This window comes from Calliphora vicina, chromosome 2 (genome assembly GCF_958450345.1).
Source record: "Calliphora vicina chromosome 2, idCalVici1.1, whole genome shotgun sequence".
Taxonomy (NCBI): Eukaryota; Metazoa; Arthropoda; class Insecta; order Diptera; family Calliphoridae; genus Calliphora; species Calliphora vicina.
Genome location: NC_088781.1, coordinates 103,480,501 through 103,624,679, shown reverse-complemented (window position 1 = coordinate 103,624,679; position 144,179 = coordinate 103,480,501). Strand labels below are relative to the sequence as shown.

The window sequence follows — 144,179 nt, the reverse complement described above, 5'->3', positions numbered from 1 at the left end:
TATAAGACAATTATGAATGCTCAAGTTATTTTCTGAGGAGGACATTGCTTGGGGACTATGGACAATTTCAGAGTATGTAGAATTAATTGATGCAAAATTTAACCAGGATTGCCGAATAATAAACATATTTAAGACTGCTCAAACTGTATTCCGGGGGAACATTTTTCAATGCCAAACAAACCTTATCAACAGAGAGTATTTATGGAAAATTTCAGGCAGCTAGCTCCTATCGTTTGGGCCCTTTCGTGTTTTCAACAGACAGACAAACGGACGGACATATCTAGATCGTCTCATGTTGACCCATAATATATTTACTAATGTTGGTCTGCGACAAATATTTTAATGTGTTACAAACGGAGTGAAAACATCAATATACTCCCCATCTTCTTTGGTGGTGTGTATAAAAATAACGATATTAACAACTCTCTATTGTAAATCTTATTGAATAAGAAGACTGACACAATATTAAATATAGTAAGTAGATTGAATTTAAAAAGTAATGGTTTTTGAATTTAATTTCACTTGGGAATTAAGTCACTCAGACTAGATTTCTTAAGATTTAGCACGAAGTTATATAAAGGGTGATTCATCGTGAGGTTTGATTTTCAATAAACGGGCTATGTACTTCCTCAAATTCAAGCGCATGGCCTCGGTGAGCTGTGGTTTCAACAAGGTTGCGCTATGAGCCATACAGCGTGTGAAAAAATGACCTTGTTGAGAAATAATTTTGGTGAGCACTTAATTTTACGTTTTGCTACTGTAAAATTTGCCACCTAGATCGTGCGATATCACACCTTTGGACTATTTTCTCTGGGGATATGTAAAGTCTGAGGTCTTCAGGAATAAGCCAGCTATGATTGACGCTTTCGAAGCCAACATTACTAGTGTTATTCACTATGCTCGAACGATTCACCCAAAATTGGACCATCCGAATGGACCACCTCAGACGTAGTCATGGCCAACATTTACGTGATGTCATTTTCATACAGTAAATGCCACAAATTGTTCTTTTAGCCGACAATAAAAATGTTAAGTTCAATTTTAAATTTATGTGTTTTATTTTACATTATAAATCAAACCTCACGATGAATCGCCCATTATTTATGTACATTTATGTATATTTAGGTGTTTTCTATTATTAATATTTAATCGTTATCAACTTAAAACTTAGATTTGCTTAAATAATTGTTAATAAATGTATAACTTCTTAAGTAGTTACTAATCGAATGTGCATAACACTTGAAATGTCGACAGAGGAGAAGAGTTATAGGTAGAGATGCTAAACGGTGAATCCCGTTCCCGAAAATCCCGGGGTTTTCGGGATTTTCTAAATCCCGAAGTCCGGGATTTTTTAATTTTAATTCCCGGGGTTTTCGGGATTTTCCAAATCCCGTTTTTCATAAATAAATAGGGGAAATTGTAATTTTTGTGTGACTTTTTCATTCATTTTGACATTCTACGTGCCCGAATATCGCAAAGTGATGTTCAGCAAAATTGTTAAGCTCAACTCTTTCTACAATATAGTTAATAAAGGAAAACGGTATTTTTGGTTTTCCTTGAGTGGGGCTCTAGAAAATCAATTCTTCAACTTTTTTTGTAAGTTATCTAACAAAACTCAATTTAAATCCTCTTCAAATGAAATTGATCTTATCTCAGATGAGGAGCTCGAACAAAATGAAAATATTTCGATTGCTAAAAGGCTAAATGATATTATTAATAAATGTAAAAACCCCAAATAACAATAACGAAACCAAATTATAATGTAGATGTTCAACTTGCAAAAGAAATACATCATTTTATTTCTGAAGGAACAAGAGGAAAATACTTGCAGATTTGTTATAAGTATTTGCAAATGGGTTTGCCAATGTGAAAGATGTTTTTCGGCAGCAGCATATGTCGAAAACAAAATTCGTTCCAGAATGGCAGATGAAACCATAGATGCAATAGTATTCTTAATAAGCTATTTAAAATAAACACTTTTTTATACTAAAGTACGGTTTTCACCAGTATGGCGATTTTTTTCACGAAAAATCGTATAGCAGAAACGCATTCTACGGAAAATTCTAAGAAGAAACCATAGGTCTAAAATCAAATCCTATCGCATTTCGTCTTTTATCCAATGATATTTCAGTATATATATTTTTTTAATAGTTTTTTTATTGTATAAAAGACGAAATGCGCAAGATAGGATTTGATTTTAGACCTATGGTTTCTTGGGGATAATTTCATAGAATTTTGCGTAGATCGCGTTTCTGCTATACGATTTTTTACGTTTTGATCGTCCATACAAATCGACCCGGTCTAATGTACATACTTTATTGTTATTTCTTCTTATATAATGTACTCATGCAAGTAGTTTATGCTTTTTAGTGTCTAATAAAAATTAATTGCTAAATAAAAAATGTACTTTCAGTTGTAAAGACATAATTATGTACCCCGGGTCGGGATTTCGGGATTCTTTACCAAATCCCGAACCCCGGGATTTTTAAAAATCAGTCCCGATTAGCATCTCTAGTTATAGGTCATTCATATGCATGTTATGGAAATATAACCATATACGGACACCACTACGTGATAAAAGACCAAAAAAAAAAGACCCATGTCTCCCAATTTTGCCCAAAGTCATGCCCTTTTTTATGGGCCCACAAATATTTGGGGCCTCGTGCAAAAAAAAGTGATAATTTGATTTACTCTCTGAGGCAAAGTTGCAGCTCTTGTCATAAAGAACAAAAATTGTGAGCATATAAAATCAAAAAAACTTAATCTTCAACGTCAAAATTTTATTTACCTTTTTCCCCTGTTCAGGTCCATACCGTTCAAAATTCAAGGAAACAATCAACTACAAAAATGTACCTAATTTCTCAATAAACTTTCTGGAACATATGAACTTCCTAGGAATGATTCTTAACACCGTTTAGGTAGCCACAAAAGTGAAAATTTCCCGAAAAATGTTTAATTTCATTTATTTTTTTTATTTCAACATTGAGATACTTCTACATTCCCCGTTTTCAGAAGGGGGTGTATTTCAGGCTACATGATCAATGTAGTGTTATTCAAGCTGAGATTTCAGCCATCACTTAATGATGTATCCGAATTTGTACTTACAATAAACCTGCTATTTAATCCCTATCTGTTATCTATTCGGCATCCAGATTGGTACATGAATTCCAGGTGTCTCTTAACGATATGTCGAGACATTCTAACCTGGAGTTATACTATCTTGGATGAACTGCCAAAGCAGGCTCACGTCTGGAAGTCGACGAGATCGATCATTGGGTTCTCTAGTTCCAAATCACTCATACAGCGCAAATTTTTTGATTTTTTTTAAATTTCTCGATATCGAGCCATATATGGCCCGTTTATGGGGATATCACGGGATCAGCTACGAATTTGGAGAGCCGTGCATCCAAGAAATTGAGCTAATTCGATGAGTCCATAAATCCAATGGAAGTAGTGAAGTAGGGCTAGTTGGACTGTTAAATATTTGGCAAGAAAACTATGACCACCTGCTGGGCATAGAAGGCATTTGGCCTGTTGCTCCTGTCTGATTATTTAACACAGCAGAATCTTATCGGTATCTGCTATTGGTGGTAGGCGACCTACAAGTGAGACGTTCATATGGTCTTGATGGCGTCTCTATGAATGTCGTTCAAAGCTATCATATACGAGCTGCACATTACATTGTATGCTGTCCTCGTTCATACGTCCTATCTGATATGGTTCGGTGGAGCCTACAACTGTTTCGAAATTTGAATGACTCATTCAATGACATACTGGAAGGAAATGTTGCGTCAACCTTAATCTCCTCGTCAATATGGTATTCGAAGGTTTTTCGAAGCCAGCATTTTCACAGTATTAAATATTTCTCCTCTCAACGTAGGTGATCACACTGTGGCAGCATGGTTGATCACTGAACGACCAATCCTTATTTAGGTAGCTAACAAGGTTTATTTATCCATACTCCAAGTGCTGGCGGCTAGTGCCTCAAGGACCTTGTTCCTATTTCGCAATTTGTGCGTGATTGCAGTGGCTTGTGCTGAGGAAATAAAAATGCTATCGATATTTGAACTCCGTCCGACTATGATGCCTAAATTGGGTTTTACCTTTTTCGTCATGGTGGTGAATAGTTATATTTCGTTGAGATATCCATTTACCATACCGCAAAGCTCATGAACTTTGTGACCCGTCACCATGATGGTGCAGTCGTCCGCATCCTGAGAGTTTTGAGAGGTAAAATCTCCACAAACGACTCAGCTAATTCACTATCCATCTCTACGTATTGTTCTATCTTGGCGATTGCTAGGATGACATTTATTAGAAGTGCCTTTGGGAAATTACATATTTATCGCGTAACTGATTTTAATTGTGGGATTTGCAATATAGGACAATGAGAATCTTGTAGGCATATGATTATCATCTGCGGTAACGATCGTGATATGAGGAGTGTCTGATCTACAATAGTGCGGAAACTGCATTTAGGCTGGATTCTGGCTTCTTAAGCTGCAGAATTCAGACTGTTGAACCAATATTCAAAAAGCTCATTAAATATGCTTGCAGGTTGCATTAATCGTCTGACAAATCAATTAGCGTAATACAGTTTGCATTATTAAGAAGCAATTTATATATATGCACCAGAAAATTGTCCCAGTATAGATTTTTTTCTCATATGGAAGTAGTTTTTCGTATTCCGAATAACACTCTAATATATTAATTTTCACTTTTAAAAATGCCACAGATTCTAATCATTTATAATTAGTTTAGCTGCCAAAAAGGTACATTACTTTCGAAGGAAATAATCAAACAGACCACATTTTTTCAAAAACAATAAAAACCACACACCACAATTTTTGTCTTTAAAATGTTTCTATAATAATATTCTTATTTTGCCATAAAACCATCATCTACTTTTACTCTTAAAAGTATAAAAAAACTTTATTTTAGTTTGTTTTGATAACATTTCTTATAGTCAATTTTAATTTTAATTAAACCTTTAATTTAATATTAAAAATTTCAATTTGCAACTTTATTCTTTTTATTCCAATAAATTCTTAAGTGTTTCTTTCATCTTCGTCAGGTGCAGTGTACACACTAATTGAAATTGTTAAACAGCAAAACTAAAATGGAACAAAAAATAAAAAATAAAGAAACAAAAACACCATAATAATATTTAATAACATTTTGTAACTTTGTTCTCAAGAATGACCCATGGGGTAAGAAAGGATATGAATAAAAGTACTTTTAAATCAAAGATTCATTGTGCTAGAAAATGAAATTTTAAACAAAATAAGGAAAAACAAATAAGAACAACAACATAATAATACAATAAGAAGAAGAAAACTTACGCACTTGTAGGATTTTCCATGAATGAAATTTAAAACGTCATTTAAATACTTAGCGCAAGATGGTGGAGAAAGAAGGTGGAACAAATGTTGTGGAAGTTAAAGGAGAATCAATGAAAAGTTTTGCAAACTATTCAAGTAAAATGTTTGTATTTTTATGCCCTGCACCTCTTTGTGTCGAAAGGTCGTTGAAAATTGTATTGAAATGTGGTGCAGACTTTTGTGTAACTTTCTCAAATAGTGACGTTTGCAAAAGTTTGTTGTTGTTGTTAGGAGAGCACTTTTTATAGAACAAAATACCTTTTCAATAGAAACCACTTATAAAGTTTTCGCCAGTTTTTTTTTACTAATAATTGAAAAATATGTTTTCATAACTATACTATTAGATACATAATAGATACATAATAGCGCAAGTGTTTAAAAAGAATTTCTGGGAACTAAATTATATTACTTGTAATAATTTAGTTAAAACTTTTTTATTTGGCATATCGATGCCATCATGTTGAAACAAATTGTCATCGATATTAGAGTTGTGTTGTTCATGGACGAAATTGTTAATTTTTACACGGTAGTGACCAAGGTGAATTTATACAAGGTGGAGTCAGTCAAACAGATGATTTTTTTTTTTTTTTTTGCTTTTTGGTTCTAACAACTGTCAAAGATTGTTTTTATATTTAAATATCTACATATTCTAAGCTTATTAACAAAATATTTATTGTTTACATAAAGAAGTAAAGCCCTCACCATAGTAGAAAAATAGAAGGTAGTTTCAATCTCTCTTTATTTTTTCAAAGTCTATATCTGACATGCTTAAGGATTGTGACGTTTTCATAAAAATAGTAATGCCATATAAATTTTAAATTTTCCCTTTCATTCTTTGGGAATATTTAAATTACATTAATTTGAAAAATATTAAAAAACATAAATATGAGTTTATTTTCCCCAACTGCAAAAATACAAAATATTTTTGCCAACATTCAAACATGATTTTCTTTAAAGTCTCTACATTACCCAACATACGACAACAGCGGCTGGCTATATCTAAAACTCAAAGTAGGTCACCTTCGACATGCAAATTTTTTAAACGCGTGCCATTTTTTGTTTTCCATCAGATTTCAAAGACTTCTTATATTGTTACGTTTTAACCTTTTCAAAACGCTGGTTTATTTCCTTTAAATAAAGTTTGTTTGTTTGTAGTTTGAAAATTGTAACAACTCTTTATTTCTTTAAAATGTACAACAACAACAGAATTAAATAGCCACTCAATGTTTTTTATACACGTTTATAAATTCTCAGAATTACAGACACAATTTATAATGTACACGAATTTACTTGAAAAACACAACACACTTTAAGGCACTTAGATGATGTTTATTCGAAAAGCGTCTCTGATAAACTCACTCACGACTGCAACCTCTGCTACTATTTATAACACTGCCATCTGCACTCTAGATTTCTCTTTAACTGTCTAGAGGTTTCTAATACATACGCCATCTGTGGTGTACTTTCTACAATGTTCTTTAACTGAATATTCGAAATCGAATACAGCGTTGCCAACTTACGATCAAATCAACTGAAAGCTTTTATTTAATAATGCCCACAGATATGTTACAGTTTTACAGCCGTTAAAATCGTTATATTTGAATTCAAGTACAATTTCGTAACAATATTTTCTGAAAGTGCTCGGCTAGATCTTGAAAATACATTCATGCGTGTGCTGTCTCTTATAATTAAAATATAAAATATTTGTATAGTAATAACATAAATGGAAAAATGCATACGAAAAAGACCTATAAAAATAGTCAACGTGTTTCAATTATAAGTAAGCGCATGTTAGAAATTGAATCAATAACTTCCAACACAACATAATACATTTTTATTTAAATACTAAATTATATATTACACATTTTCTGTAATAAATGTCTTGATAATCAGAATCATTTTTAGGAATGTGGCAACGCTTTTTATAATTCTCACAAAATAAGGAAACTTCAAAAAACCTTATTTTAAAAAACAAAATTTTATTGGGACTACCTTCTATATTTTTATCATGGCCCTCACTATTCAATTATCTACACTATATTAAGTTTTAATACTTATTTGTTTAATTTTTCATTTTGGTTTTTTAACATTTGTTAAGACCAATCGTTGTTTTTGTAGAATTGACACCACCTTGTATGAATTCGCCTTGGTAGTGACGATGTGAGAATTCTACAGTGGGTGCAAAAGACACCGATACAGATTTTTATAAGAGATTTATGAGTATTTAAGTGATTTTCGGATTGGACCTTATATGGGAGCTGTGGTTAAATGTGAAGCAATAATCACGAAATCCTAGTAAGATTTTTGAATACAAATTACTGTTCTGTGTAAAATTTTGATTCGATATCGATATTTATTAGATACTAGCCCCCGCCTTCGTTCGGTAGCTATTTACTAATGATTTGTATTTCATCTATATACATACATTAGAGTTCGTTTGTGACCAGGTCACTTCATTTGTTTTTTGGGTATCATAATTTTTCTGAAGGTTGTTGCGTTATTAAAAATAATGGCATCCTTTTTTTGGAAAATTTTCACTTCTTCTGGTGGTTTAACGCAGCTAAAGACGCGGATTTTGAGCATATTTTTCTGTAGAGCAAAAACGGTTGAATATATTGCAAATCTGATTTCACCAGTCGATTCTGAATCAAAAATTAATACAATGGATGTTTTTTAAATCCTTAAAAATAGTTCCAAAAATCCACAACAAGGGGCGCAAATCTCATAAAAAAAAATCTCCTTATGGACTATTTATATTTTAAATTTAAGCTCATTCGGATCATACTTGGATGTTTGGAGATATTTTTAAAAAATGTGAGTCCCGATATGGCGTGTAATTTTGCTAATTAAGCGTAAAGGTCTATATTTACAACTTTTGTGTCTTTGGTGACCCCCAATGAAATTTTACGGCAAAAAGTTTCGTAAAATATTTTAATCCTTAAATGTCCTTTTTGAAAGGACTTTTTTCGATTTTCTCGAAAAAGGTGTCAATTTGACCCCTAAAGATAGGAGATAGGGGGTTAAGATCTTCCACAAAAATTATCCTCATAAAATTCTACAATAAAACTCTGACAATAAGAATTCTCTCAGATATTAACTTAAAACATTTTTTTCAGTTAGTATAATGCTACCTTCGATCAAAAAATTAAAACTTTGACCCACTGCAAACAAAATTCAGACTACCTGGACTATAAGTTTATTCTTCAAAAATTATCTATTCAACATGCCCTTTCAGAATTATAGGGTCGCTGTTCTGTTCCAATCAAAAAGTCTCAATTTGTTGGACAGTGTTATTAGTAATTTTTTTTTGTGGCAAAAGCTTGTGAAGAACCCATGTTGTAGGCAATATTCTAAAATCTGAAATCATCGTTATTTGATGTCTCATGTTTCAAACTCTTATTTTTAAAGTTCTACATTTATTTCCGATCAGTCCCATTATGTATCTACTGTAATATTATACGTATACTTAATGTATAATTATTTTTTAAAACTTATACGACATGTGGTAACATCAAATAAATACAGTTTTGAAATTTTTGTATAAATTTTATTCTTTTAAAGAATTAACGAGAAAACTGAGGCATATACTCTGAAAGGATTAACTGATAGTTTACCCACACATAAGCATTTACCCCATTTTCATAATGTGTAGTTATTTATATCCTACACCACCAAAGTGGATACCCTTTCCACTTGGGTTAGTTCTGATGTTTGTAACGCCCTAAATTATAATCAGCAAGGAAACCTACAATCCATGTTTCCAGATCACATGAGACCTGATTTGTGCAACATGGATTATCTGTTATAGAATCACCGGCATATGTGGGGACTTCTAACTCTTAAAATTTATTCTGAAAACCATCAGTATAATTATGTTGAAGAGCTGCAAATTACAATTTTGAATAATTGGCGTACTTTTAATAACGTTTTACTTAATAAATCCTGAACTAATCGAGTCATCATCGAAATTATTTTGCACGAATATAGTAGAGAGTTTAGGTGTATAATGTTCTTTTTGAATTTTTAACATCGCGATCTTTGATATTTTTTACACTGAAATATATACTCCAAATATTGACCATTAACCTTTTGGAAGCCTTATAGTCGATTTTAAGTCCATAAATTTGACTATTATTTTAAATTACGTACCATAAAACAGAGAATGTATTGCATGTATTGCATGTGTGAAAAGAGAGTAATTTTTCCATATATATTACTCTCTCCTTCCGTTCTATGTGTTTATTCTATGGTTTTGAAGCTTTTTTCAAATAAAAACAAAAGTTCTATTTTAAAATAAAGTCGACTTTAACAAAAATTAACTTTAAAATTTCGTTCATAGTTAGGATGAAAATGTACATAAAAGTTCAAAACAAAAACCTTTTTTTTTTTTTGTTAAATAATAAAACATTTTAAATTATATTTGAAATTTGGTTTATGGTACGAAATTTAAAATAATAGTCAGCTTTATGGACATAAAATCGACTTTAAGGCTTTTGTAGTTAGGCTGAATATGTTTGTAAATGCATACTTTTATTCCAGTTCTTAAATTTTGTTATGCCCTTTTTTAAATCATGAATAAGCCTTTGGCTATGGCGAAACATAGTATGCAGTGCTTTAGGAAACAATGTAACAAATTGAAAAATTAACAATCTTAACGAGGACATGTTACCATTGAAAGTGCATTTATAACCTGAATAAACTCCCCTTTAGCAAATAATCGGATTAAAGCCACTCTAAAAGTGTGAAAAAGAAACATCCCTAGAAATATGTATTTAACAAGTTGCGCTTTTAAATTTCATTACATTTTAAACAATGCCAACTAGTAACGTGCACGTAATTGAATATTGTAATGTATCTAATGTAATACAACTGTGAGTTTGAGGGTGTGCAGACAGACAGACAGACAGCTCAGATCGTGTTTGGCTTTTAACCAAGTTAACGACATTTGACTTTATCTCTATTTCATGTTCTTCTGCAATTTTTGTAATATTAGTTCAACTGTTTTGTTTGTTTCTTTTTATAACCACCACCACCCCACAGTGGGGCAGAATCAAAATTTTTTGGAAATAAATTTGGCATTTCTAAACGGCTCATCCGATCGGGAGAAAATTTGACATGGACGTAGCCAAGGAGTATTCGAGTTTAAGTTATTAAAATGGCACCTATAAATGATCCAGGGGCGGCGTTATGGGGGCTCAATGTAGGGTACCTTCGACATGAAAAATTTTAATATTTTATTTTTGTTTCCTATTAGATTTCAAAAATTGTTATATTTGGAAAGCGCTCGGCCAGGTCTTGAAAAAGCATGCTTGCGTGTGCTATTTATCTCTTATAATTTCCGAGTTATAGGCATTTCAAAATTGAAATTTTAAAATTATGCCATACCTTGGTTCACTTTTTTAAAAATATAGGTCGGACTTCTGGTCCGAATGGACTTTTGTGTTGGTTAGACAACTAAAGTATTAATAACATACAAAAGATTTCAGAGCAATATCAATTATGGATCCAAAAATAAACGATTTTCAATTCAAGTATTCAAAAATTAGTTAATATTTCATGTTTTTGGGCGAAAAAGGGTGACTTAATTCTTTTTTTATTAAAAATAAACTCTCTTTAAAAGCATATAAGAATTTTATAGTTTTCTGTAAGCTATCTTTACGAAGAACATTTTGGTATGAAAAACAAGTCAAATTTTTCAATTATGTCGCCCCTACGCCCTTCGGAATGTGACCTATTTTTTTTATCAAAATTTCACCTTTGGGCCACATGTTCTAAAATCCCAAAGCTGGGATCAAAAAACGGGAAGCAGTTTTAGAAACCTTGGTGTCTTCCCTATTTAGCCCCAAAGTATTTTCCCAGCCCTGAAGGAAATGTGGACCCCATGGCCAAAATTGTAAAAAATACCATTTTTGGAATTTTTGCTCCAATTTTTAGGAATTGCGGGATTTCCTTTGACCTTTTGACAAGTTTTTTACATTTTGCTATTTAGATTGACAATTTTAAAAAACGTTGAAAATTTCATTTAGGTTTTTTAATAAATAAAGATTTTATTACATATTACATATTTATTGAGATTCTAAAACTAAAATTCGTATCAAAATATCAATAGGATTGCAAATATTAGTAACAATTTGATCCACATTTATTCTGAGTTATATTTGTTTGTTTAGATAAGTGGCTTATTTTTGAATCTAATTGAGATATTGACTTGAAATTTTTTTGTAAGACCAAAAATTAACTTATCTAAACAAAAAAATATAGCTCGCAATAAATGTGGATCAAATTGTTCCTAATATTTACAATCCTTGTCAAAAGGTCAAAGGGAATCCCGCAATTCTTAAAAGTTTTAGCGAAAATCCCAAAAATGGAATTTTTTACAATTTTGTATTTGGGGCTGGGAAAATACTTTGGCGATAATTAGGGAACACATCAAGGTTTCCAAAGCTGCTTTTTGTTTCTGATCCCAGCTTTGGGATTTTAGAACATGGGGCCCAGATTTGAATTTTTGATAAAAAAAATAGGTCAAATTCCGAAGGGAGTAAGGGCGACATATTCGAAGAATATGACATGTTTTTTATATAAAAATTTTCTCCGTAAAGATATCTTTCAGATAAACATAAAACTTTTTAAGTGTTTAAAGAAAGTTTTTTTTAAATTAAAAAAGTGTTAAGTCACCTTTTCGCCCAAAAAACAGCAAAAATCAACTATTTTTTGAATATTTAAATTGAAAATCGTTTATTTTTGGATCTTATTGTTAATTTAGATGTCTATATAATTTAGTTTTGTAACTAATTTAGTTGTCTAACTAAATTCGAGACCATCCGGTCCAAAATTACACACTACATAAATTTCCATTTTTAAATGCCTATAACTCGAAAATTAGAAGAGATAAATAGCACACGCTCGTTTTATGAAGACCGAGTACTTTTCAAAAATATTAAAATCTTTGAAATCGGATGGGAAACAAAAAAATGGCATGTGTTTAAATCGACGCCCCTGGAGCTTTTTTATGACCCATTTTAATTACTTAAACTCGAATTCCTTGGCTATGCCCTCGTTGTTTAGAAATGCCAGATTTATTTGCAAAAAATGTCGATTCTGCCCCACTGTGCACTCTAAGTTGTTTTTATATTCTTCCTACATTTTTTTACCCTCATATTGTTAAACTTTTTTAATAAATACAAAATATGCTGTAGTATTTAGTTGTTGTTGCCAGTTATTATTGTGTAATAAAGTTAGTTTAACAAGGGTAAATGTTTTCTTAACATTTATTTAATTGTATCTACTCTTTCGTTTGCTCTAACTTACATTTTCTTTTGTACATTCCTATTCTAATCATTTGCAATTGTTGCTTTATTAATTTCAGCAATGTTTATGAAATGAAAAAGACAACGTCATCATCATCATCCTACTCATCATCAGCAACAGCTGCGGCCAGGTGTACGTTTTAAAGTTGGGCTTGCGGCAACACAATGAATAGCAATAATTTACAAGAATGGTGGGAGAATACATATCGTCATCATCTGACCAAACAGCAGCAACAACAGGTCAACTTTGATTCAACTCTCACGGTTCATGATGCCACCAGCAGTAAAGAACTATTAAATTTGGCCGCTCTTCAACAAACCCTAGACGAGAACAATATTTCCGAGGGTGTTGGTGCCGCTGCTGCAGCCAGTAATGCTGTTTTAGATTACGATCAGTTTGGTAATTTAACATACATGACTCCTTATGATGGTGATCGTGATGAACATACAATACCTTCGCTTACGCTGCTCTTTATGGCCATTTCTTATGGCTTGGTGGTATTTGGTGGAGTTTTGGGAAATGCAACCCTGCTGCTAACACTTTGCTCCGCTTCGTCGGTGAGGTTACGAAATCCTTTGCTACTGGCTGTTTGCATTGCAGATCTTTTGGTGACGGGCATATCGGCCCCCGTGACCCTGTTAAATTTAGCCATGAATCGTAAAACGAAAACGTTACCTTTGGAACTGTGTAAAGTGATTGATTTTATACAGGTAAGAATTATTGATTTCATGCTCTATATTACTGAAATTAAATTATATCATTGATTCAGACAAGAACCAAACTATCGTATTGCGATATGTTCGATCAAAATGTTTCGATTATTGATCAAATATTGTTTCATCTACAAAAATATTATTAAATTAAATCTGTCAATAACCAGAAGTGGATATAACAATATAAAAACTAACCACATCCGGACATGAAATGATCTCAATCGGTTTTAGCTTTCCACAGATGTTGGCTTCATCATCAGTAAGGTTTTATAAAGACAATCTAAAAAACATTGTCTTTGTTATATTTTAATTTAGCTCATTATGTTGTGAAGTTTTTAGCTAATTTATCAATGACATAAGTCGTTTTTTAACCAAAAAGCTCTTAACCTTCGCTTAACCAAAGGTTTTTTTATGTACATGGTTTACCAATACCCACCCGGGTGGTACTGCATATATCCGACGAACAAAATTTTAAAAAATCGAAAAAACCTTATAAAAAGTTTAAAATGTTTTTATTAAATTATATAGTAGAACTCTAAAATTTGTTCAGTGAGTCTAAATTTTATTTAAATCGTAACAAAATGAAAAAAATTATTAAGCTAACAAAAACCGAGAGGTAAGCAACCAAAAGGGTCTTCAAGAAAAATATCTGAACTTTCTTTTGAGCAAAAAAAAAATTTAAAAAAAGAGTCCATTTTGAAAAAAAGTCAACAAAGTTTTTGATTTTGCAAAAAAAAAAGTCAAAAATTTTATGTTTTGTGTTCAAAATTTTTTATTTTTTTTAAAAAAAATTTTTTCGTAAGATTGAAGAAATAGCTAGCTAATAGGGTATTCATTCGACTAATGATAGTTCGATTAATCGAATAATTTCTTACGAATAATTATTCGAATAATTTAAAAATGGCCATTTTCGAATAACGAATAATTCGAACAATTTTATGTAGAATAATCGAAAAAAATAATAAATGTTCATATATATTTAAATTTATTAAATTGCTTAAAATTTTTCATAATTCCAAATTTAAATAAGTAATAATGACTCACAAAAATTGTATTGTTTCTGAAATTTGACAAATAACTAAAGACAAATAGGACTTTCTATCACTGTAGATGAGTGTTCCGATAGCTCCTTCTATAAATAAATATTACTGCAAGAAGTTACAATTCTAAAAACAAATATTTCAAAAATTTTAACTTAGGACTTGAACCAATGAAAATAAAAGGTGCGGAATAAAATATTTGTTAATTAGCTGGCGAAATATTAGAAGAATCGCAATTAATAATCTAAATATTAACTTAGATTAAAGTGAAGTTGAATGTGATGGAGAATGTGATTTTGAAACGGCCATCGAAAGTGATATTGAGGATGATATTTATAATGATAACGTTGAAATTAACAAAGGCCATGATCTTAAAATATATGTATATAAGTGATGTTATTAACGTAAGTAAGTGTTGCAAAATATGTAATAAATCGAATGATAAACACAAATATTGCAAACCATCGTTTTGTTGCAAGAAAAGCATGGAGTTCGTCTTATACATGATTTTGAACATCGTTGAACATCTTTGTCTAACATGGTAATAAACATTTTGCGTATTTGTAAATTCGTCAATCATGCATTGCCTGACTTCAAATTAGCCACGTTCACTGACAATGATATCAAACTTTGGACAGATTTGTATAATTCCCTAAGACAACTTGATTAAGGAAAGATTCGGAGTCCTGATAGAACTTGAGGGTATAATACAACTTGTTATAAATAATTTAGATAAAGTGAATAATTCATTTACCAAAGAATTAGTTACCCATTTTAAACCCCGAATTAATAAAAGACATAAACAAGTTCTTAATACGTTTATATTGTACTTGAATTCAGGATCATGACCAACTAGCTCAAATTTTTTAAAGCATAGCTCCGAAACGGAAACTATAGGGTTTGCTATTCAATTGTTTTGTGGATAGTTCGGGAGTTAATCTGATCAGAATATATCTGATGAAAATTTAATGATGGACTTTGTTTTTGAATGTTTTTTAACACTATCAATACTTGAATTGTTAACTTTAACGTTATTTTTTGTTTTTCTTTAACAATAAAATATTAAAAAATCGACATCAAAACTTCATTCTTTACTTTTTTAAAAAAATTTAAATTATTCGAATAATTCGATTAATTTTAAACGTATGATCAAATTATTCGAACAAGTTAAAATCTCTTATTCGAATTATTCGAACAAGAGAAAAATCGAATAACCTACTAGCTAAACTATTTTGGATACAATTTGCTAAGAATTATGGCGTACTCTAACTCAGAGAGTTCTCCACCGATATTGTTGAAAAATTGTGTCCTAATTACTATCAAATAGAATTAACCTTAGTGAAAATTTCATTCCAATCCACAGTGCGGCAAAGGCACCTTTATCCGTCCGGCCAAAAGTCGATAAAACATGTTTTTAGTTGGGGGATTTTTGTCATTGGGTTGGTTAAAAAAATGCTCTAGGAGATAAAAAATTATCATAGTAAGGTCCCTTGCCTCAAATGCCCTTCATAATTTCAGTTTGAATGAGGCCTTCACACGAATGGCAAAGATCGACTAGTAGGAGTTTCCGTTAAACACGTGTCAAAGTTTTTGTAATCAAGCAAATCAAACGAAACAAAATGGATTCTACAGCTGAAGGAAGATAAGTATAATACGTAAAATAAAAATCTGAATGTAAATTTCTAAATAGTAAATTGTTAGAAAGTGATATGTAAGGACTATTTTTTATTTTTAATTTGCTAAACAAAATTGATGTGATTGAGTGAAATTTTGTTTTCCTGCTTCTAACCTATTGTAGGTAATAAGTCAAAGTATTATTTACCAAATAAAATAAAATTCAGCTGCACATATTTGAAAGTTGTCCTACGTTTTTTTTTATAACTGCTTTGCAAAAATACTTACTAGAGTGTTTACGGCGCATTTTTTTTCTTGTTACAACATCACATTTATATATAAATATACAGTAAACTCTCGAAAACGTGAACTAAGGTAGAGCTACACAAATACGGATGCATGTATTTGTTGAATGCTCTCTAACATCGCCATATTCCATTTCACCATTGTAAATTTGTTAATTTTTAATAAATATAAATAATAATATCAAAACAAAAACTTTTAATCAGTTAGCAAATTCATTAAATTTTTTTTTCGTTTGAAATGACGCCATATTAGGTCCGCCATTTTACTAATTCTGACGGATAACGAATTCGTAATCAGCGACCCCAAAAACCCCCATATACAAATTTGTGGATCATTTTGTACATTTTTCGACTTTTGGCCGGACAAATGTGCCTTTGGCCGCACTGTGCGATCGAAAGACATCGATTTTTAGCCTTTTTAATTGCTAAATCAAAACTTATATATTTACTCTAACCATCTGAAATTTTTGCTATTGAAAATGAGTAAAATAAGTTCTAATATGACAAAAATTAACTAAAAATGTTGGAACCCTCCCATAGTTAAATGATCATAAAATCTATGATATAGTTCAGCTATGACAATTTTCTAAAATTAAAATAAATATTTATGTTTACCAGCATGCTGGCATATTAGCCACATATTCAATTATCAAAATATTGTTACGTTTTAACCTTTTCAAAACGTTGGTTTATTTCCTTTGAATAAACCGGATACTTTTTATTGAAAATAAAAGCCGTTTAGTAGTTTAAAAATTGTAACAACTCTTTATTTATTTAAAATGTACAACAACCAGGGAATTAAATAATCACTCAATGTTTTTTTATGCACGTTTATAAATTCTCAGAAATACTGACACACTTTATAATGTACACGAATTCACTTGAAAAACACAGCACTCTTTAAGGCACTCAGTTGATGTTTATTCGAAAAGCGTCTCTGATAAACTCACTAACGACTGCAACTTCTGCCACTATTTATAACACTGTCATCTGCACTCTAGATTGCTCTTTAACTGTCTAGAGTTTTCTAATACATACGTCATCTGTGGTGTACTTTCTACAATGTTCTTTAACTGAATATTCGAATTCGAATATACGGTCGCAGCAAACAGCGTTGCCAACTTACGATCAATGGTCAACTGAAAGCTTTATTCAATGTTAATAATGCCCACAGATATGTTACAGTTTGCTATTATAGCACTGCTATTTAAAAGTAGCATTATGCTACTTTTTTAAATCAGCCGTTAAAATCGTTATATTTGAATTCATGTACAATTTCGTAACAATATTCTTCATCGATTTCGAAGTTATCACAAAGGATTATTTTAGAATTAGGCTTTCATATAAAAAATTAGCATAGGAGCATTTTGCAGGCCAGGTGATAAATACGACGTTTTAAAAACATCGGCATATGATATACGTATGGCCACATATTACTTTATTTTAAAGTTAAGGATCAACATCAACAGGAATAAATATTCTTATTTTCTTCAATTTGAACGTGTGTTAATTCATACATTTTTGTTTGTCTATTCGGATAGCCAAATGTAAAATTTTAAGTTGTTTTTGGTGTAAAATGTATTTGCCCCTTTTTAGCCACTTTTTTAGCCTTTTTTTCTAAGTATTTAGCCAAGAATTGGCAACACTGCATAACATATAGACAACTTAAAAAAAAAAAAAAACAGTTTTATTTCATATACAAATTTACGACTATACTTTCTTTCCAAATTCTTTTCAATACCAAATATTTCTGATTAACGAAACATTTTTGGGAAAAGTAGCATACCCCTAAATCCTTTCTCTAGGCCATATACTTAACCTAATGTTTATAAAGCTTAAACATATGATAATATAATGTAGAATAATCACAAATCTAACAAGTTTTATGTTTTTTTGGACGCAAATCACAGAATTTTAAAAAAAATAATGAATGAGGACTAAGATGTTGTAAAGTTTGCCCTAGATCCGCTCCATTTTTCCAATATTAGCAATAACTTCCTTTAAATAAACCCCCATATTTAAAAACAATTTCTAAAAGGTTTATAAAACAAAATATAAAAGTGGGTGTAAGTACATTGCTATACTCTATTATTTTTACCCACATTTTTATACAAAAATCTCAACTTAAATCTTAAACAATATATTTATTGTACTTCAAATATTTTACTATTTTCCCTGCAAAGGTCATTTCAATCTTAACAACTTTTACTTACCTCAAATAACGTCAGCGAGCAGTAAGAGAAAAAAAAAAACAAAACAAAAAACACTTAAAATATGAACATTTTCACTTAATTCTTTTCCGTTTCCTGTTTTGTGTATTTTATATGCTTTTTATTTTCAATCTTAATATTTATATCTATTTTGTTTCAGGCTACACCAGTTGCTGCCAGTACATTATCGTTCTTTTTACTATCGCTGGATCGTTATGCCACCGTCAAACATCCGCGTTTGGCACAACTACGTCAACGACGTTATTTACACGTTTCCTTGGCAGTGTTCTCATGGCTGACATCAGCCATTGTCAGTGTTCCGTTTTTGTTTATCTACAAAATTGTGGCGCGAACAGTTGTTATGAAAACTGCATCCTCAAAAACATCTCCACCGACATCTTCATCCCTATCGATGGCACCTACCACAGCTCTCACACCCTCCGCTGATTTTCCCAACGTTAGCATAAGTTGCCACTCGGATCCCGGTGCCAATCCTGTATTTGTTGTATTCATTTTAATACACACATTTATTGTTTTCATTTTACCCGGTTTGGGTGTTCTACTCAATCATTATGGTGTACGACGGAAATTATGCGCTCTTTCGCTGACAGCGCGTGCCGCTCACGGTGAACTACCACTTCCGATGCCCATTTTGCGTCGTCAGACGCATATGGTGATTGTGACGGGCATAGCGAATGCCCATCAAGCTGGCTGTGGTGGCACCACGGACGACACCTCAAATGGTGGCGACATACAGATGCAGAATTTAAATCCGAAAAGTTCACACACCAATCGCAATATTATTTTATCAAAGAATCCCATATCACCTAGGTGAGTTTTATTTTGTAAAATATTTTAAACACTTCCAAGAAGAAGTGTCCTTTTTATTATTAAATAAAGGTTTTGCTTTATAAGAACCTGCTATTCAAGCTAGAACTTGTTAAAGAATTACCTATAACACTATACAACAAAATCAATTTTTTTTCCAAAATTACAAGGTCCGACCAATAAATTTTGATAGAGGAGACCAAAAAAAAGAGACGTGTATCGGCGTTTTTAAAGTTTACATCTGAATTTCACTTATTGTTAATCGGCATAATAAATCATGTGGTCCTTCCATTTTATGTATAAAATATGTTCCGCAAATTTATGTAAAATATTACGGAGAACATTTTTGTAGAATATGTTAACCCTCTAAATCCTCAAGGCATGGGTCTTTTTTGTCCTTCTTTTAAATAAGAGCAAAAAACACTATTAAAACAGGGATTTGCCTTGAGGATTTAGAGGGTGAACATATTCTACAAAAATGTTCTCCGTAACATTTTACATAAATTTGCTGAACACATTTTATACCTAAAATGTAAGGATCACATGGTTTCTTATGCCGATTAACAATAAGAATGTGCCAGAGTTGGGAAACTTTAACTCCCCCTCAAATGAAATTCAAATATAAACTTTCCAAACGCCGATATACGTGTCTTTTTTTTTTGTCTCCTCTATCAAAATTTATTGGTCGGACCTTGTAATTGGTTTTTTGTGTTGTAAAGTGTAATCCAAGCCAGTTAGAACCAGTTAAATAAAAGTCTATAATTCAGACTAGAACTTGTTAAATAAAGGCCCTACGATTGATGGTAGTATTTGACATTCAATTGCATCTATAACTTGGTTTGACAATATAAAGACCTTCGATTGAGGGTATAAAGACAATATAAAGACCTTCGATTTAAGGTATAAAGACCGACGATTTAAGGTGGTATTTGAAAATATAAAGACCTACGATTTGAGCTAGAACTTGACTATATAAATACCTACGATTTAAGGTAGTATTTGAGAATATAAAGACCTACGTTTAAGCTAGAACTTGACTATATAAAGACCTACGATTTAAGGTAGTATTTGACAATATAAAGACCTACGATTTAAGCTAGAACTTGAATACATAAAGACCTACGATTGAAGCTAGAACTTAACTACATAAAGACATGCAGTTTGTTGAATCCACAGCCTACGGCGGAAGCCGCTTAGAAAGAAAGAAGACAACTTGATATCTTCGTGTCTATTAGGGAACTGATTTATTTACACAATATTTTTCTTAAGTACTAATTATACAATTCCTAAAACTAAACTAGACTAAACACATGTTGGAAATGTGTTTGCCTAAAACTATTTATATTTTGTATTTACCCACACTTAACATTAGTGAGAGGGAAAATACTTTCTGATCTTATCTTTTCCACACACAATGCACATTTCACTACCTGCTTGTGTGTGTATGTCAAAGATCGATCATTCTATTAAAAATAAAAGACCAGACTAAAAAGTACAGTTTCACAAAACTGAACATTCTGCCGGCCTTGAAAGATCATACTCTTTCAAAAATTGGTACAAACATATTTAATAACTACCCTACAAAAGAAGGTAAACAACATCTGCAGCTAGCGGTTGGTTGACACGTTCTGCACAGGACACTGTTTGATATTGGTATGAATGTAGAAATGGTGAGAGGTACTGACATCTTTTGGCACCTTTATATAATAATACAATTGAGTAGATTGGTTTGTTCTACTTTGTATGTTGATATATTTCCAAAGGTTACACTCTTGTATTAATCCATATGAGAAGATTGGTTTGTTCTTCTATGTATGCGATTAGCAGCAAATTGCAAAGGCTGCCTTTCATCTCAATCCATCTGAGAAGATTGGTTTGTTCTTCCATGTATGCGATTAGAATTCAGCCACCTTCTTGCCTTTAAATAGAATGGCTTGCAGATATTTGTATGGTTAGGTCATTGTATGCGTTTACCTTTGCATTTGACAATGTTGCCTAAGACCATGTAATCCTTTGCCCTTTTGTACCTTCACCGCCTCTTCGCTTTCTTGGCTTCTTATTTTGGCTTAAGCTTCTTCATCAACGATCAATGCATACTCGTTCTTGGATTTCGGCAACACTTCTTCAACTGGTCACATGTTTCCACCTTCGATGAGAGTCCCTGACAACTTTTATAACTATTTATTTACTTTAACATATTTATGGTTTCTAAATACTTTTATATATTGTAAATAATAAACAATGGAATTTAAATATATTTGTATATATTAATTTTGAATTTGTTTTTATTTTATTTATAATTATTGTATTATTACAATTTTCATATAATTACTATATTTATTATTGTTATTTAAATTTCATTTCATTTTCATTTATTTTTTATATTATTTTTATGTTTATAAAATCATATTTTTATTTTTTGTTATTACTACTTTCTTATTAGTTGATGATGAGTAACCCCACCTTCTTTATTTATAGATGGATTGTCCATCCTATTATCTTTTGCAGAATACGAAATGTTCCTGAATGATTAGTTCAGAATTTAATTTTCGTTTTCTTCAGTGGGAAAAGGACAAACATTGTGGTTCGATATTTTCGTTTCCCCATTGCTGGTCCTTACGTCCACCATTCTGCATAATCCATCCGAACCTAATATAGTTCGGATGACCCTCCCCCGCCTCCAGCAAATGGGAGGACTGTGTTAATCTTTTAACAACACGTTTACCTACTGAATCAACAAATGTCGAAAAAGATTATCCTATGAACTTCAAAATCATTGTCGGACAGAATTTATTTTTTTTTTCTTTTTGTTAGCTTTATTTAATTTATTCTTTATTAAGGACATAATAGTAGTATATTTTGAGCCCACATTGTGTTCACTACTTTTTGGAACGTTTAAACAATCCATGCACTCCAAAATATCCCTACTATAATTATTTTTCTCGAAGAATTTACTACTTCTTGGCTTGCCTTCAAAGACTCGTTTTCCCTTCTTTCAATTTCTCGAAGGATTTACCACTTTTTGGCTTGCCTTCAAAGACTTGTTTTCCCTTCATTCAATTTCTCTAAGGATTTACCACATTTTGGCTTACCTTCAAAAACCTTTGACATTAACCTAGAGGATTTGCCATTCTATTATCACCCTTTGTGAAATATTGGCGTGCCTCCTAAGTCTTCGTCTTACTCCTAGAGGATATATTATTCCTTAATCACCCATTGTGGTATCTTGAATTGCCTCTAAGGAGTACTAAATTTTGTAAAAGAACTTAAATTTCATGACCTACTTTTGGACGATCTTTTCACGCACAGTTGCTCATCCTTTGATGGTAACTTTGAAAATTTCATATTGCTCTCTCCTATCAATTTTGCTTTTCAAAATAAAGGAGTTTATAAAAAAAAAAACGGACAAAAAAACGGACAATGATGAACCAAATACATCAACAAAAAACATGAGGAGTTCACAACATCCCCATTTCCTTCTGAGATTAAGGTGCATACATCTTGTGGTATGCCCTCATTGTCTGAGAAGGCTTCTTTAGAGATTAAGGTTACACTAATGAACCTCATTGTCTCTAAAGAAGTATTTTGGTTTAACTTCTGATATTAAGGTACATGCATATCTCTGCGTGCCCTCAATGTCCCAGAAGCTTAAACCATTCTCTTCAGAGATAAAGGTTCCACTTATTGGACCTCATTGTCTCTGAAGGAATTCCCTATTCTTTCTTACCCAATTCTGCTTCAGGTCGCTCTGCGTCTTCGACTCTACTCTCAATCTTCTGACATCTTCCAAGGCGTCGTCTCATATCCACCAGTGAGGGTTACAAGTTCCTTACCACTTGTGGGGGGAAATTGTAACTTCACTGGTGTTTTTTAGGGGTCACCAAATGTTGAATCCACAGCCTACGGCGGAAGCCGCTTAGAAAGAAAGAAGACAACTTGATATCTTCGTGTCTATTAGGGAACTGATTTATTTACACAATATTTTTCTTAAGTACTAATTATACAATTCCTAAAACTAAACTAGACTAAACACATGTTGGAAATGTGTTTGCCTAAAACTATTTATATTTTGTATTTACCCACACTTAACATTAGTGAGAGGGAAAATACTTTCTGATCTTATCTTTTCCACACACAATGCACATTTCACTACCTGCTTGTGTGTGTATGTCAAAGATCGATCATTCTATTAAAAATAAAAGACCAGACTAAAAAGTACAGTTTCACAAAACTGAACACAGTTGAAGCTATAACTTTACTATATAAAGACCTCCAATTGAAGCTATGGCATGACAATATAAAGACCTACGATTGAAGCTATAACTCGACTATATAAAGACCTACAATTGAAGCTATAACTTGACTATATAAAGACCTACGATTGAAGCTATAGCTTGACTATATAAAAACCATCGATTGAAGTTATAACTTGACTATATAAATACCTGCAATTGAAGGCATAACTTGACTACATAAAGACCTACGATTAAAGCTAGAACTTTACTACATAAAGACATGCGGTTGAAGCTATAACTTTACTATATAAAGACCTAACATTGTAACTTGACTATATAAAGACCTACGATTGAAGCTAGAACCTGACTACATAAAGTCCTATGATTGAAGCCAGAACTTGACTATATAAAGATCTACGATTGATGCTATATCTTGACTATATAAATACCTATTATTAAAGCTATAATTTAAAACTTGACTATATATTGACCATTTATTCAAGCTTTAACTTTACTATATTCAACTTGATATCTATATATATAAAAATGAAATGGTCCATGTATGTAATGTCATCACATGAGAACGGCTAGAGCGATTTGGCTGATTTTTTTTTTATTCGATTAGAAATTTTCAGGAGATGGTTTGTAAAGAAAAAAAATTTTAAAATTCCGGGTAAAACTCGGAAATTCTTTTTTTTGTGAGTCCAGTCAACTATAACAAAAAATCTCCCTAAAGTATGCAGTACAAATTTAGATATTTTATTTGCAAATAAATAAGAACAGGCTGGTGTGAGTGGGTTGGAGAAACTTTAAGAACTAACATTAGTAAATGCTACCGGACGAAGCCGGGGCGATCAACTAGTTATAAATAAAAACCAAAGAAATATATAAATTATAATATTTTACTATCATTTCAGAGCAATGCGTGAAATACGCGAACATTCCCAACGACAACGTATGGCGCGGGCCGCCCAACGTGGCAGAAGAGTAGCTACACCAGGCATACCGCTGCCGCAAACCTCAACGCTACGTTCACGCAGACATCTGGCCAATATGCTTATAGGTTCGGCAATTATATTCATAGCATGTTGGACGCCGCATGTATTCTGTGTCATTTATAAAATAATGGGTTACAAAGAATATTGCAAAAAGTCATCAAGATATTTTAATTTATTATTGGGTAAATGCAATTTAAAATTAAATATAAAACAATTTTTAAATCATTTCTTTAACAGGTTACATGTATTCAGCTATAAGTCCCATAATTTATTGGGCCCTCAATCACAATAGTCTACGACAATCTCCATGTGCTCCAATAATACGTTTACGTTCAATGCAAAAATTTCTACGCACACGCTTTCGTTCGAATCCCGTACCGCCAGCACCATCGTCAACAAATGAAGCTCAGCTGGGGGCTTTTAATCCAAAATTAATAAAACTAACACCAAAACAATACAGAGCTCAGGCTTCATCGCATTATCTGTATTAAATGATGGTTTCATCATGTTCTTCTTTAATCGTCTGCGTATATAGACTTTTCTGAATGTCTTTCAACAACAAAAAAAACCAACAAATAAATGTGTATTTATTCCTATCTCTGAACCATAATTTCTATTCTATTTACACTTTTAGGTAAGTTCTATATTTATAATAAAAATAGTTTATTAAATTTAAACCTTCAAATATGGAACAAACCATCTTCATTCTTTCTCTTCTAAAAATGGTTCAGTAAAAAGTGTCTTGAAAATTTTGTAAATAATTGATAGTTTAATCCTTTAGTGAGTATAAATATACTAACTTTGTATTAAAAATTAATATTTTCTAAACATCTGTAAACTCTAAGCTTTTTCTATATCTAAAAAATCAAAACTTTTGTTATCTAAACTAATAAATAATAATAAAAACCATTTCTACTTTTCTCTACAAAATGCTAATACTAGACTTAATACAGACAGACATCATATGTACTATTTATTAAAACTAATTATAGCCTATTTACATTAATTAAATACAAAAAAAATATATATTAAAACTTAAGAATATAAGCAAACAAAATCATATAAAAGTTAACTTTTTATCGTGTTTAAAAAAAAGTAGCATGTAAAACATAATCAAAATATATATACTTATGTACTATATATGTATAAACATGTATATTTATATACATACGATTATTTAACATGTATATAGTAAACAATTCATTAACATAATCATACAGAATATTCGGTTAGAATTTAAATCGTAACTCAATTTTTGATGTTTCTTTTTTAAAGCCAATTAAAAACTAAGTATTGTTAAAAACTGACTCTTACATATATACAATTCCCGGAATTGAGTAAATGTTCCCAAACAAATGTTTTAAAATTAAATTTTAATCAAAAAATTACTCTCTCAGAGATGTTTTCTATTACAAAAAAGAGAGTTTCCAAAAAAAATATATATGTAGCAATAAATGTTATAATTATGTTTGAATGTTTAGATCGCCATACATACTTGTTATAATCAAAATCTAAAATTGTATTTAGCAATTCTAAATTCTAGTCAGACTTTATAAATTTAAATCTTGAACAGATTTATTATTTTTATTTTATTTTTTTAATTTCTTAAATTTTATAAATAATTTAAAAACTAAATAAAATATCCATGGACTTTTAAAAATAATAAATCAAAAATTCTGAAATTTAGATAAATTTGATTTCATATTCGTTTTCACCGACTAGGAATTGAAATGATCTGATTACACAGGACAACAAAATCGGAAAAATTTTGGAGACTTTTTAAACCACTACACAATTTTGATGTATTGTGGTTCCAGTAGTACAAAAATGCTAAAATTTTTATATTCTATGGATAGATTTTTTTAAATTTTTTTTTCTAAAATTGTGTATTTTTTTAAATGTTTCTCCACATAATTTATGATAACTCAAAAACGGTTAGTCCGATATTATTGAAGTAAACTTAAATAAAGTAATAAATGCGATAAAGTAATAAATCTAAACAATTTCTGCCTTTTTCGATTTTTCATGATTTTTTTTAAAACAAAAAAATTTAATATTTTTACATAAAAAATATATTTTTTGCTTCAATTTGTTATTATAACTCCGAAACTACTGAGCCGATTAAAACGCAATATATATGTAAATATTTCAAAGACGACGTATATAAGACCATAGTAAGTTGGATCTACAAAGGGTCAAAATCTGAGACAAAATGTTTAACCCGAAAAAATTTTAAATTTAAAAAAACAATTCGAAAAAAAATAAATTTTGTTTACCTAAAAGTATAATTTGGTGAAGGGTATATAAGATTTGGCACATCCGAATATAGCTCTCTTACTTGTTGAAATTCTGTTCATTCTTTTTGCAATCACACTGATTCTATATGGTCGATAACACTGTGTGTAATTTTTTGTGTCATGGAAATATAAACATATACGGACACCACAACGTGATAAAAGTTGTGCCCAAAGTCATAAACTTTTTTATGGGCTCCCAAAGATTTGGGGCCTCGGTGTCATTTTTGGAAAAAATTGATAATTTTCTTAGGCTCATATCTTGCAAAACACATTTTTTAAAGTATTTTGCTATTTTGATTTTAAAGATGAAGTTTTTTTGATTTTATATATTCATAATTTTTGTTCTTTATGACAAGGGCTACAACTTTGCATAAGAGTGTAAATCAAAATTCCGAACTGTTTGCAAGATATGAGCCTGAGAAAATGATTACTTTTTTGCAAAAATTAAACCGAGGCCTCAACAAAAAGGCATGAATTTGGTCAAAACTGAGAGACACATGGTCTTTTTTTTTTGGTCTTTTATCACGTATTTTTACATTCCCCAACATCCTACTGAAGTCGGAAAACCCCAAGACCTTTTTAATATTTAAATCCTCAATAAGCATGTCGACACTTGCAAGATCAAGAATATTGCTGTACCAATGGTTCCAGTAGATACGAACCATTCCCTTAACCATTTAGTATGAATTTAGTATATCAATATCTTAGTACTTCCGAATTCATTCCTTATTGAGTCAATTCCTTTCAGAATTTTTGTCCTTATTAAATCATTATGTTTTCTTTAATTTATAAAATATAAAATATTGTAGATATTGTAAAATAACTTTAGATTTTGAATTTTGCCGTTCCATATATCAGAAAAATGTGGTATTAAAAATGGGCAAAATCTGTCAAACAAAAAAAAATTCTAATAAATAAAAACAATTAAATATTGGCACAAATAGTTATTGTTAAAGCTAAGTTTGATCCTGTAAAACGTTTTGGATCGAATTAAATGAAAAACTTTGTTATGACCTACCCAGATCAACCATTTATTTTACATTTTTCTTTTTTATATACATATATGTTTGTCATTCAGTTTGTAATTTCCACAATATAATTTTCCGACCCTATAAAGTAAATATATATTCTGGATCCTTATAGATAGCGGAGTCGAATAAGCCATGTCCGTCTGTTGAAATCAACTTTCCGAAGCCCCCAAATAACTTACATACACGATTCATACATCAATATCTCCGGAATTATTCGGGCTCGGTCATAAAATCGGTTCACAAATGGCTTATATACATATAAGGAAAAAACCAGGACAACCTCTATTTTTGACCTATGTATATCTGGATTACTAAGTCATTAATATAGACAATATGGATATCTAATGATACACCCAGAGAAAAAATGAACACATCCGTGTACGATTTGACACCATTCGGTGTCAATAGTGTATCAACCCCGTATGTACACAAATTGTACACGAACGGTGTCAATTTGACAACGAAAAAATGACACCATTCAGTTGCCGAATTGACAATATTCGTTGTCGATTTGACACCGTTCGTGTACGATTTGACACCAGACCGTTGTCAATTTGATACCGCACCGTTGTCAATTTGAAACCATATGTTGTGGATTTGATACCGTTCGTGTACGATTTGGTAATTGAAATAAATAATAATTCCTTTATGTTTCACATTTAGTTTTAAATATAATACGAATAAATACATAAATATAAAATACATATAAATTTCATGTTTAAATTTGGCAAAACAAAATAAAACAAATACTTATTGTATTCTACATTGCTGATAATCTATATATGTAAATATATAAATGTCTTGAAGTTTGTTTGTTGGTTTGTTTATTTGTTTGAGCATCACGCCTAAACGGCTGAACCGATTTTATTGAAATTTGAAACGTAGATAGATCCTTACCGGGAAGCGTCAATAGGCTATATATTTTATATATATATATATATATATATATATATATATATATATATATATATATATATATATATATATATATATATATATATATATATATATATATAGCTCTACTTTCCTTTTAAATGTACAAAAACTGTATGTTTACTGTTTCCAGGAATTTTTGGAGTTGTATGTCGTCAGTGGATTCGGTGATATTTTCATTTCTTGCACTGCCTGCACCCAGAGAAAAAATGAACACATCCGTGTACGATTTGACACCATTCGGTGTCAATAGTGTATCAACCCCGTATGTGCACAAATTGTACACGAACGGTGTCAATTTGACAACGAAAATATGACACCATTCCGTTGCCGAATTGACACCATTTGTTGTCGATTTGACACCGTTCGTGTACGATTTTATAACAGACCGTTGACAATTTGTCACCGTTCGTGTACGATTTGACACCAGACCGTTGTCAATTTGACACCATAAGTTGTCGACTTGATACCGTTCGTGTACGATTTGACACCTGAAAATGTTTCCTTTCTATTTTTTTGGTAATTAATATAAATAACAATTTCTTTATTTTTTACATTTTTTTAATACAATACTTATAAATACTTAAATATAAAAACTATAAGTTTCCATTTGGCGTTGTATGTCGTCACTGGATTCGGTGGTCTTCTCTGCCTGGATCTTCACTGACTGCACTGCCTGGATCTTCATCTGCATCAACACAAATTCACAATCAAACATAATTACACTTTCTTTTATATTTTGTTTTTTTAACCATTTATTTGCATCACTATTACCCTTTATTATTTATTAAAATATTTTAAATTGTTTAATGTAAATAAAATTAAAACACACTTATAAAAAGCAACTCACGTTGAAATGCGTCGCAAATAATTTAACAACATTGCGTTGTCGATTCGTACCCGTTTGTTAACAAATTGTAAACGTACGGTGTCGAAAAAAGTGACACTGTATGGTGTCAAAATGACACCAACCGTTGTCGATTTTGCAACGTCGTTTTTCCCTCAGTGTAGATATTTCAAAATCAATTGCAACGATGTATATAAGGCTATAGTAAGTTGGACCTACTATGGGTCAAAATCGGGAAAAATATTTTTTAACCCGAATTTTTTTCATCAAAAAAATTTTTTTGTCATAATTTCTTTTTTGAAAAAATTTTTTTTTAAAAATTAAAAACATTTTAAAAAAATTAAAAAAAAAAATTGGAAAAAACTTTTTTTAAAAAAATTAAAAATCATTTTGGAAAAAAAATTAATTTTGTTTAAATAAAAATATTTTTAAGTATAATTTGGTGAAGGGTATATAAGATTAAATATTATTTAAATAAAAGTCCACAGATATTTGTTTATTTTCAACCTGTCTTTTGTTAAACCTGTTTTTCTTATATAATTTCTGTAATGTTATAAACAAATTATTTGTAAATTAAATTTTAATATTTTAAACAAATTAAATTACTAAATTATTAAAAAAAAACCTATAAACATATGTTATTATTAAACAACTTCCAAATACATTATTAAATGAACATTAATATTAAGCATTTTCTCCCAAAAAAAATCTACAAACTAAAAACTATATTTTATACTATGTATTTCTAAATAAATACTTTAATTGTTAACTATCTTTTAAATTTTCAACTATTGTGATTCTTTCTCTACAAAAGCATTTTTAAAATGCTTACAAATTTATAATGTTTTCTTTATTTTTATGAAAAATTTCGTCCTTAACTGTATTACTATATATGAAAAGCTCATCAGATCATACATTTTTAGATTCTTTGTCATTTTAGTTTCCAGAAAATTCTTATTAATGCAGTTACCAGCTCAATGTCCTGAGCTCAATCCTATGAAGAATTTTTGGTGAATCGTAAATTGGCGGTTGAAACCCGATTAAATACCGATTAGCACAAGAGAGGAGTATTCCAAATAAAGTAAATGAAAAATTGATAGAAAATATGCCAATGCATGTAAAAATTTATTTATTTAAAATTTTTGGATTTGCTTTATTTGTTTCAGTCTGCTTCGCATGGCCTCGAAGTTGCGTCGTTAGTACTTCGATTTGCGTCGTTAATATGAAAATGTTTGTATTGAAAAATCAATTTTTTCAGCAAAAATTATGAAACTAGGAACCAATTAAATGAAAATCAATACAAATGTATGGAAGATTGTGCTTCGTTTTGCGTCGTATCGGTTTGCGTCGCGTTTCTCCAGGTCCAATTAGCGACGCAAAACGGGGTATTAGTGTAATTAAACCTTAATAAACGAATATTCTATCTAGATTAGGCCGACAAATGGAATGTTGTTTCAATCATCTTTATCTACTGAGTCACAGTGGCTTAGAAACTTTTCGGTAACTCGGGAACTATTGGATATATTTTTACATGGCCCCCATTAGAGCTAGATAGCTGAACAAATGCACATCAACTCGAAAACACCTCAGCTCTAACCATGTGCAATTTCGTAACAATATATCCAATAGTTCCCGAGATACCGAATTATTTCCAAAAAACCACTGTGTGAGTTTATATTGTAGAAACCAAAAAATGTATATAAACATCAACTTCGGTTGCTACAACGAAACTTTAAGTTTTTTCTGTTCATTTTAAAATTAATATTTTGATTTTTGAATGATTCTCAAAATGTTTTTAACAGGCTTCGTTATATTTTTTTGGAAACTAAAAGGTTCTCGAAAAAAACGTGTTTGATTTGATGAATTTTCAATATTTATGGTAAATTTCATAGAACAGCTATACGGCATGGATTCTTCCTATTGGGCTCGTATTAGAAAGAATGTATGTCGTGTAAAACTAATTTAAATTGTATAAATGTTGTTAGCGTGAATGTGTATATGTTAAATTAAAAACAAATCCTAAAGGACTTCTATTTATTATATCATTTACATAATTAATTTTAAAAAATGATTTCATAGCCTTTATAATTTCATTTCTAGTGATACTATAAAATTAAAATTTTTTTTAAAAAGTTGATAATTGTAAAAATAGTTTTTAAATTATTACCAATATGTTAGCTGAAGTTACAAATCTCCAACATTCCAGGTATCCTGATCGACAGAATCGTTTAAGCAGTCCATACAAGATGACTAGTCCTTATATAAACCAATTCTTATAGTCCGCTGCCATTATGTCCTTCCGGAACACGTCCCTCATGTCCAACAGCATTTTTGGAACAGAATAACGACCCTATAATTCTGAAAGGGCATGTTGAGTAGATCATTTTTGTAGAATAAACTTATTGTCCAGCTGGTCTGAATTTTTTTTACAGTGGGTCAAAGTTTTAGTTTTTTGATCTAAGGGAGCATTATACTAACTGAAAAAATGGTGTAAGTTAATGTCTGAGAGAATTCTTATTGCCAGATTTATACTGTAGAATTTTATGGGGATCATTTTTGTGGAAGATCTTATCCCTCTAACTCCTCGCTTTAGTGGTCAATTTAACACTTTTTTCAAGAAAATCAAAAAAGTCCCTTCATAAAGGACATTTAAGGATTAGAATATTCAACGAAAATTTTTGCCGGAAAATTTCAGTGGTCACCAAAGAAACCAAAGTTTTAAATAAAACTCTTTACGCTTAATTAACAAAATTAAACGCCACCTTGGTTCTCACATTTTTTAAAAAAATCGCCAAAAATCAAAGTATGATCCGAATGAGCTGATATTTAAAACATAAATAGTCCTTAAGGAGATCTACAAAAAACATGCATACATATTTATGTTATCTCTCTTAGTTCAAGAGATATTTAGGTATATTTATTTTTTTTAATTCTGCTCGATCTTTTTTGATTTTTTAGATATGTCGGGGGTACTGAGGTTCGAAATTTGTTTAAACATATTATCTACATGTACGATAGAATTTCGAATACAATAAAAGCAACTTGCTAACAGTTATCTCGTCCCTATAAAAAGTTACACTCATCCAAAGTTGGAACGTGTAAAAATAGTCGTATTTTTTACGTTTTTTTCAAAACACATTTTGCATGGCATAATTAAAAAAACGCTAAAATTATTCAAAAGGGAAAAAACAAGGTTTCTGGAGCTCCTGATGAATAAATATAAGTTTTTTGTATAAGTACTTGATATTGGTGAACACCTTAGGACTTAGGATAAAAGTATTTTCATAATATTATCGGACACTGAGTTCAAATATGTGCATACTTTCTCGATCAAATTTGACTGAATTTTATTGTTAAATTTACAGGGTGTCTAATATATGATTTCCCCCAAAGTACCTACTATTTAAAGCATAGGCCGAGTGTTGTCATGGTGGAATATTACGGTTTCATGCCTGGCTGCTTATTCCGGCCGTTTTTCGGCCAATGCTCGTTTCAAACGATACAGGTTCCCTGTGATGGTCTGGCCAGATTTCAGTTCAGTTCATAATAGATAGGACCCTTTTGGACCCAACAAACACATAGCATTACATTAGTGTCATGGATATTTGGCTTTGGTGTAGATTAGGCTGGTTGGCTTGGCTTCACATACATTCTCTTACGCTTCGAGTTATCGCAATGAATTCATTTTTCATTGCAAGTAATGATTCAAATGATTTTCGTTCAAGCATCATTTCTAGGCATCAATTCGTATGGTACCCAATTTTCCAACTTTTGGATGAATCCAGCTGCTCGATTTTCAAAGCTCTTGTTGAGTTTTACAACAACCTTCATGGAGTATTACCTCCAATTCATGGTCTTCAAACTTTTCTGACTGGCCTGGGCGATCTTTGTCTCCGAGTCATAATCACCAAACCATCTGTCACACCGATGGAACAAATTCACCATAAGCTTCGGTGAGCAATCGGCACTTTTTTAAAAATTATAAACGTAAAGCAAAACTTCCCACATATGACGATTCGTTGGAACAAAATTCGATATTTTCGAATTAAAAAAAAAAACATTGTTGTTTATACTATAATGTTCGATAACTGCGTGAGAATAAATGACAGATACGTACCCTTCAAAATGACATATAAGTTATTAAAAGCAAAAACCGCGTTCCAAAGATACGACATTTTTAAGTTGATGAGGAATGGTCATTCTCAAAAAATGGTTCGGTCAAAGAAGCAACAGCAAAGGAATAATTAATGAACGTTTTTTTGATACTCTCTTGGCAATATAAAGAGTACGACTTAAAGCAAATTGTGTTCGAATATCATTGAATTATTCTTCAGTTCAATCTGGGTTTCTCCCCTAACGCTCTTGACTCAATGGGCGATAATCATTTCGCATAATTGTGATTGATATATGAAAGATTAACGGGCATTTATGGACCGATTTTTATTATATTTAATGCACATTAAACAAAATTTCTATGACTATATCTGACATATTTATAACTAATAACTCCGAACAATTTCAACCAACAATTGGGAAGATGGAAAATTGTAACATATTTTGGTAAAAGGTACAAAATCCTATTGCTAATCCATAATCAGCCAAAATATATTTTCAGCTTTCAACTTTTTCTACCGCAAACCATGTAAATTTTAAGGTCCTATACTTTTAACTGAAATTATAAATTACTTTGTACAAAATTATACTGAAAACCTATTATAATTTACATTTTCGTTGATCAATCATCATTTTAAAAATGCAAAATAAAACATTTAACTTGAATAGCCTTATTCTATACATATAATTAGCAAAATATGAAATATATTGTATTATTAACAAAAATGTTTATAAACTAATAAAAAATAATGATTTAATAAACGCCTTACATTAATACTCAATATGTTAAATTTTGTAAAGAACAAATGTAAAATAAAAATTTAAACAAAATAATGATTAACAAAATAATGACAAAACAAAATTTACTTAAAAAGCAGGACTAAAACAAATATTTTTTACTTTTAACTATAAAACTATTGCAATATTTAAAGGTCAAACGAACAAAACTCTTTTTTATAAATCAAGCAAACAAAAAATAAATATTTTAACAAAATATATATAAAATCAGGTTCCTTATTTTCAAATGTAAAACAAGCAATAATTACGCTTTAACCATAAATACAAAATCAAATTCCATTATGTATTACAAAAAAATATTAATTGATATATTGAAAGAATATAAAACAAACAAAATAATAAATTTCTTATTATATATAGATGCTGTTTTATTGAACGCATTTTTTAAAATAAAATATGAAATTGAAATGTTTAAAAACATACATACATATGTATATCAAAAATTGTAAATAGTTACAAATAATATTAAAATGATTTATACACTTTGAAAACAGTAAAACCAGAAACATAAAAAATATTTACAAACATTTTTAAACAGCTGATAAAGATGATATTCGAACAGTTTTGAAATTAAGCTTTTCAATTTTCAAAAACTTGAAAGTAATATGTATAACTGAACTTGAGATTGACATACAAATGTTAAAACTATTTGAGTTGACACCTGACATATGATGATTCAAAAAGCTTCTCAGAAATACTATATTAACTTTCAAACTTTTGATTCGAATATCACTGTTTTCCAAACCTTAACAAACATCTAATGACTGGGTTTTCTTTAAGTGTAATAAACTAGATTATATATTATAAAAAACCAACAAAACAAAATAACAAATAATTGCTGAACATTATTAATATAAAATAGTAAATAAATATGTAAATCCTAACTACTAAACTATTTTGTTGTAAAACTCTTTAAAATCTTCACAAACTAAACTATTATTTTCCAACTATTTTCAAAACTAAAACTCCTCCCCACCTTTTTGATATTAACAAAAATAAAAATTTTAAAAATACAGGTAATATCCTCTCCCAAAGAAATAAATTTCCTATAAAAATACTATAGTTATTTTAAGGCAGAGCTATAAAAAAGTTAAATTATATGAAGAAAATTGTTTATTTTTGTTAAATTAAAGGATTTTAGTTCTACCTTGAGAAACAAATTTATCTAACAAGGACTTAAAAAGCAATAACAAAAACTCAATATAAGGTTTCTTTACAAACAAGAGTAAATATCTAACAAACAAAATGTTATTATAATTAAACGATAAACAATTATATTTATTACCGTTTAAGGACAATTAACCAAATAATTTAAGTAAATGGGTAAAAATTCGTAAATTTAGTTTTAAGTTAGAAATGTGCAATTAAATGTTAAATACTTCGATTACATCTTAGAATGTTAAACAAAAGTTTTCATAAGATCTTTTTATACATAAATCCAGCATTGTTCTAAAATAAAAGAAACTACTAATTTTTTTAAAACTTTAGGCATAACAATAATTATTTAAATCCTGTAACTAAAATTAAAACTAACTGCTCTCTAAAGGGAGGATTGAGTGATAAATGAACCTCATATTAGCGGGGTGGTAGATCTCCTCCACGAAATCGTGATCTGGTTTGGGTCTGTGCGAGAACCCGAGTAAGCGGATTCGGGTGCCAATGTAGTTTCAGTATACATTTATCACCGACTTTATTAAACTCATCTTTCAATAATAATTTCCTGTTACATAATCGCAATATTTCACTCTAAAAACTCGATGCGATATGTATGACTCCAGCAATCCATGTAGCACAGCAGTACTTTAAGTGTACAGTAAATCGATTAACTTGCTCATTGTTTCATTTTTAGTCATGGAAGGTGTAATTCCGTCATAACCTGGAGATTTTTTGTTTTTATATTATTTTTGATGATTTTTCGAATGCCTTTGGGACTTACTCTGATTTTATCATACGTTGTCTCATAAACAGGAGGATCCTCCAATACAAAATTATTGTTGGATGGATTTGGCTTTAATACGTTACTCAGGTACTCGGCAAAAATTAATGCTTTGTCCTTGCATTTATTGTCCAATTACCATCAGCTTTTCTCAACTAGCTTTTTCCAAAGCTATAAAGGTCGTATGTGTAGTATTCGCCATACTCTTCTATTTCTGAGATCCTCCTCTAAACAAAGTGCTTTCTTCAGTCTTCCAGCAGCGATGGACAGCCTCTGCTTTGCAGCAGGTGATCTATTTTGTTGCCACTCTCTTCTAAGCTTTCTCTTTTCGAGAAGTAATCGTTCAATATCCGAATTGGAAATAATCATTTTTGGCATTGTATGGATTTCGATCTTTGAATAATCCAGAGCCGAAGTAATTATGGACGTGAAGTCATTGACGCATTCGTTTATCTCTCACTGTTATATTTTGATTTGTGTGGATATGGCTACTGACGAACTTCTTGTATTTAAGCTAGTATGTTGGCTATTATATTGTCAACTAGAGCTTTGTAAAGCTGTCTTCCTCTAGGGATAATTAACATGTTAGGAAACGATCTCCTAGAGTTTCAAAGAATTCTTCAAACTTGTCCTTAATAATCGGAAATAGTGGAGGACAATATATAGAACTCACTGTCAAATTTCCAAATAAACAATCCAATCGAATGGAAGAATGGAAGAAAAACTACTAAATGACAAATATTCCTATTATCCTCAAGACGAATTCATCCATATTTGTAGCTCGTTTCTCACCTATTTTTATACCTTAAAAAGGGAGAGTATCCATATATGTAAAACATGTGATCGCAATTTTGAAACTGGTGGCATATTTGGGTACCTCGTTGAGATACCTGAAAATAAAGGATCGATGTTAGAAGTATTGAGTCCTAAATAAAACCATTCAGTCGCACGAACGAATGTTTTAGCCTTCTAATATCCATCCCTGACAGATCAGTCAGTTCTGCTAGACCTAGACAGTGGTAAAGTAGATGCTCAAGCATCTTCCCGCGAAATGGTGATTCAATGTCCTAGCATGAAATACGAACGAGCAAGCTACAATATTCCGCAGCTGAACCATCATACCAATAGCTCGATAACAATTATATTCAGGATATGTTGCTCTTGCCGTTCTACTAGTGGTGTCGGTGGTTCACGCTTATATTATTGTTAGCAGTACCCGGACAAATCGGTATATTTCCGCTTATAAGAGATTAGTCCAACTTAGTGTCCAGGTATATTTAATAGTCCGAGTTTAAAATGCCTCGCCATCTCGTTAAGAGGTGCCTAGCATTCCAAGACCAAGTAGGATTCTTTATGTGCACCCATAATAGATTTCTGTGCAGCACGGCTATCAGGATTGATTCAAATTCCAGAAATTTCAGCCAGCGAAACACTAAATTGGTTCGGAAATTTAAAAGACACACCCTGGCCCTGTCCGAGCAATATAAAAACCATAATCCTCCCTCGTCTTTGAACCATCAGTGAAGAATTCAAATGAACTCTCATGATCAGAATACCCAGCTGCGATCAACACCAAAAATCTTGGTAGTATCTAAGGCTGTAAAGAGAAATTGGGAACCTTAAATTTGCTCCTGAGCGGTACAAGTTCAGTTTTACTGGAGTTTACACGTAGGCCAGTCTTGTTACTCCGGACACAGAGACCCTGTAGTGTCTTCTTTGTGTACCCAGGTATTTTCCAGATACTCACACGGAGACATCTTCCGAATACTCAATAAAACCATAGAATCAAAGTAATATATTAAATACAGAATTCCACAAAAGCTGGGATAGTTCACTACCTTGTGGAGTAGCGCCATTCGCCATGTTATAGATGGTGCTTGCCCCCATTGAATAAGTAATTATCCTACGAGTCAGAAGTATCTCTATGAAAGCAACATTAGTAATATCTAGGAAAGCAGAAAACCTTTGAGTATTTCCCATACTCAAAGGTTTTCTGCTCAAAGTCTCCCATACTCAAAGGTTTTCTCAATATAACTCACTGTTTAAAATGAACATCAATAAACCCTTTTATAAAGATTTCAAATGAAAGGAGGCTAGATTTATGGATATATATTATTTCGGCTTCATATGAGTTACCCCTTAGGGATAAAACCTAGATTGCACCTTGTACATGATTCCAAGGCTGGTCTTTTAAATCCAAATTAGCCATGCCAAAATAAGGGTTACACGTAAATCAGCCGGTGTAATACCGTCAGGATCGGGTCAAAACTATTCAAGAACCACTGTATATAGCTACAAAGAGCCTATTTACATTGAGGATTAATCGCAGCAACTTTATTTACATTTTCTATTAAAATTGCTTCTCATGCCATGCACCATCATGCAACTTTTCCTACACCGTTCACTTCTCTACACTTCTATCCAACCAACGTTAATACGCTCAAAGAGGAACAGTTGATTCAGGAAGAACAAACTGCTTATCATAGCCATCTACCGGAAAGTGGGTGTATATAAGAACTTCTAGGGTCTCATGTCCACCGGTTGTCCAAGTTCATCAGGTTTTCTATATTAAACTCGGAACTGAAGAGCTCGTTGAGAGAATTTTACAGAAATGACTGATACCAGAGGATACTTTTACGCCGTTACAGAAAGATATCCAAGATTTACGTTTGTCGTTCCTTATCATGTTCTTACGATTGTGATTTTTGATGGATTTTGTATCAATATGTTCGTAGAATATAATAGCGTTCTTAAGTCGAGTTGTTAAGTTTTTACCTTTTAAAAACGTGGTTTATTTCCTTTAAATAAACTGGATACTTTTGATTGCAAATAAATGCAGTTTAGTAGTTTAAAATTGTAACAACTTTTTATTTATTAAAATGTACAACAACAGAATTAAATAGTCACTCAATGTTTTTATACATGTTTATAAATTCGCAGAAATACACACACCTTATAATGTACAAGTATACACTGGCAATGCAGTTGGTGTCTTTACTTAACGTTGCTTCAAAATAGACTCACTCGTTTAGTGTTCTCTCGGCCATCTAGAAGGCTCTATTTCTACAATGATCTTCAAACTAGAATATTCGAATTCTAGAGCTTTCGATGTTAATCATGTTTAAGAGGCATTATACAACTCTAAACCAGCCGTTAAAACAGTTATATTCAAGTACAATTTCGTAACAATATTAATCTAATTGATAACTCAATTCTACAAATCTATCGATTTCCTACATTCCCTTTTTAAATTTCCAAACTCCTTAATTGCACATGAAAACTTTACAAATACCAGTTTATGAATTTACAAAATAAAATATACAAAACAAGAATAATATTCAGTTAATTTTATTTCTGTAATGTCCTCATTAAAATCAAATCAAAACATCAAATGATCATAAATTATATATTACCTACTTACGCATAAAATTATAGATTTATTGTATTAAATTCGTCAAAGAATCAAAATATTATATATTTATGTACATGTTATCGACTTCTTTTTATGGAATATTTATGTTCTATCCTCATTAACCAATCCAAGAAAAAGAAACCCAAAAAATACCATCTTAATACGAGTATTTACAAAAAATAAAAAAAAAGAATAATAATTTTGTTGTGTAGCGTTATAATTGAAAATAAAAATCTCTTTGTGTTGTATGAACTACATACAGATATTTATCTATTACAAAAAAAAACTGAAAATAAGAAAACAAAATAAAACTTTTCCTTATAAAGTAAACTACAAACTAAGAGATTTTCTTAAGAAATAAATTCAAGATATTTAAAGGTAAGTAAACAACTAAACTAAAAATAATAATTCATCAAGAACTATAGGCTGATAAGTTTTACATACTGTTACGTTTATACCTTTTAAAAACGGGGGATTATTTCCTTTAAATACACCGGATACCTTTGATTGCAAATAAAAGCAGTTTAAAATTGTAACAACTGTATTGACACCAGAATTAAATAGTCACTCAATGTTTTTATACACGTTTATAAATTCGCAGAAATGCAGACACACTTTATAATGTACAAGATAGTTGATGTTAACTCTAACAGCGCTTATAATAAACACATTCACGATTGCAACCTCTGCCACTATATATAGACAGTGTCATCTGCATCTGAGTAGCCTAGATTGTACTTAACGGTCAAAACTCGTATATTCGAATTCTAGAGCTTTTGATACTAATGTTAGCAGCTTAACATTTAGTGCTGCCATACTTATAAACACTGCTAATCAACCGCATGCTATCAACATTGTTGATAAGTAGAAGCTTCTTGTGATGGAAATGTTTGTACACACGATGAATTTAGCTGGCAGTTGCTACAGACCGTTAAATTCAAATCGCTAATGTAAATTCGTAACAATACTTTATATTACCTCAGTCACCTATCTAATAGTCATTCATCTAGAGATGACTATATACCTATAACAAGATCCCGGTAGCAGCTCATCTTGTAAAATCTTCTTTTCTAAAGCCCTGATTTCATGTATCAGACGTTGAGAAGCAGATCATAGTAGTTTTGGAAATTTAGAATTAAAATTCTGGAAAGAAGAAAGAAAATGTTCCACTAAGTCCATCTTTCTGGATTCCAACTTATTAATGATCATATTTGTAAAATTTACTCTTTATAGATTCATTAATGTAGAACATTTCAAAAGTATTGAGTCCCCCATTGTGGATTACATGTATCCAGATTCATTATAATAGAAAAATCGAAAACTACCATTGAAGAAAGAAAATATTATCTACTATATTGAATTTAATATTTCTTGGTTAATTTTTTATGGAAAAACACTGTTACATGTAAGATTTTCTATAGAAAATTCTGTTATAAACAAGATTTTCTATAGAAAATACTGTTACTCACAAGGAAATATTTTAGAAATGTTAAATTGGTATATAAAATAATGTTCATTCCGTTTGCAATTTCCACAATATAATTTTCCGACTCTAGCGGAGTCGATTAAGCCATATCTGTCTGTTGAAATCAACTTTCCGAAGCCGCCAACTTACATACACGATTCATACATCAATATCTCCGGAATTCTTCCGGGTCGGTTGCTATTTAAAATCGAGAAAATCGGTCCACAAATGGCTGAGATATAAGGAACCTGGACCAGGACAACCTCGATTTTCTACCTATTTTTGACCTATATCTGGATAAATAAGTTTAAATTAATATGGACAATATGGATATCTAATGATAGATATTTCAAAGACCTTTGCAACGACAGATATAAGACCATAGTAAGTTGGACCTACAATGGGTCAAAATCAGAAAAAATATTTTTTAACCCGAATTTTTTTTCACCAAAAGTTTTTTTCGCTAAATATTAAAAAAATTGAAAAAACAAAAAAAATTTTAAAATTTACAAAATTTAAAAAAAAAAAAACAATTCTAAAAAAAAAATTTCCCAAAAATGAAACTCATTTTGTTTACCTAAAAATATTTAAAATTTTTATTTTGAAGTATAATTTGGTGAAGGTTATATAAGATTCGGTACAGCCGAATATGAAATAGTATAAAAAAAAGTAAGAACTTTACATCCCTTGTGGGGAGTTATTGATATTGGTAGTGGAAAAGGTTAATGAGTCCAGGATACCAGGATTATATGGGGTAGCAGCGACACCAATACAAGAGGTGAGAGTCTTTTCAGTTTCATATTTAGTAGGAGTTCTGAAGTAGTAAATAGAGGTTCACAACCTACCTTCATTGTTTCAAACAGTAGTGAGGTTCTAGATTTAACACTTGTGAGAGCTGAGCATTAATAATTGGGCTGTCTCTAGCGGCTACACCTTTTCTGATCACCAATATATTGATTTCAATATTAGTGTAACTTATATGAGTGTTAATACCATTCGAAATAGGAGGAATACCTAGCAGTTGAAACACTCACAGAAGCGTTCCAATATGGCCTGTAAGACGAACATCCGCAGAAGAAAGAATATGGCTACTTGGTGGAATCCTGAGGTAGCACTCTCCAGAAGGACGTGTTACCTGTAGTAGTAGTAGTCTTCATTCCAAAAGGAGCTAAGTTGACTCATGCTAAACCAAAGGATTACACACCAATTTGTCTTGCATCCTGTCTGTTGAAAACCCTAGAAATGGTGATTGACCTGAGAATGACCATTCCGACGGTACTCATCTCAAAATCACAACATGCCTACACCAAAGGCAGATCTGTGGAAACAGCTTCTTTATACATACATATATAAATTAATGAATATGTATATCGATGGCTTAATATAAAAAGGCCCTAACTCGTGTTTTTTTATGTCGTGATTTTTTTGGCTAATTATGATATATGATCGGACAATTTATAGAAATAAACGAAAATCTGGACTTACAAAAAAAACACGAGTTAGGGCCTCTTTATATTAAGCCATCGATATATATAATTCTTCTGTACGTGTGTTAGTAACTGAACTCCTCCTTAACGGCTGGGCCGATTTCGATGCAATTTTTTGTGAGTGTTTGAGTGGGTCCCTGGATGGTTTAGATTCACAATTGACCAATATAGGAACAATGGGCATGGCACCTCCCATACAAAATAAAAATTATTTACTGCATATCTGGAGTACTGTTATAGTGGGAGTCTTCAAACTTTGTATGAGCTATGACAGAACGTTTGCCGGGACAGCTAGTATTAAATAAAAATTTAATATAAACCGGCTAACCGTTTTTTTTTTTTTTTTTTGAAGATAAAAACCGAAACGGTTTTTTAAAAGGCAATACCGGTTTTTTCAAAAACACTTTTTCGGTTAAACCGGAAACCGGTTTTTTAAATTTGCCGGTTTTTTGGACACTCTAATTGTTATCAATAAGAGTATTCACTCTATGAATATAAATTGAATCTTTAGCGCTGCGAGTAAACCCATCACTACTGATGGGGACTCCAAAATAAAAGTTGTCAATTTGTGACATAGCGTAATTCTTTCAAACTTCAGAAGATTAGTTTGTTTACAGATAGATTCACTGGAAACTTTTATAAAATTCTAAGATGGCCTATTTAAATAAAAGTGACAGTTATATGTTTTTATTTTGTAGTTAAATACTAACAGTTTATTATATATATTTGCTTTTATTATAATTAATATTTGATGTTGTGAGTAAAATGGGACAATTTATAAAAAATATGTATATAGAAAAATAAGATATGACAATGTAAATAAATGTAGTTTTTTTTGGTTGCAATGCAACACAAATACTGAGAAAAAAAATAAATAAGACATTTTTGACACTTAACTTACAAAAATAAGTGGGGGAGGGACATTTTATTTAAAAAATATTGTTGGTATGCTTAAAAATACAATAATTTAAGTTAAAAAAAGCAAAACAAAAGTTAATTGAATTTCATAAATTAAGAGAAAATGGACATATAAGAGACGCCCGGTGGTATATATACCAAAAATTAAAAGAATCATTTAATAAGTTTACATAGAGGAGGACAATAAACAAATATTCGTTACACAAAAAAATTGAAAATTAAAATTATAAAAGTACATCTGAGAATAGAATTTAACATGTAAAGTGAAGATTTTAAAGCATTTGTTTTAAATGCAATACAAAAGAGGTTTATTGTTTGTTATTCTTTATAATTATTGTTATTTGTTCTTATTTACTTTCAATGATTGCTTCAAAGTTGCAATAAAACAAAAAAAAAACTATTGTGGACCGTTGTCTCTCTTTCTCGTTTTCTAAATCTACATTTATGTACCGACCGTACCGAAGCGTACTGTAACGTAACGTTTCTACATTCACTTCTAATCATCAATAGTATATTCGGGTAATTTTTCATATTTCCCCTCTGTGGCTTCATTGTCAGTGTCGACCAGTAGGATGGCGTGAGAGTAACCCATAGCTACTTGAGGTATTTTCATGCTATCCATTTTCGGCACTTCCTTAGGAACCGTGGAAGACTTCTGGAACTCACCCAAACCCAGTTCACCATAGGTGGGCGAAGCACCCCAGGCAATTACTGTATCATCCGCTGAGATTATAATCGATGTGTTGCCACAGCCAATATCGGTGATATTCCAACCCGATAAATCTTGTACCGGCTTGGGATACATATTGGCTTCACCAGTCTTTTTATTTTGTCCGAACAGGAAGAGTACACCAAGTTCATTGACAACTAAACTGTAAGTAGCGCCACAGAAGACAGTGCGTCCGCCACGGCCGCCAATATCAAAGAACTTGATGAGACGGGGTACCATTTCATCTTTAGGCTCGGCATGACCTAAACGACCGAAACCACCAAAACCCCAACTATAGGCACGTTTCTTGGAATCTATAGCCACCTGTAATGTATAGACAACAATATAACGTATGCTATTAACTTTTTTTTTACATTTACTTACCGTATGATTATTGCCACAGGCAAAATCCACAATTTGTACACTATCCACCGGTGTTACATGACCGTCTTTACTCTTCTCAATGTAGAGTACAATCTTTTTGGGTGACGTCTCGAAATGGAATGATAATTTGTTGGCATTTACAAAATATTTGGCATCTGTATTATGACCCAATTGACCGTATTCGGGCAAACCGAAAGTATGTAAATTGCCCTTTATATCCAAGATGACGGAGAACTCAGCACCACAACCAACACGAATAATGGGTGGACCACGATAATTTATGAGAGTGGGGCTTGTCACCGACGGTGTTGTATTTCCTATGCCACATTGGCCGGACTTGTTGTCACCGCATGCATACACAGTGCCGGTATCTGTAAGGAAAAGTGAATGATGACGTCCAACAGCTGCTTGTACAATATTGAATTTTTCCAGTGCTGGTATTACTGTTGGCTTCTCGCACAACTTGGTATCGGCCAAACCCAATTGTCCCGAGGGATTGCGCCCAAAGGCCACTGCCTTACGATCCATATTTACCAGAATGGTGTGAGCGGCAGCACATCCACTGGCCACATAACGATACTAGAAAGTGTGGAAATAAGGAATAGATTTTCGTCAAAAATGAAAATGTAACGCCGATTTTGTGATCCATACAATCATTAAAATAAAGTAAACCGCCGTCTGTTAAACATTAAAATTGTTACTGTTTAGGTTCATATTCAATTGGTTAGATCACGGCCAAATTAAAGCTTTCACAATAAGATTACACTGCTAGATGCCGCCGTATAACTTGATCGACTCAGTTGCGAGATTTTGTGCACGAACATAAAACTTTAAATTTTTACTTAACTGAATTCTTGTTTTTGAGAAAAAACTTAATTTTGTTCACATTAGATAATGTAGGAACAGGTGACTCTTCAAGTTCAAAATTGTTTTTTTTTGGAGTTTGGTTGAAAGACTAGTAAAGTCAGCTTTTCTTAAAGGGCTTTGAGCATCAACCGGAGGATTGATATTTCTCGTTGCCTTCCAAAAGAAAAACAATTGGGTTTTTGGTATTTGTCAAACATTCAATGTATCATTCTATCATCTACTAAAGCACTTTACCAGCCTTTGTGATTTATTTATGAGTTTCTCTTTTCTAAAACAAGTCGTTCAATATCTGAATTGGAAATGTGCATATTTGTGTTTGAAAATACTTGACTTTTGAAATAATTTAGAGCCGATACAATTAAGGACGTGAAGTCATTGACGCATTTGAATACAAAGATCTGTGGATATGACTGCTGTTATATTTGTTTATATATTCAATATGAAATTTTGAAATGTTAGTCCTACCGTAATAGGACAATATTTGGGTAGATATTGAATATCTATTATTTCTTGTTATGGACCAGTATGTTGGGTATCCAAGAGACACAAAATGCAGGACATTTTTATGATCAACTGATATCTTATAAAGCTGTCTACCTCTGGTATTCAAACGTGTTATTATGAATGACTGTATGTAATTTTAGCGCCAAAAAAAAAAAACAAAAAAAAAAGTAAATTATTCTAAGTTTGGAGGTTAAAAACGGATAAAATTTAAAAATTTTATAATAAACATAGCTTTTTAATTTTTCACGTGTATTCGTGAAATATGGAAGAATCAAGGAAACCGTGGACTTAGTAGCACATTTTCGTTCATTGGGTGGTAATTTTTCCAAATCAATAACCCAATAAATCAATGATTTGCCAAAAATTAAAATTAGTTACACACTTTAATATATAATAATGAACCTAAATATACACAATTTGGTAAAATTGCTTTAATATTCTATTAATCACGATCAGAAACCAGATCCTTCCGACTACAATTGCATTTTTTCGACCCTACTTATGCTCGTTCAAAGATTGTCAACTCAGCGACAGCTGTATCAACCGAAAGATTTTTCCCCAGAAAAATCACCTTATCTTAGCAATATTTAAAAGCACAACTCTTTTGCTGACATTTGTATTTGTATAATTGATTTGCATTTAGAAATGTTCACAATACAAGAAAATATAACGTTTATTTAATAAGACCTGGATCAAGAGGTTTTTGAAAAACTATTTGAAATGAAAGCCTTATAAAAAATGTCTCAACAACTTTCACATAATATTAACTAAGAATTTTTAAACTTACCTTCTCATCTGTGAAACGATGAAAATTGTATAGATTTGGGCGAACTTTAACAACATTTTTACGATCACGTTTGCCCGTCAAATCCCAAGTAACCATGCCGGCTATAGCCATTTTACCCGGTGTTTTTTCCATAGAGGTTAGCAAATCATCGGGCAATTTGGAAGGTGGATCCAAATCATCATTTGGTATTAAAACTTCCACCTGATTTGAAGTTGATTGTGCGCCCTCGTCCGCGCTCTCGTCACTGACTTCATCCTCATAGTCAGATTCCTTCTTCTTGGGACGTCTTTTTGTGGGACCATTACCATTTCCACCAGCTTTACGTTTGGCCGACATAATAGAATTTTAGAAATTAAGCTGTAAAAGTAATTAAAAATGGAATTGTTAGAAATATATACATAAATCTTGTTGCCGCAGAATCTATATAGGTATAAACTGTATGCTTCGTAGACTATTTTCTTAAGCTTTTCAACATATTCTCATAATGTTTTGCTTGTATCTGTTAGTAATGGCTGGTTGGTTAAGACGACAATTTCCTGCCCCTCTGTAAACAATACCATAAGGTTCCTCACAACATAATCATCATCATCATTATCTTGCTCCGCTAACTTGAGACATTGTTCGGCTATATAGAAGAAAAGACCAACAACTACATACAACTCACTGGGGTCAAAAGAAGCGACAATAATGAAATAATGAGAATGTGATGATTATTTGTTTGTATTTGCCCGTTCATTCTTTTATACGTTGTTGGTTCAGTTCAACAACAACAACAACAAAATACATAATGTACACAATTGCAGAAAATGCTCGTGCATACTTACAGCGAATGTGTATTAAGAATGCTTTTTTTTATATCAGTTTTTCTCATTAAGCGTTTGGCCAAATGTTGGTATGTTAAAAAAAAAGATGCCGGGAAACCGAGGGGCAAAAGGTGCAAGTGGTTTTACAAGAAAAACAAAATGAAGGACAGTGGTGATACTTTCGAAATTTTAACATAGGCACACTTACAAACTTTCCTAATGATGAGCAAAATAAACATTTATCATCCTTAATACAATAACGCATTCTTTGGTTTATAATTAATTTAAAATAAAACAAATAATGAACCAAAAAACCTAAGCCTCTGCAAGCTGCGTTTCTTTGTACAAAAAAATCAAACGTTGGCGTCACTTTTACTGACGCCGCAAAAAAGTTCATTTCATTGTCTTTCACAATACACTTTTTGTTACTCCAACAAAATCTTCTAATCTACAGTTAATATAGTTTTTTTTTATTAAATTATTAATTCGGTTTAACTTACGGTTCGTTTGAGAAATAGTAGTTGTAATTTTGTTTACAAAAATAATATTGCAAAAATTCAAAGAACTGAAAAAGACGACAACAGACGCACCACTCTTTTCCCTTGAATCGCGGCAACTGAACAGAGTTGTTGTGTTTGCAAAATATCGTTGTTGTATGCACAGTGTTGTATTTTGTAGTCTGCATAAAACAGGGTTGTATTCGTTATTGCCAACCATCAATTCTCTTCAAATCAAAAACCGCCAGAAAACTATTTTTTTTTTCATTTAGCGGAAATAGTTTATAAAAAATCGATAGTGTATCAATAAGTGCAGTTTAATTTAATACATCTACGAATGTAGAATTTTACTAAATTTAAAAGTAATTAATTTGCTAATAGTTGTTATTTTGTTATTATCCTCCTCTATGCGCAATTTTTATTTCTTAGTTTAAAGGTAGGGTCACACTTGGCTAATATTTGATGAAAAAGACGCAACCGCTAAATAAAATATATTTGAATTTTTTTATTTCAACAATTTATTTTACTTAGTAGATGCAACACAAATATTTAGTTTTATTTTAAACTGTTTGATCTTACAAAACACTTGTAAGAGTAAACAACAATATCAATATCAGTCAGACGGCACTTAAAGCTCTGGAATGTCATTTAATACATACCAGTTTATTGAAAGACTGTATGAGAGCTCTCGAGGGTACCGGTCACTGTGATATACAGGGAAATGATGTAGCAGATGAACTAGCCATACATGATTTAGATCATGATACTAATGAATGGGAGATAAAACCTCCTATATGTCACTACTACAGGCTAATATTTGAAAGATTCCCTAAATCCACCAACCAATCCTGGAGCAGTAGTAGGGATTGCAAAATGTACGGGTCCTTTTGGCCAAAACTGAATTCAAATGCAACCAAAATACTGATAGAGTTGGATAGGTATAATCTCAGGATTCTAGTAGGAGTGATAACCGGTCATTGCTCAATTGGGGCCTTCAAAGGTAAATGGGATAACGTCACACAGGATTTATGTAGGTTGTGTGGGGATGTAGAGGATCTACAGACAGTAGAGCATATTTTGTGCAACTGCCCTAGGCTACAGGGTCATAGATTTAAGTGGCTAGCAAACATATTTCTGTATGAACTCAGTAGTTTTGCTGCTGTAAACTGAGTAAAATACTAAGTTTTATTAGGGGGATTGGTTTAAAGGACGTTCTACAGCAATTCCAAATCCGTAAGAAAATCTTTCTTTTTCTTTCCCTATGCGGATTTGGATTATTTTTCTTCACATTCTCTCTTTACTATATATATGACTCTTGAAGGAAATCACAATGGACCTTACGGTCTCCGAGTGAAAGTGCACATAGTACACACCCCTTCCAAACCAAAACAACAATATATTAATTAGATTTGACGACCACATCAAATTCAAAAAAAGTAACTACCTTTATATCAACAAAAAGGTATTATTTTGAGTTAATACAAAAGTTTAAATAGAAATACATCGTATATTTTCATAAAAAAATTTTTATTTTGGTCAATTGGTCAATTCCTAAGAGTCGATTAAGCCGAGCAGCCGAGTGATGATATATTAGAAAATTATGACAATATGACTGATAAGAGACCTTGTGAATTGATCAAATGTAAATATATTTTCAAATGAATTCGGATTTTAAAATTCTCTTAAAATGTAACCACAAACAGTTTTTGTCTCTCCTGAACACTTAAAAGTTTTTGAGTTAAAACTGCATTGTTGAATGAGTGCGATATGTTTTTAAAAATTTATCACTGTCAGTATCTATGAACCTGATTAAAATTTATATTCCGTTACAGAGCTTCTTTCCTACAAAAATTCCAATCCATTTTTTCATTATTTGTATGTATTTTCATTCCATGTCATATTGGAGATTATTCAAAAACAAAAAAGTTTCAATATGTTGTTTTTTGTCGGGTCCGAGAATGGTTGTATATTCCATTCAGAATAAAAAATGCTATTTTTTAAACAATATTTTATTTTTTATTTATTAATAAGTCAATAAAATATTCAGTGATTCGACTACTCGTTCTTGTACGAAACCGAGTAACCGCAACTATTAATTTGAATGCCTTCATCACTACAAAAACGACGCGCAAATTCACATAAAAAATTTAAACACAAAACTGAATAAGTCGTGAAAAAGTGAAAAAATAATAAAAATTTATTTATTTGTATAAAAATCTCAGGTAAGTTTAATATGAGTTCAAAAAGATCTTTCAAAAGAAAGATCCAGAGTGAAAAAACTCGCCTTAACAAAATTTTAAATACTTCCATCACTCAAACTCCAATTGAAACTTCAATTAATGTCCCACAGTTGGAAATAAATGAGGAGTATAATTGTATACATGAATCGCCACAAACCTTAAGGCAGAAGCTCGCGGTTTGGTTTATACAATATAACCCATCAGTAGAATGTTGCAACAGCCTCCTTAAAATTCTAAAAGCCGAAAATATGGATGTACCCATTAGTGTTGGTGGCCTCATAAAAGAAAAAAAACAATGTTTAGAGAGAACCGTCGCACCAGGAAAGTACATCCATATCGGCTTAGAAAATCAACTGTTAAAAGCAAAGGAGTTGTTGTTGCAACATTCCAATGATGAGATATTATTGGATATTGGCATTGATGGCTTGCCACTGTACAAAAGCTCTGCGATAGGATTGTGGCCGATTCTAGCAAAAGTTGAAGCTTATAAATATTTTTTTTTCATTATATTATTCAGATTTCATCTATAAGAGCAATAGCTCTAAAAAAAGGCCTTACAGACATTTTGTCTCACAAATTGTTGGTTGACTTTAATGTGGAAGGAAGTCATAATAAACAGAGACTTCTAAATTACCCACAATTTGTTAATATACTATTTCGTAAGTATTTAATTTAATTTACAAAATTAATATTAAATTATTTCATTATTGTTTTTCAGAAGGAACTTATGATGAGAATAGTTCAGAAAAATCTTTTAAGAATACGTTATGAGACGCTTTAAAGTTGGCCAAAAATAGATTTTTTAAAGAAAAAAAATCTATAGAAAAGGCAAAAAAATCTATAGACTCCCTCAAAGATGGGGATTCGGAAAAGGTCTTGCAACTCACAGACAATAAGTTGGTATTAAAATACCCCTCAATTTTTTAGTTCTCAACAATTATTTTTTTTATTTAATTAAATATTGAATTTGCTTTATTTTGTACCTGTTTTTTTAGTTTTAAAAAATATTATATTAAATATAATTAAATTATTCATATTTCTTACTTATCAACAATTTGTTTTGTATATATTCAAATATTGAATTAAATTTATTTTATTTATCCTATTGAATATGTACCTCCAATTGAATATGTACCTGTTTTTTTTATTGAATGAAAGCCTTTAATTTTAATAAATATTAAATTATTTATAATTAAATAATTCATATAATTGCAACTAATTAAACGAAAACTAAAATATGTTTTCTTTTAATTAAATTGTGATTATCACATTTTATTAATTTTAATGAATTTTAGGTTTTAAAATGCTAAATTTTATAACTACATTAAAATCAATTCATAAATGCTCAATTACATCACTTTTTTTCTCTTATTTATATTTCCATCCAAGATGCCAAAAATATAGGTATCCACTACCTACATTAAAATAACACCTTAAAATCGAAATTTAATCGCATCGAAAGCATCGAATTTATTAAGTAAAAAGTTGTCAAAAATGAACAACATCCCTCCAATGACAAGCTAATGTAAAATTCATAGCTTTTTCACCAAAATTGGAAGTACATCAAGCATGCTATTTTTTGTGAAAATTCTGCATCTTCTTCCTCACTTTTTTTGCTGGGTTATAATACATAAAGAAAAATAAAACAGTGAGTTCTTTTGTTTTCTTTTTAATTTTTATTAAAATTTTAGTAACATGTTATTGTTTTTTTTTAGAAATCTTTTGAAAAAGATTTTATTTGTTATCTACTAAGTTTATTTATTAAAGTGTCTCCATAGTATGTATGTCTTGTATATATTTTTTAAACGACTTAAAACAAATAACATTAAATTAAAATTATATTTATATTTAAAATTAAACACAACATAATGAATATAAAGGGACAAGAAAGTAATATTAAATCTGTGTAAGTGCTCTTAGCAAATAAAAGGTAATAAAGCAGAAGATAACATACACAATTTGTAGTTAAGTATTTCTAGTATGTATTACAATGGTTGCAATTTTAAATTTGTTTAAAATCACAATTGTATAAGAGGCTGAGCTTTAATTTCACGTTGAGCCTGATATTCTAGAATATCTTTCATGACAAGTTGGCGAAATTGCTCGTGGATTTCGTTAAAATTCACTGAACTGTTGTGATTTTGAAAGTCGTTGAGGGTATTATTATAGAATACTGCGTTCGAAGGTAGTTTGTTGGCACTATGGAGATTATTATGATGCTGATGATGGTGGTTGTGGTTATGGTGTTTTTGTTTATGTTTCTGTTGTTGCTGTTGTTGAGACTGCAATTGTTGAGTAATTGCTTGAGTTGGTATAAAAAATTCACTTCTGGCTATTGCTGTAGTGGTGTTTGAATTCGAAGACAAAGATGATGTAGATCCATGTGCTGAATTTATGCCTCTTGGTGGTGGTAGGGGACTAGTATCACGTCCTGGAATAGATGATGATGATAACAATGAATAACCATTTCTTGGATAAATACAACAAATATATTCTATGCATGTGCACAAATATTTGCCCATTATATTGTGTGGTATTTTTTTTTTGTTTGTTTGCGTTTAATGAGAGAAATTATCAACTTTAACTAAATAAATTAAATACAACAATCACTGTTGAAAGTTTAAAGGGGACTTCTCTAGAGATTAAAATAAAAATAAACCGTTAAACTGTTGCTGTTTCTACAACGACTGTTATGTACTATAAGTAAGTCATTTAGCACGATGTTGTGTAAACAAATAAAACAATGTATTTGTTTATACTAGTACTGACAAGTCTCATCTTTTTGTTGTGTTATTGTTTTTTTTTTTTTTTGTTAATTACTCTATGTTTGAATATTCGTTCATTGATAAAAACGGTAAATTTTTTTCTCTTGCCTTGTGCATTTTTTATTTGCTAGTAATTTGAGAAGTAGTTCAAATACAACAAGTGTATCAAATAATATTATATGAATAATATTGAGAAGTGTACCAATGATAAGATATCGAGATAATAACATTTATTTCATTAGAGTGCATTAAATTGCATGGAACCAAACAAGTTTAAAAATTAAATTGCATGGAACCAAACAAGTTTAAAATTTACAGAAATGTCAATGAAAAAAATTAAATCAAATTTGTCTCTTCTAATGCAAAAACAAAACACCTGGTAATACTTTTTCACGAAAATTTTTAATATAAACAAGTTCGGATGTGCCGAGGATTTTATGCATAACTCTCACCAAAATATACTTTAAGATAAATATTGAAAACTATATTTGATGAAAAATAATTAAAATAGCTGTGCCGAATCTTATATAACCTAATCAAATTATACTTTAAAATACAAATTTTAGAAAATTTTAGGTAAACAAAATTATTTTTTTTTTCAAATTGTTTTTTAATAAAATTTGGGTTCAAAAATATTTTTCCGATTTTGTAGGTCTAAATTGCTATAGCCTTATATACAGTGAGCCTCAGAAGTGAGTATGCACCAAAAATTATTTGATTTTTTTTAAGATAATGAAAATCCTAAAATTTATTCATCGATTAAAATTTTAATGTTTAGGTTTGTTGTAGATGGAGTTGAATAATAGATTCGGTTGTGAAAAAAAAGATTTAAGTCGGACTATAATGATTTTCATGATCCTAAAAAAATCAAAAAATTCGCGAGTGTTTACTCACTTTTGATGCTCACTGTACATACATCGTTGCAATGTACTTTGAAATATCTATCATTAGATATCCATATTGTCTATATTAATGACTTAGTAATCCAGATATACATAGATACAAAAAATAGGTCAAAAAATCGAGGTTGTCCCGGTTTTTCCTTATATCTCAGCCTTATATAAAAAGAAACCGCGCTGGACGAATTCTCGATATATTGATGTATCAATCATCTTTGTAGGCTACGGAAAGTTAATTTCTACATACAGACGAACAGATAGACATGGCTATACCAACTTCGCTATATATAACGATCCGAATCTGGTAAATACAAACGGAATGACAAACTTATTATACCCTTGCCACTCATGGTGAAAGATATATGTAAAAATGAAACATAGGTTTTTTTTTTACACCCGCAAATTAATAACCTACCTAAGTCTGTGATATAATGTATCAGATATAGTCATGAGCATTTTCGTTTGGAAAATCAAATATGGCAAAAAAAATAGTAAAATAAAAATCTTTTAAGTTTTAGATATTTTCGAGGGGCGTGGCTTTAAATTTTAAATCATTTTTGCCTATATCTCGTATAATAAGATCTGCACATATACATTATGTATGTACATTAGAGTTTTTCTTTTCCCGCACTTTTCATTTCTCGGGAAATCGGGATTAATTTTGAAATTTCCCGGGATCCCGGGATCCCGGGAATTCCCGCCTAGAACAAATTATTCAATTTTAGGAATGTAGACTTCGTTAAAAATCTGAAAAAGTCTTTGGTTTTAAAATGTAATAGGATACAAATAAAAAATCCAATATAAAGAGATAAACTGACTCGATTTCTAATTTTGGTTATATACAAATCTGTCACCATTTGTCATTTGTATCGGAATGGCTTCAATATCTATTAGATATTGTTCTTCGTTATATTCCAATTAATTCTGTTAATTCACAAAAAAAAATATTTTATTTATAAAATCAAAAACTAACTCTTTGTGAAAAGCAAAATACTAAAATAATTCCACTTTCGATCGGAATAGTAATTTGAATTGAGTATAGACCAATTTCGTTGAAAATATTTGTAACCAGAAATTTAAAAGAAAATCTGAAAAAACTATCAGCCCAATTATGAATAATAATTCCCCGGGAGTTTTTCCCTTTTCTCATTTGTCCTATTCAAATTCAATGGCAAAAAACTCCCGGGGAACAAACTCCCGCTGAATTTTTTATTCATAATTTGGCTGTATATAACTAGATAACTACGCCAAGACATTGAACTTTAATTAATATAGATAATTCCGATATTATCCGATTTTTTATAACTTCCGTGATATCACATAAAATTGGGATTAAAAACACTGTATTTTCTATTATGGTGAATCGTATACAAGATTCAGAGACAAATATAGAACTCCGTCTTATTAAAATAAAATAGTTCTCTCTACAAAAAAACAAATTTCTCAGATTAAGTTTTCTCTGGAAATAAGTAGTCCCCTTATGTTAACTCTCTATTATTTAGCACCAAGAGTGAGGTTTTAGTTTGTGGACTAAACAATGATTAATAACTACATAATAACATACAGAACCCCCTGATAAAATATTGTAAAATTTGTTTATGATGCTACAACAAATACATAAGTTAAACTGAAAATAAATCTAAACTGACGCAACACGACTGCTATTTTTAGCATAAAGAAATTAAATTTTTTAAATAGTGGACCTTCAGAAACAAATTTTTCATCACCATGCGAGAATAAAAGTATGTACTGACTACAGCAAGATTCACAAACTGAGATGTAAAAATAAGTTTTCTGTAATATTATTTTAAATTCCTAAAAAGATTTGAAGGTTTTAGTCAGGGATATACAAAAAATAATATTGAGTACAACAATGCTTTACTTAAACCTGCAAATATTAGTACTATATACTAAAACATAAGAAATAATTGTAGTATGAATATTTTTGTCTGAGACTTTTAAAACTATTTAATTTTCTATTTAAAGACTAACATGATTCACCATTGTTGTTTTTTACATACAACAAATATACATATTTCTATTTTTTAATACCTTTAAAGCTTCTAATAAAAAATCATCAACAAAAATAAATGTATGCATAATTAGATAAGACTTTTTGCCATACTTACATACCTGTTTGAATATTGTTGGCAGTGTTAGTGGCCGTAATATTGCGTTGGGAAGACGAACCAAATTGGCCATTAATAAATGGCATTGCTTGGGGTGAAACCGGCAAGCCATTGTTGCCATTTCCACAGCCAGGTAAAGGTGGAGCAGGACGATTAAAGGGATTGGTGCGACGTGGTGGTGGTTTGGGTGTTAACACATTAGTTGATGAGGGCATCGAATCAGTGGTTATTTCTGAAATTCATTTATATATTATTATATAAACTGTTTACCTTATCACTTAGTAAAAAAAAACTTACTGTTGCGAGAACTATCTATCTCTTCCAGTTGTCTTTGTAATTCAGCCACCATTAGTTTTTTATATTCATAGCCAGCACAGGTTAAAGCTTTCATCCAGGATTCCATACTTTCTTGCGATTCGGCCGATAAAATGTACGTACGATTGCCATTAAAAGCTATTTCAAAACAATATTGATCACTTTCCTCCGAAAGTTCTGCAATTATAATTAGCTTTACTTAACATTTTTCTATGTTTACCTTTCTCTGAATCACTTACCAATTGTACACCCTTCAACTATGATCAAACCCAGTGGTTCCTTTTCGCCTTTCTTCTCGAAGTAAAACAGTAAATTTCCCTTTAGCACAAAGTATCTTCTCTGGAAGGCCTTGTTGACCTCACCCTTCTTCAAAAGAAACCCCTCCTTATCGTATGGTGGACTAGTTGCGAAAACACACAAATTTTTTTCGTTGATTTTCATGCTTCTACGTTTCACTGCAAAATGACTATGTCACAATGATTTTTAACTCCTTGTAGTCAAATAGTTTTTTCAGACACTTTACATATGTAGCTCAAAGGATCAATTTTGTAACATTATTTTTCTTCGTAAAGTACAACAAATATACAGGTAAACAAAAATACCCATAAAACAACAACAATAATAATAATAAAATGCAATGAAATCACATAGAATTTCTAGTTAAATAAACAGGTAAAAGAAGTTTGTAATGAATTTGTTGTTGTTGCAACAGCTGTCAGGGGGTATGTTCAGTATGTAACGCTACTAAATTTAATATATTGATGAGTGTATGGTAATTATATACGAAGGCAACGTGAAAAATCTTTTTAAAATTATAAAAATTATATTTTAATGTTGCTTATTTACTATTGTTTGTTTGCTATTAATATTAATAAGTTTATTAAGTTAAAAATAATATAAATGTAAACAATCTTGCATGTTTATGTATATGATCGCAAAAATAGCAGCTGTGACCCTATAAAGTATTCATATCTAATAAACCATATTTCCGCAGGCCCCAAATGTTTTGGTATCAGCAAATAAGGCGAGAAATGGTTGAGATATCAGAAAAATACAGGACTATCTCGAATTTTGGACATATCTCGAATACTAAGTTCTTTACATAAACAATATATATCTCAAATGAAAGATGTTTCAGCACGTTTTCTTGCCCAAAAAAAATATTTTCACCAAAATCAAAAATCAACAGTATTATTAGAAAATGAATTTGATTTCAGTATTTCTTATGATATTTACAGATTTAACAAAAAGTAAAAAGGCTTAAAAAACAAACGACAAAACTATTGTATTATATAACACAAACTGTTTTGTTACATAACTGCAATTCTTCAAAACTGCCGCACATTTATTAAGATAGAACTTATAAGATTCTCTGTTGTTGTCATTGGAATAGATGACCATGACACATTTGTAGCTTGATATAATTTGTTTGGATATCGATGTACCAATTCCCGATTTAATTTCTTTTTACTATTTCCCATAAATTTTATAAAGGGTTAAGATCGAACGACTGTGCGGTCCTAAAAAGTTCTAAAAACTCCTTAACCAATTTGGATGTCATGGGCATGGGGTAGCACCTACAATATATTTGTATACACTTTTGGGATTTGGTCTTTTATTGACAGGTTGGCGAACTTCATCAGTCTTTATTACTTCAAATATTTTCTTTGTAATAGAATTGCAAATTTTGTATATTCTTATGTTATCTCTGTAATAATATTATATTGGCCAGTTATGGATTTTTATTTTGAATTGAAATAAATAAATAAATAAATGTGATAGACGTTACTAGAAATCGTACTATTTCATTTGAAAAAAAAATAAAAAAATCACAAAATTACTGACATATATAAATAAACTGTTGAAGAATTAAATTTCGTAGTACGACAGCATGAGACACGATACTAATTATCGTACTTATCGTAGTTCCGCCCTCAAAATTTCAAAAGTTCATAGTTCCCTTTTACAAATCAGAAATTGAAAGGCGAAGTTTGTGGGCGAGGGGTTGAAGAGGCAGAGTGTGTATTACACAGGTTTAGATTAGTTCAAAAGAGAATGAGAAAAATGTCTGTCTTTCAATTTCTGCATTGTAAAAGTGGACATACTTCGTTTAATTTAACACTCAGTCTGTAAGGATAATATCCATAGACTAAATTAAATAAATAGTACAACATGATACACGTTACTAACTTCATACTTGTACGATTTATCGTAACGTGTATACTAGGGATATAACTATTCAAATTGTTTGCAAATTGGCATAGCATAGTCGAATAGAGCATTAAAAAATAAGAAAAACTACTGTATTATTTTTTCGCGGTTGTTAAAAAAGTTCACGCACCAAACGCAATAAAGATTTTCATTAAATATTTTCAATTATTTTGAAATACAATATATTTAATTTTAATAATAACTGCGGACATACTTCAAAAGATAATTTTTAAATAAGGGAAGTATCCCTCACACTTGCAAAAAAATATGAAATTATTTATATAATTTTTCAGAGAAAATTTTTTTTTGTGTTGGTGAAGTTTTTGATTCCAAATGACCTAAAAAATGATTTTCATTACTTATATAATATGGACCATCACGTGGTTGGTGGTATGCCAAAATTTTCGCCAAAATTAGTTATTTCCCTAATGTATACCTTGCAATAGAACCATGTTTTAAAATATAAAAAATATTTTTTCATTTCCTTGTTAACTATTCGAAGTTTACCTTGTCATATATTTTCTTTTTAATATTTTAATAAACTTTTTATTAAACCAACAACCAACCAAACATGATACAATGATATAAGGTAGTATCGCCAGTAACTACGTTCTCATTTATACATTCCCTTAAATGTCAGCCACATATAAAAAAGTAATATCGAAGTAAAACATCAAAAAATAAATAAAATATAAAATATTTTTTGTAAACAAATTTAAATAAAATTTTCCAATATGCGTGTTATGTGTTGTGTGTGTAAATGTTCATTCGAACAAAAGAACGTGCAGTTCATAAAGTGTCCAGAAAATAAAATAATAGAATGGAGTTCTGCTTGTGGAATTCAACTAAAGAAACATTCAAGGATTTATATGTATCATTTTAAGAATTCGGACTACATTGAACTACATCAAGAATCAAAACATGCACGTCTGATGCCAAATGCAGTGCCTACTCTTGAACCAAATAAAGAAATTACTGCTTATGGTGATGGAATATCCACCAAAGAAGAAAAAGTGATTCAAACTTTTAATGTGTTTTTTCGTAGTTTCTATTCTATTTTTTTCAATTTTGTTTTTCATATTTCAGTTGTTTGACTTTACAAGGCATAAAATTGACAACTCTCCTTAATGATTCTACCTTCTAAAATTATTGTATCATGCAACCAAATAATTATTTAAAAATGTCTTTATTTAAATAAAAATATGTAGAAATAGTATGGAAACAATGTTTGTCTGGTGAATTTTAAGAGACACTGTAAAAGTATTTCTGCCTTCAACATTTTAGCAATAAAAGCTGATTTTGATTAGTTAGCAACACTTATTGATATATTTCGTTAAAATATCTGACTGAACGTACCCGTTGTTTATTTTTATTTACCAGTGTGTGCTCAAATTCCAAACAATTCGTATATAAAAATATTTTATACCTAAAACGACTGAAAAAATATTGATATAATGTCTTACTTACTCACTGAAATTGCCTTGGAAATGTTAGGCTATAAGTTTTACGACATATATGGAACGCTAGATGAAATAAATAATTTCCAAAAGCCTATCCACACCGATAGATCTACCGAAGCTTATAATGCAAGAAATTTGGCCCAAATACTGGGTGTTAATACGGAAGGCGATAGAAATCGCAAGCCAAATCAAAGTAACAAGGAAATATTTGAAGAGGTTAACGCCAATTTACCAGAAAATTTAACGAAATTAATGGACACCGAATATAATAAAATACGGCAACAGGTCTTGCACAACAAACCAGTCGTTCTAGACAATCAGAATGCTCAAAGCATTATACAAAATTACATTGATTCTGAACATGAGAAATTACGCATGGAACATCAGAGTTTACGCAATTTTCGTAAAATCGTTGAACAAAATTTATTACAAGTGAATCCAGCTACGTTTGAGAAATATTGTCAGATTTTTAAGCCAGCCCGTAAGCAACTGAAGAGACTAGATGGTCATAAGAAATAAATTTAAGATAGTATCTTTCTCTTTACTAATAACTAATTAATAAATAAATATAAAATTAATAAAACTACCTTTGCGTAATACGAGTATTTAATATTGGGAAATACATATTAAGAAAATATTTGTAATCTGTTAGGAGAAATTAAATAGATAAAATAATCGTTAGATCACTTGAAGAACTGCAAATTGAGTAATGCATTGAGACCGGCCTGGGCGGTTACTGCGTAACTCAATCCGAAAACTGAAATTTTCGAAAATGTGTGCTGATTCCAAAAGATTTCCTTTCGAATCGAATTAGGTAGTAACCACCTGGTCCTTCTCAAACCAATGACAAAAGCCTCGCAAACACACTGGTGGATTACATCGCAAATCGGCTCGATAATTCTGTACTGGCGTTATTTAGAGTCCTATGCCTGCAAAATTTCGGACCAAAGTCGGCATCGATTAGAAATGTGCAGGCCTTTAACTTGGGAAATAAGCCCTATAGCTAAATAAAAATTATACCGATGGTTTCGGCATAAACAAATTTGTTTTTCATCTGGAGTGGCGCCGACAAACTAAAGTTTATCCTTTATGATGATTTATAATAGACAAATTAACTTCGGCACTAATAAGGTCCTAAATATCCTATAGGCCAGGAATGCCGGACATCCTTAAATGAGATGTCAGTTGTACTCACTTGGGTACGTGGACACAGGGATAAAGAAGGCAATTTTTAATAATTTTTTTATAATCTAAAATAAACAAGTAAGAGACCTATATATATTTATCTGTGCCGAATCTTATATATCCTTTACCAAATTATAATTTCAAATAAAAATGTTTAATATTGTTACAGAATTGTACTTGAATTAAAATATAACGATTTTAACGGCTGATTTAAAAGTAGCCTAATGCTTTCAAAGAACAGTGCTGTAATACCAAACTGTAACATATCTGTGGGCATTATTAACATTGAAATAAAAGCTTTCAGTTGACCATTGATCGTAAGTTGGCAACGCTGTTTGCTGCGACCGTATATTCGAATTCGAATATTCAGTTAAAGAACATTGTAGAAAGTACACCACAGATGGCGTATGTATTAGAAACCTCTAGACAGTTAAACAGAAATATAGAGTGCAGATGGCAGTGTTATAAATAGTGGCAGAGGTTGCAGTAGTTAGTGAGTTTATAAGAGACGCTATTCGAATAAACATCAATTGAGTGCCTTAAAGTGTGCTGTATTTTTCAAGTGAATTCGTGTACATTATAAAGTGTATTTCTGAGAATTTATAAACGTGTATAAAAAACATTGAGTGACTATTTAATTCTGTTGTTGTACATTTTAAATAAATAAAGAGTTGTTACAATTTTTAAACTACTAAACGGATTTTATTTGCAATCAAAAGTATCCGGTTTATTTAAAGCAAATATTGTTACGTTTTGAAACGGTTAAACGTAACAATATTTTTAGGTAACAGAATTACAAAAAAAATATTAAAAATTGCCTTCTTTATCCCTGTGTCCACGTACCCAAGCGAGTACAACTGACATCTCATTTACCAGATACCCTGTTGATCACCATGGAGGTCGCCCATTGCCTCTTCTTACAGAGGAAGCACAAGTGTGCGCAGTAGCTTCAGTTATGGAGTTTGTAAGTCTATTCACAGCCCTTACAATATCATTTATCAAGGGGGGTTGGGGAAGGAGTTCAGATAGAATACGTCGAAGCTCATACCATCTTGTCTTCCTTCTATTCAAAAAGATTACAACCCTATCCGGTTTCCTTTTGATCGAGAAAACTAAATACGATGATCTGAGAAGGAGCAATCATCTCAAACCTTCTACTAACTGATCATGTAGGAATGACTTGCACTGACAAGCGTGATATCAAGAACCTCTTGTCTGTTTGCAAATACAAAAGTACATTCTGAACCTTTGTTGACTATCACTATAGCGTTTGTTTCTGAGCTTCCCAGATAGTATGTTGAGCATTGGCATCAGCCTCTATGACCACAGGAGTCCGCGAGCGATTTGCAACACGCATCATATTCCTCACCATGTTGTTGGGTGGTGGGTCGGCCTGATCGTGGGCCATGTAATATGAGAGAAGACATATATTAAATGACCTTGTTTCCCATTCAGCGGTTACAGTATCTTCATCGCTATAATCAGTTAGAATGGAGATATTAAGATGGTTTTTAGCAAATTTCGCCATTGCAATTCCAAGACTCTTTAACACAGTTTTTAGTTTATAATTCAATTCTCAGTTAAACAAACTTAAATTGTAACGATTTTATTTGCAGCGATTTTCATTTAAAGCCAGAACTTGGCAGCACCTATTACATGGTTGCACATTTCCAAAAAAACCCTGTGTTGCCACCTTGCGCGAAAAGCTCTTTCCTATTTTTCATCAATCTCATTATCTGTCAAAACACAAACAAAGAAAAAATTTTTTTACACAATTACTACATAAAAACTTGTATTTTCCTTGTTAAGAGAAGAAAAAAAGTGGTATTTCATTTAACGCTAAACTCTAACGAGTGTAATTAAATTATTTTTATGATTTAATAATTACGCTAAGTAATTAAAATTTGCTGAAAAATAAGGAAAAATACTTATTAAATAATTACAAAATAAAAAAATTAAAAAAAAACTGCGCAGTTTGTGTGTGTGGCAGATAGAAGGAGGAGAAAAAAGAAGTACGACATAAAAGAAACAAAAAAAAAAACGAAAAAAGTTGAAAATTTAACTGCATAAAGGCGAAAAATTATTACGTTTTAATAGATATTTTTCCGTTGGTGTTTTTTTTGTATTTTTGGTTAATTGATTGTGGTGGTGGAGAGAGATTAAATTGAAAATAATATGGCTACACGTAAGAAGTCGCTGTTGAAAATCATAATTTTGGGCGACAGCAGTGTTGGAAAAACATCATTGATGAATCAATATGTAAGCAAACGTTTCTCAAATCAATATAAGGCCACCATTGGTGCTGATTTCTGTACAAAAGAAGTGGTGGTGGATGATCGCGTTGTCACATTGCAAATCTGGGATACTGCGGGTCAAGAGCGATTCCAATCGTTGGGCGTTGCTTTCTATCGCGGGGCCGATTGTTGTGTCTTGGTGTATGACGTCACATCGCCCAACTCATTCAAGAATCTAGACTCATGGCGCGATGAGTTCCTAATACAGGCCAGTCCCCGAGATCCCGAACATTTCCCCTTTGTAGTGCTGGGCAACAAGGTGGACATGGACAACAGGCAGGTATCGACACGACGCGCCCAACAATGGTGTCAATCGAAAAACGATATACCCTACTTTGAGACATCGGCCAAGGAGGGCATTAATGTGGAATTGGCCTTTCAGACTATCGCCAAAAATGCATTGGCCCAAGAAGCTGAAGTTGAGCTCTACAATGAATTTCCCGATCAAATTCGTTTGAACGCTGATCGAAACAATCGTCCCGGAAATGCTGATAACTGTCAATGCTAATTTAAGCTCTACTCTCTACATTTACATACGACAAGTGTATTTATGATGCTGGTTGCTGGCTGGTGACTATCGGCCTCTTTTTTATTATTATTATAATTTTGCCCATTCTTTGCTGTCCGGTAAATGCAATTTTAATTTCTTTTTATGTTATCTTTCCCTAAAACGTCAACCCGTCTCCCAACTTTTCCTGAGAGCTAAACAAAAAAGGCAAATAAAGTGTCAATAAATAAAAAAAAAATCTTTGAAAATTTTATGTTATTTATCATCATTTTAAAACAATCTACAGCTAAACAAATTTCCTCCCTCTGTTTAAAATGTTCCGTTTCCTTTATAAAACAATTTACGAAAAACTTGTTAGTAAAACAAATAAGAAATTATATTCATTTTTAATAATTTAAGAAATTATTTTAAAAAATCCATAAAACATGTTTGTATGTTTATTAAATTAAATTTCGATTATAGTATATTAAATACATATAAAGAAATAATCATTATAAAATTAATTAAATAAAATTCTTTAATAATAAAACAAAAGAAGAAAAAAAAACGAAACAAAATTTATAAACAAAAACCTATACAACAACAAAATACAATGATATGCTAAAATACGAGAGAGCAAAAAATAGTAAATAACGAGAAATACATACTTATTTAATAATAAAAAAATGTAAACGAATAGCTATTCAATAGAAAATCTTCACTGTTTCCAATAGGAACTGAAAAAGCCGTTTTTATAAAGAAAATATTTCCTTTAACCCTTATCCTGTACTCATGGATCAAAACGCCCAAAAAGATTTTAATTTATTAGGACGTTGCTTTTTTTTGTGCAAATCGATCAAATATCTCGAAATACCTATTTAAACTAATATTCAGGATGTAATACATTTATTTGTAAGAGTCAATCCGAAACCCGTAGTGTAAAAAGCATAATAGAAATAATGTCATATTCGTTTTAAACCTGAAGTATAGGATAATAGTTAAATATTTTTTTAGGTAAGGCTTTTTTGATATCCAAAACAATTTTAACAATAGTTATTCTTTACTATTGTCTTATATTGAAATTACTACAAATCCGTTGTTTAAATAATTTCAAATAGGTACTACACCATGAATATATATAAGTTTGACATTCCGTTTGTAATTTCTACATTTTCCATTTGCGATCCCATACGGTATATAGCCATGTCCGTCTGTCTGTTGAAATCAACTTTACGAAGCCGCCAAATAACATACATATGTAGATGATTGATACAGCAATATATCCGCAGTAGTCTTGGTTCGATTGCTATTTAAATTCGGAAAAATCGTCCCACAATGCCAGGAATATAAACAAAAAACCTCGATTTTTTATATTTTTATGATCTATATTACTAAGTTAATAACATAGAAATATGGATATCTAATGATAGACATTTCAAAGACCTTTTCAACCCGAATTTTTTTTCATCCAAAAATTTTTTCAACCAAAAAAATAGTTTTCAGTCTATGTTAAAGTATACTTAGTATAAAAGAATAAAGATTCGGCACAGCCGAATATAGCTGTATTGTTCTATCTTAAATAGAAATAAATATTTGATGAAAATTTTGTAAAATTTTCTTTTTAACGGTCCTCGTTTGATTTAAAAGTTAAATACAAACGTACATGGTTTTACGATAATTCATAAAAATTATTATTTTTAATTACAACATTCAGACCCTCCAAAATGTAGAAAATAAATTTCTGATTTTAAAATCTCGAAACGTTTTATATTTAAAATTAGTCAAAGATTATTTTATATAAAATTTACTAAACAAATGGTATTTTATTTAATTGATAATAAGTATATTCTGCTTTTTACATTCTAACGTAATTTTTAAACAAATTTTGCATAAGTTTCTGTTGGAAATGGTGTAGATGCAAGAAAAAAATATAAAAACAAAGCAAACAAAATAAAGCCGTTAGCCTTAGTAAAAGCTTTTCGTGCTCCTTTTTGTTGTTGTTTTAGTATTTTTTTATTTTAAATTCATTTTATTATAAGTATAAATAAATAATAACAAATAATTGTAATTAATATTCAAAACTTATTAATAAAGTACATAAAAACCAACAAATAAACTGAAAAATGCATAGAAATGTGCAACTGCTGCCCTAATTGATTAATCGTACATCTATCTCTGTATGTAAATTATTTCAGTTTCTTTTCACTTTCCATTAAGCGCATTCCTATTCATGTGATTTTCATGATATTGTATTTGTTTTTTTAATTATCATTGAGTCATTCTAGCTGTTTTCTCAGGGTGGCCACGCTCGATTGTATTGTAATTCGAGACATTTAAAAACAATACGTAAGTGGAACCAATTTTGCTTTTTTTATCTCGTCGGATGACAATGACTACCACTTGTTTTTGTTTGTTATTATTTTGCTTTTGTGTGTGTCAGTTTTTAGTTGCTAAATAAACTGTTATCAAAATATGGTTTTAAAATACATGAGTCATGGATTGACCATTATTCGTTTAGTGGACAGTGGATAAATTGACAATATTTTCGAAATAAACCTAGTAATATCTTATTGAGATGGACAGGTTGTCATGAACTATTTTATACAATCATAGTACAGGTGCAAACTATTGTACCCCGTGAATTCTCCAGGACATCTTCCCTAAGTGGTATACAAAATAGTTCACATTTATAACAAGCAGATTGTTGTATTTCTAAAATACCTTAACTTGACCCATTGTGAATTTATGTAATTGTGTTAGAAGACAATCTTAAAATGGAAATTTAACAATTTTAAATGTTATCAAATTTATTTATGATGTATTTTGCCTTTAAATTTGTAGGGAATTTAAAAATATTACAATGCAAAAACAGAACAACACTTCTTATACTACAAATCTCGAAAAATGTGAAAATTTAACCCAAAACTTTGCTTTGAATCATTTTTTTTAGCTTAGTTGGTGATCCTGATCTTTATTATTTAAAATTTGATCTTTAGAACAAAGAAAGCGGACTGGACTTGATGTCATCTATAATAGATGTCGTAAGAATGGAATTGATAGGTTTTTATCTTAAAAAACATTGGTTTATTTTCTTTAAGTAAATTATGTCGAGTATTTATTTATTAATTCAAATTTACACAACAGCAATTTAAATATGTAGTGACTGTGTTTTTATACAAACATGTATACTTTTTATAATTTACTTCAGTAAACTAACTTAAATTACGGTTTAAGAACACCCTTGAATTGTTTACAGTTTCTAGCAATTTCCAGCATTATCTACAGGAAGTACTGTTTACGATTCACAATTAACTGATTGGTTCTTGTTCTTGCTTATTTCCAGCATTATCTAGCAGAAGCACTGTTCTACATAATTGTTTTAACTGTTATACATTGAATATTCTGTCATAAACTGCAACATTGTTGGCAACATTGTGCTTTTTAGAAGTCCCCAGCAATATATATAAAAGATTATGGATGTTGAAACCAGACGTTAAAACTGTTAAGTTTAAATCGATAAATAACATTTCGTAACAATAGTTAACTACAATTATTACAAGTAATTTCCCCCATCTTATCTTTCACTGTTCTGAATTCAATGATATTAGAATTAAACACCAATTATTTCGTAAATTCACTAATCTTTTTGACTTATTAAATTCTCATGACATCGGTATATACTCTCAGTTAATTAGTTTCATTAATTTTAGGATTAATCAACCGTTAGTCACTAACAGCGTCATACTAGAGGAAGTAGGCATTTTTCAATGCCCAACTTTTTCCCGTGTTTTTTTGTCCTTTGTGTGGGATACCCTGGCTTTTTGCGTTTTGTTTTGCCATCAACTATTTTTATTAAAAACCAAACAAAAAATTCATTCCTATTAGAAAGCACCAAAAACCAACATTCCGACCGATAAATTTATTGTCGAAATAAGAAACTTAGTAAAATCTAATTTAAATAACCAAAAATCTACTAGAATATTAATTCTAGATGTTGAAGCAGCCTTCAAATAAGTATGTCAAGATGGACTTAAAATGATATCCTGTAAGTGATGGCAATTTTTTGCTCTTTTTAATATATTTTCTATAACTTTTCCAAAGTTGAGGCTGAAATTTCATTTATTATTATTTACTAGCGGATTCCCGGCATGTGCCACTACGTTAAAAAATAAACTCATTTTGTTTATTAGTTTGAAATAAATTAACTTCTGTTTCGAATTAGCAAGGAAAATTAATCCAGACACCACTATGCTAAATTTACACGTTCTGGTAAATTTTTTTGTCCCTCTGTGAAAAAAACATATTTCTTTATAAAAATTATTTTTGTAAAAAATTGACCAATTATACGATCAAATTTAAATATAATTTCTGGGATATGGGATACAAAAAAGTACTAAAACTTCTCCACAAAATGCTGAAAAAAACAAAGAAAAAATAATAATTAAAAAAGTTATTAAGAATTCAAACCATATAGCTCATTCTGTGCCACCCTGTATTTTCCATTTCATCATCATAATTAATTAGATTAAGTTGACTGTATAATTTACTAATAAGTACACTTGGATATAATTATTCTGAAATCGATTTGTCATGATTTCATCCAAGGTATATTTAATAAGGTGTATTCGTTAGCCCAGCTGATCATCAGCTGTTTACACCCAAACTGTCAAAATTTGTATTAATGTTTGAAAACATTGAAAAGTTATCAAATTAAAAAAAGTATAAAAATTATTAAAATAATGCAAAATTTTAAACGTGCGTGTAAAAATTTTACGAAATGCTCATTTTATGTGTAAGTATTTGCTATTTTTGAATTCTTCTATCATTATTTTTTGACAGTTGCGATTTTTAACAAAAATAAAATGCATGCGGTTTTTGTATATTAATTTGCTGTAGGCACGAGTTTACCTTATGAATACGTTTGATGTCACCTAGTTTTGAATAGTACATAAAAGTACCAACATTGATGCGGCGGTCGAAATTTAATTCACACGACTTTGTACTCAGTATTCTTTTTCTTCTTTCGTTTTGTTGTTTATAAAAAAAAATTGCAAGAAACTTGTAAAATATCAAAACAATAATAATGAATTGTTTATTGTGTTTGAAAGTATCTGAAAACATTAAAGAAATTCTTGCAGTTAATTCAGCCGATTGGCAAGAACAAAATATACAACACATCGTTGAAAAATATCTGTGGAAAATGGTAAGTTGTTTTTTATTTATATTATGTGTGACAAAATTAAGTAAATACCAACCTAGTTTGGAGATCTTGATTTCTCGAATTTTCTTGTAATGTAATGATTATTATCATTTTGTATCAGGAACATTTAAAAATCGACTCCCATATATGCCAAACATGTTGGCAGGAATTATACAATTTCCATAGATTCTACACTGAGATAGAAAAGTCACATAAACATTTGAATAGTTTCATGAAAACGGAAGTAATTTCTGATGATATTTACAACGGAAAAGAAGAATTACTGGAAACAAATTCTAAAGAAAATATAGAAAATTATCAACTTGAGCCAGAAATTATATTGATAAAACAAGAAAATCCTTTAGAAGTTTATGAAAAAGAGATAGTAGAGGAATATAATCATGTAAAACCAAAAATAAAACGTAAATACTCTGCTAAAAAAGAGAAAAATTTAAAAAGATATTGTAAAACAAGATCTAAGACCGAAAGAAGTAAAACTGAATTGGCAGATATAGAAAATCCTACAAAAATTGTCATCAAATTGGAAGTGGATGTGGAAAATGACACTAAAGAAAATAATTCTGTAGAAAATCTTAAAGATCAGGATGATATTAGCTGTATAAGTGATGACGAACCAACAAATACCATCGATTCCGCTAAAACTCATATCCAACGCGAAAGAAATGATAAATTCATAGCCGAACATTTTGAAATGACCAACTGCAGCTTTTGTCAAATACCTTTGGCAACATTTTCCATACTGATTAAACACTACAAAGAGGAACACAATGAACGTGGATATGCCCTATGCTGTAATCGAAAGTATTACAGTCGTACAGATTTAATAGATCACATTAAGTTGCATCTAAATCCTGAGCAATTTAAATGCAAATATTGTGACAAAATACTGTCTAGTCGTGCCTGCTTGAAGCTGCACATAAAAAATGTTCATGATCCAAAGAGTATTGAGTGCGATATTTGTGGCAAAAGTTTGGCAAATGAATACAGTCTCAAAATGCATAAACTATTACACGTTGTGAAAGATAATGAAAGAATACCATGCACACAATGTGATAAGACGTAAGTTTCACTTATGAATTTATAGAATATGTAAGAACATTGTTATCAAAAAATGTGCTAATAGTATGTCTTCGCCTAAATGCAAAATAACATTTAAAAAATTATTTTAATTTAAAATTATCTCTTCTATAAACTAAACTTTAGAAACTTTATTAATTCACTTTTTCAGCTTCGTCTCTAAACAATTCCTAGACACTCATATAAGCAATGTCCATTTAAAAAAATACCATAAAATATGCGATCTATGTGGTGTTTCCATATTAGAAAAGCAAAGATTTAAACGACACATGCTAGAACATCAAGGTAAACCACTACCAAAGGTAAGTTGTGAGGTTTGTGGTCGTCTTCTGTCCGATGTGAAATGTTTAAAGCGACACATGAACTCACATCATCCGCCGGAAGGTGTTAAAACCGAAATTGATTGTCCTATATGCAAGAAAATGTTTGCTAATCGTACCAGTCTTAAGAATCACATAAAAGTTGTTCACGAAAATAGTTGCGAAAGTAAATGTACAATGTGTGAGAAGACATTTAAAAGGCCGGATGCTTTAAAGGTAATTTTGTTTGATGCTTTAAACCACTAATACATTTTTGTAATAATTGATTTTTAGGATCATATGGCTAAGCATATCGGCAAGCCGTTACATGCTTGCGGGTGGTGTCCCAAGTCATTTTATTCAAACGGCCAGATGCATGCTCATAGAAAAAGTGTGCATCCAATGGAATGGCAAGAATCAGTGCGAGAAAAACATTCTGGAAATTTACCAGAAAAATATATATCAAAATCTTTACAAAATGAATATGAGTATATTCTGTAAAATAAAATAATTAATATAGAATAAATATGGCTTTTTAATTTTTATAATAGCAGAGTAAAATTTTAAATTTAACAGCGATTTATAAAACTAATTTGGTAAGAAAAGCTTGACTTAAGGTAGGGTCACACGTGACAAATATTGGACGAAAAAGACATAACCACTAAATAGAATATATTTTAATTATTTTATCTATTTCATTTCAAAAACTCCTTTTATTTAAGACTATTCAAAACAAAAAATTTAGTTTTATTTTATTTGATGCTGTTTGATCATACAAAACACTTGTAATGGCAAATATTTGCTCAAAAAAGCGTAACCACTTTTTCGCACAAATTTGTTTGACGTGTTTACTCTTACAAGTGTTTTGTAAGATCAAACAGCATCAAATAAAATAAAACTAATTTTTTTGTTTTGAATCAGCCTAAGTAAAATAAGTTTTGGAATTAAATACAATAATTTAAATGTGTTTTATTTAGTGGTTACGTCTTTTACGTCAAATATTTGTCATGTTTGACCCTACCTTAAGAGCAGTAAACAGGTCAAACAAATTTGTGCTAATAAAAGTGGTTACGGTTTTTTGAGTAAATATTTGCCATGTGTGACCACCTTTAGGTATAAACTTTTTAAAATTTTAATAATTTCATGTTTATATTGTCATGTTCTAACTTATTAAAATTCATTACTGTATATTTCTCTATATTAATTAATAATAATTTAAAAACAAGTAATTTCTTATATCATAGAGAAACATAGAGCGGAAACTAGAAAAAACTCAAACAAAAAAATTACTCAAAATAATCACACATACGAGTGTTGTTTTTGTTTTCACATAGTTGTTTCTACTAATACATTCTCACCACTTAGGTTTCTGACAACTGACTTAGGTCTTTGACAGGAGATTTTCCGCTCTATGTCTTATATAGCCTTAAACAAAGTATACAAAGATTGAAAACTATTTTTTGTGAACAAAAAATCAGGGGGTTATTCCATAATTCGATTCGAAAGAAAATCTTTTCGAATTACAATGCATTTAGCACACATTTTCGAACATTTTCGTATTCGGATTGAGTTACGCAGTAACCCCCCAGGTTAAAACATATTTTTCCCTGGAAAGGACTTAGAAATGCCTATCATTAGATATCCATATTGCCTATTGCCATGGTGCCCCTAAATTACATAATTTTTAAACACCCGCAAATCGTAATTCTATAGTATTTGTATTGTTTGAGTAGGAATATATAGGTGGAATTTGAATCATATTTGGCTAGAGTTTTCAATTTTCCGTTTTTTTTAAACCGGTTTTTACAAAAGGACGGTTTTTGAGTTATTCGATAAACCAGTTTTTTTTGTCTCGAATTATTCGACAAAATCGAATATTTTTTAAAATTTATTTTAAGATTTTATGCGATTATTTTTAATAATTATATACCTATTCCCCTTTTTTAATTATAAACAAATTTTAATACAAAAATGCAAACTTTAACAGATAGAAGTCAGAAAACATATCGAGCAAAAAATAATGAGATGGATTTTTAAAGTCACCTGTAATAAATTCGCCTTGTTGTACCGTATGCAGTAAAGCTTTTTAATAGACTTTTTGGTCAGAACTAAATAATAGTTCATCAAGCTCTGATTTAGAATATATTGAAAGTGACTCGCAAAATTTAGAAGCTTAGCTCAGTTCAACATTAAAAGAAGTTCAAAATCTACACAAAAGAACTAATATTGCAAATGAACAACTTAAAACAAGATTTTAATTATTTGAACAAATTTTCAAAAATATCGAATTAAATCTTTTATAAAATGCAATTTTAACAGTTAATCCATTCTTTAATAAAAAATAATTTAAGGAAAAAAATACAATTAACTATTATTATTATATAAAAGTATCTATTAATATACATCCTTTCTTTTGATTTCAAATTCTGTGTAATTTGACTGAACGATTTTTTAATTTGTTTTAATAAAAAAAATAATTTAATATACCGCAATTGTTAAATTGACAAAAAAGGCTAAAACCGGTTATTCGAACCGGTTTTTGATAGAAAACACCGAAAACAGGTTTTTAAAAATTACGCTTTTTCGAATTATTCGAAAACCGGTTTTTAAAATATGTCGAATATTTGACAACTCTATATTTGGCCCTTAGGGCTAGATTCTGAATAAATGTTATTTTTTTAAAACAAACTGATAAGTTTTTACTTGTCTACAGATACAACACTCAGATTGTTAGCCTGCACACTAAATACATCAATGATAGTGAACACTAAAAAGCATAAAATCTTTTGCTAAAAAATATCGAGATCCCATAACTCAAAAGTTTTGAGATCGCATACTGAAAAATGTCGAAGTCGTAAGAAATAAATTTTTGTATTCTTGCAGAAATTTAAAAATTGTGTTTTTCATCAATAAATCGCCATGCATATATTTTTACAATAGAATAATATTTTTCGACATTCAATAAATTTGCAAAATCGCTACTCAATTATTAAAAAGGGTCGTAACTATGACTTTTTTGTCTCAACTATAGAACCCTCATTTTACATTTTGTCATTACACCATTCTACTGCAATTAGTGATGCCATATCTTATCAATTGAAAATAGTAGCATCCAAAAATTGTTTTGAACTATTACTTATTTCATAAATAAATAATAATTGTTTGTAATTCCATTCTGTCTTGTCCAGTGATTTAATTTTAGATATTTTATTTCATATGTACAATATAGTACAAAATTTAGCAATCATGTGACCTTTAATTATACTGAAATCATTTTGTCATTCTTTAACCTTGATTTGAATAGTACAAAAAAGTACCAAGATTGAGGCCCGGCCGAAATTTATTTCACGCGACCCTGTATTCTTTTTTCTTCTTTCATTTTGTTGTTTATAAAAAAAATTGTAAAGAAACTTGTAAAATATCAAAACAATAATAATGAATTGTTTATTGTGTTTCAAAGTATCAGAAAACATTAAAGAAATTCTTACAGTTAATTCCGCCGATTGGCAAGAACAAAATATACAACACATCGTTGAAAAATATCTGTGGAAAATGGTAAGTTTTTTTTATATTTAATATGTGTGACAAAATTAAGTAAATACCAACCTAGTTTGTCATATAATTACATACATATATTATAATATATTGTTGTATTATCATTTTGTATCAGGAACATATAAAAATCGACTCCCATGTATGCCTAACATGTTGGAAGGAATTATACAATTTCCATAGATTCTACACTGAGATAGAAAAGTCACATAAACATTTGAATAGTTTCATGAAAACGGATGTAATTTCTGATGATATTTACAACGGAAAAAAAGAATTACTTGAAACAAATTCTAAAGAAAATGTAGAAAATTATCAACTTGAGCCAGAAATTCTATTGATAAAACAAGAAAATCCTTTAGAAGTTTATGAAACAGAGTTAGTACAGGAATTTAATCATGTAAAACGAAAAATAAAACGTAAATGCTCTACTAAAAAAGTTAAAAATGTAATAAAATATCGTAAAACAAGATCTGAGAAAGAAAGAATTAAAGCTGAATTGGCAGATATAGAAAAGCCCACACAAATTGCCATAAAATTGGAAGTGGATGTGGAAAATGACACTAAAGAAAGTAATTCTATTGCAAATATTGAAGATCAAGATGATATTAGCTGTGAAAGTGATGACGAACCAACAAATACGATCGATTCAGCTAAAACTCATATCCAACGCGAAAGAAATGATAAATTCATAGCCGAACATTTTGAAATGACCAACTGTAGCTTTTGTCAAATACCATTGGCAACATTTTCCACACTGATTAAACATTTCAAAGAGGAACACAATGAACGTGGATATGCTCTCTGCTGTAATCGAAAGTATTATACCCGTACGGAATTAATAGATCATATTAAGTGGCATATAAATCCAGAGCACTTTAAATGCAAATATTGTGATAAAATATTGTCTAGTCGTGTCTGCTTGAAGTTACACATAAAAAATGTTCATGATCAAATGAGTATTGAGTGCGATATTTGTGGCAAAAGTTTGGCAAATGTATACAGTCTCAAAACGCATAAACTATTACACGTTGTGAAAGATAATGAAAGAATACCATGTACACATTGTGATAAGTCGTAAGTTGCCTAAAATGCAAAATAACTTAACAATATTTTAATTTAAAATTATCTCTGCTATAAACTAAATGTCTCATATTTAATCCTTATACATATATGTATGTATAGTGAATAACACATTTCGGAATGAAGTTTTTTTTTGTTATTATGGTTTTTGACGATTTGTAATCTATTTGAAAGTATTATTAAACAATTTTAATTGGAGCTTATAATATTGTATTGTAATATTTTATTAAGATTGTTTGGTATAGAAACTTTAATAATTCACTTTTTCAGCTTCGTCTCTAAACAATTCCTAGACAATCATATAAGCAATGTTCATTTAAAGAAATACCATAAAATATGCGATCTATGTGGTGTTTCCATATTAGAAAAGCAAAGATTTAAACGACACATGCTAGAACATCAAGGTAAACCACTACCAAAGGTAAGTTGTGAGGTTTGTGGTCGTCTTCTGTCCGATGTGAAATGTTTAAAGCGACACATGAACTCACATCATCCGCCGGAAGGTGTTAAAACCGAAATTGATTGTCCTATATGCAAGAAAATGTTTGCTAATCGTACCAGTCTTAAGAATCACATAAAAGTTGTTCACGAAAATAGTTGCGAAAGTAAATGTACAATGTGTGAGAAGACATTTAAAAGGCCGGATGCTTTAAAGGTAATTTTGTTTGATGCTTTAAACCACTAATACATTTTTGTAATAATTGATTTTTAGGATCATATGGCTAAGCATATCGGCAAGCCGTTACATGCTTGCGGGTGGTGTCCCAAGTCATTTTATTCAAACGGCCAGATGCATGCTCATAGAAAAAGTGTGCATCCAATGGAATGGCAAGAATCAGTGCGAGAAAAACATTCTGGAAATTTACCAGAAAAATATATATCAAAATCTTTACAAAATGAATATGAGTATATTCTGTAAAATAAAATAATTAATATAGAATAAATATGGCTTTTTAATTTTTATAATAGCAGAGTAAAATTTTAAATTTAACAGCGATTTATAAAACTAATTTGGTAAGAAAAGCTTGACTTAAGGTAGGGTCACACGTGACAAATATTGGACGAAAAAGACATAACCACTAAATAGAATATATTTTAATTATTTTATCTATTTCATTTCAAAAACTCCTTTTATTTAAGACTATTCAAAACAAAAAATTTAGTTTTATTTTATTTGATGCTGTTTGATCATACAAAACACTTGTAATGGCAAATATTTGCTCAAAAAAGCGTAACCACTTTTTCGCACAAATTTGTTTGACGTGTTTACTCTTACAAGTGTTTTGTAAGATCAAACAGCATCAAATAAAATAAAACTAATTTTTTTGTTTTGAATCAGCCTAAGTAAAATAAGTTTTGGAATTAAATACAATAATTTAAATGTGTTTTATTTAGTGGTTACGTCTTTTACGTCAAATATTTGTCATGTTTGACCCTACCTTAAGAGCAGTAAACAGGTCAAACAAATTTGTGCTAATAAAAGTGGTTACGGTTTTTTGAGTAAATATTTGCCATGTGTGACCACCTTTAGGTATAAACTTTTTAAAATTTTAATAATTTCATGTTTATATTGTCATGTTCTAACTTATTAAAATTCATTACTGTATATTTCTCTATATTAATTAATAATAATTTAAAAACAAGTAATTTCTTATATCATAGAGAAACATAGAGCGGAAACTAGAAAAAACTCAAACAAAAAAATTACTCAAAATAATCACACATACGAGTGTTGTTTTTGTTTTCACATAGTTGTTTCTACTAATACATTCTCACCACTTAGGTTTCTGACAACTGACTTAGGTCTTTGACAGGAGATTTTCCGCTCTATGTCTTATATAGCCTTAAACAAAGTATACAAAGATTGAAAACTATTTTTTGTGAACAAAAAATCAGGGGGTTATTCCATAATTCTATTCGAAAGAAAATCTTTTCGAATTACAATGCATTTAGCACACATTTTCGAACATTTTCGTATTCGGATTGAGTTACGCAGTAACCCCCCAGGTTAAAACATATTTTTCCCTGGAAAGGACTTAGAAATGCCTATCATTAGATATCCATATTGCCTATTGCCATGGTGCCCCTAAATTACATAATTTTTAAACACCCGCAAATCGTAATTCCATAGTATTTGTATTGTTTGAGTAGGAATATATAGGTGGAATTTGAATCATATTTGGCTAGAGTTTTCAATTTTCCGTTTTTTTTAAACCGGTTTTTACAAAAGGACGGTTTTTGAGTTATTCGATAAACCAGTTTTTTTTGTCTCGAATTATTCGACAAAATCGAATATTTTTTAAAATTTATTTTAAGATTTTATGCGATTATTTTTAATAATTATATACCTATTCCCCTTTTTTAATTATAAACAAATTTTAATACAAAAATGCAAACTTTAACAGATAGAAGTCAGAAAACATATCGAGCAAAAAATAATGAGATGGATTTTTAAAGTCACCTGTAATAAATTCGCCTTGTTGTACCGTATGCAGTAAAGCTTTTTAATAGACTTTTTGGTCAGAACTAAATAATAGTTCATCAAGCTCTGATTTAGAATATATTGAAAGTGACTCGCAAAATTTAGAAGCTTAGCTCAGTTCAACATTAAAAGAAGTTCAAAATCTACACAAAAGAACTAATATTGCAAATGAACAACTTAAAACAAGATTTTAATTATTTGAACAAATTTTCAAAAATATCGAATTAAATCTTTTATAAAATGCAATTTTAACAGTTAATCCATTCTTTAATAAAAAATAATTTAAGGAAAAAAATACAATTAACTATTATTATTATATAAAAGTATCTATTAATATACATCCTTTCTTTTGATTTCAAATTCTGTGTAATTTGACTGAACGATTTTTTAATTTGTTTTAATAAAAAAAATAATTTAATATACCGCAATTGTTAAATTGACAAAAAAGGCTAAAACCGGTTTTTGATAGAAAACACCGAAAACAGGTTTTTAAAAATTACGCTTTTTCGAATTATTCGAAAACCGGTTTTTAAAATATGTCGAATATTTGACAACTCTATATTTGGCCCTTAGGGCTAGATTCTGAATAAATGTTATTTTTTTAAAACAAACTGATAAGTTTTTACTTGTCTACAGATACAACACTCAGATTGTTAGCCTGCACACTAAATACATCAATGATAGTGAACACTAAAAAGCATAAAATCTTTTGCTAAAAAATATCGAGATCCCATAACTCAAAAGTTTTGAGATCGCATACTGAAAAATGTCGAAGTCGTAAGAAATAAATTTTTGTATTCTTGCAGAAATTTAAAAATTGTGTTTTTCATCAATAAATCGCCATGCATATATTTTTACAATAGAATAATATTTTTCGACATTCAATAAATTTGCAAAATCGCTACTCAATTATTAAAAAGGGTCGTAACTATGACTTTTTTGTCTCAACTATAGAACCCTCATTTTACATTTTGTCATTACACCATTCTACTGCAATTAGTGATGCCATATCTTATCAATTGAAAATAGTAGCATCCAAAAATTGTTTTGAACTATTACTTATTTCATAAATAAATAATAATTGTTTGTAATTCCATTCTGTCTTGTCCAGTGATTTAATTTTAGATATTTTATTTCATATGTACAATATAGTACAAAATTTAGCAATCATGTGACCTTTAATTATACTGAAATCATTTTGTCATTCTTTAACCTTGATTTGAATAGTACAAAAAAGTACCAAGATTGAGGCCCGGCCGAAATTTATTTCACGCGACCCTGTATTCTTTTTTCTTCTTTCATTTTGTTGTTTATAAAAAAAATTGTAAAGAAACTTGTAAAATATCAAAACAATAATAATGAATTGTTTATTGTGTTTCAAAGTATCAGAAAACATTAAAGAAATTCTTACAGTTAATTCCGCCGATTGGCAAGAACAAAATATACAACACATCGTTGAAAAATATCTGTGGAAAATGGTAAGTTTTTTTTATATTTAATATGTGTGACAAAATTAAGTAAATACCAACCTAGTTTGTCATATAATTACATACATATATTATAATATATTGTTGTATTATCATTTTGTATCAGGAACATATAAAAATCGACTCCCATGTATGCCTAACATGTTGGAAGGAATTATACAATTTCCATAGATTCTACACTGAGATAGAAAAGTCACATAAACATTTGAATAGTTTCATGAAAACGGATGTAATTTCTGATGATATTTACAACGGAAAAAAAGAATTACTTGAAACAAATTCTAAAGAAAATGTAGAAAATTATCAACTTGAGCCAGAAATTCTATTGATAAAACAAGAAAATCCTTTAGAAGTTTATGAAACAGAGTTAGTACAGGAATTTAATCATGTAAAACGAAAAATAAAACGTAAATGCTCTACTAAAAAAGTTAAAAATGTAATAAAATATCGTAAAACAAGATCTGAGAAAGAAAGAATTAAAGCTGAATTGGCAGATATAGAAAAGCCCACACAAATTGCCATAAAATTGGAAGTGGATGTGGAAAATGACACTAAAGAAAGTAATTCTATTGCAAATATTGAAGATCAAGATGATATTAGCTGTGAAAGTGATGACGAACCAACAAATACGATCGATTCAGCTAAAACTCATATCCAACGCGAAAGAAATGATAAATTCATAGCCGAACATTTTGAAATGACCAACTGTAGCTTTTGTCAAATACCATTGGCAACATTTTCCACACTGATTAAACATTTCAAAGAGGAACACAATGAACGTGGATATGCTCTCTGCTGTAATCGAAAGTATTATACCCGTACGGAATTAATAGATCATATTAAGTGGCATATAAATCCAGAGCACTTTAAATGCAAATATTGTGATAAAATATTGTCTAGTCGTGTCTGCTTGAAGTTACACATAAAAAATGTTCATGATCAAATGAGTATTGAGTGCGATATTTGTGGCAAAAGTTTGGCAAATGTATACAGTCTCAAAACGCATAAACTATTACACGTTGTGAAAGATAATGAAAGAATACCATGTACACATTGTGATAAGTCGTAAGTTGCCTAAAATGCAAAATAACTTAACAATATTTTAATTTAAAATTATCTCTGCTATAAACTAAATGTCTCATATTTAATCCTTATACATATATGTATGTATAGTGAATAACACATTTCGGAATGAAGTTTTTTTTTGTTATTATGGTTTTTGACGATTTGTAATCTATTTGAAAGTATTATTAAACAATTTTAATTGGAGCTTATAATATTGTATTGTAATATTTTATTAAGATTGTTTGGTATAGAAACTTTAATAATTCACTTTTTCAGCTTCGTCTCTAAACAATTCCTAGACAATCATATAAGCAATGTTCATTTAAAGAAATACCATAAAATATGCGATCTATGTGGTGTTTCCATATTAGAAAAGCAAAGATTTAAACGACACATGCTAGAACATCAAGGTAAACCACTACCAAAGGTAAGTTGTGAGGTTTGTGGTCGTCTTCTGTCCGATGTGAAATGTTTAAAGCGACACATGAACTCACATCATCCGCCGGAAGGTGTTAAAACCGAAATTGATTGTCCTATATGCAAGAAAATGTTTGCTAATCGTACCAGTCTTAAGAATCACATAAAAGTTGTTCACGAAAATAGTTGCGAAAGTAAATGTACAATGTGTGAGAAGACATTTAAAAGGCCGGATGCTTTAAAGGTAATTTTGTTTGATGCTTTAAACCACTAATACATTTTTGTAATAATTGATTTTTAGGATCATATGGCTAAGCATATCGGCAAGCCGTTACATGCTTGCGGGTGGTGTCCCAAGTCATTTTATTCAAACGGCCAGATGCATGCTCATAGAAAAAGTGTGCATCCAATGGAATGGCAAGAATCAGTGCGAGAAAAACATTCTGGAAATTTACCAGAAAAATATATATCAAAATCTTTACAAAATGAATATGAGTATATTCTGTAAAATAAAATAATTAATATAGAATAAATATGGCTTTTTAATTTTTATAATAGCAGAGTAAAATTTTAAATTTAACAGCGATTTATAAAACTAATTTGGTAAGAAAAGCTTGACTTAAGGTAGGGTCACACGTGACAAATATTGGACGAAAAAGACATAACCACTAAATAGAATATATTTTAATTATTTTATCTATTTCATTTCAAAAACTCCTTTTATTTAAGACTATTCAAAACAAAAAATTTAGTTTTATTTTATTTGATGCTGTTTGATCATACAAAACACTTGTAATGGCAAATATTTGCTCAAAAAAGCGTAACCACTTTTTCGCACAAATTTGTTTGACGTGTTTACTCTTACAAGTGTTTTGTAAGATCAAACAGCATCAAATAAAATAAAACTAATTTTTTTGTTTTGAATCAGCCTAAGTAAAATAAGTTTTGGAATTAAATACAATAATTTAAATGTGTTTTATTTAGTGGTTACGTCTTTTACGTCAAATATTTGTCATGTTTGACCCTACCTTAAGAGCAGTAAACAGGTCAAACAAATTTGTGCTAATAAAAGTGGTTACGGTTTTTTGAGTAAATATTTGCCATGTGTGACCACCTTTAGGTATAAACTTTTTAAAATTTTAATAATTTCATGTTTATATTGTCATGTTCTAACTTATTAAAATTCATTACTGTATATTTCTCTATATTAATTAATAATAATTTAAAAACAAGTAATTTCTTATATCATAGAGAAACATAGAGCGGAAACTAGAAAAAACTCAAACAAAAAAATTACTCAAAATAATCACACATACGAGTGTTGTTTTTGTTTTCACATAGTTGTTTCTACTAATACATTCTCACCACTTAGGTTTCTGACAACTGACTTAGGTCTTTGACAGGAGATTTTCCGCTCTATGTCTTATATAGCCTTAAACAAAGTATACAAAGATTGAAAACTATTTTTTGTGAACAAAAAATCAGGGGGTTATTCCATAATTCGATTCGAAAGAAAATCTTTTCGAATTACAATGCATTTAGCACACATTTTCGAACATTTTCGTATTCGGATTGAGTTACGCAGTAACCCCCCAGGTTAAAACATATTTTTCCCTGGAAAGGACTTAGAAATGCCTATCATTAGATATCCATATTGCCTATTGCCATGGTGCCCCTAAATTACATAATTTTTAAACACCCGCAAATCGTAATTCCATAGTATTTGTATTGTTTGAGTAGGAATATATAGGTGGAATTTGAATCATATTTGGCTAGAGTTTTCAATTTTCCGTTTTTTTTAAACCGGTTTTTACAAAAGGACGGTTTTTGAGTTATTCGATAAACCAGTTTTTTTTGTCTCGAATTATTCGACAAAATCGAATATTTTTTAAAATTTATTTTAAGATTTTATGCGATTATTTTTAATAATTATATACCTATTCCCCTTTTTTAATTATAAACAAATTTTAATACAAAAATGCAAACTTTAACAGATAGAAGTCAGAAAACATATCGAGCAAAAAATAATGAGATGGATTTTTAAAGTCACCTGTAATAAATTCGCCTTGTTGTACCGTATGCAGTAAAGCTTTTTAATAGACTTTTTGGTCAGAACTAAATAATAGTTCATCAAGCTCTGATTTAGAATATATTGAAAGTGACTCGCAAAATTTAGAAGCTTAGCTCAGTTCAACATTAAAAGAAGTTCAAAATCTACACAAAAGAACTAATATTGCAAATGAACAACTTAAAACAAGATTTTAATTATTTGAACAAATTTTCAAAAATATCGAATTAAATCTTTTATAAAATGCAATTTTAACAGTTAATCCATTCTTTAATAAAAAATAATTTAAGGAAAAAAATACAATTAACTATTATTATTATATAAAAGTATCTATTAATATACATCCTTTCTTTTGATTTCAAATTCTGTGTAATTTGACTGAACGATTTTTTAATTTGTTTTAATAAAAAAAATAATTTAATATACCGCAATTGTTAAATTGACAAAAAAGGCTAAAACCGGTTTTTGATAGAAAACACCGAAAACAGGTTTTTAAAAATTACGCTTTTTCGAATTATTCGAAAACCGGTTTTTAAAATATGTCGAATATTTGACAACTCTATATTTGGCCCTTAGGGCTAGATTCTGAATAAATGTTATTTTTTTAAAACAAACTGATAAGTTTTTACTTGTCTACAGATACAACACTCAGATTGTTAGCCTGCACACTAAATACATCAATGATAGTGAACACTAAAAAGCATAAAATCTTTTGCTAAAAAATATCGAGATCCCATAACTCAAAAGTTTTGAGATCGCATACTGAAAAATGTCGAAGTCGTAAGAAATAAATTTTTGTATTCTTGCAGAAATTTAAAAATTGTGTTTTTCATCAATAAATCGCCATGCATATATTTTTACAATAGAATAATATTTTTCGACATTCAATAAATTTGCAAAATCGCTACTCAATTATTAAAAAGGGTCGTAACTATGACTTTTTTGTCTCAACTATAGAACCCTCATTTTACATTTTGTCATTACACCATTCTACTGCAATTAGTGATGCCATATCTTATCAATTGAAAATAGTAGCATCCAAAAATTGTTTTGAACTATTACTTATTTCATAAATAAATAATAATTGTTTGTAATTCCATTCTGTCTTGTCCAGTGATTTAATTTTAGATATTTTATTTCATATGTACAATATAGTACAAAATTTAGCAATCATGTGACCTTTAATTATACTGAAATCATTTTGTCATTCTTTAACCTTGATTTGAATAGTACAAAAAAGTACCAAGATTGAGGCCCGGCCGAAATTTATTTCACGCGACCCTGTATTCTTTTTTCTTCTTTCATTTTGTTGTTTATAAAAAAAATTGTAAAGAAACTTGTAAAATATCAAAACAATAATAATGAATTGTTTATTGTGTTTCAAAGTATCAGAAAACATTAAAGAAATTCTTACAGTTAATTCCGCCGATTGGCAAGAACAAAATATACAACACATCGTTGAAAAATATCTGTGGAAAATGGTAAGTTTTTTTTATATTTAATATGTGTGACAAAATTAAGTAAATACCAACCTAGTTTGTCATATAATTACATACATATATTATAATATATTGTTGTATTATCATTTTGTATCAGGAACATATAAAAATCGACTCCCATGTATGCCTAACATGTTGGAAGGAATTATACAATTTCCATAGATTCTACACTGAGATAGAAAAGTCACATAAACATTTGAATAGTTTCATGAAAACGGATGTAATTTCTGATGATATTTACAACGGAAAAAAAGAATTACTTGAAACAAATTCTAAAGAAAATGTAGAAAATTATCAACTTGAGCCAGAAATTCTATTGATAAAACAAGAAAATCCTTTAGAAGTTTATGAAACAGAGTTAGTACAGGAATTTAATCATGTAAAACGAAAAATAAAACGTAAATGCTCTACTAAAAAAGTTAAAAATGTAATAAAATATCGTAAAACAAGATCTGAGAAAGAAAGAATTAAAGCTGAATTGGCAGATATAGAAAAGCCCACACAAATTGCCATAAAATTGGAAGTGGATGTGGAAAATGACACTAAAGAAAGTAATTCTATTGCAAATATTGAAGATCAAGATGATATTAGCTGTGAAAGTGATGACGAACCAACAAATACGATCGATTCAGCTAAAACTCATATCCAACGCGAAAGAAATGATAAATTCATAGCCGAACATTTTGAAATGACCAACTGTAGCTTTTGTCAAATACCATTGGCAACATTTTCCACACTGATTAAACATTTCAAAGAGGAACACAATGAACGTGGATATGCTCTCTGCTGTAATCGAAAGTATTATACCCGTACGGAATTAATAGATCATATTAAGTGGCATATAAATCCAGAGCACTTTAAATGCAAATATTGTGATAAAATATTGTCTAGTCGTGTCTGCTTGAAGTTACACATAAAAAATGTTCATGATCAAATGAGTATTGAGTGCGATATTTGTGGCAAAAGTTTGGCAAATGTATACAGTCTCAAAACGCATAAACTATTACACGTTGTGAAAGATAATGAAAGAATACCATGTACACATTGTGATAAGTCGTAAGTTGCCTAAAATGCAAAATAACTTAACAATATTTTAATTTAAAATTATCTCTGCTATAAACTAAATGTCTCATATTTAATCCTTATACATATATGTATGTATAGTGAATAACACATTTCGGAATGAAGTTTTTTTTTGTTATTATGGTTTTTGACGATTTGTAATCTATTTGAAAGTATTATTAAACAATTTTAATTGGAGCTTATAATATTGTATTGTAATATTTTATTAAGATTGTTTGGTATAGAAACTTTAATAATTCACTTTTTCAGCTTCGTCTCTAAACAATTCCTAGACAATCATATAAGCAATGTTCATTTAAAGAAATACCATAAAATATGCGATCTATGTGGTGTTTCCATATTAGAAAAGCAAAGATTTAAACGACACATGCTAGAACATCAAGGTAAACCACTACCAAAGGTAAGTTGTGAGGTTTGTGGTCGTCTTCTGTCCGATGTGAAATGTTTAAAGCGACACATGAACTCACATCATCCGCCGGAAGGTGTTAAAACCGAAATTGATTGTCCTATATGCAAGAAAATGTTTGCTAATCGTACCAGTCTTAAGAATCACATAAAAGTTGTTCACGAAAATAGTTGCGAAAGTAAATGTACAATGTGTGAGAAGACATTTAAAAGGCCGGATGCTTTAAAGGTAATTTTGTTTGATGCTTTAAACCACTAATACATTTTTGTAATAATTGATTTTTAGGATCATATGGCTAAGCATATCGGCAAGCCGTTACATGCTTGCGGGTGGTGTCCCAAGTCATTTTATTCAAACGGCCAGATGCATGCTCATAGAAAAAGTGTGCATCCAATGGAATGGCAAGAATCAGTGCGAGAAAAACATTCTGGAAATTTACCAGAAAAATATATATCAAAATCTTTACAAAATGAATATGAGTATATTCTGTAAAATAAAATAATTAATATAGAATAAATATGGCTTTTTAATTTTTATAATAGCAGAGTAAAATTTTAAATTTAACAGCGATTTATAAAACTAATTTGGTAAGAAAAGCTTGACTTAAGGTAGGGTCACACGTGACAAATATTGGACGAAAAAGACATAACCACTAAATAGAATATATTTTAATTATTTTATCTATTTCATTTCAAAAACTCCTTTTATTTAAGACTATTCAAAACAAAAAATTTAGTTTTATTTTATTTGATGCTGTTTGATCATACAAAACACTTGTAATGGCAAATATTTGCTCAAAAAAGCGTAACCACTTTTTCGCACAAATTTGTTTGACGTGTTTACTCTTACAAGTGTTTTGTAAGATCAAACAGCATCAAATAAAATAAAACTAATTTTTTTGTTTTGAATCAGCCTAAGTAAAATAAGTTTTGGAATTAAATACAATAATTTAAATGTGTTTTATTTAGTGGTTACGTCTTTTACGTCAAATATTTGTCATGTTTGACCCTACCTTAAGAGCAGTAAACAGGTCAAACAAATTTGTGCTAATAAAAGTGGTTACGGTTTTTTGAGTAAATATTTGCCATGTGTGACCACCTTTAGGTATAAACTTTTTAAAATTTTAATAATTTCATGTTTATATTGTCATGTTCTAACTTATTAAAATTCATTACTGTATATTTCTCTATATTAATTAATAATAATTTAAAAACAAGTAATTTCTTATATCATAGAGAAACATAGAGCGGAAACTAGAAAAAACTCAAACAAAAAAATTACTCAAAATAATCACACATACGAGTGTTGTTTTTGTTTTCACATAGTTGTTTCTACTAATACATTCTCACCACTTAGGTTTCTGACAACTGACTTAGGTCTTTGACAGGAGATTTTCCGCTCTATGTCTTATATAGCCTTAAACAAAGTATACAAAGATTGAAAACTATTTTTTGTGAACAAAAAATCAGGGGGTTATTCCATAATTCGATTCGAAAGAAAATCTTTTCGAATTACAATGCATTTAGCACACATTTTCGAACATTTTCGTATTCGGATTGAGTTACGCAGTAACCCCCCAGGTTAAAACATATTTTTCCCTGGAAAGGACTTAGAAATGCCTATCATTAGATATCCATATTGCCTATTGCCATGGTGCCCCTAAATTACATAATTTTTAAACACCCGCAAATCGTAATTCCATAGTATTTGTATTGTTTGAGTAGGAATATATAGGTGGAATTTGAATCATATTTGGCTAGAGTTTTCAATTTTCCGTTTTTTTTAAACCGGTTTTTACAAAAGGACGGTTTTTGAGTTATTCGATAAACCAGTTTTTTTTGTCTCGAATTATTCGACAAAATCGAATATTTTTTAAAATTTATTTTAAGATTTTATGCGATTATTTTTAATAATTATATACCTATTCCCCTTTTTTAATTATAAACAAATTTTAATACAAAAATGCAAACTTTAACAGATAGAAGTCAGAAAACATATCGAGCAAAAAATAATGAGATGGATTTTTAAAGTCACCTGTAATAAATTCGCCTTGTTGTACCGTATGCAGTAAAGCTTTTTAATAGACTTTTTGGTCAGAACTAAATAATAGTTCATCAAGCTCTGATTTAGAATATATTGAAAGTGACTCGCAAAATTTAGAAGCTTAGCTCAGTTCAACATTAAAAGAAGTTCAAAATCTACACAAAAGAACTAATATTGCAAATGAACAACTTAAAACAAGATTTTAATTATTTGAACAAATTTTCAAAAATATCGAATTAAATCTTTTATAAAATGCAATTTTAACAGTTAATCCATTCTTTAATAAAAAATAATTTAAGGAAAAAAATACAATTAACTATTATTATTATATAAAAGTATCTATTAATATACATCCTTTCTTTTGATTTCAAATTCTGTGTAATTTGACTGAACGATTTTTTAATTTGTTTTAATAAAAAAAATAATTTAATATACCGCAATTGTTAAATTGACAAAAAAGGCTAAAACCGGTTATTCGAACCGGTTTTTGATAGAAAACACCGAAAACAGGTTTTTAAAAATTACGCTTTTTCGAATTATTCGAAAACCGGTTTTTAAAATATGTCGAATATTTGACAACTCTATATTTGGCCCTTAGGGCTAGATTCTGAATAAATGTTATTTTTTTAAAACAAACTGATAAGTTTTTACTTGTCTACAGATACAACACTCAGATTGTTAGCCTGCACACTAAATACATCAATGATAGTGAACACTAAAAAGCATAAAATCTTTTGCTAAAAAATATCGAGATCCCATAACTCAAAAGTTTTGAGATCGCATACTGAAAAATGTCGAAGTCGTAAGAAATAAATTTTTGTATTCTTGCAGAAATTTAAAAATTGTGTTTTTCATCAATAAATCGCCATGCATATATTTTTACAATAGAATAATATTTTTCGACATTCAATAAATTTGCAAAATCGCTACTCAATTATTAAAAAGGGTCGTAACTATGACTTTTTTGTCTCAACTATAGAACCCTCATTTTACATTTTGTCATTACACCATTCTACTGCAATTAGTGATGCCATATCTTATCAATTGAAAATAGTAGCATCCAAAAATTGTTTTGAACTATTACTTATTTCATAAATAAATAATAATTGTTTGTAATTCCATTCTGTCTTGTCCAGTGATTTAATTTTAGATATTTTATTTCATATGTACAATATAGTACAAAATTTAGCAATCATGTGACCTTTAATTATACTGAAATCATTTTGTCATTCTTTAACCTTGATTTGAATAGTACAAAAAAGTACCAAGATTGAGGCCCGGCCGAAATTTATTTCACGCGACCCTGTATTCTTTTTTCTTCTTTCATTTTGTTGTTTATAAAAAAAATTGTAAAGAAACTTGTAAAATATCAAAACAATAATAATGAATTGTTTATTGTGTTTCAAAGTATCAGAAAACATTAAAGAAATTCTTACAGTTAATTCCGCCGATTGGCAAGAACAAAATATACAACACATCGTTGAAAAATATCTGTGGAAAATGGTAAGTTTTTTTTATATTTAATATGTGTGACAAAATTAAGTAAATACCAACCTAGTTTGTCATATAATTACATACATATATTATAATATATTGTTGTATTATCATTTTGTATCAGGAACATATAAAAATCGACTCCCATGTATGCCTAACATGTTGGAAGGAATTATACAATTTCCATAGATTCTACACTGAGATAGAAAAGTCACATAAACATTTGAATAGTTTCATGAAAACGGATGTAATTTCTGATGATATTTACAACGGAAAAAAAGAATTACTTGAAACAAATTCTAAAGAAAATGTAGAAAATTATCAACTTGAGCCAGAAATTCTATTGATAAAACAAGAAAATCCTTTAGAAGTTTATGAAACAGAGTTAGTACAGGAATTTAATCATGTAAAACGAAAAATAAAACGTAAATGCTCTACTAAAAAAGTTAAAAATGTAATAAAATATCGTAAAACAAGATCTGAGAAAGAAAGAATTAAAGCTGAATTGGCAGATATAGAAAAGCCCACACAAATTGCCATAAAATTGGAAGTGGATGTGGAAAATGACACTAAAGAAAGTAATTCTATTGCAAATATTGAAGATCAAGATGATATTAGCTGTGAAAGTGATGACGAACCAACAAATACGATCGATTCAGCTAAAACTCATATCCAACGCGAAAGAAATGATAAATTCATAGCCGAACATTTTGAAATGACCAACTGTAGCTTTTGTCAAATACCATTGGCAACATTTTCCACACTGATTAAACATTTCAAAGAGGAACACAATGAACGTGGATATGCTCTCTGCTGTAATCGAAAGTATTATACCCGTACGGAATTAATAGATCATATTAAGTGGCATATAAATCCAGAGCACTTTAAATGCAAATATTGTGATAAAATATTGTCTAGTCGTGTCTGCTTGAAGTTACACATAAAAAATGTTCATGATCAAATGAGTATTGAGTGCGATATTTGTGGCAAAAGTTTGGCAAATGTATACAGTCTCAAAACGCATAAACTATTACACGTTGTGAAAGATAATGAAAGAATACCATGTACACATTGTGATAAGTCGTAAGTTGCCTAAAATGCAAAATAACTTAACAATATTTTAATTTAAAATTATCTCTGCTATAAACTAAATGTCTCATATTTAATCCTTATACATATATGTATGTATAGTGAATAACACATTTCGGAATGAAGTTTTTTTTTGTTATTATGGTTTTTGACGATTTGTAATCTATTTGAAAGTATTATTAAACAATTTTAATTGGAGCTTATAATATTGTATTGTAATATTTTATTAAGATTGTTTGGTATAGAAACTTTAATAATTCACTTTTTCAGCTTCGTCTCTAAACAATTCCTAGACAATCATATAAGCAATGTTCATTTAAAGAAATACCATAAAATATGCGATCTATGTGGTGTTTCCATATTAGAAAAGCAAAGATTTAAACGACACATGCTAGAACATCAAGGTAAACCACTACCAAAGGTAAGTTGTGAGGTTTGTGGTCGTCTTCTGTCCGACGTAAAATGTTTAAAGCGGCACATGAACTCACATCATCCGCCGGAAGGTGTTAAAAACGAAATTGATTGTCCTATATGCAAGAAAATGTTTGCTAATCGTACCAATCTTAAGAACCACATAAAAGTTGTTCACGAAAATAGTTGTGAAAGTAAATGTACAATGTGTGAGAAGACATTTAAAAGGCCGGATGCGTTAAAGGTAATTTTGTTTTCGTGTATAGATTAATATATGTATATGCACTAATACATTTTTGTAATCATTGATTTTTAGGATCATATGGCTAAGCATATCGGCAAGCCGTTACATGCTTGCGGTTGGTGTCCCAAGTCATTTTATTCAAACGGCCAGATGCATGCTCATCGTAAAAGTGTGCATCCAATGGAATGGCAAGAATCAGTGCGAGAAAAACATTCTGGAAATTTACCAGAAAAATATATTTCAAAATCTTTACAAAATGAATATGAGTATATTCTGTAAAATAAAAAAATTATCTATAAAACAAATCGCTACCTTAATATAGAAAGGCCCTAACTAACAACTTGATAAAACTTAAAGTTCTGTAGTTGCAATTTTTTTTTAACACAGACTTTTATGAAGGTCTTCAACCAATTTAATGTTGTGACATTTAATTTTATTTTATTAATGGTGTATTACGGGATTATCTATCGAAGTATACAAAAAACAAAATTTTGGGAAAAAACGAGTTAGGGCGTTTCTATATTAAGGTAACGAAATATTGCTTTTTATTTTTTATGATAGCAGAGTAAAATTTTAAATTTTTTGTCGAATTTTAAAACTAATTTGGTAAGAACAAAGTATATTTATAAATATACTTTGGGTAAGAATAACTAGATTATAAACTTTTAATAATTTCATGCTTATGTTTTTTTTTTTAATAGAAATTGATCCATTTTGAAATAATTGAGTTTAAAATTTTTGTGTTAGTAGATATCTAGAACAAAAGTAATATTTCAAATGATCCTTTGACCAACTTTGTGGAAGTAAAATTTCACCAAATTTTTACCACATATAGAATCATTTATGCAGATTCTTATTATGCAATATAATATGTATATGTGTATATTTTTATACACTATGTTTTATTGAGGGGACGATATTAAAATTCATTACTTTAACAAATTACATATCGCACTCGTTCAACAATACTGTATTAACTCAAAATTTTTAAATTCTCAGTAGAGGGAAAAAACTGTTTGTGGTTACATTTTAAGAGAATTTGAAAATCCGAATATACACATCTGCTCAAAATAATAGATACACCTAATTCGAAAAAATTTAAATGGCGGTAACATTGAAAATTTCCTCGCAAGCGTTAAGAATACATCAAATTATTAAAATTTCTATCTGGCAATGTCATGTCAGTCAAAAATCTGGCAACTATTTGCTTTCATGTTGATTTTTAAAAACGAATTTATTTGAATTACAAAAAATTATTTGCTCATAAAAATAGATACACATCAGTAATTTGTAATTTGTTTATATACAATTTTTTTTTTGTGCAATTTTTTGTTCCTATTTACGTGAAACAGTAAGTATAATTTAAATTTTAGCAACAATTTTATAAAAAATAGGACTCTTTTGAAGAAAATGGGACAAAATCATCATTGTACCGAAGATGAGAAAAAAATTGTTCAAACGATGAGAAATCATTACGGGAAATAGCAAAGAGCATAGGAAGATCTTTACATTTTGTCCAAAATGCTTTATCTAAAAAACAAAAAAGAGAAACTCGCGGTAGACCAAAGAAAACCAGTCCAGAAACAGATAGGCGGATCATCCTTATGGTTAAAAAAGACCCTTTCATATCATCGAAAGCTATTTCTGCGGAGCTATGTAACGAAATCAGTCCACAAACAGTTCGTCGTCGTCTTTTACAAGCTAAATTGCCGGGAAGAATTGCCAGAAAAGTGCCACTAATGCGCCAAAAAAATATCAAGACAAGATTAGAATTTGCTAAAGAGCACTTACAATGGCCCGGGTGTGAAGGCGAAAAAAAATGGAGAAATATTTTATGGAGCGACGAAACAAAAATAAATTTGTTTGGAAACGACTGCCAAAGAAATGTACGCAGACCAAAAGGAAAAGAATTCCACGTTAAATTTACAAAAGACGGGTTGCTTTTCATGGAATGGTGTTGGTCCGATATTCCGAATAGAAGATACCATGAATGCTAGTGGGTATAGAGACATATTGGAAAACGTAATGCTTCCATATGCATCGGAAAATATGCCATTAATATGGACATTCCAGCAGGACAACGACCCAAAACATAGTTCAAGATTAGTTAAAAACTGGTTCTTGGAGAATAACGTACCTGTTTTAAGCTGGCCCAGCCAATCCCCTGATTTAAACCCAATAGAAAACTTGTGGAGTGAATTAAAGATAAGGCTTTCGAAGGAAGTTTTCAAAAATAAAGACGATTTATGGGAGAAAACGCAAAAAATATGGTACGAGATTCCATTGGAGAAGTGTCAGAACTTGATATCCAGTATGCCCAGAAGAGTGGAGAAAGTTTTACAAAACAAAGGTGGATATACTGGATACTACCTTTACTTTAATAATAAACTAATTTTTTTAAGATAAAATTTATTAGCTTTTGTTTAATAAGAATTTTTAAAAATGTATCTATTATTATGAGCACCAAATTTTTCGAAATTTAAGAAATTTAATTTACTTTATAATATTTATTATTAATTATGAATTATTTTGTTTTTGTTTTTTACTCTCCTTTTAACTATAAATAAAAATCGACTGAATTTTTTTTTATAATTTTACAATATACCATTATTTTTTTCGTTTTTAAAAAATAAATTTTGGTGTATCTATTATTTTGAGCAGATGTGTATGTATCATAGTAAACAAATTGCATTACATTGTTTTTCTTTAAAATTTTTGCAATTATTGCTAATAAATAAATTTTTTGAGTTAATAAATACCATTTTTCTGATACTTCTCCAAATTTTTTTGGATTATTTTATCAGCAAAACAGTATTAACTCAAAATACAACCAAATTTAAATTAAACAATTTGATTATTTTTAACATGAATAAAGGCTCAATTCAAAATAATATTTTTTATGAAAATATACGATGTAGGTACCTATTTCTATTTAATTTTTTGTATTAACTCAAAATAACACATTTTTGTTGATATAAGGTAGTCACCAATTATCACGAAAATGGTCTCAAATGTGGTTTTCGAGATGAAAGAGTAATCGGAATACGTTGAAATTTTTACAGTAGATAGATATTGATGTTGTTAGTTGATTTCTTGCAAAAAGTGAAAATTTAAAAATTTTGAGTTGATACAGTATTGTTGAACGAGTGCGATATATAAAATTTTAAATAATTTAATTAACAAGTAATATATAATATGCTATGTATACTTTACGATTTGTGAAAAAAATCAGGGGGGTTACTCTCTATTGCGATGCGAAAGAAAAATGGTACAATTGGTACCCTTTATTGCGTTTTCGCATCGCACAAAAAATTAGTTTAAAATGTTTTTATTTACAAGTTTTGACATTTCATTTTGTCATTCTTCGCTATTGCATATTTTGTGGTGCCAGTATTGCTTCTTTTTGCGAAAGCGTTTTCGTAGACGATTGTATTCTTAACGCATTTACCTTTCGCATCGCGATATAGAGTAACCCCCCAGGTTAAAACTTAATTTTTCCCGATATCGACACATTGTCGTTCCGAATATCGACGGCATTATATACATTATATATGACTATCATTATATCGCTCATTTGCTGCAACAACGTCATAATTCAAAAATGTTTTATGACATAGTAAATGTTAATATTTTTCTAATCTGTATTTAACCCAAATTTTTACTTGCCATATATACGAGAAAACATGAATTTTAATTTTAATGTTTACAACAAAAAAACAGTCTCACACAAAAAATAATTGAGTTTTTTGAAAACTGATAGAACTATATGAAAGACTATAGAACGGCGCATATTTTGTAATACTCAGTTCAAAAAACACCGATTTTGAGTTTTGATGTTGTTGCAGCAAATGAGCGATATGTATGTATATCCATATTGTCTATGTTATCGACTTAGTAATCCAGATATAGATAACAAAATAGTTAATAAAGGTAGTAATGGATTTTTGCATATACATATCTCAGCCATTTGTGGGTTGATGTATCAATCCTGTGTGTAAGTTAGTTGGGGGCTTCGAAAAGTTTATTTCAAAAGAGACAAGCATGACTGTGTCGACTTCGCCATCTATATTTATCTAACAGAATTAGAATACTAGTTTCGAATAATACAAATTAGTCTTATGTTTTGAATTAGTGCACAAAAATAATTTTGAACTTAAAATTTAGTGCAAAATTTGTAATTGCACTCAAATTATTGGAGAAAAAATGTTGCAATAAAGTGAAGACTTTTTTTAAATCAAATAATTTAATTTTGAGTGCAACATCTTTTAACTCACTATCACTAATGTTTAGTGCTAATTTTCAACTCAGCACTAAACATCAACAAAATGATTGCAATAATTATGCACTACCACTAAGTATTAGTGCAAGTTGACATTTTTTGATTAATATAATATTCTTTGACTTTCAACAAATTAGCAAAATTGGAAAATATCTACTAAAAATTTATAAATCAACTATTCAAAAGGGTCGCAACTATGACTTTTTTTGTGTCACAACTCTAGAACTCTGTTTTTACATTTTGTCATTACACCATCCTACTGCAAGTAGTAATGCCATATCTTATCTATTGAAAATAGTATCATTTACAAATTTATTTTAATAGAAAATTAATTGTCTTAAACTATATTTAATTCATAAGTAAATAATAATTGTTTGTAACTTCATTCTGTCTTGTACAGTGATTTAATTTTAGAGATTTTATTTGATATGTACAATATAGTACAAATTTTATCAACACAGTGGCTTTTATTCTAGTGTTGTAAAATGTGGTTACTCAATACATTTTTTGGGTACTTGATACTACTTAATTATGTTCAAAACTGCATTTAACATTAACAAAAAAATTATTTCACAAACCAGTTGCAATTTTTCACTGAAAAAAGTTCAAGGTTCAATTTTTTTCCTTATAGTATTGAAATATACAACTATAAAAATTAAACAGTATTGAGTACTGAGTACCTAAATACTCAATACCTTCACAACTCTACTGACAACACTGTTCACGGGTCTTTTCGCTAGTCTTTTTTCTTTTCTTATTCATATTCAAAGGTTATTACGTGCTTCTAAAATTTTGTTGCTATTAATTTTAATACAAAAACTATAATTTTTGAGAAATTAATTGTAAAATTTGTTTGTTTTCTTTTTGTGTCTTTAGGCTGCTGATCTGAGGACACAGCTAAACGAATAAAAGAGTTTTTAGCGAATTTTTTTACTGCTACTGCTCTTGACGACGACTCTACGGCGATACACGGAAATCGATTAGCAACACATACACAAATCTTGCATAATGAAAATTTGGACGTCAGAACACACATTCAACCATCCGTGGGAAACGGTAACGCAAGCAGCCTGGCGTAAATACCCCAATCCCATGACACCGTCCATTATTGGCACCGATGTGATCGAGCGCAAAGTGGTCGATGGCGTCTTACACACACACCGTTTGGTACAGTCCAAATGGTTTTTACCAAAATGGACCAACAAACTAATTGGCACCGCCAAAACCTGTTTTGCCAGCGAACGCTCAACCGTGGATCCCAGCAAACGTTCCATGATCCTGAAGACCATTAATCTGACATTTTGCCGTCACATATCCGTGGACGAAGTGATATACTACGAACCCCATCCCACAGACCCCTCAAAGACACTGCTGAAACAAGAGGCATCAGTGACTGTGCATAGTGTGCCACTGTCCCATTATATGGAAGATATGCTCACCTCCACCATCAGCATGAATGCCGGCAAAGGTCGCCAGGGTCTCGAGTGGGTGATTGGTCGCATCAATTCCGAGGTAAAAGGTATTGCCGAAACTGCTGCCAAAAGTACAGATGATTTGATCTTGACCACAAGACGCTCCCTCGATGATATGACAGAAAGTGCACGCAAAAATTTAGACGAAATTAGTGCGCAGGCCGCCAAACATATACACATTTAAGTTAAACAAAAAAACCAACAATAATATAAAAACAACAATTTAAAAAATAATAAACACTAGGTCCCAATAAGCTCAATTGGTTCTGCTGACAATGTCCGGTAAACATGCTAAGGAAATATAGAAAGGAATACTTAAGATGTTGGAGAGTTAGAAGAGCATTGGCGAACAATTGTAATAAAGTTTCTGCAAGCCGTTAAAGTTACGGAATAAAATGTTTTCACACATTTTAAACTTTGTGCTGAATGAAATGAGTGAACTGTTACTGTTTTCTAACTTCAAATATGTACTGCAAAAAGGAGTTGTCTTTCCTTTCTGACAATATTATTACAACAGACAAGTTATGATCATCGTTCCAGTTCCTGTTTTGTTGTTCCACTACGCTATACTATTCTATTTTCGAGTGATTTTTTTGTTTGTTTAAAAACATCAATAATTGTATGTAGGTATTTTTTGTCTTTATAACACAAAATCTGATGCAGTGTAAATTTTGTAACAAAAATATATATTTTGTTTATAAAAAAATCCCTAAATTATGGCATTATTCTTTTCTTGTATTCCCCACTCTACCATTCAAAACAATTAAGCTTTTGTAATGGATTATCATATTAACTTTTATTTTCCTTCCTTTTGAGACTTGATTATGTTAGTAGTGTAGTTAATTTAATCATCATCATCTTCATTATCATCTATATAATAAAATTAAATAATTTTATCTATTTACACAAAGAAAAAAATGTTCAAAAATTAAAAAAAAAATAACAATTACCTATAAATAATTTACAATTTTGCTAAGAAAGTAAAACCATTTTGTGTTAAACTAAAAACTACCTTTACATTCAAGTTAGAGAAGTATATAATTATGTATGATTTAAAGAAGTAGTCTAATTAATAATTTATTATTATGCAAAATAAATAATTGAATAAATAAAACTATATTTTTAATTTGATTTTAATTCATACATCTTGGTTTTCTTTATAGGAAATTATACAATAACAAAAGCTACACACTAGACAATGTTGCTTTTAATTAAAATGTTTACAATTAATATAAAAAACCACAAACAAATTGATGAAACACATGGGTATGTGGTAAAATATACATCTATCCCCCTATCCTTTGTTATTTAAAATATATAGATAATTTGGCTTTGAGACGATTTGATTAATCTTTCTAAGAAATTAAAATTGTTGCCAACACGAGTAGTATTTTTAAAGGAAATTTTAATAATCAAGAACAAATTAATTTAAATGTTGCTTTATTTTTTTAGCACATTTTGTTCACATGACAAATATGTATTAGAAAAAGGTAAATGACTCGGTTTGTTAGTCTGGGTCAAAGTCCAATTAAAAATAAAACAAGTTAGATTATCGGATGTGTAAAATTTAAAATTCCTTAATACTAAATAAAACAAACATACGTTGAAATATACAAATGCTACTTTTACCATTTGAATAGATATTTCGTGAAAAACGTTTTTGTGGATAAAAAGCTAGCCAATATTTTGAATCCATAAAGATTCAGTATGTACATTTTTTATATAGAAAAGTTGAGGATAGCTATTTCTGATTTTAAATTCGTATCTAAAAAAGTAAAAACGTAGATAAAAAAGTTGTTTTAACAGCGTAATTACTTTTTTTTATAACATATAAATCTTAATTATAAAACAAAAAGATACGCAAAAACTTTTGTTTCTTTTTTACTATTGGTCACTAATTTTAGATATTCAAAAAATATACATACGTTTGTAAAATTAGAATTGATACCCGCAATTGTCTATCTAACATATGTATGTACCTATTTAACTTTTTGCGCAGATGTTGCATCATCGAACACATAAGTATTTAACGAAATGTTTAAAACAATGCACTTTATCATTACGTTATTAACAATTCATATATGTATTGGATTTTTTAATTAATATTTATTTACACATTGGTCGTCAGTTGTCTGGCAAAATTGTTTGAACCTTATACTCTACATAGTCTATATAACGTTTATATTGTGATAAGGGGTAAAAATGGCATTGCACATGATAAGATGTACTATAATAAATTCACACAATTTACATATTGCATAAACTATTCACAATATAAATTAATAATTGTGTTTTTTATTCATTAGACAAAGTTTTATTAATTTATTAGACAAATTTTTAATTTAAAATTATGAAAAAATTTAGTTATTTGTTGGCATAATTAATATGACAAAATATAATCTAAAATTTAATTCAATTTAAAGTCTTGAAACATGTTCTCAAACGTTTATTGAGTAACGTCATTTATATCAGCAGCAAATATGGAAAAGCTCTAATACATTTTACAATGGTCGAATATTTTTTTAAAAAAAAATATATCAATAACCTAATAAATAAATAAACAAATTTCGCTTGTAGTTAACATTATAAATACATATTGTTAGTTTAGTGTGCAAACTTGCTAAATCCCTTTTCACAAATTCTGCAGCAGATACATGAAACATGTGCGTGGCGACTTATATTTCCATTTTTGAGACTTAGCACATATTCTATTATCTATTTGGTTTTTTAGTGGACTCAACACATTTTCTTATTCTTTATTTTTCTATTTTTAACTTAGTTATTTGATTTTAAGTCTCTATTGTCAAAAGACCAGATAATTACAAATTAGGTGGTAGGTACATATTTCATTAAAAAAATAAAATTTAATGATTAAAATAAGAAAATAAACAAGTTTGACGACATTATATATTTATTAACGGAGTTAAACTCAATAATATTAGACTGAGAAAATAATTTTGCAATTTTGACAAAATAAAATGGATTTGGAACGTTTGCATACTTTAGTAAGTATAACCAAAGAATATAAATCATATATTCTTTGGTATAACAATGCGGAGAAAAAAATAATTTGTTTACGCAGTGATTTTTACTTATTCTAGTTTTTTGTATTAAAATCTCAATTATTTTAAAAAGTGGACTTAGCACGTTTGCATACTAAGCTACCTAGTTATTTATCATTTATTGTTAATATTTCATTTTGAAATGAAGTGTATTTGAAATTCTTATTAATCGTACTATGTGTAGGCATCATAGTATGTATGAATACCGCTCACATATTATTGAATATACTTTCTGCCTAGAAACAAATTTTTTTTCTTGTATTTCCTCATAAAAGGTAAATATACTCATGCTAGTGTATAATATTTAGAACGTTTTCACTTTGTTTATTCATTCTTTGTTTATAGTTTTTGATACGTCATAAAAACTCATTGGTTTGTTTATATCTTGTTGTTGTTTACTATTCTAATCAGTGTGTGCATATGTATGTATATGGTGAATGTGTTTTTTTATACTTGTCATTACAATCATGAACTTGAAAATTTATAAATAAAAAATATTTACTAATACGGTATAAAAAAAATATAGCATGCTAGTAAATTGTTGAACATTCAGAGCTGTTATGGTATTAATTACTTAATTTGTTTTTATATCAATAACATTTTTTATTGATTCTAAATAACAAAGTTCATGACTATTTTCAGACTCAAATGATGATGGCCCTTCATTAAATTTCCAGGCTATCCCACGTCGATTCAAGTAAGTACATACCTAGTCGACCTAGTCTTCATGTAGGAAACTGCAACGCATAAACCTTGTTATTAAAATCAAGAGTGATAATAGTACTCAACCATAAAAATAAGTTCAATAACTTCTACAATATTTTTCGAACTAATGAAAATTCCTGACAAAATTTTTTTAAAAAAATTTTCAACAAGTTACATAAATTGATGGACAAAAGTCACCGCCATTTCCCTTTAGAATGTTTAAAGGACTACCACGTTATAAATATAATTGAAACACAAAATTTTATTTTTTCAACAAAAACAATAATTCATTTTAATTATACTTCTGTTAAAACAAGTCTTTTTAACTTAACCTAATTTACAAAAACGTAGCGTGGCGATCCTTTATACGTCCTAAAGGGGAAATGGCGGTGAATTTTGTCCACCAGTGTATGTACATAGAGTAGTCCACCAATTTACGATTTGAGTTTTAAATGGTACTTCACCAGTATCGATGTTGAGTTTTGTATGGTCTCCACCAGTGATTATATAAATTAAAAGACACGCGACGCGGTTGGTGCAAATGACATAGAACAGGAACTGTTATACAAAGCTCTGCATCACACACGTGTCAGAGCGAGACGCAAAATTGTCGAAGACAAAAAATTAAAACGGGCCTGACTGCCCTTAAAATATAACGACAATGACTCGCGAGTTGTTAGTCAACCCAGATTTACTTTGCGACCGATTCATTAACTAGATTCGATTTTGATACTATTGCAAATCTGCACAATCGGTTTTCAGGAAGCCGTCTAATCGATGCGGGAAAGATCAGCTCACTTGGGTCCGTAGGACCCTTTGTGTTCGGATGAGGTTGGATAAAAATTTAGTTTAGCATATGGCTTGTTAATGTCACAGTTTAATTACTGCCTAGAGGTCGTATCTGGTACTACGTTAGGCTTTATTGATTGTCTAAAGAGTATACTAAGAAAAATTGTTAGGTATGTTTTTGATTTTAAGCTGCGTGATCATGACCGTGTTTCAGAATATATTCCCATTTTTCTTCGTTGTAATTTTACAAACTACTTACATCTACGTATCCTCTTACATTTCTACAAGATTATGAAAACTGGCCTACCCAATTATCTTGTTGGTATATTTTCTTTTATTCGTTCTACTCGGAATATTCAAATTGAAGTACCTCGAATACATCATTCAATTTTCGAACATTCGTTTAAAATAAGGATCTGTCGTATTTGGAATCAATTGCCATCGGATCTTAAATTATTCTCATTTTCCATTTCTACATATAAATTAAAAGTTTTACAATATCTTTCTTCTGTTAATATTTGAAAATAATTATATTGTAATCTGGTTTTCAGGATTTATAAATTTGTTTTACTTTTCATTTAAGCAAAGTTTGTGTGGCTGGGGAGCCATTTGTACACTATTATATTTAGTTTTTATATTTTAAATTTGAATTAATGATGTTATTATTGTATAACATGGTTATTAATCTAACAATACATGTATAATTGGCCACGAAGGCTTTTATGTATTGAAATCAATAAAAATAAATAAAAAAAAAAAATTATTTAAAAAACTTAAATTTGTAACATTTGTTGATTATGGCTTGTCCATAAAGAGATACATACATGCAGTAAGTGACAATACAATGGAAACTTTTTTGAAAACTATATTCCGCAATTTCAGTTTTCAACAACATGACCTTTTACAAAATATATGTAAATGAATATTTCTAAGATAAATTCAAATATAAATGTAATTCACGGTTCCTTTTTACCATTGCGATATCACAACAACCATGCGTATTATGTATGTTGTTGCGATTAAGCGAAAGTTCGCATTTTCGCAAGGACAAAAAACGGTGACGTGAATTACCTTACAATAAAATTTAGCTTTTTTAGCGTTCAAGTTTAACAAAAATACTTTATAGAATGTGGTTATACTTCTTAGCAAAACAATGGAAACACAAATTTTTGTATGAAAACTGTCAGTTTAACTTTTGGTTAAAACATAACAATACATATGTATATTGTAATTTGTAAAAAATTTCAATAAATCTTATCGCGGTTATTGTCAGTATCGTACTAGATAAAATGCAACCTGTTTCTTTAATCTAGGGGTTTTCGATAGTGTAAAACGCCGACAAGAGTCCAAGTACACAAAAAAGACAGTCAAGTTTAGCGGTGGCAATATTACTCCACTAATTTGGAGATACCAGCACGGCAATGATACCAAACACACTTATAGGGATGTTATCGAGTGTAATGAAGTACATTAGTTTGGAGATTCCAATACGACAATGAATCCAAACACACTACTAGTGTTGTAACCGTGTGTAATGAAGTACGTGTCTGATTGAAATCGAAAACATATCCATTATAAACTATGTTATGTATACATCGCTGAGGAAAATATGTATGCCACTAGTTTGGAGATACCAGCACGACAATGACCCCAAACACACCTATATGGATGTAACCGAGTGTAATGAGTACATGTTTGGAGGAGCCAGCATAACTAACTTTTAGTCCGATTTATTGCTGTTAAAAATGCGCGTATAAAATACACCTGTATTTTATTTTATTTTTTTTTTTTTTTAATATTTTAGTTTACTACTTGACTATTTACTTTTATTTTTATTCATCAAAATCCAAATGCATTCCTATTCCCAAGAAATTACAGAAATTGAAACCTCTCAGATTTTTTATATTATTTACTATGGCTTTAATATTTATATTATTACTATTTAAATATTCTATTTATTTTGCACGAAAGTGAAAATAATCGCCTGTTCCAATTCGTAACGATTTGATTTTTATTCTTTCTTAACAAAAATTATATTTCTTTTTAAAAACAAAGCTTATGAAATAAATTAGTACCAAAAACAGTACGATCGCATTAATTTGTCCATCCCTCACATCACTAAAAACCGGCATGTTAACATTTACTGAGAGTCGACCAATAACAATGTAAACATAGAGAGTAAAAGAAAAAACTATTCTGTTATTAATCATTCACTAAGTTAACGCACTAAATTAATGTGCGGCTAGCAGAACATTCGCAGACACGTGTAGGAAAGTTATCAAGTGAACAAGTCCAAATTGTGCGTAGGAATTAAATTAAATAAATTTATTAAATAATTTAAAGTTTATTACACAATAATAATAAAAAATTGCATCAATATTGTTAATTTAAAAGAAACATACGCTTGATTATTAAAAACAAAATTGTTATTGAGTGGAAAATAATGAAATAAAAAAATAATGTGCTTTTTTTCTTATCAATTTTTTTTTTTCACATAGTGCAGTTGGAGATTGTTGGTATAAACAAAGATTATTTACAGCAAATATTTTGTTTTAATACCTCACTAAATCTCGGACCTCATCCTTGTCCTTCATCCCTTGCCTGTTAAATCGATTTGTCTGTAATAACGTTCATTTGCGTTAGCAGTTCGCCAAGTGATAACCCCCCAAGCAGAGGAAATCTATAAAAATATCAAAAGAAAACAACAACAATTATAGAAAACTGTAAGTATTTTTGTTGTGTGTGATTGTAGGCTGCATGTTGTTGTTATTGATCTCATTTCAACTGCTGATCGCCTTTCAGTAATTTTGATCATTTGAATTTTCAGTTTTCATTGACTTGGATCGGCAGTAGTGCGTGTTTTAGTGAAATAGAATCATGGCCATTTTACGTTTTTACTCTAAGGAAGCTTGGGAAGAAGCCCATCGTGTGAAGGTGTTGAAACAATTAAAAAGCGTGAGTATTATTTTATTATTTCATAGAAAAATTGCCGCGGATTTATGGGTTTTAGATGTTTTAAAAATGTTATAAAATAATCATCAAAGGTTATTATTTTGGTTTAAATCAATTGGAAATGCTGTTAATTGATCAACCTTTTAATAAAATTAGTATTTTCCCCAAATTCCGCAAACATGTTTAAAATCGCTTCGACCGCTGAAAAGAATTTATTTAATTTCAAAATGTAAACCTTTAATATGTTTAAAAAGTTAAAAAGTAATTTGTAATTAAAGTCCCTGAATTGTTAATTTTAGCAAGATTTAAGATTCAAATTCATTAAATATCGATTTGAAATCTACTAAGGTTATTATAGATCAATTCAAAAAAAAATTGTATTTAAATCATTTATGCTCAATTCTGTTTTATGGGATTGTTAACAAATTTATACCAGAGGTACATCTTTTTATTATTCCGAGGTATGGACCTCCAAACTTCGAATATTGGATATGTTGTATTTATGTTGTTTTTTTATGATTTAGTCAATATAGGTACATTGGATAGCATTTAAAAATAAAAATTTTGTTATCCCGATATTTGGAAAAATTTCTGTTTATTCAAAATATGTTAAATATGTACATATGTATGTATAATTTTATTCACAAGACTTCATTCTTTCATTTAAAGTATCATACGGACACATTTAAATTCTTATTCCCGAGTTATGGGTCACTAAAGAAAAATATTTTATACGAAGCCTGTGTTTGCTTTCAAACATAGACAATTTTTCTATCCAATGAAAAATATATGGGATATGAACAGAAAAAGCGTTTCAAGTTACAGATACCCATAACTCGCCGGCCGTTTACCATGGCACCAAGGTAAAAGGTGCCAATTTAAAATTGAAAAATCTCGAAAGTTGACTATTATTTAAATAACTATGTAAATTATTTCTTTTTTTTAGGCATTCCCCAATATTGAGACTCTTCAGGTCGAAAAATGTTATCATGTCGAGACGACAACCGCTATTGAGCCTAAAGCTAAGACCTTGTTAAAATGGTTGCTCAAACATCCACAAGGTGATGAAAGCAGTTTATATGAGAAAACTACCTTACCCGGTGAAAAGGAACAACTATTTTTAGTAGAGATTGGTCCACGTTTCAACTTTTCCACGGCCTTTTCCACCAACTGTGTCAACATTTGCCAAAATGTTGGTCTCACTCAAGTGACACGTGTAGAATCATCCGATCGTTATCTCATTGGCTACTCTGGCGAGAAACCAATTCTGGAACAGTTAGTTGATTCGCTAAGTGATCGCATGACTCAATGTTCTTATACCAAGGAAAATTTACCTGTAAATAGTTTCAATGAACAATTGCCACAATCTCAAGAGTCCTGGTACAAAGTGCCAATTTTGGAAGAAGGTCGCAAGGCTCTAGAAGAAGTTAATGCCAAACTTGGATTAGCATTCGGTGACTGGGATTTGGACTACTATACAGATATGTTTAAGAATGTACTTAAACGTAACCCCACCACCGTCGAGTTGTTCGATTGTGCTCAAAGTAATAGTGAACACTCTAGACATTGGTTCTTCCGTGGTAAAATGATTGTGGATGGTGTTGAACAGCCACAATCTTTAATACGCATGATTATGGATACCCAAAAGAATACTAATCCCAATAACACCATTCAATTTAGTGATAATAGTAGTGCCATACGTGGCTTTAAACATGTCACCATAAGACCTGAGGTATTCGATGGTCCGGGTATGGTTTCTTTGCAAACTGTAGATTCGGATTTGATATATACAGCAGAAACACATAACATGCCTACAGCTGTGGCGCCTTTCAGTGGTGCCACCACAGGTACTGGTGGACGTTTAAGGTAAGGCTTGCTAAATAAATTAACAAATCCAAATTAAACAAATCATTTTCTAACATATTTTATAGAGATGTTCAAGGTGTGGGTCGTGGTGGTATACCCATTGCCGGAACCGCTGGCTATTGTGTGGGTGCTTTGAATATACCAGGTTTCCCTCAACCCTATGAAAATGCCAATTATGAATATCCTTCTTCATTTGCCAAGCCTTTGAAGGTACTTATTGAAGCTAGTAATGGTGCCTCGGACTATGGCAACAAGTTCGGTGAACCTGTCATTACCGGTTTTGTTAACTCATATGGTTTGACTAATGCCCAGGAAGAACGTGATGAATATGTTAAGCCCATTATGTTTAGTGGTGGTATGGGCACTATGGAATCTACAATGCGTCAGAAAATTGATCCAAAACGAGGTATATTTTCAAATTAAAGTTATTATATTCTCTCAATTTATTTATCTGTAAATTCTATATACAACCTATGATAAACGTTTGTAGGCCCACGTTAAAAATCCTTTGAAATTAATTTTAAATTTCAGGCAATTTACTGGCTAAAATTGGTGGTCCAGTGTATCGTATTGGTGTGGGTGGCGGTGCTGCCAGTTCCGTGGAGGTGCAAGGTTCTAATGATTCTGCATTAGATTTTAATGCTGTACAACGTGGTGATGCTGAAATGGAAAATAAACTAAATCGTGTTGTCAGAGCTTGTGTAGAAATGGGAGATAATAATCCCATATTGGCCATACACGATCAAGTGAGTGGAAATTTTACTTCTATTAAATTGAATACTTAAATAATTTTTTTTTTATTTTTTCAGGGTGCTGGTGGTAACGGTAACGTTTTGAAAGAATTAGTAGAACCTGGCTTTGCGGGCGCTATTATTTTCTCCAAGGAATTCCAATTGGGTGATCCCACTATCAATGCTTTGGAATTGTGGGGTGCTGAGTATCAAGAAAACGATGCCATACTTTGTAAACCCGAAGATCGTGCCTTGTTGGAAAGAATTTGCGAAAGAGAACGTTGTCCCATTAGTTTTGTGGGTGTGGTAACGGGTGATGGTCGCGTTACTCTAGTCGAAAGTGCAGCTGATTTCGAAAAAGCCTTAACTGCCAACAACGATGCCGCGGCAATGGGACCTGTGCCTTTTGATTTGGAATTGAAACATGTTTTGGGAGACATGCCCAAGAGAGAATATCAATTGCAACGTTTGAACAATAATCTATTGCCTTTGACATTTGAAAGTAATTTGGATTATAACAAGAGTTTAGAGCGTGTCCTCAGCTTGGTGTCCGTGGGCAGTAAACGTTATTTAACCAACAAAGTTGATCGTTGTGTAACTGGCTTGATCGCTCAACAACAGTGTGTTGGTCCATTGCATACCCCTTTGGCTGATTTTGGTTTGGTCACAGTGTCTCACTTTAGCACAGAAGGTATTGCCACCTCAATTGGCACCCAACCTATTAAGGGTCTATTGGATGCTGGAGCAATGGCACGCATGAGTGTAGCTGAGGCTTTATCCAACTTGGTGTTTGTTAAAATCACCGAATTGGCTGATGTCAAGTGTTCGGGCAATTGGATGTGGGCTGCTAAGTTGCCCGGAGAGGGAGCTCGTATGTATGATGCTTGCGTGGAAATGTGTCAAATCATGAAAGAGCTTAGAATCGCTGTAGATGGTGGTAAAGATTCCTTGTCAATGGCTGCTAAAGTTGGTGGAGAAACTATTAAATCTCCTGGCACTTTGGTCATCTCTACTTATGCTCCTTGTCCGGATGTCAAAGTAAAAGTGACACCCGACCTCAAGGGTCCACTAAATGGCGCCGAAACTTCTTTGATTTGGGTGAACATTGAAAATAAATTCCGTCTGGGAGGCAGTGCTTTGGCCCAAGTTTTTAGCCAACAAGGCAATGAATGTCCAAATCTTAAACAAAGTGAGGTGTTAGTAAGAGCCTTCAACATTACCCAAAAACTGTTGGCTGAGGGCAAACTTTTGGCTGGCCATGACATCAGTGAAGGTGGCTTAATGGTGTGTGTTTTGGAAATGGCTTTAGCTGGTTTGGCTGGTCTTGAACTAGACCTGACCAGTGCCTTGGCCAAAATTTCCTTACAAGATGTGGACAATTCATGCAAAAATATGCCAGAATTGGCTGTTTTATACGCTGAAGAATGTGGTTGGATTTTGGAAGTTGCTACAACAAATGTTAAGGAAATTCTAAATACCTTTACCCAGGCTGGTGTGCCCAACCATTTAATTGGCTCTACCAAGTCATGTGGTTTGGACTCTACCATACACATTGCTTGCAATGGCAAAACTCTTTTGCAAAATTCCGTTAAATCTCTGTATAAACAATGGGAGCGTATTAGTTTTGAGTTGGAAAAATTACAAGCCAATGCTGACTGTGCCATAGAAGAGTTCAATACATTGGAATATCGTACTGGTCCCAAATATAACTGTACTGTAGATCTGAGTTCAGAATTGGTGTTGAAGCGTGCAGCCTGCTCTGTGCCCGTAGCTGTTTTGAGAGAAGAAGGTGTAAATAGTGATCGTGAGATGATGGCTTGTTTGCTAAAGGCCAATTTCGAGGTTCATGATGTTACTATGTCGGATTTGTTAAGTGGTAAGAAGATTTTGTGGTAAAATTTATTCAGTTTAAAAAGCTTAACTTATTTTTGTTATTATTTATTTTAGGTAAAACAACTTTAGATCGTTATCGTGGTCTAATTTTCCCTGGTGGTTTCAGTTATGCTGATACGCTGGGTTCTGCCAAGGGTTGGGCAGCCAATATTATGTTCAGCGAATTGCTGGTACCTCAATTCCAGGCTTTCAAGAAACGCCAAGATACCTTCTCTTTGGGTATTTGCAACGGCTGTCAATTGATGAGTTTAATTGGCTGGGTGGGAGCTTCTGCCGAGGAAAGCGATAAGCAAGTCATCAATCAACCAGATGTTGCTCTTTTACACAATAAATCCGAACGTTTTGAATGCCGCTGGGCCTCCTTACGCATTGCCGACAGCAAAGCCATGATGTTGAGTAAATTGTCTGGCTCAACATTGGGTTGCTGGGTGGCTCACGGTGAGGGTCGCTTCTCATTCCGCAACCAGGAAATTTTGGATAACTTGAAAACACAACAATGCGTAGCCGTACACTACGTGGATGACAATGGCAAGCCTACGGAAGTATATCCCATGAATCCCAATGGCAGTACTGAGGGCATTGCTGGTCTTTGTTCTCAGGATGGTCGCCATTTGGCTTTAATGCCACATCCCGAGCGTTGTTTTGCCACATACCAATGGCCATATCTATCGCCCGGTTTCAATTGCAAATCCCAAGCCAGTCCCTGGCAAATTATGTTCAACACTGCCTATGAATGGTGTACGGAATCTTTGTAATGAAATAATTTTTTATAAATACATATGTAAATTCCTTTAAAAAATATTTGCATTTATTTTCAACAACTAATGTTTAACTAATTGTTTATTATTAAAATAATCAACAAAAATAAATAAATTGTAATTACTTTTAACATTACAAAAGTCTTTCTTTGGGAATTTATTTAAATTAAATTTAAGCTGTTCTATATACAAAATACAAATAGAGATTTTTTTACCAACTCCTATATAATAAAAGTTAATACAAAAAGTCTTATCAATTTGATATTTGCAGCAGACATTTTAAATAATTTTGTTTAGCACCAGGTGCATTCATATATTTGGAATTCCAATCATGTTCGTTTATATGCACCACTTTGTAGCCCATCATTTCCAAATGTTTTATTTTCAAAGACTCAGGCCCTCTCAAAGCATCTAAATCGTTTTCACAAAACGAATCGAGTTTAAGTAATAGTATTGCAACTCTGTAATTGGAAATAATAAGAGAGAGATTATTTTTATAAATTATCAGCCCAATTATGAATAAAAAATTCCGCGGGAGTTTGTTTCCCGGGAGTTTTTTCTGATTGAAATTGAATAGGAAAAATGGGAAAAGGGAAAAAACTCCCGCGGAATTTTTATTCATAATTTTCAACATCAATTTGCAACACTTACTTTGTTATACGATCCAACATGGTAGTTTCAACGGGTGCCTTGATGGGATTTTTGTTTTTATCGAAATTTATAACAAAGTCAATCTGGAATAAATAAAATTTATAATTTGAGAGGAATTTTTAAATATTTATTGTAAAGCTAATGTTTGGTAACGGGGTGATGGGAAGGAAAATTAAATTTTTGTTCGGTATCAAAATAATATTCAATAGCTCTTTTTTCACCCCACAGTACTTAAATTAAATTTTTCACTTATATATATGGGGGATTTCATGTCAAGTGAACCAACTTTTTAAATCGATGTCTTCCCATGTTCTATTGGATAGTACAAAATTCAGACACAATTTTTCAACAAGATCGGTCGAGAAATCTCTGACTTATTACCTATTGCTCTTAGCAAAATGTGTCCCAAATAGTTTAGATAGCTAATTCTTCAATCTTTCGAAAAAAAATAAAAAAATGTTTAATTTTTTTTCCAAAATCAAAATTTTTTTTCAAAATATGCCCTTTTTTCTTAGTTTAGATTTTGCAAAAAAAAATACATTATGTTATTACCGTGTGCGTGGAAACTCCTATATAAAGTAAATAGTTATTTTCGAATATCTGGAGAACCATTATAATTAGAGTCTTAAAACTTTGTATAAATTACGGGATTAGAACAATGAAAAATAAGAACAATGTGAACAATTATACGAATTTAACCAAAATTTTAAATTTCGATATAAAATAATGAATTTGAATTAAATCGGTCGTTAAATGTGTCCGATATTTTGAAAAAATTAATTTTCAAATTACCAATGTAAGCATATTTGTTGGCTGGGGTAAACGGAGCGTTAGAAATGTATTGAAATATTCGGAATTGGACGACGAAACAAATTGGCGAACGTTTAAAAATTGCACATGTCTTAGATATCCTACAACACTGCTTCTGAGAGATCCTTGTTTCGCCCATTTCCAAAATATGTGGATGTGATTTATATGTATTCTGATATAGATAATGCTGATTTCGAGCATTTGTATACTAAAAGTTAATCCTTACCTGATAACCATATGGTGTTGTATGATTGCATCTTATATATGATTCATTTTTAAGTAAAGCTGTTAATAAACTTTTCACATCGCGACTAAAACGAGTTTCCATTGGGGCTTCTGTAAAGATAACAAAATAATTGAAATACAATAGAAACCCTATGATATTGATGTTGAAGTATTCATCATACTTTTACTAATTTGAGCTTCAATGAAATTTTGTTGAAACCAGGGAACATTAGCTTCTGGGAAATCTAAGCAAACACTACGATTCAATTTCATTACAATATTAAGTACACGTTCGGGATAAGTAGCCTGGAAAAAAGTATTTTAAAAATAAATATTTTTATTGAAATCTTAAATTATGTTTAAAATAATTTATTTACCTTAGAATAGCACATTTGTATTTCTTCTTCGACACGCTGGATAAATTTAACACAGAATACTTTATTGATAAGTTCTTCAGGTATAGTCTTGTAAAAACATAAAGCTAAACAGGATTGAACTAACGCCAAACCACTCATATAATTAAAATCTCTGTAAGAAAAATGATTACACAATAATTATATTACAATTTGTTTCCATTCAAATTACTCTTCTCTACACACCTTAGTAATATTGCACCGGCATAATGCAGTGCATCATAGGACTTCGGCGTATAACCTAAATTATAGGTACAAGTCAATACTTTTTCCACTGTTTCACCCACCACATGTTCATGATTATTCTCCAGGTATGTGAACATATTATCTAGTATTTCAGGCACCAAATAATTGGTGGCCATGAAATTATAGGCCATATCTTTGATGATACGTGAATTTAAGTCTTGACATTGTATTTCTTTGTACTTTTGCAGGGTTTTGTGATAAATTATACTATTTTTTAAGCCTGAAATTAAGTAAGAAAATGGTATTTTAAAAGCTTTTCAAAATGTTTTTAAAAATGTAAACTTACTTCTTCGATTACTTAAAGTACGCACTAACATATTTAAATCGGTTACTGTTAGTTGTTCATCATTTAAATGCTTTTCTATGCTGGCGGTTAAGACACTATCAATGGTAGACAATTGCATGCCCACCAATTGTGGCACTTGATAACGATATCTATATAAGAAATGAGTTATGTTAAAATTATGATTATGGGCCAATAGTGCTAAAATTGGTCGAATCGTACACTTAAAGATAAATATAAAAAATAAATTTGGTTAAATAATGTTGGTAAACAAATTTGGAAAAATATGTGACAAAATCGAGGTAGTAGCAATCTAAGTTGGACTAAGCGGATATGTTGATGTATCAATCATGTGTGTAAGTTATTTGATGGCTTCGGAAAGTTGATTTCAACAGACAGACGGACATGTAAATGTGTTTTCTGCAAAAATCCTTTTTTACTACACCATTTCCAATTGTATTTATTCAATTTGAAAATTCTGAAATACAATTGCAAATTTCTGAAATACAATTAGAAATTTCTGAAATATAAATGGAAATTTCTGAAATATAATTGGAAAATTCTGAAATATAATTTGAATATTCTGAAATATAATTGGAAATTTCTGAAATTCAATTGGAATTTTCTGAAATATAATTAGAAATTTCTGAAATATAATTAGAAATTTCTGAAATACAATTGGAAATGGTGTAGTTATTGTTTTTTTTTGGAAAACCCAAATAAAATTACCTCATTTCAAGTGAAATCTGTAGACCACGGCTGATAAGAAAACAATCTGTTGGCGTAAATTGATCCCCCATTGAGATAATTTTCGACAGCAAAATATTTGGATATTTTTTCCAACTGTACGGTGTATGACCATAAGCCAAAACAAATGAGGCCAAACGAGCAAATTTCTGTGGTATTCTGCCAGCCAAATCATGTTCTATAAATCTCATGCACAATTGACTTAGTTTCTTCTCCAGCACCATGTGTCTATAGGTGCCGCCCAGATTATTATTGAAATTCATATAACGATGACAATGACGCAAGAAACGTAAATGAGTTTCGTCTTCGGATGTAGTTTCTAACTCTGCCACAACGCCATTCCAGTAGGCATTGCAAATTTTATTATCGGATATTTTCAAACCTCTCAAAGTAGAAAAGAGATTGCCGGTAGAATTATGGGACTGCCAACTTTCCGGTGATGATATTATAGCTTTGAAGGCATTAATTAAAGACTCTCTACGTTGAGGCTGGGCAAATGGTACAAAACAAGCCAAATTTTCGGCGGTCATTTGATGACTTAACAACTCCTCAATGGCTTCGGCTAATGGTTCATTTAAAGCAGCCGGTTCCATGTGATATTGATATATGCGGCAAACATTTTTCAAATCGTTACCATCTAATTGTTTAATACAGGTTTCCATAGTAAGCAGAAGATTTCTTATCAAAGCAACATGTTTATGTGACCACACAGCCATATTAAGCAGATTTAAAATTTTAATAACCGTTTTTGGTGTAGCACTTGAAATTTTTCCCGCGGCAATTAAATCCGAAACTTTGCTCTTGTATAGCTCAACCATTTCATCGTTAATTAGAATTTGCAATTTGAACATGCATATGGCAATCATGCGAGCCTCTTCTTCACTCTTGCACATTGCAATGTGATGCTGCAAATGTCTCATAAAGTTGACACACAGCATGGGCGTAAAGAAATCTCTACCAGTAGTGATGCCCACCACTAAGCGTGATAATGCCGGCAGTCCAATTATTTCTTCGGCACTTTCAACTTCATTTAGGGCATTCATTAACAGCTGCTGCATTACTGGTTCACTATTTTCCACACCCATTTTACGTAAATACAAATAACAGGTGGTCATTTCATTTGTATTTAATTTAGGAACATTTTCGTTAAGTAGTGGTAAAAGATATTCCATAAAGTTTTGTTCGATTGGTTGAGGATTTGCATAATTATTTTGTCTATTAGACATCCATAGTAAAATTACGGATTGGACTATATGTTCTTTGTGCAAATGGGATTTTTCAGTCTCCAAGATATTTTGTAGCTGTAAGGAAAATATTAAAAAGTTTATAAATAAGAGGAAGCTATTTTTACCATATTGCATATCTGTAATAATCTGTGGTAAACGTTTTCACTATCATATCCTTCTCTGGTTTATTCGTTAATGTCTTTTTTAAAAAAAATTGTGAATACATATATTATTATTTTAAATATTTGGATACTTCGTTGTTAATTAATGTCAATAAATTTTTAAAAGTAAAACTCACATCAAATTATAAAATTTTCTGTCGAGAATACCTCTAATATACAGCATTCTAACATTCTGTTAGATGTTTAACAGAGTTATGTTTTTTTTAAACATTATTAGTAAAAAACACTATGTGCATAGAGAATTACACATAGATATGTCTGATACAAAAACAAAATACATTAACTAACATGTATTTTGTTGTTGCCAGAGATAGGTTTTTGACAACAGACTTAGGTTTTTGACAATTACGTCTCGTCTCTATGTTACCCTATGACTATGTGGATAGCAAAAACAAAATTTCAAACATTTTCAAAATTTGTTTCTGTTTCAAATTATGAAAGGCAAATCAAAGCCTGAATTTTGGTGCGGTTGTTCTGTTACCCCCTGTCTATACTTGACAAATATTTATCATAATTATCAAGACAAAAGCACTAACAATTTTGTCATAACGAAGCAATAATACTAATAAATGGATACTATACCTAATAATTTTTTATCTTGTCAACCATTTTGAATTTTATCATGATCAAAATTTATCTGGTATAGACAGGGGGTTAAGAATTTGTATATAAACAAAAATAAATTTTTAAAATGTTTGAAATTTTGTTTGGAGACGTGATTTACAAAATTAGGGCCTATGTTTTAGGAACTTTTAAGTAATTTTTTTAATAATTTATTTAATTATGTATTAAATAATTTGGCAATTACTTTCGGCCTCTTTTTCTGTAGTAATAAAATGATTGTCAAAACAAGTATAGACAAAATATTAAAAATTGCAAAAAAATTAATAATTTTGTTAAACAAACATGTTGAATGAATGATGTCTAATAAGAAATCTGCATATCAATATCCTCATGCTCTTAGAAGTAACATTTATTTATATTAAAATGAGAATATTATAAGCCAAATCCTCATATGACTAATTACACTTTAAATTTCAATAACACTTTTCTTACCTCCTCAATACTTCCACATGCGTTCAACTTTTTTATTATATCATCTGCTTCGGTGTACAACAGTTGCTTTAAATTAAAATTTTGAGTATATGAATCCACATCTTCCGAGCCATTTAAAGTCGCTTCTTCTTCTGCATCTGACAAAATCAACTGTTTACCTAGTTTCCCTGACCGCGTTGTGTCATCACTATATAATCTTTTATCACTCCATGATGACACACATGAAGGATTCCTGAAGAATTTTCCAGTAGTTGTTGCTGTATATTGTCTAATACTATGGTCGGTGGTTACACTTGCACTGTTTATTAAACTGGCCGTTAATAATTGCAATTGTTGTTTTTGCCATAAACCCACAAATATTTTGTATTGTTGTTTTGCCAATAATGATGTATACATGTTCCTAATTATCTCTTTAATTCAGTAATTGTTAAAAAATTTGCAATAAATAATTGCGCTTTAATATATCCACATTTTTTGCCTACTTTTAGTTTTTTTTTGGCTTTATTTACGAAAACAATGATCAGCTGGGAAAAACATATGACATTAGTGTAAGATGCTGCCAGATGCTTAATAAAATATTACAGTGGGCTATAGGCAGAAATCGAAGTTCAGTTTTTATAGCATTAACAAAAGTTTGTTTTCAGAAGAATATGGTATAAATCAAGATCGGCGAAACAGCTTGCATTTTATTATTTTTTTTGGTGTTGATAGCCCTTATTTTTCCCTATTTGATATTTAGAAAATGTGATTTTAGCGATTTTGGTGTTCAATACACCTCAGAGTTTTAAGTCTCTTCGGCAATACCGAAAATATGAATATTAACAGAAAAAAATTATGAAATTATATACTTTTACTGGTATCTTGATTTGTTCCGGGTAATTATATTGCTGATTACTTGGCTAAAAGAGGCAGATTCTCCTCTATTTTCTATCTTCTTTGCGACCTTCAACTTATACTTCCAACTTCTAATTTAACATACAAAGGGAACATTAATGAACCCAAGTGAGCTATGCAAATCTCCGTTTAGGAGATTAAAAAATTTGTTAAAACAATCCAAACTAATTTTATTTTCTTATGTAAAAATACAAATAAAGCAAACAATAAAAGTGAAGAAAATATAAAAATTTGTAAAGTACTAATACATAGTATTGTCGTCTGTAAATACCTTAACAAGAATCTGCAATATACATAAATTGGTCTTACTTCCCATTTGATTCTCAAGTCATCACATGAATCTGTTTTTATTTTAACTAACGGTTAATTTTGTATCAAAAACTGCATGTGGCAACACCAGCCACGACACCAATCTTTCATTATTTACCTCTTATTATACGTAAATAAACACAGCGTTGCAAAGAAAAGGTACTAAATTCTAATTAAAATTCATAACACGAAGAACATCTCTGTACTCAATTGTTTATCAGTCAAAGATAAAAAAAAGAAAAAAACAAAGTGAAAACTTTTAGAAAATTTAATTTTTAACAAAAGAAATGGACAATAAAGAAGGCATTGATGGTACTAACAATTTGGTAGACAAAGTAATTTCAAAAAATGCTAGCACAAATTCATTGGACACTGATTCCAAGTCCAGTTCGATTGGCTCGAAACATGGTGCGGAAATGGGCACAGCCAAAGACACACCCTTTACCTATTTAGAGGGTGAAGAAGATCAAGATCAGAAAAATGATGTTACCTATGTGTGTCCCTATAGAGGACCAGCTTATGGAGCTTTAACTATTACGAATTATCGTTTATATTTCCGTTCTTTACCTTTACGTGATCACGAGCCACCAGTAGTTGTGGATGTACCATTGGGAGTTATAGCCAGAGTGGAAAAGATTGGTGGTGCCACATCGAGAGGTGAAAATTCGTATGGTATTGAGATATTCTGCAAAGATATGAGAAATTTACGTTTTGCCCACAAGCAACAAAATCATTCCCGGAGAACAGTATTTGAAAAGTTGCAATCGTATGCTTTTCCTTTGTCCTACAGTGGACGTTTATTTGCTTTTGCTCATGCTGCAGCTGTAGGCAGTACACCACCAAGCGAAAATGGTTGGGCGGTATATGAGCCTTTGGCGGAGTTGAGACGATTGGGAGTGCCCAACGATATGTGGAGGGCCACTAAGATTAATGAAACTTATGGCGTGTGCGACAGTTACCCCGCAGTATGGGCTGTGCCAAAACAAGCTTCTGATGATTTCTTACGTAGAGTGGCACAATTTCGCTCCAGATGCCGTTTGCCGGTACTGTCCTGGATGCATCCTAGATCCCAGGCTACTATAACAAGATGCTCCCAACCCTTGGTTGGTGTAGGCGGCAAGCGCAGCGCCGATGATGAACAATATTTGAACTACATAATGGAAGCTAATGCCCAGTCTGATAAATTGGCCATTATGGATGCCCGCCCCAGTGCAAATGCTATTGCTAACAAAGCCAAGGGTGGTGGCTATGAATCCGAGGAGGCCTATAAGAATGTGGAAATACATTTCCTGGACATACACAATATTCATGTAATGCGTGAGAGTCTACGTAAGGTAAAGGAAGTTTGTTATCCCACTATCGATGACTCGAAATGGTTGTCTTCCATTGATAACAGTCTGTGGTTGAAGCACATTAAATGTATTTTAGCAGGAGCTGTACGTATTGTCGATAAAGTGGAAACTATGAGCACTTCCGTGGTGGTTCATTGTTCCGATGGCTGGGATCGTACCGCACAATTGACGGCATTGGCAATGTTGTTATTAGATCCTTATTATCGTACACTTAGAGGTTTTGAGGTGCTTATAGAAAAAGAGTGGCTATCATTTGGTCATAAGTTCCAACAGCGCATTGGTCATGGCGATAATCGTCATTCGGATGCAGATCGTTCTCCTGTTTTTCTACAATTTATTGACTGTGTATGGCAGGTGTCGCAACAATATCCCAATGCTTTCGAATTCAATGAACATTTTCTAATAACCATTATCGATCATTTGTACTCTTGCCGTTTCGGCACTTTCCTATGCAATACAGAGGCCGATAGGATACAAGAAGGTAATTGATAAATAATTAATTGTAATTTTATACTTAAAATACAGCTGGTAACTTTTCAGATCTCAAACACAAAACCGTTTCATTGTGGACCTACATCAACTCTTCTTTGGATCAATATTTAAACCCCCTATATCCCTCTTTCACCCAGGGAGCTCAGACTATATTGCGTCCCATTGCTAGTATGCGCATTGTTAAAATATGGAAGGGATTGTATTGTCGTTGGAATCCCAGCATGAGACCACAAAATAAAATTTACAATCGCACTCGCGAGCTGTTGGCCTTACAAGATCAGCTGGTTAAACAAGTTAGTGAGAAACGCTTGAAGGCCAATATGCGTCAAACTATTCAGGCTTCCACACGTTTGGCTTCACCAATGCATTAAGGGAATTTCGCTTTTTAAACAGTAATTATTTTCTTACTTTTACATACGATTACATATACAAATATACATACATAACTAATTTATAAAGGTTTTATTTCAATTACATAATTCATATTTTATTTAACCTTGTTTATGTGGTTAGAAATCTCAAATATAATGGATTTATATAATAAATATTTACTACTTTAATATTACACATTGTTATTCTAAATAAATAAAAATGACTTTGATTTAATAGATTTCAAAATGCAGTGCAGCGTAGTGCGTTATGTTTCTTGACCAAATAATCTGAATTTAAAATATTTACCATATTAGAAAAAATGACAATTTCCCCTATTTATTTATGAAAAACGGGATTTGGAAATCCACGGGATTCCCCGTTTGGCATCTCTAGTGATCACAGATAGAGCTCCTTTTCGTGATTAAACGCTTATTGGCCAAGTTATTAGCAAATTTAGATATTTTGAGTTTTTATATAAAAAATCGATTTTTTGTCAGAAATATGAGTGGTCACAGATCGAGCTCCTTTTCTTGATTAAACGCTTATTGGCCAAGTTATTAGCGAACTTAGATATTGTGAGTTTTTGTATAAAATATCGATTTTTGATTAAACACTTATTGGCCAAGTTATTAGCGAATTTAGATATTTTGAGTTTTTATATAAAAAATCGATTTTTTTGTCAGAAATATGAGTGATCACAGATCGAGCTCTTTTTCTTGATTAAACTCTTATTGGCCAAGTTTTTAGCGATGTCTTCCGATCAGGAAATCTAACTTTTTTTCCAAAAAAAGGGCCCCAAAAAAAAAGGGTCCATTCCTTTAAGATGGTTTTAGTCGCTTAGTGGGATCCGAGTGGGATATATATCAAAATAAATGTTTTGTAACTCAAGATATACAATTTTTGATTCTTTTGGCAAAATCAAAAACATTTTTGACTTTTTTTTCCAAAATGGGCCCTTTTTTTATTTTTATTTTTTGCTCAAAAGAAAGCTTAGGTATTTTCCTTTATGAGCTTTTTGGTCTCGTAGTGGGATTCGAGTAGGATATACATATATCAGAAAATTTTGTTTTTGAGCACATGAATATTTGATTCAATTATGAAATAATAGATATCAGTTCAATATGTGATAAATATTTGAATTGAAACAGTTTAGGAAATAGTTTTTTCTGTGTTTGTAATCATTAAATTTCATGCATACTTCAATTTCAAGAAACAGCTAGAAGATAGCACTGTATATGTAAATAGTAGCAGCGGGTTGCAGTCAGTCAGTTTATCCTAGGCGCTGCACAGTGTCAGATTTGTGTAATCTAGAGGGACTAAAGTTTGAATTTTAAAAATGGGTAAAGATAATTCAATGATTTTTGAAACTCAGGTTTCCTACGAATTGATATATTTTTTGAGAAAAATTTGAGGTGGACGTGGCAATATTACGTCTACCTCCCATACAAATGTTAAAATTTTAATATTTATACCATACACCACCATGGTGGGGAAGGTATAGTGGATTATGTATGCTGATGTTTGTAATGTAAAAAAAGTATTGTCCCAACATCCACCTTAGAGTATACCAATCTGCTCAGGATCACTTTCTGAATGTATTTAGCGATGTCCGTCCGTCCGTCTGTCCGTCCATATAAACCTTGTAATTAAACAACAGGTCGCAATTTCAAAGATAATTCGACAAAATTTGGTACAAGCTTTTACATTGCCCCAAAGAATCTGTTCATTATTTCTCCTAGCCACCATACGATTGCCCTATCTGAAAATAGTTAAATTCAGCACAAATAAGCCAAACTCGCACCATCAAAATTTGTGACGATCGGTTCATAATTAGTCATAGCATAAATTTCTTAAAAATATTGGTATTGCAATAAAATTTAACACAAATAAGTTATATATATGCAAAAGTCATTTCACCAAATTTTATAACATTGCTGCCATATGAAGCCGACTTCCGAAAATCAGTAGCAACGGCTCCCAGACTTTATGGACTATCTAAAATTCCTAAAAACAAAAGTCTACGACTTTGTCGTTTCCAGTACTAATATTTCCACATATAAGATCGAAAACACGGTCTTGTCTTTTTGCTTCGTTGAAAGCCAAATTTCGAAAATTTCACTAAAAACAACTTGTTTGGTCATGGTGATTTTATGGGTAAAAATTTTCCGGGGGTCAATTGTGGTGGATTTTCATTTTTGTTTCTAGAAATATGAAGGATGGTAAACACTATAGTAAAAAAAATTTCACTGAACTTAACTGAACTCTATAACTTTTTTTCTATTAAAAACTTTAAATTAATAAAAAATCTTACCTTAAATTGATGGCTTGAATATCACTGCCAAACAAATTTAGCAGGCTTTCTTTTAAAATGCAATGAACCTTTTATGTAGTCTAATATTTAAAAAAAATTTAAAAATAATATCAAAAAGCTACAAAATGCAATGTATCCAAACATTGATTATTTTTATCAAGAACTATTAAAAATGTTTAAGGTCAATAAAACATCACACTCTCTGATACCATTATATTGTTGTTGTTTACATATTTTGTTTTCAAACTTGTTTTTGTAAATATCGTGGTTGTTGTTTATTGTACTCAATACATTTTTTTTTAAAAACAGGAGTTTTGTTTTTTTTAATTAAATCCCGCTAAAACAATGAAATCTGACACTGTGCGCTGTTAGAATTAACATCAACTACATTACCAATGTAAATAAAGAATGGTTACAATCGCTTTTATTTACAATTAAAATAATACGGTTTATTTAAAGGAAAATAACCATCGTTTTTAAAAGGTAAAAACGTAACATTATCTAGTTTTACAAAAATTAAACCTTTACTGCACTAAATTTTTTTACATGGAATATGTTTGTGCGAAATTGCTTCAAAAACATGAACAGAAGAAAAATGTTTAATACATTTTAATTTTGAAATTTACATAAAATTCTAATTAAAGTACAATACCCAAAACCCTTTAATTTTAACGATGCTGAAAGGGGGTAGACAAATTCTCTTGTCATTAACACAAATTTGGTAAAATTTTGTAAAACTTCTATAAATCACGTTTCATACAAGTTGTACGTGGACAATTTATTTGTCGCAACTAACAGTTTTACTCCTCATTTACAGTGTTCTAAATAGCATTTTATTTTATTTTTATACAACCACAATAATAAAGTTCTTTACACATACATAACTAGAGAAGTTAAATATTGTGGAAAAGTTTAGACGAATTTGTATATACCCTAAATGTTGTTAAGCTTTTACCTTTTTGTATTCTTTAAATAAACCGGATTCTTTTTAACTGCAAATAAAATCGCCAAGTTGTTTAAAAATTGTAAGAACTCTTTATTTATTCAAATTTGCAGTTTAAATAATCACTTTTTAATAAACATACAATCACTTTTTAATAAACACACTGGCTTGATGTTCACTCAATCACAGCTTACAAGAAACTACCAGGTTCTGGTTCTCGCTACGACTATTTATATACCAGCGGCATATTCTAGCAACTTCCAGCATGTTCTATTTACAGTGGCTTTAAAAATGATTATATTAATAACAGCGTGTTATTAACATTGTTTATAAGTAGAAGTCTCCAATAATGGATATGTTGATGATGAAACCAGATGTTGATGTTGAAACTAAATTGATAATGCCATTTCGTTACATTATATTTGTATAAGTATTTTATTTAGTTGGTAAAAAATACATATTTTCAAAATTAAACGCATTTGCATTTTGTTTATTCAAAGTTACTTTATCGTAGTTTCTCTTGCCAAGTTTAGGGTACAAATAAAACCCAAAACCTCCCTAACCATACAACACAAAAAAAATATGAACATGATTTGGGCGAATTGTTGGAAAACAATTCAATTTCGGTGCTTGTTGTACTCTGCAGATATCGAGTCAGCTCCTGCTGCTTGTTGGAAAAACACATGCAACATTTACAGCAATTGGGTAACGTTTAGAATTTATTATAAACTTTGGGAATAAAGTTTAAACGTTTCTCATATTAATGTTTTGGCAGATTTTTTCCTTTATGAGTTTTTTTTTGCTTAAAAGGGAACAAATGGAAAGAGATTTAAAAGTTTTGTGTTTTCATTTTTCAAGCACGTGATCTGATAACAAAATAACAACAGTTTTGCTTGTTTCTGTTGCATTATTTTTCGGTTCAATTTAAATAGAAGGTGGTTTAAAGTTAAAATTAAGTGTTATCATTAGAATCCATTGTATTTTTTTTAATACTAATCTCCTGTTTTAATAATGAAGCCAACTTTTATACTTTTTTTGACATACTGATCATTAAAAAATATTTAAAATGTTATGGACAAGACGTGATGTAAATTTTGTATTAAACAAACAGTAATTAGCTACAAAGTATCTCTGCCCTATTAAAAAGTTTATATAACAACAAATAGTAATCCTTTCAAAATAATTTCAGAGTAGTAGGCATTTCAAAATTGAAATTTTAAAATTTTGCCATACCTTGGTCCGCTTTTTTAAAAATATAGGTCGTACTTTTAGACAACTAAATTATCAATAATATACAAAATATTGCAGAGCAATAAATGCAGATTATCAATTTAAAAATTAAAAAAATAGTAGATTTTTGCTGTCTTTTTATTAAAAAAACCTTTCTTAAAAAATATATAACAGCATGACAACGGTAGGCCACATTAAACAATATCTGTTAAAAACTATTTAGAATGAAGAGGTTGGGCAGTTTTTTTTTGTTTCGATTGACGCAGAACGCTCTCAGAACGCATAACTTCAGAATAGAGTATTCGAAATTGGCTTGATTCGTTCTTGGCCTCTAAAGATGAGCAGTTATTTTGGCTCGGAATCCATATTTTGCCAGAAAGATGGGAAAAGGTCATAGCTAACAATGACCAGAACTTTATATAAATTTATATTGTACAAATATTTCAAAAATTAGATAAACATTTTAATAAAATCCCGCATTTTTAAGACATACACCCAATATTTAAGAAGTTTCATAAAGATTGTCATTTGTATACCCTACACCACCATAGTGGGGAGGGTATTATGCGTTGCCATGTGATTGACTCCACTATGAACTGTATTGTAAACGAACACAGAGAAAACGGATTCGTAGTAGCAACCGAATTTGTGTCAATCGAATGATTGGGTTGCACACATAGAATTTTTCGGTTCTGGCAACAGAATATCCGTGGATAAAGAAGAAATTCGGTTGAAGCAACCAAACTTTTGTTACCACTTATAAAATTCTGCAGCCACAACTGTAAAATTCGGTCACTAATGCAGAATCATTCGATTGGCAACAAATTCGGTTGCTATTACGAATATGTTTTGTCTGTGTATACTTGATATATAATTGATGACAAAAAACACTCATACGACATGTAGTCTCATATAATTTAGTGAATGCAGTAATAAATGCAGTTTTTTTTACACACTTACCCCCATTTTCTCAATATCTGGTTATCGTTTTTCGTAACGATAAACCTCCAATTAACATTTTTTTTGTATGAGAACTGTCAGTTTATCGTCACGATAAAAAATAACCAGAGATTAAGAAAATGGGGGTTAAATTATTAAAGAGATTACTGAAGATATATTTATGTATATAACATTAAAATTGCGGCTTATCCAGACTTAAACAAATGTTGTACATTTATTTTATAAATATCTATGAGTCCAGTAAAAATAATTAATAATAACAAACTGCAAAAAGTGTAAAACCATAAACAGACCACTAAAACCAAAACTTTTTTGTCTTTTTTGTTGTTATAGCAGCAAGTGTTGTTGGAATAACAAAAAATCTATTTAACTGTATTTAAACTCACAACAACTTATTTGTGGCAGCAGCAGTTACAGCAGCAACATTAAAACTATAGTTTTGTAATGTTGACAAATTAAATGGAAAATTTATTTTTTTTGCAAATAATAGATAGTTTAAGTTTAAATAATGAAACAACATGTTTTTCTTAATTGTTTCATATATTTCAAAAGTCATTTGATTGTTAATTGCAACTACTGAATTTTCATCTATTTTTAATATAATAAAATTAGTTTGAGTTGATGCACAGTGGGGGATCTGAGAAAAAAAGTGGAAATAAATCTGTAACTTCTAAACGAATAGACCTATTTTAATAAAAATTACCATGGCTATAGAGGAGGTGTTGTTAAGTTTAATATTTGAATTTGGGCTTATAATAGCAAAGGGGGGGGGGGTTCCGAGCCACAATGCCATAAAGTGGGGCACCTCGATTTAAAATATATGGAATCTACTAGACGAGATCTACAAAAATAAAGCAATGTTTTTCTTATGTCATATATTATCTCTTATATTTTACGAGTTAGCATTTGAAAAGTAAAATTTTATGTTCTTTACCTACCTTGGTAAACGGATCCAATTCATTCCTGATTTTCTTAAAGTATATTTTTTTGAATTAACAACAAATTTATTAATAATCTTAAGAAAAAACAGTTTAAAAACCTTTACTGAGTCAAAAGTTATGTGTATTCAAACCTCAAAAAAATAAAAAAAGTTGTTTTTTCGCCATTTTTTTCAAAATATTCTAAAAGAAAAATAATATCAAAATACGTATTAGTGCGTGGTCCAGAGCCTTCTAAAGTAGACCTATTTTTTATGTAAATTTCCACTTTAGACAACATTTTCCCTAATCGCATAGCTGCTTTCAAAAATTTTTCACTAGTCAAATTTATGGATTTAAGTACTTTTTTCGAAAAAAAAATGTCGAAAAAACTATTTTTTTATTTTTTTTAAGTTTGAATACACATAACTTTTGAATCAGTGAAAGATTTTAAACAGTTTTTTCTGACGATTATTAATAAATTTGTTGTTAATTCAAAAAAGTTACTTTAAGAAAATCAGGAAAGACTAGCAAATTTTTACTTTTCAAATGCGAATAACTCGCAAACTATAAGAGATAATATATAGCTAAAGCAATGTGTCAATGATCTCGTTTAGTAGATTCCATATATATAAAAATCTTTTATCCGATTTAAAACAAAAATTTGGCATCATTTTTAATTTGAAAATTTTGAACATATACTGGTAAATATTTCTCTGCATGTAATCGTCATCTAACCGTAGTTTGCTACATCCATTAAAATAATCGTTAGAAATAGGGTTTGTGTGGCTACGTTACAAAAATTAGTATTTATTTTATTGAAATGTGTATTTGGTCAAATGGTTGTATTTAAACGACCGCCAATTCTGTGAATAACGAGAATATTAATACATATTTGAATTTATGTAAATGTGCGTTGAACAAAACATTTTTTGGTTGAGATACAACTAAAACCTCACATAAGCAAAATACATTTGCCCAATTCACAAATGATGTCGTAGTGTTGTAGCATTGTATTTCATAAATATTGTTACGAAATTATTCTTGAATTCAAATATAACGATTTTAACGGCTGATTTAAAAGTAGCATAATGCTTTCAAATAGCAGTGCTGTAATAGCAAACTGTAACATATCTGTGGGCATTATTAACATTGAATAAAATCTTTCAGTTGACCATTGATCGTAAGTATGGCAACGCTGTTTGCTGCGACCGTATATTCGAATACGAATATTCAGTTAAAGAACATTGTAGAAAGTACACCACAGATGGCGTATGTATTAGAAAGCTCTAGAATATACGAGCTTTGACAGTTGCAGTCGTTAGTGGGTTTATCAGAGACGCTTTTCGAATAAACATCAACTGAGTGCCTTAAAGTGTGTTGTATTTTTCAAGTGAATTCGTGTACATTATAAAGTGTGACTGTATTTCTGCGAATTTATAAACGTGTATAAAAAACACTTAGTGACTATTTAATTCTGTGGTTGTTGTACATTTTAAATAAATAAAGAGTTGTTACAATTTTTAAACTACTAAGCGGCTTTTATTTGCAATCAAAAGTAGCCGGTTTATTTAAAAGAAATAAACAAATGTTTTGAAAAGGTTAAAGCGTAACAATAGGTCTGTTTTTACAAAATTACTCTCTTAAATTCTCAAAAATAGTAAAAAGTAAATGAACGCTTTTCCAGTAACAATTGTTTTATACACACAATTTCCTTATTTTATTAATTTTAAAATATATAAATAATCACATTTTCTTCAATTTTATTGAAAATACTTTTGCTTTGACATTTTTTCACTACAAAAATAAAATTTTAAATAAATAAACAATAACACAAAACATATAAAATATAAGCTGCTAACTATTACGAGTTCAAAATAGAACTTGTAATAGTTTGCAACGAGAGAACACTCTCTAAAATTTATACGCTCTTGATTTTTTCTCTACTTGCAAGTTTTTGAGTTAATGAACGCTTTTCCAGTAACAATTGTTACTAACTAGTAACAACTTTTAGTTATTGAACATAGCTAATATTTTTCAAAAAAAAATTTTCGAAACAAAAACAAAACGTGAATTGCGCAATTGTGTCAATTCAAAATTTCAATATTCAATGTTTTATTTGGATTTTCTTTCTAGTTAAAGTGATTTTCGGAAGTGGGCTATGACCAATTACACAGTGCAACAGTGAAAAAAAACACAAGATCATGACTATATAGGTTCGACTCTACTACCAAAGGGTAGTAAAACCCTATACTCTGTTTGTCCATTTTGGTGACCGATTTTTTTTTATGGGCCCCCAAAGTTTCTGAATATCAGTGGGGCCTCTAAAAAAAGGTGTCATCAGTTTTTGGTTAACAGCTAATTCAGACTTTGTGATACGGCTTAACTTTATATGGCAATAATATAGTCCGTCAAATAAATTTTGTTAAAATTTTTTTCCCAAAAATAGCTTTTTCGTGCACTTTTGTTGAAAAAATATAGGAAGAAAAATTTTTTTTTTTACTTTTTTAGAGTAAATCTGAATAACTCTTGTGAACATATCAATTCAATCCGAACATATCTACGCATTCTAAATAGCTGTCAAAAATCACTTTGTAGCTTAAAAATTTTAGTTTTTTACTATTTTTTGAGTCTAAAACTAAAATTTTTGTTAAAAATGTATGTTCGAGTGTATACTTCTCTATTGTGCTGGAATAACGAAGAATGGGCAAATCATTATCGGTATGATCCGGGCGCATCACTTTATCCAATCTTGATCCGGCAAGACCGGCATAATGCAAGATATGAAAAAACATCAAAATTTTTGAAAGTTTGTGGAGCTTCTGAAGAGTAAATATAAGCTTTTTATATAAGTTGGAAACCTTATGACTTGGAGATTGACATTTTAGTGAACTGAATAAATTTTGTGTTTTTTTCGGACGTATTTTACCTTAAAAACTAACTATATTATAAAATGGTGATTTTCCATCAAGAAAAATAAAAACTTTGAATTAATGTTAAATTTAGATCTAAATGTTCTTAAGTCAGTTGCCATTCTTTGTTTTCAAACATCGAAATTCCTAAAACGGGGAAAATGTGTTCCAAAAACTGAGTTTTTTTTTAGAAAATAGCCCACTTTGACGTTATTTACAGTATGATAGGAAAAGCGTTTTGTATATATATAAACAATATATAGGGCTATACAAATATGACGAGCTTTTGAGGATCGGTGCTTTGCGTTTTTAGAATTTTTTACTCAAACCTAAAATTTTGTTTCAAAATTGGCCAAGTTTGGATAGGGCTGGAGGGTACAATGTCCTCTTAAGTTAGTCAAATTTTACTTTATACGTTTTTGCATTAAGTTCTCTTTCCAGATCATAAAAAAATGTATATAGCCACGAAGAAAATTAGTTTTTTATAAAAGAAAAAATATGGGGACTTTTTTGGGAAAAAACTTAAAAAACACACGCATACAAAATTGAAATATGGGGAATTTCATGTCAAGTGAACCAACTTTTGAAATCGATGTCTTCTGATCGGGATGAAATTTGCACCAAGGTTAGCTCTATTGGATAGTAACTCAGACACAATTTTTCAACAACATCGGTCGAGAACTCTCTGAGTTATAGGGGGTAAAATTTTGACAATTTGGTCAAACAGGTGTTTTTTCTTATCCATGTAACTTATTACCTATTGTTCTTAGCAAAATGTGTCCCAAATAGTATAGATAGCTATTTCATCGATCTTTCGAAAAAAAATATTTAAAAAAAAAATAAAAAATTTTTAATATTTTTTTTCCGAAATCAAAAACTTTTTTGACTTTTTTTTAAAATTTTTTCTCTTTTTTTTTTTTTTTTTTTTTTTTCTTAAAATAAAGTTTAGATATTTTCCTTGAACACCTACTTGGTCGCTTAGTGGGATGCGAGTGGGATATCTATCAAAATAAATATTTTGTAACTCAAAACATAAAATTTTTGACTTTTTTTGCAAAATCAAAAACTTTGTTGACTTTTTTTTTTCAAAATGGACCCTTTTTTAATCTTTTTTTTTAGGTCAAACAAAAGCTTAGATATTATCCTTGAAGACCCTTTTGGTCGCTTAGTGGGATGCGAGTGGGATATCTATCAAAATAAATATTTTTTAACTCAAGACTTACAATTTTTGACTTTTTTTTTTTCAAATACGATTTTTTTTCCAAATGGGCCCTTTTTTTAAAATTTTTTTTGTAGTCAAAAGAAAGCTCAGGTCCATTCCTTTAAGATATTTTTAGTCCCTTAGTGGGATGCGAGTGGGATATCTATCAAAATAAATATTTTGTAACGCAAGACATACAATTTTTTAATTTTTTTTTGCAAAATCAAAATTTTTTTCCAATATGGGCCCTTTTTTAATTTTTTTTTTGCTCAAAAGAAAGCCTAGGTCCATTCCTTTAAGATATTTTTAGTCCCTTAGTGGGATGCGAGTGGGATATCTATCAAAATAAATATTTTGTAACAATTTTTTAATTTTTTTTTGCAAAATCGAAATTTTTTTCCAATATGGGACTTTTTTTTAAAAATTTTTTTTTGCTCAAAAGAAAGCTTAGGTCTTTTCCTTTAAGACCTATTTTGTCACTTAGGAAGATGTGAGTAGGATATCTATTAAAATAAAAATGTTGTAACTCAAGACATTCAATTATTGACTTTTTTTTTGCAAATTCGAATTTTTTTTCAAAATGGGCCCTTTTTTAAAATTTTTTTTTTAGTCAAAAGAAAGCTTAGGTCCATTCCTTTAAGATATTTTAGGTCCCTTAGTGGGATATCTATCAAAATAAATATTTTGTAACTCAAGATATACAATTTTTGATTTTTTGGCAAAAAAAAAGTCAAAAATTGTAAGTCTTGAGTTAAAAAATATTTATTTTGATAGATATCCCACTCGCATCCCACTAAGCGACCAAAAGGGTCTTCAAGGATAATATCTAAGCTTTTGTTTGACCTAAAAAAAAGATTAAAAAAGGGTCCATTTTGAAAAAAAAAGTCAACAAAGTTTTTGATTTTGCAAAAAAAGTCAAAAATTTTATGTTTTGAGTTACAAAATATTTATTTTGATAGATATCCCACTCGCATCCCACTAAGCGACCAAGTAGGTGTTCAAGGAAAATATCTAAACTTTATTTTAAGAAAAAAAAAAAAAAAAGAGAAAAAATTTTAAAAAAAAGTCAAAAAAGTTTTTGATTTCGGAAAAAAAATATTAAAAATTTTTTATTTTTTTTTTAAATATTTTTTTTCGAAAGATCGAAGAAATAGCTATCTATACTATTTGGGACACATTTTGCTAAGAACAATAGGTAATAAGTTACATGGATAAGAAAAAACCCCTGTTTGACCAAATTGTCAAAATTTTACCCCCTATAACTCAGAGAGTTCTCGACCGATGTTGTTGAAAAATTGTGTCTGAGTTACTATCCAATAGAGCTAACCTTGGTGCAAATTTCATCCCGATCGGAAGACATCGATTTCAAAAGTTGGTTCACTTGACATGAAATGCCCCATATATAAAAAAGATGATTCAACTTTGGATGCGTGTAACTTTTTATAGGGACGAAATAATTTTTATCAGATTTGTTTTATTTTCTTTAGAATTTTATCGAAAATATACGTCATATATAAAAAACAAATTTCGACCTTTCGTAGGCCCATCATATATAAAATACAAAAAAAAAGATCGAGCAAAATTTAAAAAAAACCTAAATATCTCTTGAAGTAAAAGAGATAACCTACAGATAAAATCATATTTTTGTAGACATTCTCAAGGACTATCTATATTTATACCCTTCACCTTCGTGAGAAGGGTATATATAAGTTTGTCATTCCGTTTGTAATTTCTACATTTTTCATTTCCGACCCGATAAAGTATATATATTCTGGATCCTTATAGATAGCGGAGTCGATTAAGCCATGTCCGTCTGTCTGTCTGTCTGTTGAAATCAGTTTTCTGAAGACCCCAGATATCTTCGGGATCCAAATCTTCAATAATTCTGTCAGACATGCTTTCGAGAATTTTGCTATTTAAAATCAGCAAAATCGGTCCACAAATGGCTGAGATATGAGGAAAAAACCAAGACAACCTCGATTTTTGACCTATTTTTGACCTATATCTGGATAACTAAGACATTAATATAGACAATATGGATATCTAATGATAGATATTTCAAAGACATTTGCAACGACGTATATAAGACCATAGTAAGTTGGACCTAGAATGGGTCAAAATCGGGAAAAAAATTTTAACCCGAATTTTTTTTTTCAAAAAAAAAAAATTTAAAAAACCAAAAAAAAATTTTTTAAGATTTAAAAAAAAAAATTTAAATTTAAAAAAAAAAATTTTTTTCCAAAAAATTAAAAAAACAACTAAAAAAAATTAAATTTTTTTTACCTAAAAATTTTGAAGTATAATTTGGTGAAGGGTATATAAGATTCGGCACAGCCGAATATAGCACTCTTACTTGTTTTAATTTCAGCTCATTCGGATCACAAATGGCTTTTTGGCGATTTTTTTTAAATGTGTGACATTGAGGGTCCACTCACTGATCCCCATTCCGAACAATTCAGCCGAGTAGATAATACAGCACAACATAGAAGTGTGGACTTGATCATACTATTTTAACAAAATTGTTAAGCTACAAAGTAATCTTTATGTGCTATTTAGAGTGACTAGACACGTTCAGAATGCATTGATATGATCTCATGAGTTGTTCAACTTTACCGTAGCTACAACTTTGCTAAATATTGTTAGTGAAAAATTAGGAGACCCTGGAATTTATTCTGAAAAAAGTAAAAAAAAAAATAATCTTCCTATATTTTTTCAACATATTTTTTTGGAAAAAAATTTGAAACAAAATTTATTTGGCGGACTCTTAGCTATATTATTGCCATATAAAGTTAAGCCGTATCACAAAGTGTGAATTAGCTGTTAACCAAAAACTGATGACACCTTTTTTAGAGACCCCACTGATTTTCAGAAACTTTGGGGGCCCATAAAAAAAAATCGGTCACCAAAATGGACAAACTGAGTACAGAGTTTTACTACACTTTGGTAGTAGAGTCGAACCTATATAGTCATGATCGTGTGTTTTTTTCACTGTTGCACTGTGTAATCGAATGGCAAAATTTGATGATATTACTGGTACATTGAGAGTTTTAGAATAATAATTATAATTTAAATACAAAAATACTTAAAAATTCAACTTAATTTATATTAGAATTCTCGCTACAATCTTTATAAAATACATATTTATATGAACAACAACAAAAAGTAACAGATTATCCATCTGGTGATAAGTTTAAGACCTTAAATTATATTACGTTAATATGAATACAAATATAAATGACTCTATCATTTTGGGTTTTTCCTTCATTTATTTGTTTTAATCTTAAAAAGTTTATAAATGCCCTGCGGCTTGTTAAAAGTTTAACAGACTTACACCCCAAAATGTTGACATTTATATTTTTTTCTTTCTTCTTCGGGATAATAAAGAATAATTTGTAAAATGTTTCAGCAAGTCATTTAGAAGACGAAAGAAAATCCTCAAAAATGAAGAAAAAATACTTAAATTTCGTTGTCTTATGAAAAACAAAGAACCAGTGGCTATTGGTTATGAAATGAAAAACACTGTTTTGGGTTAGTTTAAGTAAAATGAAGATGTTTAGTGCTTTAACCATAATTTTAAAAAGTTAAATTTTGTCAAGATTAATTCAGTATCACAAAATGATGCGGGATAATTTCGATTTATATTTGACTTGTTTTTATTTTTATATGTTTTATTCTATTAAATATTTCACTATAATGATATATCTTAAATTGTATAACCTTAAAAGTTTACCATAAGTTTAATTCTTATTAAATAAAACTTTTTTTGAAAACAAAGTAAATTTAATTGTCAAGAAATTGCATTACACAGTGCAACACGAAAAAATATAACCATATACGGACACCACTAAAATACCAAAAAAAAGGCCCGTATCTCCCAGTTTTGTCCAAACTCATGCACTTTTTTTATGGGCCCCCAAAGATTTGGGGGCAAAAAACTTTAAAAAATATGAACTTCCTAGGTATGATTCTTAACACCGTTTAGGTAGGTCAATGTAAGTTAGTAAGAAGAAACTAAAGGAACTAAGTGTTTTGGGCAATAAACTATTAAATTATTATAAACTAAAGCATACTTTTAGGCAGCTTAAAACAAATTATTTCGAATTTATTTCGAGACATGGGTCTTTTTTTGGTCTTTTATTACGTATTGGTGTCCGTATATGGTTATATTTCTATGACTTAAAAAGTTACACACAGTGTTATCAATTTGAATTAAATTACAAAAAAAGATAAACAACAAAAACCACATGATCAGAGGTATACATGTCGTTCCTTTGAATGATGCAGCGAGGACATCAAAGAGACAGGAATCTCATCTAAATTCAGTGAATAAGATTTTGCTAAAAGTTTACGTGTCTTGGAATTAAAATCCAAATTAATAAGATATTCCTTTACAAGATTTTCCTCAGTCAATAGTTGACTGTATTGTGTGGCAAACCATTGATTATAAATATCAACTGGATCAAGTTACGTTTTAACCCTTTAAAACCTTATTTATGGCTTATTTACTTTAAAAATACCGGGTTGCTTAAGAGAGCAAAATTTACAAATTTGTGACAACTCTTCATTTATTAAAATCTACACAACAATAGTTTAAATAGTCATTCTGTGTTATACAATTACACTTTCATAATTTACAAGAATCTAGTGAAGATACCGAAGCGTTATTTACAACTTTGGTATCTTTGGTGACCTCCACTAAAATTTTTCGGCAAACATTTTAATCCTTAAATGTCCTTATTTAAAGGACTTTTTTGATTATCTCGAAAAAGGTCAAATTGACCCCTAAAGAGTGGAGATAGAAGGTTAAGATCTTCCACAAAAATTATCCCCATAAAATTCCACAATATAATTCTGACAATAATTCTTTCAGACATTAACTTACAACATTTTTTTCAGTTAGTATAATGTTCCCTTCGTTCAAAAAATTAAAATTTTCACCCACTGTAAAAAGAAAATCAGACCAGCTGGATTATAAGTTTATTCTACAACAATGATCTACCCAACTTGCCCTTTCAGAATTATAGGGTCGCTATTCTGTTCCAATCAAAAAGTCTCAATTTGTTGGACAGTGAAATTTCTTAAACGTGTATTTTGAAGTCTCTCAGCGGGAGCTAGATTTTGATTTTAGATACGCCTGTCACGTTTTTTCACGCCCCAACAAATTGACCCACCCTAATACACACACTTAAATTATTTATACACTTGATGTTGACGGAATCAGGATTCAAAATAAATTAAATGGTTGTTGCTTGTGCTACCAGCATTTATATAACAGCGACATCTTCTAGTAGTTTCAAGAATTGTCTAACGGAAAAACTCGAATGTTCTATATCCACAATTGCGAGAACTCTTAAAGCTGCTTCACAGTTAATGTTGTCGTACTTATAAGCAATGTCAATAATAGCGTATCAACATTGTTTAAAAGTAGACATTTCTACTGATAGAACAGTATGTAAACATGATGAATGTTGCAAGTAGCCATTACAGACCGTTAAATTCAAATTGATAATGAAATTTCGTAACAACGTGTTTTCTGTATTGCATTTAAAAACAATTAAACCTACTTGATGAAACCGCGACGAATGAAGATTTTTCAATTGAAATGAATGCAAACAGTAGCCCAAAATCATATCATCCGGTGCCGAAGCAGAAGGACACGAACAGTGCTGTAAAATAAGTTTAATCACTGGCAACGAGAATGCAAAGCCAGCACCACCCGAAATATAATTGAAACTTTTGCCCAGATAAATTTCATCAACTGAACTGTAACATCCAAGTACTTGGAAAACACCTGAAACGCTAAAAAATTAAAGAACGCACGAATAACTGATATTACTCCTGATGCATAGTAGTGGGAAGATGGTAGGAGTTTGGGCTAGAGAAATAATAAGAGGAGGTAATGTGGTAAATGATGTTTGTGTATGTAAATTTTATTTCATTAAAAATTTAATGGAGAAATAAGGTTCGCAAAACCAAAAAAAATAAATCACTGTCTATAGATAATTTGACGGATGGATGGTTGAATGTTTGGTTGGTGAGCAAACTTGTTGCACACTGAACCACAAACATTGAAAGTTTTCAATAAGAAAAAATAGTAAATGAAATTAAAACAAGTAAGACTATTATATTCGGCTGTATATACGCTATATCAATATGTGACAATTAAATATTTTTATGATATTGGGGTTATATGGGCAAAATTATGGACCGATCTTGACAAAAGTTGGTAGAAAGATTTAGGTTCATATAAAACTGCAATTTCATCACGATATTAATTATTATAAGACAATTATGACTGTTTAAGTCATTTTATGAGAGGGACCTTGTATGGGGACTAGAGACAAATGTTGCCCGATTTTCGACATACTTTACTGTATAATATCAGAGTATTTAGTACTAATTTGTGCAAAATGTATCTAAAGACGGACAGACGGACGGACACAGCTAGATCATCTTAGAATCTTATGAGGACCCATAATATATAAACTAATGTGGGCCTGTGATAAATATTTTTCTGGTGGGTATAAAAAAAAGAGTTCGCAATAACATCTTCTGAATTGTTTCAATGCACCTCTCGGATTCCGATGCATAATTTCATTTGAGAAAACCCTTTCTACCAATAAACAATATGAATTTACTGACGGACGGATATCACTTAATCGTGATCCTGAGCAGATTGGTATACTTTATGGTGGGTGTTGGGACAATATTTTTGCACGTTACAAACATCAGCACTAACACAATTTTCCCCTATACATAAGGTATTTAGTATCTATTCTAGTTTTGTCTGTTAAGATCATTGTAGAAGCTACTCGAAAGATGGTGCTGTTTATAAATTGTGGCAGATGTTAGTCAGTTTATCATAGACGCTATTAAAGTAAACAGCAACTGTATTACCAGTGTGTTGTACATTATAAAGTATGTTTTTAAAGTGTGTAATTTAAGTGTGTGTATATCTAATTATATAAGTGTGTGTATATCTATATATATAAAAGAGTAACGTTACTGACTGACTGAATGACTGACTGACTGATTCATCATCGCACAGCCCAAACGGCTGAAGCTAGAATCACGAAATTTTAACTGTGATTCCTCCCTCCCCAAAACGATCCGATAAGAAGGGATTTTTGGAAATTCGAACGTTTAGGGGGTAAAAAAGGGTAAAAACGGGTAAATTCGGTAACCTTATATCTTCAAAACTAATAAAGATACAAAAAAACTTAAAATAGCATGTTACTCCATTTAAAAAATAAGCTGACAGGTGTTTCGTACTATTTGGAAATTCGAAACTTTTAGGGGAGAAAACGGGTAAAAACTGTATTTTGGTACTTTTTTTGCACCCTATGTATCTTTTAAACAAAAAATAAAAAATATAAGTTTGGTACTTTTTGGAAATTCGAACCCTTAAGGGATAAAAATTGTGTTTATTTTTGGTACTTTTTCATAAAATATGTTTTTCTATAATTTGACATAGACATACGAATATTTTATTATGAACTCCCACCACGATACAGAAATTTATTTGAATTAAATTTTACCAAAGCAATGGGGATAAAAAAGGTACCAAAAAGGGGATAAAATCGGGAAAATACATTTTATTGAAATTATTAAGCCAATTTTGATAATTTTTTAACATTGGTTCCTGGATTTGTACAAAAATTAACTAACAGGGTGTTATTTGGAACTCGAGTGCCAAGGTGTATATTGGGCCAACTCCGGGTAAACAGTTTGGTACTTTTTTTAAAACATATTTTTTCTTGGGCACATTAACACAGATTTTAATATTTTGAGACATGTCTGTAGCATAAACAATTTTGGCAAAATGGAATATTTTTAAAGTTCGAACTTGATTGTTTCAAGGAAGAAAAGGGAAATTGGTACTTTTCTCCTAATGGTACTTTTTTTAATATTTTAAATTATTTAACTTATCGACATTAAAGTTAGCTGATATGTATCTTGTAACGACGGAATTTCTCCTCAACGCTGGGGTAGCTCAACGTTGTCCAGGGTCGTTATCAGAATTTATTAAAATAATAACACAATATATTTTTTCATATTACGTTATAAAACTTTTTATTAAATTTAAATACACTTTCTCTAAAACCGTACGCGGGGTAGGGAACAACACTAATTAATCCATTTAGCAAAAAGGCAGGCCATACAAACTCTACCCAATTGTTTTATTATAGGTAATAGTCAAACAAACATATTACCTAGCGATCAGCCCAAAACCAACTGATCTTGTTCTGTGGTTTGTGCCTGCCTTTTATACACCTAGTACAATTACACAGACACATACATACATAGACATACACACTGTTGACTACTAGCCACAGTTGACTACTAGTACTGTTTTATACAACTCTGTTGGTAGAGTTGTAGTTAATAAATAATACATCGACATGTAGATGGCGTAACAAATAAATTTAAATTAACGGATAATTAAATTGTAATTTAGTATTTTAGCAAAAGAGAAGATAATTAAATAAAATAAGACAAAAATAAATAAATGTGTGGGCCAAAACAAATGTGTGACTTTGCGTCCTCACAATCTGAGTGAAGTTTGTGTTAGGAATAGGGTACAATATTTAGGTACCAAAATGTGAGAACTTAACTATAGGTACTTTTTTATTCATCTAATGGTACTTTTTGAATTTTATATGACAATGGACTTAGAAACATGAAATTAAGCATATATGATCCTAAGTGAGTGTGAATTTTAGGGGTAGACTTTTCGGTACTTTTTCTTTAATCGAATGGTACTTTTTGTATTTTCTTCACCAATGAACCTAGAAACATGAAATAAAGCTTACATGGGCCAGAGTAGGTGGGAATCCACAAGTGTCTGCTTTTTGGTACTTAAGCGTATATGGTGAGTGAGAATTCTAGGGGGAGACTTTTTGGTACTTTTTCTTTATTCGAATGGTACTTTTTGTAATTTCTTCACCAATGAACCTAAAAACATGAAATTAAGCTTATACGGACCGGAGTGAGTGGGAATCTACAAGTGACTGCTTTTTGGTACTTTTTCTATATTCTAATGGTACTTTTTGAATTTTCTGTAATAATGGACATAGAAATATGAAGTTAAGCATATATGGTTCTAAGTGAGTGAGAATTCTAGGGGGAGACTTTTTGGTACTTTTTGTTTATTCTAATGGTACTTTTTTGAATTTTCTATAACAATAGACTTTTTGGTAGTTTTTCTTTATTCGAATGGTATTTTTTGTAATTTCATCACCAATGAACCTAAAGCCATGAAATTAATCTTATATGGACCCGAGTGAGTGGGAAACCACAAGTGGGGGATTTTTGGTACTTTTTATATATTCTAATGGTACTTTATTAATTTTTTGTAATAATAGACATAGAAATATGAAATTAGGCGTATATGGTCATAAGTGAGTGAAAATTCAAGGGCATACTTCGTGGTACTTTTTCTTTATTATCATGGGTACTTTTTTGAATTTCCTATAATAATGGACCTAGAGTTTCCAAAAAATCGAAGAATTTCAAAACCGCGATTTCGGTTTTGTGATAATTTATTAAATATTATGTATTATAGAAACAAAATTAGTTGCTAATATAGGAAATAATATACAGATCTAAAATTCAAACTTGACGGGTTATGGTTTAGTGAATGCGAATTTAAAAGTGATAATCAATGGTACTATTTCCTTATTGCAATGGTACTTTTTGAATATTTTATAATAATAAACCTAAAAATTTTAAATTATGAACACATTTTGCATTTTCTATAATAATGGACCCAGAAATATGAAATTATACATTTTCAATTAGATTCACAAAGTGAGACTTGATAGTACTATTTCTTTCTTCTATTTGGGGTGGCGAAGCGCACCGGGTCAGCTAGTCTATGTATATCTGTGAATTAAAAATGTATATTTGTATAAAAACACTGAGTGACTATTTAAACTGTTGTTGTATACATTTAAATAAAAAGTTGTTACACATTTTAAACTACTAAACTAGTTTTATTTGTAATCAAAAGTATCCGGTTTATTGAAAGAAAATAAACCACCATTTTTAAAAGGTAAAAACGTAACAATATATATATTTTCTATAAACAAAAGCAGAAACCATAAAAAACTTTCTTTATAACAAATTATAAAAATTTGCATTTTTCAGACCACAAAAAATGTAAATGCTTTTAATATATTTTTTTTCTAACTTCTGATATAATCACAAAAAAGTGCTCACAACATGTGGGATTCGTTACACAAAAAAAACACTTGATAAATCCTTGGGGAGTACGTGTTTTCATTTCAACATTTAATTTTTATATTTCTTGAAATTTCTTACAAATGTAGCATGGTTTAAATGTAAATTGCAAATAATATGTATACAGTTTTTAAAAAACTTTTATTTATTCGTACTTTATATTTTTTTTCCTCAAAGGAACGCAATGGGATCTGTAAAAAATGTTAAATACTGATTTTTTTATACTCGTTAGTGGATTATTTAGCAACTTTTAAAAAGAGATGAGAAAAACTTCAAATATATAAGATTTTTTATTTCTTTTGGCTTTAAATAAACGCATGACTTGTTTCCATTTCTTTTTCTTGATTAATGATGGATACTATTGGAGTTGTTTAAGTGTCAAAATGTTGATGATGATGGTAACAGTAAAGTGTAATTTAATGATCCAACATTAGACAGGCATAAGTTTTATACAAAAATTAATGAATTGTAATTTATTTTAAAGTAATTGGTAACAATCTTAGTCAAGTTTATTTGGGATACGACAAATAGTTTATGTTGATACTAATGTGTTTACAATATTGTTTTTTTTTTGCATTTTCTAAGTCAAATAATAAAAAAACTCGTTTTTTCTGGGTCAAGGGTCTTTCCGTTTGTAATTTCTATATTTTTCATTTGCAACCCCGCGAATTTGCATTAGCGATTTGAATTTAACAATCATCATGTTTATAAGCTTCTACTTATCAACAATGTTAATAGCACGCAGTTATTAGCATTGTTTGTAAGTATGGCAACACTAAATGTTTAAGCTGCTAACATTAACATTGAAAGTTCTAGAATTCAAGTATTCTAGTTTTGTCCGTTATGAACAATCGAGGCTACTCGAATGAAGATGGCACTCACTCACTACTGCAATCGCAGTATATATAATAGGGGCTGTTAGAGTTAATATCAACTGTCTTGTACAATGTACAACATCAATATACTGTTTATTCTTTAGGCTGTGGTGAAAAAAATACACAATTTAACAAATAAATCATGAATCTATGGCCTATAAAAATTAAAATGAAATGAAAATATTCTCCATTGCAATTCAATTTAATGCAGAACTCAACGAGGCAAACACATTTAATCTCTCAATAAAACAAATTGAAATTTGAATTGAAAAATTAAATTTAAGTTTTTCCGAAATTAACACAAATAAAAAGATGTCTGTGTTTCAAGTTGTAGAATGACTATTTGTTTTGTACGTTTATATTTATAATGTGGTAGTTTAATATCCTTTTCTATACATGCATTTCCACTCCGGCCAACACTTGCCGAAGTGGAAATACTTGTATCAATGTTGGTGAGGAATAACCATTGTATTTGATGTTTCTCATGTTTTGCTTGATTAATATAATGGCAAGGTGGATGTTTCTGGTTGTAGTTTTCGATTTCCCTCAGAGCTAATTTCAGAATTTGTAATATTTTAGCATAATGTCCCATCACAACAATTGGTACACCAGTGTTTAAAATTGGTATTGTGTCATCTTAAAATATTAATTCAATATGAATTAATATATACTGATATATGTAAATATATTACTCGTATACATATGTATATACATAAATACACACAATTCGAGCATGCACAATCATGTCTTAAAAACAAAATATGATTATTTTATGCAAAACCAATAAATATTTAATGTTGAAGTTTAGATTTTTGAATTTGGAAGATGTCATTATTAGTAGTTACATTGTTTTCGTCAAATATTTGATGAATGTGAACGTATCTTTACCTTAAAAATCATTAAAATATTAGACAACTCCCGGCGATCACTGACCCCTACCATTTGTCGCATAGTTTTATTGATTGAAAAACTTTTGAAATGTGATTTCCTTCTCTGTGAATCTTATAAAGTGATTGTGCAAATCTATCCGATTGCGACAGGTAAGAAACATTAGTCGTAACCTCAGCATTGGAAGAGTCGCGATTAGTTAGAGTTGTAGTACGTGATGGTTTATTTGAGGTTGGATTTTTTTATTCTGCACGAGTCTGTGGACTCGATGATAAACGTTGACATGCGTGTCTTTAAATCATTGGGAGCTACTCAAGCAGCAATTTCAAAACGTTTGTAAGCGGCTGTGTTCATCCAAAAGCATAAGAACCATAAGAATTGAAGCAGACAGACTTTGAAAGACGATTATGTGTGTCTGAAATGCTGCTTGAAAAAAAAGAAAATCATTTTTGCACCGAATCATTACTTGCGATAAAAAATGGATTCATTACGATAACCCGATGCGTCAGAGATCGTATGTGAAACCCGGGCTACCAGCCGAATCGACACCAAAGCCAAATATACATGGCGCTAAGCTAATGCTCTGAATGCTCTATTATGAGCTGAAATCTTACCAGACCATCACAGGGAACCTTAATCGAATGCAACTGATTCGTTTGAATCGAGCATTGGCCGAAAAACGCCCAGATTATCTAGCCAGACATGAAACCATAATATTCCATCATGACAACGCTCTTGACCACTATTCAGGACGAAGTGGTTGGGAAGTTTTGCCTCTTCCGCTTAATAGTCCAGACCTTGCCCCGTCTTATTACTATTTGCTTCGATGCAAAACGGTCTCTTTGGGATACGCTTCACTTCAGAACAAAGTTCTTGGCCTCAAAAGATGAGCAGTTCCTTTATGTTGCCGCCAGAAAAATGTGAAAAGGTCATTGCTAACAATGTCTTACACATTAAATAAAATTATATTGTACAAATGTTTGAAAATAAAAGCTTAAACATTTGAAGATTATAAAGGTTTAAAAATTATTTTTTTATAGAAACTGTTCGTTTAGTACCACTTATGTGATCATGAAATGAAAACAGAAGCAATGAATAAGAATTGACCACCAGATCGTATACTTGTTAAAACGTGAGTTAATATACAAATCACTCATACGACCTGTAAGACATTTTAATATGTATTGTAATTAATTTGGCAATTTCACTAAAATTTAAGTTGATTTAGAAAAACTGTCATAATCATCAAAACTACTCCGAATAACACTAAAAACTAAATACCACATTCTTAGCTAAAAATTTCGGTATGTGTAAAAACATAGATCCTGTAAGGATCCATTACTAGAGGTGTAACTTTCAACTTAAATTGTTAAACAAGTGAAATTTAAAGCTCAAGTATTATTTTGTTAATTAAAGGTTATTTAAATAGATAAGAGGAAAAAGCTAAACCAATGCTAAGAACTAACAAGCAAATCTAAATAAATACAGAAGTAAATAAAATAAATACACAACAAATTAACTGCCACTAAAACAATTAAATGGAAAAAAAATGCAGAATTCGTTATAAATATCTACAAACAACTACGTAAGTATCCTTTTGCAGATAAACATGTCAAATCTTTAAATTAGTCAGAAAATACCTGTGTATCTATCTTCTGATGAGGAATATTTTAATTAAAACAGAGATTAGAAAAAAACACTGCAAAAGGATGTGTGCAAATAAACATATTATCTGTTTGTAGATGTGATTATCCTTTAGAATTAAAATATATATTGTGCTATTTGTTTTTGCCTTAATTTAAACTTAGAAGAAAATAAATAAACCTACAACATGTGTAGTAATCAATTCGTAAAAGGACGCAGATTCCAATACGGAGAAATGGGCATTCCGCAACAAAGAATATTTAAATATTCTCAAAGAACACCACTGGAAATTTCACTTCTGACCATTATATAACTAGATCTCCTTTTCTCATACCCCTGATCAAATATCAGCTGGATAAATCTTAACTTTTAAGACATTTTATCTGTATATATAAAAATTAAATGGTCCATGTATGTAATGTCATCACGTGAGAACGGCTGGAGCGATTTGGCTGATTTTTATACCCTTCACCATGAGTGGCAAGGGTATATATAAGTTTGTCATTCCGTTTGTAATTTCCACATTTTTCATTTGCGACCCCATAAAGTATATATATTCTGGATCGTTATAGATAGCGGAATCGATATAGCCATGTCCGTCTGTCCGTCTGTCCGTCTGTGTGTTGAAATCAACTTTCCGAAGCCCCCAAATAACATACATACATGATTCATATATCAATATCTCCGGAATTCTTCCGGCTCGGTTGCTATTTAAAATCGAGAAAATCGGTCCACAAATGGCTGAGATATAAGGAAAAAAACAGGACAACCTCGATTTTTTACCTATTTTTGACCTATATCTGGATTACTAAGTCATTAATATAGACAATATGGATATCTAATGATAGATATTTCAAAGACCTTTG

At 30.4% G+C, this 144,179-nt stretch overlaps 14 protein-coding genes and 1 long non-coding RNA gene across 16 annotated transcripts; 12 read left to right on the top strand and 3 right to left on the bottom strand.

Annotated features, from left to right (window-relative positions):
- The first annotated feature begins 12,832 nt into the window (after positions 1–12,832).
- On the top strand, positions 12,833–25,198 carry LOC135951331 (uncharacterized). The gene is made up of 4 exons (XM_065500972.1): positions 12,833–13,399; positions 18,732–19,402; positions 24,552–24,814; positions 24,870–25,198. The coding sequence occupies exons 1-4, from the start codon at positions 12,854–12,856 to the stop codon at positions 25,121–25,123; spliced, it is 1,734 nt and encodes a 577-aa protein (XP_065357044.1). The 5' UTR covers positions 12,833–12,853; the 3' UTR covers positions 25,124–25,198.
- Positions 25,199–43,628: 18,430 nt separating this feature from the next.
- LOC135950168 (protein RCC2 homolog) lies at positions 43,629–48,575 on the bottom strand. Its single transcript, XM_065499695.1, has 4 exons — positions 48,424–48,575; positions 47,121–47,477; positions 44,963–45,541; positions 43,629–44,902 (listed from the first exon to the last, which is right to left on the bottom strand). Exons 2-4 carry the CDS (start codon positions 47,454–47,456, stop codon positions 44,366–44,368), a joined length of 1,452 nt encoding a protein of 483 aa, XP_065355767.1. The 5' UTR covers positions 47,457–47,477; positions 48,424–48,575; the 3' UTR covers positions 43,629–44,365.
- A 2,660-nt stretch (positions 48,576–51,235) lies between these two features.
- LOC135951863 (uncharacterized) lies at positions 51,236–51,860 on the top strand. The gene is made up of 2 exons (XR_010575999.1): positions 51,236–51,319; positions 51,379–51,860. It is a non-coding gene; the product is annotated as an uncharacterized LOC135951863 (long non-coding RNA).
- Positions 51,861–52,313: 453 nt separating this feature from the next.
- Positions 52,314–57,468, bottom strand: IPIP (Inositol phosphatase interacting protein). The gene is made up of 4 exons (XM_065501166.1): positions 57,008–57,468; positions 56,751–56,945; positions 56,458–56,685; positions 52,314–53,091 (listed from the first exon to the last, which is right to left on the bottom strand). Exons 1-4 carry the CDS (start codon positions 57,207–57,209, stop codon positions 52,679–52,681), a joined length of 1,038 nt encoding a protein of 345 aa, XP_065357238.1. The 5' UTR covers positions 57,210–57,468; the 3' UTR covers positions 52,314–52,678.
- Positions 57,469–60,361: 2,893 nt separating this feature from the next.
- On the top strand, positions 60,362–61,025 carry LOC135951075 (uncharacterized). Its single transcript, XM_065500647.1, has one exon. It carries the CDS (start codon positions 60,434–60,436, stop codon positions 60,956–60,958), a length of 525 nt encoding a protein of 174 aa, XP_065356719.1. The 5' UTR covers positions 60,362–60,433; the 3' UTR covers positions 60,959–61,025.
- Positions 61,026–63,412: 2,387 nt separating this feature from the next.
- Positions 63,413–66,571, top strand: Rab7 (RAS oncogene family member Rab7). Its single transcript, XM_065499246.1, has one exon. It carries the CDS (start codon positions 63,800–63,802, stop codon positions 64,424–64,426), a length of 627 nt encoding a protein of 208 aa, XP_065355318.1. The 5' UTR covers positions 63,413–63,799; the 3' UTR covers positions 64,427–66,571.
- Positions 66,572–69,444: 2,873 nt separating this feature from the next.
- On the top strand, positions 69,445–71,528 carry LOC135951890 (transcription factor grauzone-like). The gene is made up of 4 exons (XM_065501635.1): positions 69,445–69,608; positions 69,727–70,685; positions 70,855–71,239; positions 71,297–71,528. Exons 1-4 carry the CDS (start codon positions 69,489–69,491, stop codon positions 71,501–71,503), a joined length of 1,671 nt encoding a protein of 556 aa, XP_065357707.1. The 5' UTR covers positions 69,445–69,488; the 3' UTR covers positions 71,504–71,528.
- Positions 71,529–74,378: 2,850 nt separating this feature from the next.
- On the top strand, positions 74,379–76,581 carry LOC135952149 (transcription factor grauzone-like). The gene is made up of 4 exons (XM_065501955.1): positions 74,379–74,557; positions 74,673–75,631; positions 75,908–76,292; positions 76,350–76,581. Exons 1-4 carry the CDS (start codon positions 74,438–74,440, stop codon positions 76,554–76,556), a joined length of 1,671 nt encoding a protein of 556 aa, XP_065358027.1. The 5' UTR covers positions 74,379–74,437; the 3' UTR covers positions 76,557–76,581.
- Positions 76,582–79,418: 2,837 nt separating this feature from the next.
- LOC135952188 (transcription factor grauzone-like) lies at positions 79,419–81,621 on the top strand. The gene is made up of 4 exons (XM_065502027.1): positions 79,419–79,597; positions 79,713–80,671; positions 80,948–81,332; positions 81,390–81,621. Exons 1-4 carry the CDS (start codon positions 79,478–79,480, stop codon positions 81,594–81,596), a joined length of 1,671 nt encoding a protein of 556 aa, XP_065358099.1. The 5' UTR covers positions 79,419–79,477; the 3' UTR covers positions 81,597–81,621.
- A 2,837-nt stretch (positions 81,622–84,458) lies between these two features.
- On the top strand, positions 84,459–86,661 carry LOC135952197 (transcription factor grauzone-like). The gene is made up of 4 exons (XM_065502037.1): positions 84,459–84,637; positions 84,753–85,711; positions 85,988–86,372; positions 86,430–86,661. Exons 1-4 carry the CDS (start codon positions 84,518–84,520, stop codon positions 86,634–86,636), a joined length of 1,671 nt encoding a protein of 556 aa, XP_065358109.1. The 5' UTR covers positions 84,459–84,517; the 3' UTR covers positions 86,637–86,661.
- A 2,845-nt stretch (positions 86,662–89,506) lies between these two features.
- Positions 89,507–91,730, top strand: LOC135952230 (transcription factor grauzone-like). The gene is made up of 4 exons (XM_065502080.1): positions 89,507–89,690; positions 89,806–90,764; positions 91,041–91,425; positions 91,498–91,730. Exons 1-4 carry the CDS (start codon positions 89,571–89,573, stop codon positions 91,702–91,704), a joined length of 1,671 nt encoding a protein of 556 aa, XP_065358152.1. The 5' UTR covers positions 89,507–89,570; the 3' UTR covers positions 91,705–91,730.
- Positions 91,731–96,347: 4,617 nt separating this feature from the next.
- On the top strand, positions 96,348–98,319 carry slmo (PRELI domain containing slowmo). The gene is made up of 2 exons (XM_065499741.1): positions 96,348–96,474; positions 96,581–98,319. Exon 2 carries the CDS (start codon positions 96,713–96,715, stop codon positions 97,358–97,360), a length of 648 nt encoding a protein of 215 aa, XP_065355813.1. The 5' UTR covers positions 96,348–96,474; positions 96,581–96,712; the 3' UTR covers positions 97,361–98,319.
- A 5,916-nt stretch (positions 98,320–104,235) lies between these two features.
- Pfas (phosphoribosylformylglycinamidine synthase) lies at positions 104,236–110,073 on the top strand. Of its 2 annotated transcripts, XM_065501606.1 has the most exons (7): positions 104,236–104,455; positions 104,560–104,687; positions 105,631–106,550; positions 106,616–106,956; positions 107,082–107,296; positions 107,360–109,157; positions 109,229–110,073. In XM_065501606.1, exons 2-7 carry the CDS (start codon positions 104,610–104,612, stop codon positions 109,927–109,929), a joined length of 4,053 nt encoding a protein of 1,350 aa, XP_065357678.1. In that variant the 5' UTR covers positions 104,236–104,455; positions 104,560–104,609; the 3' UTR covers positions 109,930–110,073. The 2 variants fall into 2 exon arrangements, with proteins under 2 accessions (XP_065357678.1, XP_065357679.1); XM_065501607.1 differs by lacking the exon at positions 104,236–104,455 and having other exon boundaries at positions 104,541–104,687.
- On the bottom strand, positions 109,961–116,267 carry LOC135951871 (FAST kinase domain-containing protein 1, mitochondrial). Its single transcript, XM_065501609.1, has 9 exons — positions 115,772–116,267; positions 113,290–114,608; positions 112,564–112,712; positions 112,218–112,497; positions 111,996–112,146; positions 111,801–111,924; positions 111,620–111,729; positions 110,584–110,666; positions 109,961–110,393 (listed from the first exon to the last, which is right to left on the bottom strand). Exons 1-9 carry the CDS (start codon positions 116,165–116,167, stop codon positions 110,186–110,188), a joined length of 2,820 nt encoding a protein of 939 aa, XP_065357681.1. The 5' UTR covers positions 116,168–116,267; the 3' UTR covers positions 109,961–110,185.
- A 923-nt stretch (positions 116,268–117,190) lies between these two features.
- Positions 117,191–119,410, top strand: mtm (myotubularin). Its single transcript, XM_065499661.1, has 2 exons — positions 117,191–118,807; positions 118,867–119,410. The coding sequence occupies exons 1-2, from the start codon at positions 117,262–117,264 to the stop codon at positions 119,187–119,189; spliced, it is 1,869 nt and encodes a 622-aa protein (XP_065355733.1). The 5' UTR covers positions 117,191–117,261; the 3' UTR covers positions 119,190–119,410.
- The last annotated feature ends 24,769 nt before the right edge of the window (positions 119,411–144,179 follow it).

What these genes read in the sequence shown, in the direction of transcription:
- LOC135951331 (XM_065500972.1), top strand. Translation starts at nt 12,854, where the DNA reads ATGAATAGCAATAATTTACAAGAATGGTGGGAGAATACATATCGTCAT. An exon ending in AAGTGATTGATTTTATACAG is followed by an intron (nt 13,400 to 18,731) that starts GTAAGAATTATT and finishes ATTTTGTTTCAG; the next exon opens with GCTACACCAGTTGCTGCCAG. An exon ending in AAGAATCCCATATCACCTAG is followed by an intron (nt 19,403 to 24,551) that starts GTGAGTTTTATT and finishes CTATCATTTCAG; the next exon opens with AGCAATGCGTGAAATACGCG.
- LOC135950168 (XM_065499695.1), bottom strand. Translation starts at nt 47,456, where the DNA reads ATGTCGGCCAAACGTAAAGCTGGTGGAAATGGTAATGGTCCCACAAAA. An exon ending in ATCGTTTCACAGATGAGAAG is followed by an intron (nt 45,542 to 47,120) that starts GTAAGTTTAAAA and finishes CACACTTTCTAG; the next exon opens with TATCGTTATGTGGCCAGTGG. An exon ending in CCTGTGGCAATAATCATACG is followed by an intron (nt 44,903 to 44,962) that starts GTAAGTAAATGT and finishes TATACATTACAG; the next exon opens with GTGGCTATAGATTCCAAGAA.
- IPIP (XM_065501166.1), bottom strand. Translation starts at nt 57,209, where the DNA reads ATGAAAATCAACGAAAAAAATTTGTGTGTTTTCGCAACTAGTCCACCA. An exon ending in AGTTGAAGGGTGTACAATTG is followed by an intron (nt 56,946 to 57,007) that starts GTAAGTGATTCA and finishes TTATAATTGCAG; the next exon opens with AACTTTCGGAGGAAAGTGAT. An exon ending in GATAGATAGTTCTCGCAACA is followed by an intron (nt 56,686 to 56,750) that starts GTAAGTTTTTTT and finishes AATGAATTTCAG; the next exon opens with AAATAACCACTGATTCGATG.
- LOC135951075 (XM_065500647.1), top strand. Translation starts at nt 60,434, where the DNA reads ATGTCTTACTTACTCACTGAAATTGCCTTGGAAATGTTAGGCTATAAG.
- Rab7 (XM_065499246.1), top strand. Translation starts at nt 63,800, where the DNA reads ATGGCTACACGTAAGAAGTCGCTGTTGAAAATCATAATTTTGGGCGAC.
- LOC135951890 (XM_065501635.1), top strand. Translation starts at nt 69,489, where the DNA reads ATGAATTGTTTATTGTGTTTGAAAGTATCTGAAAACATTAAAGAAATT. An exon ending in TGCACACAATGTGATAAGAC is followed by an intron (nt 70,686 to 70,854) that starts GTAAGTTTCACT and finishes TCACTTTTTCAG; the next exon opens with CTTCGTCTCTAAACAATTCC. An exon ending in AAAGGCCGGATGCTTTAAAG is followed by an intron (nt 71,240 to 71,296) that starts GTAATTTTGTTT and finishes ATTGATTTTTAG; the next exon opens with GATCATATGGCTAAGCATAT.
- LOC135952149 (XM_065501955.1), top strand. Translation starts at nt 74,438, where the DNA reads ATGAATTGTTTATTGTGTTTCAAAGTATCAGAAAACATTAAAGAAATT. An exon ending in AAAAATATCTGTGGAAAATG is followed by an intron (nt 74,558 to 74,672) that starts GTAAGTTTTTTT and finishes ATTTTGTATCAG; the next exon opens with GAACATATAAAAATCGACTC. An exon ending in TGTACACATTGTGATAAGTC is followed by an intron (nt 75,632 to 75,907) that starts GTAAGTTGCCTA and finishes TCACTTTTTCAG; the next exon opens with CTTCGTCTCTAAACAATTCC.
- LOC135952188 (XM_065502027.1), top strand. Translation starts at nt 79,478, where the DNA reads ATGAATTGTTTATTGTGTTTCAAAGTATCAGAAAACATTAAAGAAATT. An exon ending in TGTACACATTGTGATAAGTC is followed by an intron (nt 80,672 to 80,947) that starts GTAAGTTGCCTA and finishes TCACTTTTTCAG; the next exon opens with CTTCGTCTCTAAACAATTCC. An exon ending in AAAGGCCGGATGCTTTAAAG is followed by an intron (nt 81,333 to 81,389) that starts GTAATTTTGTTT and finishes ATTGATTTTTAG; the next exon opens with GATCATATGGCTAAGCATAT.
- LOC135952197 (XM_065502037.1), top strand. Translation starts at nt 84,518, where the DNA reads ATGAATTGTTTATTGTGTTTCAAAGTATCAGAAAACATTAAAGAAATT. An exon ending in TGTACACATTGTGATAAGTC is followed by an intron (nt 85,712 to 85,987) that starts GTAAGTTGCCTA and finishes TCACTTTTTCAG; the next exon opens with CTTCGTCTCTAAACAATTCC. An exon ending in AAAGGCCGGATGCTTTAAAG is followed by an intron (nt 86,373 to 86,429) that starts GTAATTTTGTTT and finishes ATTGATTTTTAG; the next exon opens with GATCATATGGCTAAGCATAT.
- LOC135952230 (XM_065502080.1), top strand. Translation starts at nt 89,571, where the DNA reads ATGAATTGTTTATTGTGTTTCAAAGTATCAGAAAACATTAAAGAAATT. An exon ending in TGTACACATTGTGATAAGTC is followed by an intron (nt 90,765 to 91,040) that starts GTAAGTTGCCTA and finishes TCACTTTTTCAG; the next exon opens with CTTCGTCTCTAAACAATTCC. An exon ending in AAAGGCCGGATGCGTTAAAG is followed by an intron (nt 91,426 to 91,497) that starts GTAATTTTGTTT and finishes ATTGATTTTTAG; the next exon opens with GATCATATGGCTAAGCATAT.
- slmo (XM_065499741.1), top strand. Translation starts at nt 96,713, where the DNA reads ATGAAAATTTGGACGTCAGAACACACATTCAACCATCCGTGGGAAACG.
- Pfas (XM_065501606.1), top strand. Translation starts at nt 104,610, where the DNA reads ATGGCCATTTTACGTTTTTACTCTAAGGAAGCTTGGGAAGAAGCCCAT. An exon ending in GAAAATTGATCCAAAACGAG is followed by an intron (nt 106,957 to 107,081) that starts GTATATTTTCAA and finishes TTTAAATTTCAG; the next exon opens with GCAATTTACTGGCTAAAATT. An exon ending in TATGTCGGATTTGTTAAGTG is followed by an intron (nt 109,158 to 109,228) that starts GTAAGAAGATTT and finishes TATTTATTTTAG; the next exon opens with GTAAAACAACTTTAGATCGT.
- LOC135951871 (XM_065501609.1), bottom strand. Translation starts at nt 116,167, where the DNA reads ATGTATACATCATTATTGGCAAAACAACAATACAAAATATTTGTGGGT. An exon ending in CAGATTTCACTTGAAATGAG is followed by an intron (nt 112,713 to 113,289) that starts GTAATTTTATTT and finishes TTTCTTATATAG; the next exon opens with ATATCGTTATCAAGTGCCAC. An exon ending in ATGTTGGATCGTATAACAAA is followed by an intron (nt 110,394 to 110,583) that starts GTAAGTGTTGCA and finishes TTCCAATTACAG; the next exon opens with AGTTGCAATACTATTACTTA.
- mtm (XM_065499661.1), top strand. Translation starts at nt 117,262, where the DNA reads ATGGACAATAAAGAAGGCATTGATGGTACTAACAATTTGGTAGACAAA. An exon ending in GGCCGATAGGATACAAGAAG is followed by an intron (nt 118,808 to 118,866) that starts GTAATTGATAAA and finishes GTAACTTTTCAG; the next exon opens with ATCTCAAACACAAAACCGTT.